The sequence below is a fragment of the Triticum aestivum genome, chromosome 2A (assembly GCF_018294505.1).
Source record: "Triticum aestivum cultivar Chinese Spring chromosome 2A, IWGSC CS RefSeq v2.1, whole genome shotgun sequence".
Classification (NCBI taxonomy): Eukaryota; Viridiplantae; Streptophyta; class Magnoliopsida; order Poales; family Poaceae; genus Triticum; species Triticum aestivum.
Window position 1 is genome coordinate 211,809,001 of NC_057797.1, and position 144,179 is coordinate 211,953,179.

The following is a 144,179-nucleotide window of genomic DNA, read 5'->3' on the forward strand; positions in this document are numbered from 1 at the left end:
TCAAGGTCACAAGAAAAGAAAGGACTCGCTTTAGCTATCTCACCTTCAGGATTGTAATTAGTAATATCTGCTACATGGAGGCGTGTTCTCCAGGGAGGTTTGAGGGTTCTTGGGATGGGTCCTTACTGTCCCTTTACAGAACCGTACATGAGATTTTCACCTCATACGGCTCCTCGGTCAATTCTTTCGAAGGGCTGCCCCCTCTTCCCCTCGCTCTCCTTTCCTTAATATTCACCGTCGAAGAAGAGTATTGTATTGACCTGAATCAAGTCTTGCCTATTATTGTTGGGCAAAAGCAGTTTGATAGGAAGAAGTCTGTATTTCTATCGCGAGTGGAAGGGTCGTCGCTCAACGGATAAAAGTTACTCTAGGGATAACAAGCTGATCTTCCCCAAGAGTCCACATCGACGGGAAGGTTTGGCACCTATTTCCCTCAAGTCACCTTAACATGCTTCTTTCTTTCCTTCACTATGCAGATACAAAACTAGGTTGTGGAGGTCCTTTCTAAAGGCGGGCATTAGACCAAAGTTTCGTGAGCCGGAGAAGATCGATAAATCTTAGAACTTGCTCGTTTGCAGGAGGAGGCGGTGGTATGACTCCGTCCATTGAACGAGCATTTCGTGGCAGAAGAAACAAGGAAGTTAACTCAGCGCCATCGGCCACCTTAACACAAACAGCTTAGGGCGTGTTACTTTTATTCTTTTTTTGCTGCTTACCCGCAAGCTTACCCTCTTCCACACGGATGCTACAGCCGCTATCACTTTTGCAGGAGGGGAATTATAGAGTTCGCTTCTCGACATCTTGTTTGGTAAGCGGAATTTTGACCCAGGTTTGTGTCGTCGCCAGAAGGAAGGATGTCTCGTCTTGTCTTTAAAGACGGTACTACTGTTGGGGGAGCTTTGGCTGTCGGCCAAACTCTCCGGCTAGGCGGTTTCATCATGACCGCCTGTTCGGCCGCCGCGCCGACGATGACTTCTCGGGTCATCGAAAACAGCCTCCATGTCAGATCGGCACTCACCGAACAGATGGATCCAATGGAGCTCGCCTCCTTAAACAAGCTCTTGGATCGCATGGCCGCCTTGGGAGTCGCTACGGACTATGATCGGATTGGTCTTAAACCCGATCGAAGGGAGATTAACTCTCCACAGGTCACCCATCATATTGCAGTGGTGGAGGAACAATGCGGCGACCTTTCCTCTATCTTGAGGACCAACTATGTCCGGATTCCCGAGCTCTCCGAGCCGGACGCCCGTTCGCGGGAGGACAACATCCAATCCCTGAACTTAGAGTCGGGCAGCGGGCCAGGATTATCGGGTAACACCCCGGAACCGGAACTTCCAAAATTGGAAACTCCTCGACCCCTAGATCCCAGATCAGGTAAGGGTTCAGATTCAATTCCACCCACCCATCCAAACATAAGCGATCTTTCCCATATCAGGCAAGAGCCCCAGGAAACAGTACATCACTATTGGGCTAGATTCCTCCTTGCGGTGAACAAGGTTAAGGACTATCGCGAAGAAGACACAATCCTATTTTTCTGCAATAATTGCACGGACAAGGGAATCCTTACCACCATAAATCACCGTGAGATAACACGCTTCGCTGACTTGGTGTCCATAGTACGAAAGTACTATGCGATGGAAAGTGCCTGGAAAACCGAAACAAGCTTTTGGGATAATCCGGCCCTGAATACAAACTCAGTCCACAATAAAAGGGTGCATTATCACAATACACCCGGGTCAACTACCAAAAAGCAAAAACCCTCTACACGGCACGGAACCGTACTGGAGGGATGGCTCAACGGACCCTGCAAAATTCATAGTACAGCGGATACAATACCAACGCACAACCTTAGAGCATGTTGGATACTCCGGCAGGTGGCCAAAAGTGGTGAGGATCTTCTTATCCCAAATACCACAGAGCACCATCCCGTGGATAACAATATGGTGTTAACAGTATTCGAGACCTTCGCGTCAAATAATAGGCGCAAGCGAACACTCCGCAGCATGGCCGAAATCTGCCATGTAGCAGCAATAAATCCATGGAGTGACATGGCTATTACCTTCAATGCCAGTGACGAACCTAAATTCTGAACAGCCCGAGCACCAGCCGCACTGGTCCTCAGTCCAATCGTGGACGGCTTTCGACTCACCAAAGTACTCATGGACGGCGGCAGCGGATTAAACCTCATCTATGAGGAAACTCTTCAACAGATGGAAATAGACTGGAACCGCATTGAGCAAAGTAGCACAACCTTTAGAGGAATCATCCCCAGTCGGGAAGCATGTTGTGCTGGGAAAATCACACTAGATGTGGTATTCGGCACGCCGGATAATTACAGGTCCGAAGAAATCACATTCCAAGTGGCCCCGTTCAGCAGTGGTTATCACGCTCTTTTAGGACGAGAGGCATTCACAATCTTCCAAGACATGCCCCATTACGGGTACATGAAGCTCAAAATGCCCGGGCCCAACGGAATCATCACTCTCGCCAGCGATTCGGACATAGCACTCCGCGCCGAAAACAAAATAGCCACACTGGCCCTCGAGGCATTAACCGAAGCCCTGTCGGCCGAGGAATTAACCACACTACGCTCCACAGTGGACAGGGACGACGTAATACTCGATAAGAGATCCAAGTCCACCTCTTTTAAACCAGTGGATGAAATAGTCAAATTCCAAGTCCACCCAACGGACCCTACAAAAACAGCCTCCATCGGGGCACAGTTAAACCCCGTTGTCGGTGTCAAAACCGGCGGATCTTGGGTAGGGGGTCCCGAACTGTGCGTCTAGGCCGGATGGTAACAGGAGGCAAGGGACACGAAGTTTTACCCAGGTTCGGGCCCTCTTGATGGAGGTAAAACCCTACGTCCTGCTTGATTAATATTGATGATATGGGTAGTACAAGAGTAGATCTACCACGAGATCGGAGAGGCTAAACCCTAGAAGGTAGCCTATGGTATGATTGTTGTTCTATGTGTTGTCCTATGGACCAAAACCCTCCGGTTTATATAGACATCGGAGAGGGTTAGGGTTACACAAAGTTGGTTACAATGGTAAGAGATCTACATATACGTATCGCCAAGCTTGCCTTCCACGCCAAGGAAAGTCCCTTCCGGACACGGGACGAAGTCTTCAATCTTGTATCTTCATAGTCCAGGAGTCCGGCTGAAGGTATAGTCCGGACATCCGGACACCCCCTAATCCAGGACTCCCTCAGTAGCCCCCGAACCAGGCTTCAATGACGATGAGTCTGGCGTGCAGATTGTCTTCGGCATTGCAAGGCGGGTTCTCCTCCAAATTCCGTCTACCTGTTGAATAAAGTCCGGTTTCTTGTAAATGTTGTGCTCCTTGGCTTCTACGCCCAATAATGGTCGTCTCCCACGTGTCAAACGAATATGAAAAGTCTGAGTGTTTTTACATCCACACCCCTAGCTGCGTAAATGAGCCACCCATTTAAGGAGACGAGGATTTAGATCCAAACCACACCTTCTCCCCTTTGCGAGTGTTCATCAGAGCGCATCCGACAAAGGTCCATACCACCATGGCCAGCCGTCGCAACTCCTCCTTTCGCCCTTCCAGCCCTCAGCCTGGATATTGGGAGAGATGCTCCATCCCGCATAGCGAGCTAGTGACGCTCCAGACCAAGGGATTTCTCCCCCGGCCTATATGGTCCCGGTTTGAGCCAGTCTTGCCATCTATAATGGTAGAGAGCAAGCGGAGAGCGCCCCTAATCCCTCCAAAGGAGAGCGGGTATGCCTCGTCCCTTATTTAATAAGAGGGCTCGGATTTCCAATCCATCCGTTTCTCCAGGGGCTCCTGGAGTTCTATGGCCTCCAGCTACACAATCTTACGCCTGCCTCCGTATTGCATATCGCGGGCTTCGTAGCCCTCTGTGAGCTGTTCTTGGGTGTTGAGGCTCATTTAGGGCTGTGGAAAGAGCTATTCTGCCTTGTGCCCCATTCTCAGAAGGGGTCGATATATCAAGTGGGCGGAGCCGAAGTGTGGTGCATCGCCGGGACCGGATATCTATCCGGAACCCCAAAGAAGGCGTCCGAGGACTGGCCTTCGGAATGGTTTTACATAGAGGACGTCCCGCTGTCGGATCCTGTCTGGATAGGCCTCCCTGAGTTCGACAGTGCTCCACTAAAGAAGCTCCTAAGTTGGCGTCCACGGAGCCCTCAGAGGGAAAGTGACAAGGACGTCCGTTACCTGATGGGCCGGATAAGATTGTTAGCTCATTCCGGACTGACCATGATCGGGGTCATGGCCGCATGCATCATGCGAGGGGTGCAGCCGCTACAGTACAGAGGCCACCCCATGTGGGATTTCAACGGGGAGGACGACGCCACCCGCTACGGCCGTAAGGGACCGGATTCGGCTGCGGCCCTAACAAAGACCTTATCCGCTTTGTACAAGGGAGAAGAGGAGGAATTTCTCCGCGTCAACCCACAGGGTGGATTTTCTATGTACAATCCCCCAAGATGGTTAAGTGGTTTATTTGCCCATCCGTTTTATATTCCCATTGTAAATATTCAGTCTAACGACTTTAACGCAGGAACTGCGCTAGGCTGTTAAAGAAATAAACAGCCCTCCTCCACAACCCGAGGACCCAGGACGGTCCCTCGACCCGGCCTCTCAAGAGGACCCGGACTTATCTGTGGAGCTGATTGATGGAGTGTTCCATCAATTGAGCAAGGACAATCCCTTGGTGGCCATTACGGCCGATTACCCAGGGCTAATCCCGGCCTCCCAGGTAACTGAGATCGAAGTCCCAGTACCCCGAATAGGGGTCCGCCCTCTCGTGTTTTCAGTTTCCTAATTACAACCGAGCTTTGCAGGGGAGGTTTTTGAGACGGGAGGCCGAACCTGCGGCGACAAGCCAACGAGGGGCCGCAGGGCCCCGTGGGCAGAAAAGAGGTGCAGTCCGGACCGAGGCATTAGCGCAAAGGTATGGCGCGCCCCCTTATCCCAGGTGTTATACCTTCAAGGCATATTAACACTCGTGTTCTCTTCAGGACGAAGAGACCTTGCCGGACTATATCCGGAGAGGCTGCCAATCGTGCATCCACCAGCCAGGCTCCGAAGCCTGGTCCGGAGGCAGAGACGAACACGAGGCGCGCATCGGACGCTCCTCCGACGGAGGATGTGGACAAGTTGTCTGCCACCAACTCTGAGGTGGAGAGTGCCATGAACCACAGGCGTCGCCGGACAATTCTTCGCGACGCTTGTTTCTCCCGAGAGGCATTAGATGCCTTCAATTCGGGAGATGTGTACCTCCGTGCTGCTCAAAATGGTCTAGCCAGAGCCACGGAGCAATATGTAAAAGACATATGGGTAAGAAAATTTTGGTAAATATATATATATACCAGTTGCCCCCGAGACTTGAAACAGTTAGAATAACTGATTTAAGGATCATTTGTTATGCAGGTTCTTACGGAAAAGAATTCCCTACTGTCCCAGGAGCTGGAAGAGTGCAAAGCCCAACTTGAGGCCGCACTAACCGCGGCAGGGGAGCCCAAGGAGACCCCCTCTGGTAATATACACTTCAAAAGATAAGTATTTTGCGAAGCACGGCATGGGTGCAAATCTGACAAATGAAATTGCAGATGGCGCCGGATTGAGTCCGGAAAGGCAACAACTCCTACGCCAGCTGAAGGCTAGTGAGAAGGTGCTGACAAAGGTGAGGCGGGAGAAGAACGATCTCCAAGATGCCAACACCAAGTTGGGCGTCGACCTGAAAGATGTTCGTGCCTAGCTATCAGACTCCGTTATGGAGAATCAGCGGCTTCGGTGCGGCATATTTAGTAAGTGCTTGAACGAACCTTTGAAAAAAGGTTCGGTGGGGAAGTCGACTAACAGAGTAATGTCTGTAGGTGTGCTAATAGGTCGTCCTGCAGAGGAGATGCCCGGTTCTACGAGTGACCTTCTTCCCGAGCTCTCGCAACTGCTCGAGCGAGTTCGGCAGGCGATGCAAGGCGTCGCCCAGGCCTTGTGGCCATCCATCTCCATGCCCGAAGGTCTTGGAGAGCTTGTAGAGAAGCTAAAGGGAGCATGGCGGCGCTTCCGATTGTGGAAGATATCGGCCTGCCGTCAAGGTGCTGGGGAGGCCTGGGCCATGGTGAAGACGCGGTACACAAAGGCTGACCCCAACCACATGGCCGAGGTCGGTCCTGTGGGGCCCAATGGGAAGGAGACCCTGTAAGCTTAGTATACGGCCAAGTAGAATTGGCCGCAAAGTATTCCCAATAGGACTGTAAATTAGACAGCCTGTTAGATGGTATTGAAGAGGAATACAATCAGTCATAATGACTATGTAATTTACTTGACATTTATAATGCCTTCTAGCCAGATTGTAGATCGTTTGTCATGGCCGACCTTTTCGCTTCAGCCTCGGGACCTGACGGTCCGGAGTGTGTCCGAATTCCCATGCGGTTATATAAGAACCGGGGAATGCATGGAGACCAGGCGTAGGGGTCATTAGTGCGTGAACAGACAAGTGCCCGACTAGTTATGTTATATTACATGGTTAGTAAGAAACATCTTCCAGGGAGAATAGTTCCGTTAGGGGTTCCTTTCCCTGGGAGGCATGCCCTAAAGTGCATGCCCATTCTGCGAAAAAGGCGCGGGAAAAAGCATCTGGGGGCGCATAAAGAAATAAGTGAAAAGATCATCTTTTAGGTCACCGACCGAATATTCCCTTAAGAACGCTATCTTTCGGCTTCACCCAGTCTGAGGTACACATCTGGCTGATCCGGCAGTAACAATCGCAGAGGTGCTCCCTTTACCACCTAGCCGAATAATCGGGAACATAGGGGTAAGCACAGGAGCCAGGCAACCCAGCTTGGCCAAAACTTAAGTCATATCGATGCATATAATGGTGAAATAAAAGGTACATGCGGAAGTGTAACACATGTGTTGGGCATGAAACCCGTATAAATAAGCTTCTGTTAAAAGAAGCCCCCAGGATGAAGGAGTGCGAATAGCATGTCATTTGATGAGCCTTTAAAGGCTATAAGAGAAAGGAAGGGGAGAAGGAGATAAATGTAAGACAGACAATATATAAAAAATGGACAGAGGAAGGATACGAACACAGAGTCCGGCGCTAGGCATAGAATCTTCGGAGACGGGGTACGTTCCATGGGTTCGGCTCGAGTCGGTTATCCGATGCATCTCGTAGGCGGTACGCTCCACCAGTCAGGACTTGGTCGATTATGAAGGGACCTTCCCACTTGGGCTTGAGTTTGTCCTTTTTCTTGTCCGGCAGGCGTAGAACTAATTCGCCAACATTGTAATTTTTGGCCCGTACTTCTCTGCTTTGGTATCTTCGAGCCTGCTGTTGATAAAATGCGGAATGGGCTTTTGCCACGTCACGCTCCTCCTCCAATGCGTCCAAACTGTCCTGCCGATCGAGCTCGGCTTCTCTTTCTTCGTACATGTGCACTCGAGGTGAGTCATGAATTATGTTGCAAGGCAAAACTACCTCTGTGCCGTACACCATAAAGAATGGTGTGTATCCGGTGGTGCGATTCGGCGTGGTCCGCAGCCCCCAGAGTATGGAGTCGAGCTCCTCTACCCAGTGCGTGTTAGATTCCTTGAGGGACCGCACTAATCTGGGTTTGATGCCGCTCATGATAAGACCATTTGCACGTTTGACCTGGCCGTTAGTTTGTGGGTGATAGACGGAAGCATAATCGAGCTTGATGCCCATGTTTTTGCACCAGAGTTTTACCTCGTCGGCCGTAAAGTTCGTGCCGTTATCAGTAATGATGCTGTGGGGGACGCCATAACGGTGTACAACCCCGGATATAAAGTCTATCACCGGTCCGGATTCGGCCGTCTTAACAGGCTTGGCTTCTATCCATTTGGTGAACTTATCCACCATGACGAGTAAGTATTTTTGCTTATGGGTTCCGCCCTTAAGGGGTCCAACCATGTCAAGCCCCCAGACCGCGAAGGGCCAAGTGACGGGGATAGTTTGGAGGGCGGTGGGTGGCATATGGCTTTGGTTTGCAAAGAGCTGGCAACCGACGCATCGTTGGACTAAGTCGTGGGCGTTTGCCCAGGCCGTCGGCCAATAAAAGCCTGTACGGAAGGCCTTTCTTACAAGGGACCGAGCTGCAGCATGATGACCGCCGAGTCCGGCATCAATTTCAGCCAGGAGGTTCCGCCCTTCCTCTTCGGAGATGCACCTTTGAAGGACTCCGGTAGTGCTTTTCTTATAAAGCTCTCCCTCGTGGACTTTGTAGGCTTTGGATCGCCGCACTATGCAGCGTGCCTCATTTTGGTCCTCAGGGAGTTCCTGCCTAGTAAGGTAGGCGAGGAATGGTTCTGTCCACGGGGTGATGACGGCCATTATTACGTGGGCTGAAGGAGTTATTTCATTTGCAGAGCCTTCGATTGTGTCAGAATGTTCGGGTCGGGCAGTGCAGTTGGATCCGGGCTGTTATTGTTCGGCTCCCCTTCCCATACTACGAATGGCTTGAATAGCCTTTCCAAGAAGATGTTAGGGTGGACTACATCGCGTTTTGCGCTGATGCGTGCCAGGACATCTGTCGCCTGATTATTTTCCCGGGCTATATGGTGAAATTCAAGCCCTTCGAACCGAGCTGACATTTTTAGGACGGCATTGCGGTAAGCTGCCATTTTTGGATCCTTGGCATCAAAGTCTCCATTTATTTGGGATATTGCGAGGTTTGAGTCTCCGCACACCTCTAGGCGTTGAATGCCCATGGATACTGCCATCAGAAGACCATGTAAAAGGGCCTCATATTTGACTGCATTGTTGGAGTCTGTGTACATAATCTGGAGTACGTATTGAACTGTGTCTCCTGTGGGGGACGTCAAAACGACGCCAGCCCCTAGTCCGACCAACATCTTGGAGCCATCGAAATGCATGATCCAATTTGAATATGTGCCGTACTCTTTAGGGAGTTTGGCCTCCGTCCATTCTGCGATGAAGTCGGCCAAAACTTGCGACTTGATGGCTCGCCGTGGCTTATAAGTTATGTTGAACAGGAGGAGCTCAATGGCCCATTTTGCAATCCGGACCGTTGCGTCACGGTTGTTTATAATATCGTTAAGTGGTACTTCCGAGGCTACTGTTATTGAACACTCTTGAAAGTAGTGTCGTAGCTTCCGAGATGCCATGAATACCGCGTAGGCAATCTTTTGATAATGCGGGTACCATGATTTGCACGGAGTGAGGATAGTGGACACATAATAGACCAGCTTTTGAAGGGGGAATTTGTGTCCGTCCGTTTCTCGTTCGACGACGAGCACTGCGCTTACAACCTGATGTGTTGCTCCAATGTACAATAGCATTGGTTCGCCAATGTTTGGCGTGGCCAAGACTGGGTTTGTTGCCAATATGGCTTTTATTTCGTCGAGTCCGGCCGTGGCTGCATCCGTCCGTTCGAAGTGTTCGGTGCGCCGAAGGAGGCGGTAAAGGGGTAGGGCCTTTTCTCCCAAGCGGGAGATAAAGCGGCTTAGAGCCGCCACGCATCCGGTTAACTTTTGTATTTGTTTGAGGTCCTTTGGGATATCCAATTGTGACAGAGCCCAGATCTTGGCTGGATTTGCTTCAATTCCTCTACCGGATACAATGAAGCCCAAGAGCTTTCCGACTGGGACGCCGAAAACGCATTTTTCCGGGTTGAGCTTGATGTCGTATGTTCGGAGGTTATCAAATGTGAGCCTCAAGTCGTCTACTAGAGATTCGACATGTCTTGTTTTGACGACCACATCATCTACATATGCCTCCACTGTTTTGCTGATCTGGTTTGCCAGACATGTCTGAATCATGCGCTGATATGTTGCGCCGGCGTTTTTGAGCCTGAAGGGCATTGTGTTGAAGCAGAATGGGCCGTATGGTGTGATAAATGCCGTTGCGGCTTGGTCTGATTCTGCCATCTTGATTTGATGGTAGCCGGAATATGCGTCGAGGAAACACAACGAATCGTGTCCTGTGGCGGCGTCAATAATTTGATTGATGCGGGGGAGGGGGAAGGGATCCTTTGGGCAAGCCTTGTTAAGGTCTTTAAAATCAATGCACAGGCGCCAGGATTTGTCCTTCTTTGGTACCATCACCAGGTTTGCTAGCCAGTCTGGATGTTTTATATCTCTGATGAATCCGGCCTCCAATAGCTTTGCTAGCTCCTCTCCCATGGCCTGTCTCTTAGGTTTGGAAAAACGCCGAAGAGCTTGTTTGACAGGTTTGAATCCTTTTAGGATATTTAAGCTATGCTCGGCCAGCCTGCGTGGGATTCCTGGCATGTCTGAAGGGTGCCAGGCAAAAATGTCCCAGTTCTCTCATAGGAACTCTCGCAGTGCGGCATCTACATCAGGGTTTAACTGTGCCCCGATGGAAGCTGTTTTATTGGGGTCCGTTGGATGGACCTGGAATTTGACTATTTCGTCCACCGGTTTAAAGGAGGTGGACTTGGATCTTTTGTCAAGTACCACATCGTCCCTATTCACCGTAGAGCGCAGCGCAGTCAGTTCCTCAGCCGCTAGGGCTTCAGATAGTGCCTCGAGGGCCAGTGCGGTTGTCTTGTTTTCGGCGCGGAGTGCTATGTCCGGATCACTAGCGAGAGTGATGATCCCGTTAGGCCCGGGCATCTTGAGCTTCATGTACCCGTAATGGGGTATTGCTTGGAAGATTGTAAACGCTTCCCGCCCTAGCAGAGCGTGATAACCGCTGCTGAATGGAGCCACATGGAACGTGACCTCTTCGGACCTGTAATTATCCGGCATGCCGAACACCACATCTAGTGTGATTTTTCCTGTACAGCGCGCTTCCCGACTGGGGATTATTCCTCTAAAGGTTGTGCTGCTTCGCTCAATGCGGTTTTAGTCTATTTCCATTTTTTGAAGGGTTTCCTCATAAATGAGGTTCAATCCGCTGCCGCCGTCCATGAGTACCTTGGTAAGACAAAAGTTGTCCACTATTGGACTGAGGACCAATGCGGCTGGTGCTCGGGCTGTTCGAAATTTAGGTTCATCACTGGCGTTAAAGGTAATAGCCATGTCACTCCATGGGTTTATTGTTGCTACTTGGTAGACTTCGGCAAGGCTGTGGAGTGTCCTTTTTCGCATATTATTTGATGCGAAATTCTCGAAGACTGTTAATACCATATTGGTGTCTCTGGGGTGGCTTTCTGTGGCCTCCGGAATTAGGAGATCTTCGCCAATTTTCGCCACCTGCCGGAGTATCCAGCATGCTCTAAGGCTGTGAGTTGGTGTGGCGTCCTCTGTACTGTGAATTTTACAGGGTCCATTAAGCCATCCTTCCAGTACGGTTCCATGCCCTGTAGAGGGTTTTTGCTTTTTGGTGTTTGACCCGGGTGTCTAGCGATGATGCACCCTTTTATTTCAGACTGGGTTTGTATTCAGGGCCGGATCGTCCCAATTTTTTTTTCAGTTTTCCAGGCGCTTTCCATCGCATAGTACTTTCGTACAATGGAAGCTAAGTCAGTGAAGCGTGTAATATCATGGCGACTTATGGCGTTGAGGATTCCCTTGTCCATGCAATTATTGCAGAAGATTGAGATTGTGTCTTCCTCGCGGCAGTCCCTTATCCTATTCCTAACCAGGAGGAATCTGGCCCAGTAATGATGTACTGTTTCATCGGGCTCTTGCCTGATTTGGGATAGATCGCTTATGTTCGGGTGGGTGGGTGGAATTAAATCCGAAGCCTCACCCAATCTGAGGCCCAGAGGCCGAGGAATTTCCGAACTCGAAAATTTGGATTCCTGGATGTTGTCCAATGAATCCAGCCCGTCGCCTGACTCTAAGTTCAGGTCTTGAGTGATATCCTCCCCTCCACAGGTATCCGGCTTGGAGGGATCGGGAATCCGGACGTAGCTAGTCCTTAAGATAGATGAAGGGTCACCGTACTATCCCTCTACCACGGCAACGTGATGGGTGACTTGGGGAGAGTTAATCTCTCTCAGATCGGGTTTAGGCCAATCTGGTCGTAATCCGTAGCGACTCCCAGGGCGGCGATGCGATCTAAGAGCTCCTTTATGGAGGAGAGCTCCATTGGATCTAACTGCTCGGCGAGTTCCGAGCTGACATGAAGATTGTTTTCGATGGCTTGAGAGGTCATCTTCGGCGCAAAAGCCGAACAGGCGGTCATAAGAAAACCACCTAGCCGGAGGGTTTGGCCGACAGCCAAAGCTCCCTTAGCAACGGCGCCGTCTTTAAAGACGGGGCGAGGCATCCTTCCTGATGGCGACGACACAGAGGAACTCTCAATGAAAGCACCAATGTCGGTGTCAAAACCGACGGATCTTGGGTAGGGGGTCCCGCACTGTGCGTCTAGGCCGGATGGTAACAGGAGGCAAGGGACACGAAGTTTTACCCAGGTTCGGGCCCTCTTGATGGAGGTAAAACCCTACGTCCTGCTTGATTAATATTGATGATATAGGTAGTACAAGAGTAGATCTACCACGAGATCGGAGAGGCTAAACCCTAGAAGCTAGCCTATGGTATGAGTGTTGTTCTATGTGTTGTCCTACGGACTAAAACCCTCCGGTTTATATAGACACCGGAGAGGGTTAGGGTTACACTAAGTCGGTTACAATGGTAAGAGATCTACATATACGTATCACCAAGCTTGCCTTCCACGCCAAGGAAAGTCCCTTCCGGACACGGGACGAAGTCTTCAATCTTGTATCTTCATAGTCCAGGAGTCCGGCTGAAGGTATAGTCCGGCCATCCGGACACCCCCTAATCCAGGACTCCCTCACCCGCTATGCACACCGCACTACGAGAGTTCCTGCGCGAGAACTGGGACATATTCTCCTGGCATCCCTCAGACATGCCAGGAATCCCACGCAGGCTGGCCGAGCATAGCCTCAATATCCTAAAGGGATTCAAGCTGGTCAAGCATGCTCTTTGGCGTTTCTCCGAACCTAAGAGACAGGCCATGGGAGAGGAACTAGCCAAGTTATTGGAGGTCGAATTCATCAGAGAAATAAAACACCTGGACTGGCTAGCAAACCTGGTGATGGTACCAAAGAAGGACAAATCCTGGCGCCTTTGTGTTGATTTCAAAGACCTCAATAAAGCTTGCCCAAAGGATCCGTTCCCCCTCCCATGCATCGATCAAATCATTGATGCTACCGCAGGACGCGAGTCATTGTGTTTCCTCGATGCATACTCCGGTTACCACCAAATCAAGATGGCGGAGTCTGACCAAGCCGCAACGGCATTCATCACACCATACGGTCCCTTCTGTTTTAACACAATGCCTTTTGTGCTCAAAAACGCCGGCGCAACATATCAGCGCATGATTCAGACATGTCTGGAGAAACAAATCGGCAAAATAGTAGAGGCATACGTAGACGATGTGGTCGTCGAAACCAAACACGTCGACTCTTTGATAGACGATTTGAGGCTCACATTCGACAACCTACGAACATACGACATCAAGCTCAATCCAGAAAAATGCGTTTTCGGTGTTCCAGCCGGAAAACTCCTGGGTTTCATTGTTTCCAACAGAGGTATTGAAGTTAATCCGGCCAAAATCCGAGCTTTGTCACAGTTGGCTACCCCAATAGACCTCAAACAAATCCAGAAGTTAACTGGATGCGTGGCGGCTCTAAGCCGCTTTATCTCCCGCTTAGGAGAAAAGGTTTTACCCTTTATCGTCTCCTTCGGCGCACCGAACACTTCGAGTGGACGGACGCGGCCACGGCCGGATTGGAAGAAATTAAGGCCGTCTTGGCAACCAACCCAATCCTGGTCGCGCCAAACATCGGCGAACCAATGTTGTTGTACATTGCGGCAACTCATCATGTTGTAAGCGCGGTGCTCGTTGTTGAACGGGAAGCGGACGGACATAAATTCCCTCTTCAAAAGCCGGTATACTATGTATCCACTGTCCTCACTCCATGCAAATCACGGTAACCGCATTACCAAAAGATAGCATATGCGGTATTCATGGCATTACGGAAGCTGCAACACTACTTTCAAGAGTGTTCGATTACAGTAGCCTCGGAAGTGCCACTTAATGATATTATAAACAACCGCGCCGCTACGGGCCGGATTGCCAAATGGGCCATTGAGCTCCTCCCGTTCGACATAACATACAAACCTCGACGAGCCATTAAGTCGCAGGTATTGGCCGACTTCGTCGCCGAATGGACGGAGGCCGAACTCCCTAAAGAGTATGTCGCATACTCCAATTGGATCATGCACTTCGACGGTTCTAAAATGTTGGCTGGTCTAGGGGCTGGCGTCGTCCTGACGTCCCCAACCGGAGATACCGTTCAGTACGTATTGCAAATATTGTATACAGACTCCAACAATGCAGCCGAATACGAAGCTCTGTTGCATGGTCTTCGGATGGCAGTCTCCATGGGCATTCAAAGCCTGGAGGTGCGTGGGGATTCAAACCTCGCAATATCCCAAATAAATGGAGACTTTGACGCCAAGGATTCGAAAATGGTGGCCTATCGAAACGTCGTCCTAAAAATGTCAGCTCGGTTCGAGGGGCTCGAATTTCACCATGTGGCTCGGAGAAAACAATCAGGCGGCGGATATCCTCGCCTGCATCGGCGCAAAATGTGATGCGCCCCCCCCCCCAACATATTTCTGGAAAGGCTGTTCAAGTCATCCGTAGTATGGGAAGGGGACACCAGTAACAACAGTCCGGACCCGGCCAAAATACCCGATACCGAACTCTCTGACACAATCGGAGGCTCCGCCACCGAAATAACACCTTCAGCCCACGAAATAATGGCCATTGTTGCCCCGTGGACAGAACCATTCCTGGCCTACCTAACTAGACAGGAACTTTCGGAGGACCAAAATGAGGCACTCTGCATAGTGCGGCGATCCAAGGCCTACAGGGTCCATGAGGGAGAATTGTACAAAAAAAGTACTACCAGAATCCTTCAAAGGTGCATCTCCGAAGAGGAAGGGCAGAATCTTTTAGCAGAAATTCACGTCGGACTCGGCGGTCATCACGCTGCAGCCCGGGCTCTTGTAAGCAAGGCCTTCTGTACATGATTCTAATGGCCAACGGCCCGGGCAGATGCACAGGACTTGGTCCAACGCTGCTCCGGTTGCCACCTCTTTGCAAATCAAAGCCACATGCCACCCACCGCCCTCCAAACAATCCCCATTACATGGCCCTTCGTGGTCTGGGGGCTTGACATGGTTGGACCCCTTAAAGGGGGAACCCACAAGAAAAAATACTTACTGGTCATGGTGGATAAATTCACCAAATGGATAGAGGCCAAACCTGTTAAAACAGCCGAATCCGGACCGGTAATAGACTTCATATCTGGGGTTGTACACCGTTATGGCGTCCCCCATAGCATCATCACTGATAATGGCACGAACTTCACGGCCGACGAGGTAAAACTCTAGTGCAGCAAAATGGGCATCAAGCTCGATTATGCTTCAGTCTATCACCCACAAACCAACGGTCAAGTCGAGCGAGCAAACGGTCTTATAATGAGCGGCATTAAACCCAGATTAGTGCGTTCCTTAACGGAGTCTAATACGCACTAGGTAGAGGAGCTCGACTCCATACTCTGGGGGCTGCGGACCACGCCGAATCGTAGTACCGGATATACACCCTTCTTTATGGTGTACGGCTTAGAGGCAGTCTTGCCCTGTGACATAATTCATGACTCACCTTGAGTGCGCATGTACGAAGAAAGAGAAGCCGAGCTAGATTGGCATGACAGTCTGGACACCCTGGAGGAGGAGCACGATGTAGCCAAAGCTCGTTCCGCATTTTATCAGCAACAGGCTCGCAGATACCAAAGTAGAGAAGTACGGGCCAAAACTTATAACATTGGCGAACTAGTTCTATGCCTGTCGGATAAGAAAAAGAACAAGCTCGAGCCCAAATGGGAAGTACCCTTCATTATTGACCAAGTTCTGACCGATGGAGCATACGGACTGCGGGATGCATCGACTAGTCGACTCGAGCCGAACCCATGGAACGCGGCCAGGCTCCGAAGATTCTACGCCTAGCACCGGACTCTATGTTAGTCCCCTCCCTTTGTCCATTTTCTGCATATACATTATCTGTCTTGTTCTCTTTCTTTATTTTATTATTTCTCTAGGCCTTCAAGGGTAACCTTGTGCCTCGCTTGCACATTACAGATGCGCTAGCCGCACTCTTCATACATGGGGGCTTCTTTCACAGAAGCTTAAATTATTTATCTGGGCCTCATGCCCCACACATGTGTTATACTTCCGCATGTACCTTTTTTCACCATTATATGCATCGATATGACTTCAGTTTTGGCCAAGCTGGGTTGCCTGGCTCTTGTATTTATGCCCTACGTTCCCGTTAATTCGGCTAGGGCATAAGGGGAGCACCTCTGCGATTGTTACTGCCAGGTCAGCCGGATGTGTACCTCAGACTAGGTGAAGCCGAAAGCTAGCGTTCTTAAGGGAATATTCGATTGGTGAACAAAAGATGATTTTTATTTATTGTCGATATCTGCCCCCAGATGTTTTTCCTGCGTTTACTATCGCAGTCCGGACACGCACTTTAGGGCATGCCTACCCAGGGAAAGGAACCCTTAACGGAACTATTCTCCCTGGAAGATGTTTCTTACTACCCATGTAATATAACATAACTAGTTGGGCACTTGTCTGATAAAGCACTAATGACCCCTACGCCTGGTCTCCACACATACCCCGGTTCTTATATAACTGAGTGAGTATTCGGATACACTCCGGACTATTGGGCCCGGAGGTTGAAGCGAAAAGGTCCGCAACAACAAATGATCTACAATCCGGCTAGAAGGCATTATACATGTCACTTTAATTACATAGTCATGCAAACTGACTAAATTCCTCTTTTATACCATCCAACAGGCGGTCTAGCTTACAATCCTATTGAGAATACTTTGCGGCTAATTCTACTTGCCCATAAACTAAGCTAACGGGGATCTCTTTTCCGTCGGGCCCCACAGGTCCGACCTCGGCCATGTGATTTGGGTCTGCCTTGGTATACCGCGTCTTCACCATGGCCCAGGCTTCTCTGGCACCCTGCCGGTAGGCTGATATCTTCCATAATCGGAAGCGCTGCTGTGCTCCCTTGAGCCTCTCCGCAAGCTCGGCAACGCCCTCTGGCAGGGATACGGACGGCCACAAGGCCTGGGTAACACCCTGCATCACATGCCGAACTTGTTCGTGCAGATGTGACAGCTCGGACAGAAGATCACCCGCAGACCCGGGCATTTCCTCCGCGGGACGACCCGTCAGCATACCTACAGACATAATGTTGTTAGTCAGCTTCTTCGCCGAACTCCTTTAAAAGGATTCGTTCAAGCACTTACTGAAAATGCCGCGCCGAAGCCACTTATTCTCCTTCTCGGAGTCTGCAAGCTGGCCCGAACGTCTTTTAGTTCCACGCTCAGCTTAATATTGGCATCTTGGAGATTGTTTTTCTCCCACCTAACTTCAGTCAGCACGCGTTTGCTAGCCTCTAGCGGTCGCGTAACATGCTGGACCTCCGGATTCTCTTCGGATTCATCTGCAACATCTACTGTTAGATCTGCAGCCACGCTGCACACTATATGGTAACCATCATTCTTTAAAGTAAATGTTACCAGCGGGAGGCTTTTTCTGTTCCTGCAATGCGGCAACAGCGGCCCGCAGTTGGGTCTTGCATTCCTCCAGCTCCTGGGACAGCCTAGTATTCTTCTCTGTAAGAACCTGCACAATAAAGATGATCCTTAAATCAGTTCTGCTAACTGTTTCAAGTCTCAAGGGCTACTGATACATATAAATCACCAGATTCACTCACCCGTACATCCTTTACATACTGATCCGTGGCTCTGGCTAGACCATCTTGAGCGGCACGGAGGTACGCCTCTCCAGAATTGAAGGCATCAAATTCCTCTAGTGAGAAACAAGCGTCACGGAGTATGGCCCGGCGGCGCCTATGATTCATGGCACTTTCCACTTCTGAGTTAGTAGCGGATAATCTATCTGCATCCTCTATAGGGGGATTATCCGGCGCCTGCCCCATATCGGCTTCCGCCTCTATGTCCGGTCCTGGCGCCCGACTGGTGGAGGCATGATTGGCAACATCGCCGAACATATTCCGGTGAGCGTTTTTTCTATTAAAGAAACACGGGTGTCATTACATTTTGAGAAAGACGACAACCAAGGAGCGGGGTTTTTATACCTTTGCGTCGGCGTCTCCGTCCTGACCGCCTTCCTTTTTGGCCTACCCGGCCTCGACGCCTCTGGTTGGCGAGTTGTTGCGAGTTCGGCAGGGCGTCCCGAATGCCTTCCCTGTAAAAAATGCCATGTGTATATGGTGGGTGAAGTGTTTAAAAGGGGATCCTAGTTTTTGGATTTAGGATTTTTTGGTTTTTCTTACTTGCGATGCAGGGAGCAGTCCGGGATAGTCGGTCGTAATGGCCACCATGGCATCGTCGCATCTTAACTGATAGAACTGCCGGTCTATCAGCTCCACGGAGATAACTGAATCTTCTTCAAGTCCGGAGTCGAGGGCCCGGTCAGGGTCCTCTGGTTGTGGAGAAGGGTTGCTGACCTCCTTTATGGCTTTTCGCACTTCCTGCCGCAAAGTGGCAAGGTGAATACTTACGACAAAGAATGCGGGAAAAATTGGAGCAGGGAAATATAACTTACCCAGCTTGGAGGATTGTACATGGAGAATCCATCCCGTGGCTTGATGCGGGTGAACTCCTCTTCCTCACCCTTGAACAGTTCGGGCAGAATTTTCGCTAGAGCGGCGGCATTGTCTGGACCCTTATGCCCGCAGCGGGTGGCGTCATCCGCCCCGTTATAACACCACAAGGGGTGCCCACGATATTGAAGTGGTTGCACTCCCCGCGTTATGCAAATCGACATAACTTCGATTATTGTCAATCCTGATTGAGCCAGTGCTTTGATCCGGTTCATCAGATAGAGGACTTCCCTGTTGTCTTCCGCCTGGGGGCTCCGTGGGCGCCAACTTCAGCGCTTCTTCAGAGGAGCATTGTTGAACTCAGGAAGACCCTGCCGAACAGGGTCCGGAAGGGGAACGTCCTCCATATAAAACCATTCTGAAGGCCAGTCTTCGGACGACTTCTTCGGGGTACCGGACAGGTATCCGGTATCAGCGATGCGCCATATTTCGGCTCCGCCCACTTGATAAAGTGCTTCCCTCCGTGTGCGAGGGATGAGGCAAAATAGCATTTTCCACAGCTCGAAGTCAGCCTCGCAGCCCAGGAACAACTCACAGAGAGCAACATAGCCGGCGATACGTAGAATGGAGGCAGGGGTGAGGTTGTGTAATTGGAGGCTGTAGAACTCCAGGAGCCCGCGGAGAAACGGATGAATTGGAAATCTGAGTCCCCTTAGTAAATAAGGAACAAGGCAAACCCGTTCCCCCATGGAGGGATAGGGAAAGCTCTCCGCTTGCTCCCCGCCATTGTAGGTGGCAAGCCCAGCTCGAACGGGCACCATATACGCCGGAGGGAGAAACCCCTTAGTCTGCAGTTCGACTAATCGATTGTGCGGGACTGAACACCTCTCCCAATCACTGGGCTTAGGGCTACGGGGGTGGGAGGAGGAGCTGCGGAGGTCGGCCATGCTGGAATGGATCTTTCCGAAATGCGCTCTGATGGATTCTCGCTGGGGGAGGATGGTATGGATCGGATCTAAGAATCTCCGTCCCTTTAATAGACAATTTATTTATCTGGCTAGGGGGGCGAATGTAAAAACGCCCTGGCGCCTCGTATTCATTTGACGCGTGGGAGATAGCCCTTATTGGGCACATAAGCCAAGAGGTCCGAGCATTTATGGGACCGGACACTGCTTACAAACACTTGGAAGTTGGAGAAGAACACGCCTTGCAATGCCGAAGACAATACTGCGTGACGGACTCATCGTCTTTGAAGCCTGGTTCGGGGTCTATTGACGGAGTCCTGGATTAGGGGGTCTCCGGACAGCCAAACTATATCCTTTGGCCGGACTGTTGGACTATGAAGATACAAGATTGAAGACTTCGTCTCGTGTCCGGATGGGACTCTACTTGGCATGGAAGGCAAGCTAGACAATACAGATATGTATATCTCCTCCTTTGTAACCGACCTTGTGTAACCCTAGCCCCCTCCGGTGTCTATATAAACCGGAGGGTTTAAGTCCGTAGGATACAATCATACCATAGGCTAGCTTCTAGGGTTTAGCCTCTTCGATCTCGTGGTAGATCAACTCTTGTAATACTCATATCATCAAGAATAAATCAAGCAGGACATAGGGTTTTACCTCCATCAAGAGGGCCCGAACCTGTGTAAAACATCGTGTCCCCTGCCTCCTGTTACCATCCGCCTTAGACGCACAGTTCGGGACCCCCTACCCGAGATCCGCCGGTTTTGACACCGACAGTTGCCATCGAGGATAACAAGATGGGGTTTTTATCATATTGCTTGAGTTAATTCCACTACATCATGTCATCTTACTTAATGTGTTACACTGTTGTTCATGAACTTAATACTCTAGATGCAGGCAGGAGTCGGTCGATGTGTGGAGTAATAGTAGTAGATGCAGAATCGTTTCGGTCTACTTGTCACGGACGTAATGCCTATATTCATGATCATTGCCTTAGATATTGCCATAACTTCACGCTTTTCTATCAATTGCTCGACAGTAATTTGTTCACCCACTGTTATATTTTCTATCTTGAGAGAAGCCTCTAGTGAAACCTATGGCCCCTAGGTCTATTTTTCCATCATATAATCTTCTATTTTCCATCATATAAGTCTTTGACCTATAATTTTAGTTTCCTATTTAATTTCTTTGCAATCTTTTACTTTCCGATCTATAAACCAAAAATAGGAAAAATATTACTTTACCATTTATCCATCTATATCAGATCTCACTTTGCAAATAACCGTGAAGGGATTGACAACCCCTTTGTCGTGTTGGGTGCAAGTTGGTGTTTGTTTGTGCAGGTATTCGATGGCTTGTGCGTTGTCTCCTACCGGATTGACACCTTGGTTCTCAAAACTGTGGGAAATACTTACTCTACTTTGCTGCATCACCCTTTCTCTTCAAGGGAAAAACCAATGCAAGCTCAAGAGGTAGCAAGAAGAATTTTTGGCGTCGTTGCCGGGGAGATCTACGCCAAGCCAAGACATACCAAGTACCCGTCATAAACTCTCATCCCTTGCATTACATTATTTTCCATTCGCCTCTCGTTTTCCTCTCCCCCACTTCTAAAATGATTTTCGAAAAGATTCGCCTTTTCTTTGCCCATTTTCCGTTCGTCTTCTTCGTTTGCTTTTCGTGTGTTCGTGTGTTGGATTGCTTGCTTTGTCGCAATGACCCCTCCAAAAAACGTTGACCCTCACCTTATGAGGTTAGACGAAATTGAGAATAATGTTAGAAGCTTCATGTCTTTGCAATTTGAGCATAACAATTTCTTTAGAAATGAGCTCAAGGAGCAGAAAAGCTTTATGGAATACATGAATAAAGAGCTTGATGACATGTCTAAAGAATTTTATGGTTTGAGATCTCAGTTTGCGCATCTTGAAAATTTAGTAGGTCAAAGTTCTGATAAACAAGCTACTTTAGTAAACAAATGGCCGACAAACTAGAGGCTTTGAATAATGATGAAGATCTTAAAGTGATTGATGTGACTCCTATTGAATCGTCGTTTTCCAATGTAAATCTTGATTAAGATGGGACTGAAGATGATTCAACTTTAGTTAGAAGGCGTCCCAATGACTCGAAGTTTTTAGATCTTGATGCAAAAAATGATAAAATTGGGATTGGAGAGGTCAAAACTTTAGGTAGCAATGAACTCACTCTTTCGGATTTCAAGAAATTTAATTATAATAATTGTTCTTTAATAGATTGTATTTCCTTGTTGCAATCCATGTTGAATTCTCCTCATGCTTATAATCAAAACGAAGCTTTTACTAAACATATCGTTGATGCTATGATACAATCTTTTGAAGAAAAGCTTGAATTAGAACTTTCTATCCCTAGAAAACTTTATGATGAATGGGAACCTACTATTAAGATTAATATTAAAGATTATGAATGACATGCTTTGTGTGACTTTGGTGCTAGTGTTTCCACGATCCCAAAAACTCTTTGTGATGTGTTAGGTTTTCGTGAATTTGATGATTGTTCCTTAAATTTGCATTTTGCGGATTCCACTATTCAGAAACCTATGGGAAGAATTAATGATGTGCTTATTGTTGCAAATAGGAATTATGTGCCTGTAGATTTTGTTGTTCTTGATATAGATTGCAATCCTACTTGTCCTATTATTCTTGGTAGACCTTTCCTTAGAACGATTGGTGCAATTATTGATATGAGAGAAGGAAACATTAAATTTCAATTTCATTTAAGGAAAGGCATGGAACACTTCCCTAGAAATAAAATTAAATTGCCTTATGAATCTATTATGAGAGCCACTTACAGATCGCATGCCAAAGATGATAACACTTAGATCTATCTGTGTTTTTATGCCTAGCTAAGGGCGTTAAACAGTAGCGCTTGTTGGGAGGCAACCCAATTTTATTTTTGGTTTTGGTTTTTAGGTCCTATTTTAGAATAAATAATTCTTCTAGCTTTTGTTTAGATGTGGTTTTTATGTTTTAATTAGTGTTTGTGCCAAGTAAGACCTTTGGGATAGCTTACGGTAATGGTTGATTTGATCTTGCTGAAAAACAAAAACTTTTGCACTCATGAAAATAGTTCTTATTTTTAGCAGAAGCGCGATAAAATGTTGATTCTTCCTGCAGAATATTAATATACAAATTTTCTAGGACCTCCTAATTTCTCAGGATTTTTGGAGTTATGGAAGTATTCTAAATCTTCAGATTGGTACACACTGTTCTGTTTTTGACAAATTCTGTTTTTCGCGTGTTGTTTGCTTATTTTGATGAATCTATGGCTAGTATCGGGGGTATGAACCATGGACAAGTTGGAATACAGTAGATATTAGACCAATATAAATAAAGAATGAGTTCACAACAGTACCAAAAGTGGTGATTTATTTTCTTATACTAACGGAGCTTATGAGATTTTTTGTTGAAGTTTTGTGTTGTGAAGTTCAAGTTTTGGGTAAGGATTTGATGGACTATGGAATAAGGGGTGGCAAGAGCCTAAGCTTGGGGATTCCCAAGGCACCCCAAGGTAATATTCAAGGATGCCAGGAGCCTAAGCTTGGGGGTGCCCTGGGAAGGCATCCCCTCTTTCGTATTCGTATATCGGTAACTTTACTTGAGGCTATATTTTTATTCACCACTTGATATGTGTTTTGCTTGGAGCGTCTTGTATGATTTGAGTCTTTGCTTTTTAGTTTGCCACAATCATCCTTGCTGTTCACACATTTTGATAGAGACACACATGAACCGTGATTTCTTTGAATACTCTATGTGCTTCACTTATATCTTTTGAGCTAGGCAATTTTGCTTTAGTGCTTCACTTATATCTTTTTAGAGCACGACGGTGGTTTTATTTTATAGAAATTGATGAACTCTCGTACTTCACTTATATTATTTTGAGAGTCTTTAAACAGCATGGTAATTTTCTTTGGTTATAAAATTAGTCCTAATATGGTAGGCATCCAAGAGGGATATAATAAAAACTTTCATATAAAGTGCATTGAATACTATGAGAAGTTTCATTCCTTATGATTGTTTTGAGATATGAAGATAGTGATATTAGAGTCATGCTAGTAAGTAGTTGTGAATTTGAGAAATACTTGTGTTAAAGTTTGTGAGTCCCGTAGCATGCACGTATGGTGAACCGTTATGTAACGAAGTTGGAGCATGAGATATTTTTTGATTGTCTTCCTTATGAGTGGCGATCGGGGACGAGCGATGGTCTTTTTCTACCAATTTATCCTCCTAGGAGCATGGACGTAGTACTTTGTTTTGATGACTAAATAGATTTTTGCAATAATTATGTGAGTTCTTTATGACTAATGTTGAGTCCATAGATTATACGCACTCTCACCTTTCCGCCATTGATGGCCTCTCTAGTACCACACAACTTTCGCCGGTACCATAAACCCACCATTTACCTTCCTCAAAACAGCCACCATACCTAACTATTATAGCATTTCCATAGCCATTCCGAGATATATTGCCATGCAACTTTCCACCGTTCCGTTTATTATGACACGCTCCATCATTGTCATATTGCTATGCATGATCATGTAGTTGACATCGTATTTGTGGCAAAGCCACCGTTCATCATATTTTTATACATGTCACTCTTGATTCATTGCACATCCTAGTACACTGCCGGAGGCATTCACATAGAGTCATATTTTGTTCTAGTATCGAGTTGTAAGTAAATAAAGGTGTGATGATCTTCATTATTAGAGCATTGTCCCATGTGAGAAAAAAAAAGAGAAAAGCCAAATAAATAAAAGAGAAGCCAAAAAATGAGAGAAAAAGAGAGAAGGGACAATGTTACTATCCTTTTGCCACACTTGTGCTTCAAAGTAGCACCATAACCTTCATGATAGAGAGTCTCCTATATTGTCACTTCATATACTAGTGGGAATTTTTCATTATAGAACTTGGCTTGTATATTCCAATGATGGGATTCCTCAAATGCCCTAGGTCTTCATGAGCAAGCAAGTTGGATGCACACCCACTTAGTTTTCGTTTTGAGCTTTCATAAACTTATAGCTCTAGTGCATTCGTTGCATGGCAATCCCTACTCACTCACATTGATATCTATTGATGGGCATCTCCATAGCTCGTTGATACGCCTAGTCGATGTGAGACTATCTCCTTCTTTTTGCCTTCTCCACACCCACCTTCTATTCCACCTATAGTGCTATATCCATGGCTCACGCTCATGTATTGTGTGAAAGTTGAAAAAGTTTGAGAACGTCAAAAGTATGAAACAATTGCTTGGCTTGTCATCGGGGTTGTGCATGATTTGAATATTTTGTGTGATGAAGATGGAGCATAGCTAGACTATATGATATTGTAGGGATAAGCTTTTTTGGCCATGTTATTTTGAGAAGACATAATTATTTTTGTTAGTATGCTTAAAGTATTATTGTTTTTTTGTTTTGAATCATACGGATCTTAACATTCATGCCACAATAAAGAGAATTACATGGATAAATATGTTAGGTAGCATTCCACATCAAAAATTCTGTTTTTATCATTTACCTACTCGAGGACGAGTGAGAATTAAGCTTGGGGATGCCTGATACGTCTCCAACGTATGTATAATTTTTTTATTGTTCCATGCTATTATATTATCTGTTTTGGATGTTTTATATGCATTAATATGCTATTTTATATGATTTTTGGGACTAACCTATTAACCTAGAGAACAGTGCCAGTTTCTGTTTTTTCCTTGTTTTAGAGTTTCCCAGGAAAGGACGGAGTCCAAACGGAATGAAACTTTCGCGATGATTTTTCTTGGACCAGAAGACATCCAAAGGACTTGGAGTACACGTCAGGGAAGCCACAAGGCATTCACAAGGACGGAGGGCGCGCCCAGGGGGTTAGGGCACGCCCCCCACCCTTGTGAGCCCCTCGTGACTCCACCGACCTATTTCTTCCGCCTATATATTCTCAAATACCCCAAAACCTTCCAGGGGAGCCACAAAACTACTTTTCCACCGCCGCAACCTTCTGTACCCATGAGATCCCATCTAGGGGCCTTTTCCAGCATCCTGCCGAAGGGGGATTCGATCACGGAGGGCTTCTACATCAACACCATTGCCTCTCCGATGAAGCGTGAGTAGTTTACCACAGACCTACGGGTCCATAGCTAGTAGCTAGATGGCTTCTTCTCTCTCTTTGATTCTCAATACCATGTTCTCCTCGATGTTCTTGGAGATCTATTCGATGTAATACTCTTGTGCGGTGTGTTCGCCGAGATCTGATGAATTGTGGATTTATGATCAGCTTATCTATGAATATTATTTGAATCTCCTCTGAATTCTTATATGCATGATTTGACATCTTTGCAAGTCTCTTCGAACTATCAATTTGTTTTGGCCAACTAGATTGGTTTTTCTTGCAATGGGAGAAGTGCTTAGCTTTGGGTTCAATCTTGTGGTGTCCTTTACTTATGCTTCACCTTGACTTGGGTTAGGTGGTCTGGCGGTTGGTAGTGGACTGTGTAGATGGTCTAGGGAGGAAAGAGAGGGAAAGCCCGACAACAGTTTTCGCAGACCGAAAACATCCGACGTTAGACCGACTATAATGCTGCTATAGTTAACCGTTGGGGCGTTAAACGGACTCCGAATGCGATGAAACTTGGCAGGCAACCTACTAACAACATAACAACACCACACGCCAACTTTCATCCCATTCCGAGAACATTTTCCAGCCACTTATAAAATACTAATTCGGACGTGCCGCGGGCGCGTGCGAGTGTGGTTGGGCTCAGAACGGACAACGGAGAGGACGGGGAGACCTGGACGGATGCAAGTTTTGAAAATATGATGATGCAATGCACATGATGACATGGCAAGAAGCAACATGCAATCAAAAGAAAAGGCAACAAGAGCGAATAACTGGAAGACATCTGGCGCATCGGTCTTGGGGCGTCACACCGCCCCTACCCTGCGTGTAGCTATGGCCCTGTAGCCGGCTGGTCGCCTGGCACCACTCTTGCCCTCGCCCCCTTGCAAATCCGGTGGTAGCCACTGCCGCTTAGTCAACGCACTAGCCTCCGGAAGGTATACCCCAATTAAAGGTACCGAAATACCTAATTTCTGATTTGTGGTTTGATTTTTTGCACTATGTTATCCAATACATGAACTGATGAATACATACATAACTTTGCACATCATTTTGGCCTCAATTAGCTTTATTATACTCCATGTAGTACTCCCTCAGTTCCTAAATATAACTCTTTGTAGAGATTCCACTAGATGGACTATATACGAAGCAAAATGAATGAATCTAGACTTAAAATGCATATATATACATCTGTATGTGGTTCCTAGTGCAATCTCTACAAATACTTATATTTAGAAACGTAGGAAGTACTATGTAGGCTTCATTATGCAAAACTGAGATTCAATTGAGAATTTCAGTGTGTTTGTAAGACCATATTGATCTATTTATTTTTTATATTGGTAATTACTTAGAACGTTCACATACCATATTGCTTACATTATTTTGAGATGGACCACCCTATTGTGAAATGCTAGCTCCACCACTGAACCCATCCAAGCAATAGACCAAGGGCACACATAGGGTTTTACCTTCATAGCAATGGCATGGAGCTAGCTAGGTAAATCGTCTCATGTTTCCCCTCTGGGATTTCCGACTAGTCACGACACCCAAATGAGCGTCTGCTAGAATTCACATTGACAGTGGTGGGCCAGACATGAGTCGTGATTGTGAGAACCGAGATCCAGATGGGACATGAAATCAATCATGCTGCCTTTGCTCCTGGCATATGTTTGATTTCGGCGTGATGAATTTCATCACCAACTCGACGAGGCAAATCGAACCCATCAACACTTACAAGCCAAGACAGACACTCTTCTTCAGGAGCCTAGAATTCATCACCGGCTCGCACAATGAGCTTTGCCTACGTAGCCTGGAGCCTTCCTGGGCGCAAGAGCCAAAGACGATCTTCGTCAACCCACCCACCTCCCACTTCATCGCCAAGTGGAGTCACTCACTCAACGACGTCCTCCAGGAGCACGAGGTGAAAGAGGAGCAGAGTGATGGAAGCTACCCCGAGGCCATGTCGGTTCGTCCTCGCCCTTGGCAGGAAACTGCCTGTTGTGGAACACATCGAGAATGACGGGGATGCCACCAATGCTGAGGAAACCTATGATGACATCAGCGAGGGGCAATGCACAAAGCAGTGATGCCTAAGGCTAGTCATAGTGGGAGTAACTTAGCGAGTAACATAACGCATTTCAAGAATTTTTTGCTTATGTGGCAAGTAGTTAATGAGAAGTAGTAACATAATATGTTACTGTAACATAGCGCTTCCCAATACAAGATGAGTCTACAAGACAATAAATGAAGCCATCTATGACACTACTACTATGTTACTTTGCATTATAAAGATAGTAACTTAGACTAGTGTCATATGCATGACACTAGTATAAGTTACTCCCCACTATGACCAGCCTAACACCCGCCGCTCAACTCCTCTGCACCTGATGACACATGAGCTATTGACGGGGGCGCCCTAGCGCTCTAAGCGAGGTATAGGACAAACAGTTGGAGGGGCGTTGACTAAGTGCGAAGAGAGAAATGCGATGAAGGTGAGTGTTTTGTCGAACGCCGGGAAGGTGAAGTAACTACAGTTAGTAGGAATCTCGAGGGGCGTGACATGCTGGCGTGACATGCGAATAGGAGGTATGGTTGTGGCACTGTCATGCGGTGTCGGCCATTTTGTCCATAGACAGCGGGCTCGATGACCGAAGCTACGGTCACCCCCCCCCCCCCCGCAGCAATTGACATAACATGTGGAGTGTCCATTGTGAATCCTGGTTTTGCTGGTTTTGGTAACCTTCCAGAAAATTTCATTCCGGTTTAGTTCTAGTTATTTTGTTTCCTGGTTGTTTGTTTTTTTTTCCGATTTTGCTCTGGTTTTATTCCTTTTTTAATTTCCTTTTTTGTTTATATTTTTATTTTTCCCTTCCTTTTGTTTTAAAATCTTGCAAATTTTAAAAAAAAGTTCAATATATGAAAAAAAATGTTTGCTTTACCCAAAAACTGTTAAAAAATGATCCATGTTTTATAAAAAAATGTGTTTCCAAAAAATGCTCAGAATTTCATAATTTGTTTGCATTATGAAAAAAATTGGAGTTTAAATAAAATTGTGTTTTCAATTTTTTTGAAAATTCTAGAAAAACATTGAAATTCAAATGTTGTTCCCACTTTATAAAAATTGATCCCAAGTTGTCAAAAATTGTTCGCATTTCCAAAAAAACAAGTTTTTTGAAATGTTGACATTTGAAAACTGCTCATGATACCAAAAATATTATTTTTTTCTAAAAAGATTGTGTTCAAAATTTCAAATATGTGTCTCGTAATACTCCCTCTGTTCCTTTATATAACATGTATTTTTCTGGGCACAATAATGAAGACACCTAATTTAGGGGAATTTTGAAAAAAATACCCTTAACTATTTAGCTGACTAGCAACTTAATTAGAGACAACTAATAACAAGCAATCTAATAACATGCAGCTAAATCCTGCTACATGGGAATAAAATCAATTACGCCCTCGTGCAAACTTATCTAGGGCTCCCTGCTTCTCGCCCGCACCGGCGCCTGTCCGTCTTGTTTCCTATGGTCCAAGGTGTTGCGAAACGTAGTAGGAAACAAAAATCGCCCTATGAACACCCAAGAACAATATGAAGAAACATAACGGGTTGTGATCGATGATCGTTACCGACTCCGGGAGTGCAGCGGAAGTTGACGAGTCGGTGTAGATCATACTTGAAGTCTCTCGAACATTGATGACGATCCAACGAACCGCCGATGAACGATCCCTCGAAGGGAAGACCGAAAGCACGTCCTCTCTACTTGGTTGCAAGTGTACGGTCTTCGGGATCCTGCAGCGCTTCGCCGTCCCAAGCTAATCGTCGCCAGAGAATTAGAGGGAGAAGATTACAACCACACGGGGCTTCTAATTATGAGTATTAGAGGTGGCTAGGGCTCACTCTAATTAGTCAACTAGGACCAACTAGAATGTGCACTAGATCAACTAGAGGAGGCTCCAAAACTTGTGTCCCCATAGGGTGTTAATCCTCTAGTCTATATAGGATTGGAGGGGAGAGGGGCTGCCACCAAGGGGGAAAGAGCCCACTTGGGGTGCCGGCCAAGGGAGAGGGAGTAGGACTCCCCCTCCAAGTAGGATTCGCCCCCCCCCCTAGGAAAGGGGGGGTGCCTCCCTTGTTGGTTCCTTGTGGCCCAATTCCTTCTCCACCTCTTGGTCTTATTTGGCCCGTTGATATTAAATTAAATATTTTTGTTCTAAACATTTTCAGAGCATAATATATATAATTTAACATCTCCGGAAACATTTTACACCTATATATATATATATTAATCGGTAATACCCGGTATTACCTGATATTCACTGAAACCCTTCTGGTGACCCTGAAACGCTTCCGGAACCTCTCGGAACTATTCCGGATATTAATGAATCAATTCCACAAATATATTCTCATAACTCCCATCCTACTAACACTCGGAACCGTGGACATTCGTGTTGGTCCCTATGATTACACGAATGATATTCGAGTGAACCTTTGGTTATCATTTAATGTTCCCTTTGCTTCACGATACTTTACAAAACCTGGTGTGCACCGATATCCTCTTGAGTTATCACCATGCTCGCTATACCGTTGCTCTCGTTACCAGTTTTGTTCTTCTTTCCCGTTGACGTGTTCCGACATCCCTGTGACGTAGTCACCTGTGTCTGGCCATATGATGATGGGTGCCTTCATACCAAGAGGGCCCTAAGAATATCTCTCCATCGTCAGAGGAGCAAATCCCACTCTGGAGCTGCCCGGTCACTTGTCAAACTTTCCGGTGAGCATGAAAGATGTCGTTATGATCATATTGTTATAGATGACATTTGAGCAACCCCAAAGCCCACCATCCGGTAGGAAGTGACTGAGACACTCTCATGGTCTGAGGAACTAAAACACACGCTAACACTCTGTGTTATAACCGACGATTTCAGACAATATGATCACATAGTATAACAGACAAGTATTGGGTTGATTCAATATGATCGTTCTTCTAATGTCACACCCTCAATGTTGTTTTAGGACTATCATTACACTTAACGATATCCTAAGATCAGGAAAACATGATCACTAACAACACTTGAGCCAGTCTTAGAGGCGAGACCGGGAACCTATTGTTTACCGTTTATCATTTCACATGTGCATATGAGTTTTCCACTAAATCGCATATTCTAGGATCATAGTAGTTATAGCATGAAATATAAACTCTTAATTAAGAATAATGGAAATATAATAATAGAATATTATTGCCTCTAGGGCATATTTTCAACACAAGGACCATGGAGGCGCGGTGGATCCCGACACTTGCCGGTGAGAGGACTTTGTTTTTAGGTGCTTTTCTGAGTTTTGTTAGGATTAGTGGCATGCTCAAGAAGACGAGGCCATAGAGGCTTCTTGAAGATGGAATAATGTCATCCCCGTCTACCCCCGTCCCAGTGATGTTTCAAGTGTCCTCGGGAGGCGTGTGGAGGTTTGTCTCCGACAAATCTCGTGGAATCTGTCGATGTTTCTCTTCGGTTGATCCAACTGGATCCGGTCTTCACTTGTCTACATCTGTGTGTCTGCAGGTTGGATCCTTCCGATCTACGCTTCTCTTCATTGGCGGTGGTTGCTGTTCTGGTGTGCTGGTCCTTTGAGGCCTTAGCACGATGTCTTTTCGACTGTCTAGTACAACAATGTTTGCCCGACTCCGATGAGGGAGGGGCAATGATGGTGGCGCGCCTTCGGCTTGCTCGAGTGCTTGTAGTTGTCGCTTGGTGGTCTATGGACCTGGATGTAAATTTTACTTCTAGTGTTCTTTGTACTATCTTGACAGTTGATGAATAGATCAAAAGTTTTCTCACAAAAAAATCAATTGACGGGATATGAGAGAAAGAAATTTGCATGTGTGCAAACAGGTAGAGAATTTCTTTTTTGACTACCTTCCATATAGGAATTAAGTATTTCTTTTTAGCGAAAGCACATACTCGATAGTGGAGGGCAGAAATGAAAAATTGAGGCGGAAAAGGGAAATGCATTTTTTTCGAAACGGAGGCAAAAGATTTGCCTCATCTATTAAATAAGAAGAGGATAGAGTTTGTTACAAGGGCACACTTTTACACGGCATGGAAGATTACTCACACAAAATAATGTTCCCTAATTTTTTTGCTCTGGCGGTGATCCAAAGGTTTGCCTCGCAGATGATGTTGTTTAGCAAGATTGGTGGTGGAGCACTCTTGTTCCGGAAAACACGGGCATTCCGCTCGTTCCAAATGGTCCATGACACGAGCATGGTTAGAGAGGCCATGGCCTTCCTGTTGGGGATTCCGGCGCCGGTCCTATTTGTCCACCATTCCTTGACCGACCTCTCAAGATGCCACATAGAGGTGTCCATATGATGAAGCCCAAATTTTGCAATGACCAAGTTCCATAGCCTAATAGTGAAGCGGCACTTGAAGAAAAGATGCGGTCCACTTTTTTGCTCTCGCTTGCAAAGGGTGCAAAGACCACAATTTGGCCATCCACATTTTTGTAGTCTATCCGCGGTCCAAATTCTGTCTTGGATAGCCAACCAAGCGAAGAATTTAGCCTTTGGTGGCACCCAAGTTTTCCAAACCATTTGGTCCATGGGAGAGAGAACCAAGCCAAGGAATTGGGCCTTGTAGGCGGAGGCCGCAGTGTAGTGCCTGCTTGTCGTATGCTTCCACACAATAGTATCTTCAGAGAGTGCATCCAGATGTACATCATTCACAAGTGCCCATAGTGTGAAGAATTGTCGGATGTGCTCAACGGAGACAACCGTGGAGGTGTTGATCTTGAGGATCCATGCATTATTTTGTAGGGCCTCCTGCACCTTCCAATTCTTCCTTGAGGAGGCCGCAAAGACGAGCGGGGCAACATCCTTAGGCTTGCACCCATGGAGCCAGGGTGAATCCCAAAAAGGCGTTTTAGCGTCGTTCCCCATGGTGATGGTCGTGGACGCATAGAAGAAGTCAAGGTCCTCCTCATTACATGGATTTCCCAAGCCCACCCACAACTTTTGTGGTGCCGTCCATTCAAACCATGGCCATCTCAAGCGCAAGGCCCACGCAAATTTATCGGTGTTGAGAACCCCTAGGCCGCCATATTCGCGCGGGCGGCAAACCATCTCCCAGTTTACCTTGCACTTGGCACCCGTCGTCTTATCTGATCCCGACCAAAGGAAAGCCCGCTCCAGTTTGTTGGTATTGTGAAGAATTCCTGGCGGTATGACCAAAGATGTGATGAAATAGACCGCTTGCGAGGTGGCGACGGACTTAACAAGGGTCGTTCGTCCAATGGTGGTGATGTTTTTCCCCTCGTATGTCACCAACTTGGCCGCAATTTTGTCCTTAAGAAATTGCAAATCCACCTTCTTAAGCTGCCAGACGGACAATGGAAGACCCAAGTGTCTTATGGGGAAGGACGCCCTGTTAGCTGGCAATCCTTGCAGAATGTGCTCCAGGTTTAGGTGATTGCATCGAATGGGCACAACCGAGCTCTTGTGAAAATTGGTGCATAGTCCGGTGACCTCCCCAAATACGCACAAAATGGCCGAGAGGTTGTCAATATCTTTTTTAATTGGAGCCATGAAAACAGCCGCATCGTCTGCATAGAGTGAAGTTCGCACCATGATCCCTGTCCCATGAATTTTGTGGAGTAGTCCTTTTCGGGTTGCCAGCTCCAGTAGCTGTTGGAGTGTGTCAATTGCAATGACAAAAAGGAGCGGGGATAGGGGGTCCCCCTGCCAAAGGCCCCTACCGTGCTTGATGGGGTTGCCAGCCACCCCATTTAACAGAATCCTAGAAGATGATGTGCAAAGAAGGGCCGCAATCCAATCCCGAAACTTGGGGGGAAACCCCCTCTGCCGAAGGAGGTCGAGGATGTATTCCCATCTGACCGAGTCGAAGGCTTTGCGTATATCTAGCTTGAACAGGAGAGACGGAGTCTTGCATTTGTGTAGCCTACGGGCCAAGTTCCGGACACACATGAAGTTATCATGGACGCTTCTGCTCTTGATGAATGCACTTTGGGCGTTGGAGACCAAGCTATTCATGTGCGGGGTGAGACGGATGGAAAGAATTTTTGCGATAATCTTGGCGACGGCATGGATGAGACTAATGGGCCTGTAGTCCGCAATCCCCTCCGCGCCCTCTTTCTTGGGCAACAACACTATATTTGTGGAGTTGAGCCAATGGATACTAGATGTGTGAAGGGAGTCAAACTGGTGTATCACCCTCATCATGTCGAACTTAATGACGTCCCAACACTTCTTAAAAAAAGCTCCAGTGAAGCCGTCCGGCCCGGGCGCCTTGTCACTTGGCATGTCGTTGATTGCCTCATGTACCTCCTCAACGGTGATGGGTGAGTCGAGGCCGTGCAAGTCATGTACCTCTAAGTTGAGCTCCTCCCAGTTTAGATCGTTATTGCATGTGTTCCCTTTTTTCATCACTTTAGAAAAGTGGTCCAGAATGAGCTTCTCCTTAGCTTCATGCTCGGTGATCCACCCTTGGTCATGCTTTAGCCTATGAATGTGATTTTTCCTCCTTCTAGCATTAATCCGGTGATGGAAGAACTTGGTGTTGGCATCACCCTCCTTGAGGTTAGCAATTCTCGCACTTTGCTTTTTCCGAGATCTCTCAAGCACTGCCAAGCTAATGACACTCCTTTTAAGCCTCGCCCTAAGGTCACTCTCCTCGGGGGAGAGTTGTCGGGTCTCTTGAGCGATGTCGAGGCATAGGATCACGAATAGGGCGGCATGTAGGTGAACCTTTGCCTTGGAGAAAAGGCGCCTACTCCACACGGAAAGGCGGAGAGCCACCTTCTTGAGCTTATGGAACAGGACTTGATATGGCTCAACGTGCTCGAGCGGCTCAATCCAGCCTTTTTGACCACCTCCACAAAGCCGGGCATAGCAATCCAAAAAATTTCAAACTTGAAGGTTCTAGTGAAGGAAATATGCCCTAGAGGCAATAATAAAGTTATTATTTATTTCCTTATATCATGATAAATGTTTATTATTCATGCTAGAATTGTATTAACCGGAAATATAATACATGTGTGAATACATAGACAAACAGAGTGTCACTAGTATGCCTCTACTTGACTAGCTCGTTAATCAAAGATGGTTATGTTTCCTAACCATAGACAAAAGAGTTGTTATTTGATTAACGAGGTCACATCATTAGTTGAATGATCTGATTGACATGACCCATTCCATTAGCTTAGCACCTGATCGTTTAGTATGTTGCTATTGCTTTCTTCATGACTTATACATGTTCCTATGACTATGAGATTATGCAACTCCCGTTTGCCGGAGGAACACTTTGGGTGCTACCAAACGTCACAACGTAACTGGGTGATTATAAAGGAGCATTACAGGTGTCTCCAAAGGTAGATGTTGGGTTGGCGTATTTCGAGATTAGGATTTGTCACTCCGATTGTCGGAGAGGTATCTCTGGGCCCTCTCGGTAATGCACATCACATAAGCCTTGCAAGCACTGCAACTAATATGTTAGTTGTGAGATGATGTATTACAGAACGAGTAAAGAAACTTGCCGGTAACGAGATTGAACTAGGTATTGGATACCGACGATCGAATCTCGGGCAAGTAACATACCGATGACAAAGGGAACAACGTATGTCGTTATGCGGTCTGACCGATAAAGATCTTCGTAGAATATGTAGGAGCCAATATGGGCATCCAGGTCCCGCTATTGGTTATTGACCGGAGACGTGTCTCGGTCATGTCTACATTGTTCTCGAACCCGTAGGGTCCGCACGCTTAAGGTTTCGATGACAGTTATATTATGAGTTTATGAGTTTTGATGTACCGAAGGAGTTCGGAGTCCCGGATGAGATCGGGGACATGACGAGGAGTCTCGAAATGGTCGAGACGTAAAGATCGATATATTGGACGACTATATTCGGAGTTCGGAAAGGTTCCGAGTGATTCGGGTATTTTCGGGAGTACCGGGGAGTTACGGGAATACGGGAGAAGTAATGGGCCTTGATGGGCTTTAGTGGGAAGAGGAAAAAGGCTGCTGCGCCCCCCCTCCCCTTTGGTCCGATTTGGACTAGGGAAAAGGGGGCCGGCCACCTTTCCTTCTCCTCCTATTCCTTCTCCCTTCCTCCCCTCTTGATGGACTCCTACTAGGACTTGGAGTCCTAGTAGGACTCCCATCCTGGCCGCACCAATAGCCTTGGCCGGCCTCCTCCTCCTCCATCCTTTATATACTGAGGCAGGGGGCACCCCATAGACACACAAGTTGATCCCCGTGATCGTTCCTTAGCCGTGTGCGGTGCCCCCCTCCACCATATTCCACCTCGGTCATATTGTTGCAGTGCTTAGGCGAAGCCCTGCGACGGTAGAACATCAAGATCGTCACCACGCCGTCGTGCTGACGGAACTCATCCCCGACACTTTACTGGATCGGAGTCCGGGGATCGTCATCGAGCTGAACGTGTGCTCGAACTCGGAGGTGCCGTAGTTTCGGTGCTTGATCGGTTGGATCGTGAAGACGTACGACTACTTCCTCTACGTCGTGTCATCGCTTCCGCAGTCGGTCTGCGTTGGGTACGTAGACCACACTCTCCCCTCGTTGCTATGCATCACATGATCTTGCGTGTGCGTAGGAAATTTTTTGAAATTACTACGAAACCCAACAGTGGCATCCGAGCCTAGGTTATTTATGTTGATGTTATATGCACGAGTAGAACACAAGTGAGTTGTGGACGATACAAGTCATACTGCCTACCAGCATGTCATACTTTGGTTCGGCGGTATTGTTGGACGAGACGACCCGGACCAACCTTACGCGTACGCTTACGCGAGACCGGTTCCCTCGACGTGCTTTGCACATAGATGGCTTGCGGGCGACTGTCTCTCCAACTTTAGTTGAACCGAGTATGGCTACGCCCGGTCCTTGAGAAGGTTAAAACGGAGTCTATTTGACAAACTATCGTTGTGGTTTTGATGCGTAGGTGAGATTGGTTCTTACTTAAGCCCGTAGCAGCCACGTAAAACATGCAACAACAAAGTAGAGGACGTCTAACTTGTTTTTGCAGGGCATGTTGTGATGTGATATGGTCAAGGCATGATGCTGAATTTTATTGTATGAGATGATCATGTTTTGTAACCAAGTTATCGGCAACTGGCAGGAGCCATATGGTTGTCGCTTTATTGTATGCAATGCAATCGCGATGTAATGCTTTACTTTATTACTAAACGGTAGTGATAGTCGTGGAAGCATAAGATTGGCGAGACGACAACGATGCTACGATGGAGATCAAGGTGTCGCGCCGGTGACGATGGTGATCATGACGGTGCTTCGGAGATGGAGATCACAAGCACAAGATGATGATGGCCATATCATATCACTTATATTGATTGCATGTGATGTTTATCTTTTTATGCATCTTATCTTGCTTTGATTGACGGTAGCATTATAAGATGATCTCTCACTAAATTATCAAGAAGTGTTCTCCCTGAGTATGCACCGTTGCGAAAGTTCTTCGTGCTGAGACACCACGTGATGATCGGGTGTGATAGGCTCTACGTTCAAATACAACGGGTGCAAAACAGTTGCACACGCAGAATACTCAGGTTAAACTTGACGAGCCTAGCATATGCAGATATGGCCTCGGAACACGGAGACCGAAAGGTCGAGCGTGAATCATATAGTAGATATGATCAACATAATGATGTTCACCGATGAAACTACTCCATCTCACGTGATGATCGGACATGGTTTAGTTGATTTGGATCACGTGATCACTTAGAGGATTAGAGGGATGTCTATCTAAGTGGGAGTTCTTAAGTAATATGATTAAATTGAACTTAAATTTATCATGAACTTAGTCCTGGTAGTATTTTGCAAATCATGTTGTAGATCAATAGCTCGCGTTGTTGCTTCCCTATGTTTATTTTTGATATGTTCCTAGAGAAAATTGTGTTGAAAGATGTTAGTAGCAAAGATGCGGATTGGATCCGTGATCTGAGGTTTATCCTCATTGCTGCACAGAAGAATTATGTCCTTGATGCACCGCTAGGTGACGGACCTATTGCAGGAACAGATGCAGACGTTATGAACGTTTGGCTAGCTCAATATGATGACTACTTGATAGTTTTGTGCGCCATGCTTAACGGCTTAGAATTGGGACTTCACAGATGTTTTGAACATCATGGACCATATGAGATGTTCCAGGAATTGAAGTTAATATTTCAAGCAAATACCCGAGTTGAGAGATATGAAGTCTCCAACAAGTTCTATAGCTAAAAGATGGAGGAGAATCGCCCAACTAGTGAGCATGTGCTCAGATTGTCTGGGTACTTCAATCGCTTGAATCAAGTGGGAGTTAATCTTCCAGATAAGATAGTGATTGACAGAATTCTCTAGTCACCATCACTAAGTTGCTAGAACTTCGTGATGAACTATAGTATGCAAGGGATGACGAAAACGATTCCCGAGCTCTTCGTGATGTTGAAATCGACGAAGGTAGAAATCAAGAAAAGACCATCAAGTGTTGATGATTGACAAGACCACTAGTTTCAAGAGAAGGGCAAAGGGAAAGATAGGGAACTTCAAAAGGAAAGACAAGCAAGTTGTCACTCCCGTGAAGAAGACCAAAGCTGGACCAAAGCCTGAAACTAAGTGCTTACACTGCAAAGGAAATGGTCACTGGAAGCGGAAATGCCCTGAATATTTGGTGGGTAAGAAGGATGGCAAAGTGAACAAGTGTATATTTGATATACAGGTTATTGATGTGTACTTTACTAGTGTTTATAGCAACCCCTCAGTATTTGATACTAGTTCAGTTGCTAAGATTAGTAACTCGAAACGGGAGTTGCAGAATAAACAGAGACTAGTTAAGGGTGAAGTGACGATGTATGTTGGAAGTGGTTCCAAGATTGATATGATCATCATCGCACACTCCCTATACTTTCGGGATTAGTGTTGAACCTAAATAAATGTTATTTGGTGTTTGCGTTGAGCATGAATATGATTTGATCATGTTTATTGCAATACGGTTATTCATTTAAGTAAGAGAATAAATTGTTGTTCTATTTACATGAATAAAACCTTCTATGGTCGTACACCCAATGAAAATGGTTTGTTGGATCTCGATCGTAGTGATACACATATTCATAATATTGAAACCAAAAGATGCAAAGTTAATAATGATAGTGCAACTTATTTGTGGCACTGCCGTTTAAGTCATATTGGTGTAAAGCGCAAGAAGAAACTCCATGCTGATGGGATTTTGGAATCACTTGATTATGAATCACTTGATGCTTGCGAATCATGCCTCTTGGGCAAGATGACTAAAAACGCCGTTCTCCGGAACATTGGAGCGAGCAACAGATTTGTTGGAAATCATACATACTGATGTATGTGGTCCGATGAATATTAAGGCTCGCGACAAGTATCATTATTTTCTGACCTTCACAGATGATTTGAGAAGATATGGGTATATCTACTTGATGAAACATAAGTCTGAAACGTTTGAAAAGTTCAAAGAATTTCAGAGTGAAGTAGAGAATCATCGTAACAAGAAAATAAAAGTTTCTACGATATGATCGTAGAGGTAAAATATTTGAGTTACGAGTTTGGCCTTCAGTTAAAACAATGTGAAATAGTTTCACAAACTCATGCCACATGGAACACCACAGCATAATGGTGTATCCGAACGTCATAACTGTACTTTATTGGATATAGTACAATCTATGATGTCTATTACCGATCTACCACTATCGTTTTGGGGTTATGCATTAAAGACAGCTACATTCACGTTAAATAGGGCACCATCTAAATCCGTTGAGGCGACACCATGTGAACTATGGTTTGGCAAGAAACCTAAGCTGTCGTTTCTTAAAGTTTGGGGTTGCGATGCTTATATGAAAAAGTTTCATCCTGATAAGCTCAAACTCAAATCAGAGAAGTGCGTCTTCATAGGATATCCAAAGGAAACTATTGGATACACCTTCTATCACAGATCCGAAGGCAAGACTTTTGTTGCTAAATTCGGAAACTTTCTAGAGAAGGGGTTTCTCTCGAAAGAAGTGAGTGGGAGGAAAGTAAAACTTGACGAGGTAACTGTACCTGCTCCCTTACTGGAAAGTAGTACATCACAGAAAACTGTTTCTGTGACACCTACACCAGTTAGTGAGGAAGCTAATGATGATGATCATGAAACTTCAGAACAAGATACTACTGAACCTCGTAGATCAACCAGAGTAAGATCCGCGCCAGAGTGGTACGGTAATCCTGTTCTGGAAGTCATGCTACTAGATCATGATGAACCTACGAACTATGAAGAAGCGATGATGAGCCCAGATTCCGCGAGATGGCTTGAGGCCATAAAATCTGAGATATGATCCATGTATGACAACAAAGTATGGACTTTGATTGACTTGCTCGATGATCAGCAAGCAATGTTAAATGAATGGATCTTCAAGAGGAAGACGGACACTGATAGTAGTGTTACTATCCACTAAAGCTCGACTTGTTGCAAAAGGTTTTCAACAAGTTCAAGGTGTTGAATACGATGAGATTTTCTCACTCGTATCGATGCTTAAGTCTGTCTGAATCATGTTAGCAATTGCCACATTTTATGAAATCTGGCAAATGGATGTCAAAACTGCATTCCTTAATGGATTTATTAAAGAAGAGTTGTATATGATGCAACCAGAAGGTTTTGTCAATCCTAAAGGTGCTAACAAAATGTGCAAGCTCCAGCTATCCATCTATGGACTGGTGCAAGCATCTCGGAGTTGGAATATACGCTTTGATAAGTTGATCAAAGCATATAGTTTTATATGGACTTACGATGAAGCCTGTATTTACAATAAAGTGAGTGGGAGCACTGCAGCCTTTCTGATTTGTATATGTGAGCGACATATTGTTGATCAGAAATGATGTAGAATTTTTCTGCAAAGCATAAAGGAGTGTTTTAAAGGAGTTCTTTAAAAGGAAAAGACCTCAGTAAAAGCTACTTACATATTGAGCATCAAGATCTATTGAGATAGATCAAGACACTTGATAAGTTTTTCAATGAGTACATACCTTGGCAAGATTTTGAAATAGTTCAAAATGGAACAGTCAAAGAAAGAGTTCTTGCCTGTGTTACAAGGTGTGAAGTTGAGTAAGACTCAAAGCCCGACCACGGCAGAAAATAGAAAGAGAATGAAAGTCATTCCCTATGCCTCAGTCATAGGTTCTATAAAGTATGCCATGCTGTATACCAGATCTATTGTATGCCATACCACTGAGTTTGGCAAGGGAGTACAATAGTGATCTAGGAGTAGATCACTGGAGAGCGGTCAAAATTGTCCTTAGTGGAATAAGGATATGTTTCTCGATTATGGAAAAAGGTTCGTCGTAAAGGGTTACGCCGATGCAAGTTTGACACTAATCTAGATGACTCTAAGTCTCGATCTAGATACATATTGAAAGTGGGAGCAATTAGCTAGAGTAGCTCCATGCAGAGCGTTGTTGACATAGAAATTTGCAAAATACATGAGGATCTGAATGTGGCAGACCAGTTGACTAAGATTCTCTCACAAGCAAAACATGATCACACCTTAGTACTCCTTGGGTGTTAATCACATAGCGATGTGAACTAGATTACTGAATCTAGTAAACCCTTTGGGTGTTGGTCACATAGCGATGTGAACTATGGGTGTTAATCACATGGTGATGTGAACTATTGCTGTTAAATCACATGGCGATGTGAACTAGATTATTGACTCTAGTGCAAGTGGGAGACTGAAGGAAATATGCCCTAGAGGCAATAATAAAGTTATTATTTATTTCCTTATATCATGATAAATGTTTATTATTCATGCTAGAATTGTATTAACCGGAAACATAATACATGTGTGAATACATAGACAAACAGAGTGTCACTAGTATGCCTCTACTTGACTAGCTCGTTAATCAAAGATGGTTATGTTTCCTAACCATAGACAAAAGAGTTGTTATTTGATTAACGAGGTCACATCATTAGTTGAATGATCTGATTGACATGACCCATTCCATTAGCTTAGCACCTGATCGTTTAGTATGTTGCTATTGCTTTCTTCATGACTTATACATGTTCCTATGACTATGAGATTATGCAACTCCCGTTTGCCGGAGGAACACTTTGGGTGCTACCAAACGTCACAACGTAACTGGGTGATTATAAAGGAGCATTACAGGTGTCTCCAAAGGTAGATGTTGGGTTGGCGTATTTCGAGATTAGGATTTGTCACTCCGATTGTCGGAGAGGTATCTCTGGGCCCTCTCGGTAATGCACATCACATAAGCCTTGCAAGCACTGCAACTAATATGTTAGTTGTGAGATGATGTATTACAGAACGAGTAAAGAAACTTGCCGGTAACGAGATTGAACTAGGTATTGGATACCGACGATCGAATCTCGGGCAAGTAACATACCGATGACAAAGGGAACAACGTATGTCGTTATGCGGTCTGACCGATAAAGATCTTCGTAGAATATGTAGGAGCCAATATGGGCATCCAGGTCCCGCTATTGGTTATTGACCGGAGACGTGTCTCGGTCATGTCTACATTGTTCTCGAACCCGTAGGGTCCGCACGCTTAAGGTTTCGATGACAGTTATATTATGAGTTTATGAGTTTTGATGTACCGAAGGAGTTCGGAGTCCCGGATGAGATCGGGGACATGACGAGGAGTCTCGAAATGGTCGAGACGTAAAGATCGATATATTGGACGACTATATTCGGAGTTCGGAAAGGTTCCGAGTGATTCGGGTATTTTCGGGAGTACCGGGGAGTTACGGGAATACGGGAGAAGTAATGGGCCTTGATGGGCTTTAGTGGGAAGAGGAAAAAGGCTGCTGCGCCCCCCCTCCCCTTTGGTCCGATTTGGACTAGGGAAAAGGGGGCCGGCCACCTTTCCTTCTCCTCCTATTCCTTCTCCCTTCCTCCCCTCTTGATGGACTCCTACTAGGACTTGGAGTCCTAGTAGGACTCCCATCCTGGCCGCACCAATAGCCTTGGCCGGCCTCCTCCTCCTCCATCCTTTATATACTGAGGCAGGGGGCACCCCATAGACACACAAGTTGATCCCCGTGATCGTTCCTTAGCCGTGTGCGGTGCCCCCCTCCACCATATTCCACCTCGGTCATATTGTTGCAGTGCTTAGGCGAAGCCCTGCGACGGTAGAACATCAAGATCGTCACCACGCCGTCGTGCTGACGGAACTCATCCCCGACACTTTGCTGGATCGGAGTCCGGGGATCGTCATCGAGCTGAACGTATGCTCGAACTCGGAGGTGTCGTAGTTTCGGTGCTTGATCGGTTGGATCGTGAAGACGTACGACTACTTCCTCTACGTCGTGTCATCGCTTCCGCAGTCGGTCTGCGTTGGATACGTAGACCACACTCTCCCCTCGTTGCTATGCATCACATGATCTTGCGTGTGCGTAGGAATTTTTTTGAAATTACTACGAAACCCAACATCTAGGTCTCCGAAGCCCCTTGTCATCGGCGAGGAGAAGCGGGCAGTGATCGGATAGTGAGGACGAGAGGGCGTGAAGCAGATGAGTGCTGAAAGTGGTGTCCCACTCGACATTGCAAAAAAACAAGTCTAGTTTGCACATAGTCGGATTTTTCCTCTCGTTGCTCCAAGTGAACCTCCTATTTTGCAAGTGTATCTCTTTAAGCTCACAACTTTGCAGTGTCACTCGAAACCGACTAATTCTACTTCGATTGACATGCCTTTTATTTTTGTCTCTTGCACGATAAATTTGGTTGAAATCCCCAGCCGCAAGCCATGGCATGCCGTTGGGCGGTTTTTGGCTGATAAGCTCCACGAAGAAGGCATCTTTGCGAGAAGAATCCGCGGGGCCATACATGGTGGTGAGCTTATATTGCACATCGGAGTCACGAATACGGAGCATGGCGGACAGGCAGAAGGTGGTAGCTATGATGTTGGACATTTCCACAAGGTGATCGTCCCAGAGAAATAAAATGCCTCCACGAGTGTCGTCCGCCGGCCTTTGCGTAAAACTGCGAAGTCTGCTCCCTCCTAAGAAGGAAGTTGTGAAGATGTCAACATTGTGAAGCTTTGTCTCCTGTAGACACACAATATGGCAAGAAGAAGCAGCAATGGTGGCGCTGACAGTAGCTCGTCTATCCGGACAGTTGAGGCCCCGGACATTCCAACACATAACATTGATAGGTTGCACTAACATGGCAACATGGAGTACACTTCTGAACTTGGCCACATGCCACACACAACCCAGCTATGGTTATGCTTGTGCCATGCAACCCAACTACACTTACACGGACCAACACACATGGACCAGGATTTAGCTAACATAGAGAACATTTCAACCCAGAGACATCAACTTGCTCAGGTGGAGGCCTGCAGAGCAACAGCGGCATCCTCCACCCTCTCCACGTCCATAGCACCCTCCCCTCCGTACTGGATGAGGGCGTCCTCCACACCCATTGCCTGCACACCATCTAACCCGAACAAGTCTTGAATGGCAGATATCACCTCCAGCGGCAGCTGCTCCTTGAAACGCTCAGCAAATGCGTTCAGGGCCTTGGCCATGATGTCCTCTCTGTCCTTGACGATCCCCAGACTACGAGCAACCAGGATCTCAGCCGCCTTAGCCGTCGGCGCCGGCACCACCCTTGTTCTTCCAGCAGCTTTGAGCCTTGCACTGGTCCTGTGCAGCGAGAGGCCCGCACTTGCCCGGGCAATGTTCACTCCAGCAAGAGTCTTACGGCGCGCAACAGGAGGCCTGGGGGGCGTTGATGTAGGGGAGGGAAGCAAGGGCTCCTGCCGATCTTCAAAGAGCACGGTCAGGCCAACCCCAGCTGGCTGCAGATCAGCAGCAGCCCTGTGGAGCCGCACCGGGGATGTCGTGCACTGGAGCGGCCCATTGGAGATGAGCATGGGGGTGGGCGAAGCCTTGAACCCAGGGGGCTTCACCGGCGATAGAGGAGGGAGCAGATGCGTTGGTGAGCATAGCTGCAACACCGTCGAGGACGGGACCGCCAGAGGTGCTGTCATTGCCCAAGCCTCGTCCCTCCTGGAGCACGCAAGTCGAGGCAGCACCGACATGGGGGAAAGCGGGGGCGAGACCGGTGGCGTAAGACTCTCCTAGGAGCGTCTGCGCGCAACCCGCGCTGAGCCTTGGCGTGCCGGGCTGCGGCCACGCACCGGCTGTAGCTCCAAGGCGTCTGCCCCGTCGTCACTAGCGGAGCTAGAGCCCATCAGGACCAAGGGTGGCGCGGTCGGCGCAACGTCACCCAGGGTGGCCACAGCTTCAGCGCCATGGCGCCTCCCGCCCGTGCCGCTCGAGCGATCGCGGGTCCTCTCCTAGCCATCTTGCCGCTGACGGTCACGGGCGCCCCTGGACAGGGAGCGACAGATGCGGTCTTGCCAACCGCCCTATGCGCGCGGGCCATCACGCCCGCGGCGGCCGCCGCGGTCGTCGTCGTCGTCGCGCCGTGCCGGGTGCTGGACGTCGCTAGGCTGACCAGCACGCCTGTCTCCCCGCCGCACCGTGCCGTCCACTGTACGGTGGAACCAGGTGTACTCGTAGAGGTCGGGAGGTGGTGGGTCGTCGTCGTCGTCCCGCGCCTTGGAGTGGTCCTCGAGCAGGTCCAGGTGCAGCAGCACACGGTGTCTCAGGTCGCGCCAGCCATGGCGTCGGTGGCCGCGGGCAGGCAGCGTGAGCCACTTCACCTTAGGAATGGCGTTGGGGTCGGACGTCCACGCCCAGAGCGACAGGTCGCGCGTGTCCTCCCGGCGCAGAGACCGCTGCTCGATGTAGTCGAGGGAGCACCGATGGCCGATGACGAACGCAGCAATGTACTCATTCCAGGCATGGACCGGGATCCCCTCGATGCACAAACGGACATGGTGCATCATGTCTTCATTGTCAGCGTGTGCCTCGAGCCTCCAGGCGTGGACAAAGAGAGAGGAGTTGTCGACGAGGAAGTCGCCACGGTTGACGGCGTCCGCGCAATTGTGCTGGTACATGAACTTGACGAGGTACTGCTCGGGGAAGTGCCGCACAACACTCACGTCCGCCGGCCGGAAGCCGAAAGTGGCGGCGAATGCAGCGGCCATGGTGTGGCAAGGGACATCCTCACGGGCCCCTTCAAACCAGGCCACGACAGCGTTGGTGGAGAGCAGCGCCGACTCCGCCTGCATCTCCGGCGTGGCAGGGACCACTACGAAGTCTTCCTCCGGCCGGTTGGCCGCGTCCATTTTACATTGTGATATTTTTTGTGAAAAACAAATAAACCTCACAAAAAGGAACACATGGAGTAGTTCTTAAGATTCTGCCGTGCTTACAAGTCACCAAACTCACTAGTCCCAGTGCTAGCCAGCGCACCTAAAGTGTGAGGTCTGTGTTCCATCCAAATCACGCTCAGCATTTTTCTCGAGAATTTTAGAGTTTCGCTAAAGAAAAGTTCACTGCTAGGCCAGCCTAGTCGGTGGACTGTGCGATGGATCTGTTAGGATTAATTAATTAGTTTAATTAATGTAAATCCTTGCTTAGCAAAACCGATGTACGGTTTCTCTCCCGATGGGTCACGTCCTATTGTAATGGACGCGTTCTTTCGATCCATCTCTTGTAAAGGTCGCGCCTGTGCGACCTATCCCTTCCAGGGATATAAATATGTACATCATCGACATCTATCAACAGTGATTGACTACTGTTCATTCGCACAGTTTCTTTACACGTTATTAGCACTTCTCACTAGCGAGAGCGATAGGCCACACACAGGAACTCGCCGGAGAAGGACTTGGAACGGTGAGGATGTCGTCCCTCGCCTCCCTTCTCCTTGGTCTTCTCTGGGAAGAAGGTCGCCGCCATTTCCTTGCCGAGCAGCACCGTCGGTTCGTCCGCCATCGATGGGGGGCACCACCAGCAGTTTCTGGCCTTGGCATTAACCGCCGCCAGAACTTCGCTGGAGGACACCGCCATCACGTGGGCGCTGGACGACGCTGTTGCGCCACGCCGGAGAACCGCCGCCTGGCCACGCCGGTTGACAACCGTCAGGGTCTGGACCTAGGGCTAGTTACCGGACTGAATGCTCCACCACCGCAGAATGCTGGGATGGGCATGCAAGAGCCTCCAGTTGCCGCTCCATTCGCACCACGGTGGTGCCATGTGCATGGATATGGCCCGTGCCCCGCTCGCTCCAGTGGCACACATCTGCCGTCACCAACGCCGGCAGAGGAGGAGGAGCGGGAGATCGTCCACGACGTACCTGCACGCGGCTACAGCCCGGCTCCGACGTGCGTCGCCAGCGCCAGGGGCGATGGCCTCATCTTCATCCCGACTCCAGGACGCGCCATGGCCACCGCGGGCGCGGTCACCACTGCCGGAGCAAGTGGCAGCACCGGTCGAGGGCCTGAGATGGCCACCACGGGGACAAGCAGCGCCCCATGGGCGTTCGGTCGCTCCTCTGCTCCTCCAGGCGAACAGAGCTTCTTCCTCTTCGGGGCAGGAGGGACGCCCGCCACGGACGTCGCTGGCACGAGCGGCGGCGCGGGTCCGCCCGACACCGGCACGAGCTGCCGTCTTCTCTTCGGGCACTCCATCGCTACCGTCGACCGTTGCCCTGGACGTCGTCAGGGCACCTGGAACCCGGCGTCGCTCGGCCTCACCAATGGACCCCAGAATGGGGTGGACATCCCTGACTACACCCCCTCGCCGGACGAGGAAGAGGGCTTCATCCCTTCACCGTCGGCGGCTCGCCGGTGAGCGCGCGTCCGGCGTGGCGGCTGGAACGGGGGAGAAAGGTGCCGCGTGGAATGGGGATCGGGGCGATAGGAAAACCCTAACCGCCGATCCATTTTATCCAACGTCTAAAGCGGCACCGGGCCAGTTGGGCCGAAAGGCTAGACGGGCTTCAGCCTGTGCCCCATTCTGAGCCGGAAAAGAAGAAAAAATGGAAAAAATACTGTAGCAGTACTGTAGCAGAGGGTTGTGCTACTGGTTTGCGTCTCCCTGTATGCGACCCAGGACCTTTTTTTTCTTTTGTTTTTCTTTTCCTGTTTAGTTCTTTAGCTAGTAGTTTGAAGTTGTGACTAGTTATTTAGTAATTTGTGTAAATTACTATATTGTATTCTTCAGTAATTAGTGTGTATTACTGTATTGTACAAGTACAATGTATGTCAACGTATATGTTCCGGCAATTTGGCAATTGCTATATGTTGATCAATATACATACATTGTTTTATTTACAACACAATTAATTTGCTATGAGACTAAATTAAGAAGCATGATGATTGCATGCAGGATATGGCTGGCATATCTAAAAAAGAGTTTGCTGAACTTGCCGTTGATGGTTCTAACTATTTGACATGGGAAATGGATGTCAAAATAAATTTGACGGCCAAGGGACTCAATTCCGCTATAACCACACCTGCCCAAGGGACTGCATCCGTAACAGACATAATAAGGTATTCAGCGTTGCACTTCATTCGACATCATCTTCACCCTGACCTAAAGACAGAGTATCTGATGGAGGAGAGCCCTCTAACACTCTGGAACTCCTTAAAGGAGAGGTATGATCAACAAAGGGCGGTGATGTTGCCTGAAGCGCAACGGGAATGGGCACTAGTCTGATTCCAAGACTTTAAGTCTGTAGCTGCATACAATTCTGATGTTCATAAGATCAACTACAAGTTGAGATTCTGTAATAGTGCAGTTTCTGATGCTGATCTTATTGAAAAGACGCTTTCTACTTTCCATCCTTCTATGAGGATACTTGCTGAATAGTATCGCCAGCAAAAGTATAAGAAGTATTCCGAGTTGATTTACTCACTGCTTCAGGCAGAGAAGCACAATGAGCTTCTTGAGAAGAACAATTTGGCTCGTCCAACAGGAACGATGCCTCTGCCTAAATCACACTTCAACTCTAAGAATACTCAAAAGTTCAATGGTTCCAAAAAGAACCGTAGGACATTCAATGGAAAGTGGAAGCGTAATGAGAAGCAGAATAAGTATGGCGTCCAAAAGGGAAAAGGTTCTTTCAAGAAGAATGAAAGGGCTAGCAACACTGGTTGCTTCAGGTGTGGTTGTAAGGAACATATTGCAAAGAAGTGTGACACTTCAAAGCATTTGGTGGAATTGTACCAACAGTCACTTGGAAAGGGCAAGAAGGCTCAGGGGAACCAGTATGAAGCACACTTCACTGGAAATGAAGATGGCACCCCTGCGGTTGATGGTTCTCAAGATGATTCTCTGAACATGGACAACCAGGAGCAGAATCAGCAAGTGGAAGATCCAATACTAGATGTCGATGACATGCTAGTGGAATTTGGTTCTACTGACATATATGGAGACCAGATTTAGTCTCATTTGTCTAAGTATTGTAATGATGTTATTAGACATATTACATGTGTTGTAAAATAAGTTATGTCCTTAGACATAATGTGTTTGCTATGTCGTGTGACATAGGGCTTGTAATAAGTACAAGACATATATAGTTTGTAATGTATGTACTGATTCTATAAGAGTTTGATTATATACTGAACTTTGTTCTTTTACTCTATAGAACTTCAGGGAATAATACAATGGAGGAGGAAATGTATTTAGTGGATAGTGCATCTACTAACACGATACTTAGGGAGATGAAGTATTTCCAAACACTCAAGAAGAGTAATGGAAGTGTCATGACAATTGCTGGTCGAGACACGGTAATTGTTGGTTCTGGTCAAGCTACAATTACACTCCCTATGGGTACTAAATTGGTAATCCCGGATGCTCTACTGTATCCAGATTCTACTCGTACCTTGCTGAGTTTTAAGGATATCCGCAAAAATGGTTTCCATGTGGAAACTTATGATGAGAGTGGGGCTGAATGCCTACTCATAACTCAGCAAAAGGGATTTCGAAAGGAAGTCCTTGAGAATTTGCCTTCTCTATCTTCTGGATTGTATTATACATACATTAAACCAGAGACACATATGGCGTACAAGATAGTTTTTCAGAATCTTGATAAGTTCAAGATTTGGCATGGTCTCCTGGGACATCCTGCTATCGGGATGATGCGAAAAATTATTGATGGTTCTGTTGGACACAACATAACGGATAGAAAGTTCCCAAAATCATCGGATTTTGTATGCACAGCATGTGTAACTGGAAAATTGATCACAAGGCCATCTTATGTGAAATTAAAGGATGAGCCACTCAATTTCCTTGAACGCATTCAAGGAGACATTTGTGGTCCAATACAACCGTTATCTGGACCATTCAGATATTTCATGGTCCTAATTGATGCATCAACGAGATGGTCAAATGTGTGTCTACTATCAACAAGGAACCATGCCTTTGCAAAGCTAATTGCTCAGATCATTAAATTGAGAGCAAATCATCCTGAGCATAGGATAAAAACCATCAGAATGGATAATGCCACGGAATTCAGTTCTCGAGCATTTAATGATTACTGCCTAGCTTTGGGCATTTCTGTGGAGCACTCAGTACCTTATGTACATACCCAGAATGGTCTTGCGGAATCACTTATCAAGAGGATCAAGTTGATAGCAAGACCGCTCCTGCAGAATAGTAATCTTCCAGCTTCATGTTGGGGTCATGCAGTTTTACATGCTGCAGAATTGATACAAATTTGACCAACTGCATATCATACGGTCTCCCCGTTGCAGTTAGTACGTGGAAACCAGCCAAGTATTTCCCATCTACGGCAATTTGGTTGCGCGGTATATGTACCGATCTCACCACCGCAGCGTACATCAATGGGCCCTCATAGACGAATGGGGATCTATGTGGGGTACAATTCTCCGTCAATCATTAAGTACCTGGAACCCCTGACAGGGGATTTATTTACAGCTCGGTACGCTGATTGCATTTTTGATGAGGACAATTTCCCGGCATTAGGGGGAGAGAATAACCACAAAGAATGTCGTGAAATAGATTGGGATGTGAAAGGCATCCAGTCCTTAGATCCACGTACGAGTGAATCTGAACTGGAGGTTCAGAAGATTATAAATTTGCAAAATATTGCAAATAATCTGCCAGATGCATTTACTGATTATAAAGGTGTCACAAAATCAAATGTTCCCGCTATGAATGTGCCAGAGAGAGTGGATGTGACCCATAGATCTACTCAGCCACCCAAGAGGGGAGGAATCTGGACACAAAGGACAAGGCTTTGCAGAAGCATCCAAGGGGAATGAGGAATCCTCAAAAAGTAAATGCAAGTCAACAAGATGTTGATATTAAACCTAGGGTTGAAGGACACCTGAAGGATGTTGGACATCCAGAACTCAACACGAGTGTGCACACAAATTTTGGTGTTGGGACATCGGAAGACCTTGATCCAATATTTGAGGGAAATCATGAATGATCAAAAGGTATTGATGAGATATCCATTAATTATATTGATTCAGGAGAATCATACAGTAGAAAGACTACAGTTGTCGACATTTATTTCGCCTCTAGAATTGCAGAAGGTCTTGATTTGGATCGAGAACCTAAGTCCATGGCGGAGTGCATGAAGCGCTCAGACTGGTCCAAATGGAAGGCAGCAATTGAGGACAAATTGCGCTCACTCATAAAAAGAGGGGTATTCACTGCAGTAATACCCACTCCTCAGCATGTGTTCCCTGTGGGAGCAAAGTGGGTTTTCGTTCGTAAGAGGAACGAGAACAATGAGGTGGTGAGATATAAGACGAGGCTTGTAGCACAGGGGTTCACGCAGAGACCCAACATCGATTATGATGAAACATATTCTCCTGTTATGAGTGGAACAACGTTCCGATATTTAATATCACTGGCAGTGAAAATGAATTTGTCTATCCAACTGATGGATGTTGTGACTGCATATTTATATGGGTCACTGGATTCGGATATTTATATGAAAGTTCCTGAGGGAATGAAGCTTCCGAATCCAAAGGCTAATCGCAACATGTATTGCGTAAAGCTTCAGAAGTCATTATATGGCTTAAAGCAGTCGGGAAGAATGTGGTATAACCGACTGAGTATATTCCTTCTTCAGAAGGGTTACTCAAACAACAGTGATTGCCCATGTGTGTTTATTAAGAAATCTAAGAATGGATTTTGCATTATTTCTGTGTATGTGGATGATCTAAATATCATTGGGACTACACAAGAAATACATGAGGCAAGTAATCATCTTAAGACGGAGTTTGAGATGAAAGATCTGGGTAAGACTAAATTTTGTTTGGGCTTACAACTTGAACATCTTCCTTCAGGAATACTTGTTCATCAGTCTGCTTATATCCAAAAGATTCTTGAGAAATTTAATATGGATAAAGCATATCCATCGAAAACACCAATGGTTGTTAGATCTCTTGATAGAGATAAAGACCCATTTAGACCTAAGGGTGATGATGAAGAGGTATTAGGACCTGAGTTTCCTTACCTCAGTGCTATTGGAGCACTAATGTATCTAGCAAACTGCACCAGGCCTGATATATCATTTGCAGTAAATTTATTGGCTAGATTCAGTGCATCACCAACAAAGAGGCATTGGGTTGGTGTGAAGAACATTTTCAGATATCTTCAAGGCACCAAAGATCTTGGTTTGTTCTATTGGAAAAATCAAGATAAGACCATGGTGGGATATTGTGATGTTGGATACCTATCGGATCCCCATAATGCCAGATCACAAACTGTTTTTGTCTTCTTGAGTGGAGGTATGGCTTTTTCTTGGAAGTCGACAAAACAAACTCTGGTGGCTACATCCACGAATCATTCTGAAATTATTGCTTTGTTTGAAGCACCATGTGAATGTGCATGGCTTCGCAGAATGATTAACTTTATTGAAAGTTCAAGTGGGATTGGATCATTGGAATCACCCACTATTATCTATGAAGATAACGCTGCGTGTATTACACAGATGCAAACAGGTTATATAAAGAGTAATATTACAAAGCATATTTCTCCTAAGTTATTTTATCCCCATGAGTTACAGGAAACCGGGGAGATAAATATTTTGCAAACGAAGTCATGTGACAATCTTGCTGATTTGTTTACAAAGTCATTACCAAGTTATTTATTTGAGAAGTACATCAATGGAATTGGTATGAAACGACTTTGGGATTTGCAAAGTTCAGGGGGAGTGTCTCCCTGAATGATAATCTATTTGTGATCCTCGGATCTTTAATATTGCACTCTTTTCCTTTATAAGTTTTCCTAAATGGTTTCTTATGGGAGGTTTTTAATGAGGCAATAGTAATGCAGGCATTGTGATATGTCGGTTTCTCCTTATTTTCCCACTGGGTTTTTGGAAGGAGTTTTTGATGGCATATTGTACATATCTCCTCATATTTTTCCTACAGGGTTTTTGGAGGAGACTAATCGTGATGATGATGATCAAGATGTTGATGATGATGTTTACAAGAATAATTGAAGCAGAGATTAGGGGGAGTGTTAGGATTAATTAATTAGTTTAATTAATGGAAATCCCTGCTTAGCAAAACTGATGTACGGTTTCTCTCCCGATGGGTCACGTCCTATTGTAATGGACGCGTTCTTTCGATCCATCTCTTGTAAAGGTCACGCCTGCACGACCTGTCCCTTCCAGGGATATAAATATGTACATCATCGACATCCATCAATAGTGATTGACTACTGTTCATTCGCACAGTTTCTTTATAGGATCATTAGCTATGGCGTGGGGCGCTCGGAGGAGCGGTAGAGTGCACTCGTCGCTCTTTTTTCTTTTGTATTTTTGGTTTTTGTTTGTCCTATTTAAATAAATCAAGTATGGTCCGAGAACTGGGATGGAGCAAATTGGAGGGATGTGCCATGCCGTCGGCAATGGGCACAAGGGGTGGTGCCACTATTCTTTGGGACAAAAGCACTGTCAACTTCACAACTCATGCAGTGAGATGCTTCTCGATCACACAGAAGGTTGAAGTGATGCCGAGCAGCTCTTGGTTCTGGTTGACGACGGTCTACGGACCGGTCGACGATGCGCGTAAGGACCAGTTCCTCTCTGAGCTGGCACGCGTCGGTCCACTGCAGGGCGAGCCCTGGCTGCTCACAGGTGACTTCAGCATCATATATGAAGCCCGCGACAAGAACAATCTGAATTTGAACAAAAGGATCATGGGCATGTTTCGGTCAGCAATAGACAGAGCGGAGCCGAGAGAGATCAAATGCAAAAGCAGAAGATTTACATGGACAAATGAGTGAGAAAAACTAACGATCGTCAGCATTGATAAGGTCTTCTATAATATGGAATGGGATACTTTATTCCCTTCCTACATGCTAATGGCAGCTGCAACTGCTTGCTAAGACCACTGCACCTAGCTGCTTGCTAACTCCACTGCTCCGAGAAGAAGACCCCCTTTTAGATTCGAATCCTTTTGGCCTCATTTCTCTCATTTCCACGAGACTGTTGATAGAGCTTGGCGGAGGCCAGTTAACCACACATGCCCGATCGTTCGGTTGGAAACGAAGATAAGAAGGACAACCACTGATCTCAGGATATGGGCCAAAACGCTTTTCAGCGATGCAAAAGTGCAATTCCATCTTGCTTGTGAGGTCATTCTGAGGTTGGCTATAGCCCAAGAAAGGAGAGCTCTGACGCCAAGCGAGTTTCGTCTCAGAAAGTAGCTTAAAATGCGTCTTCTTAGCCTTGCTGCTGTCGAGAGGGTAAGGAAAAGGCAGGCATCAAGAGTAACTTGGCTCAAGATTAGTGACGCACGCATGACATTTTTTCAGGCCAAGATCAACTTAAGAAAGAGGAAGAACTTCATCCACTCAATAGAAACCGACACCACCACCGCTACTGCACATGATGATAATTAAAGCCTCAATTGTGCATGATCACTTCATAAGTTTACTAGGGTAGAAAGAGGCACGGAGATGGGCCTTAAATCGTGACAATCTGGAGCTGCCTACGCTGCAAAATGAAGGGCTTGACAACCCTTTTTTCTAAACATGAAGTCTGGGAGGCAATCAAGGCATCTCAAGTGGAAAAGGCCCTTGGCCCCGATGGTTTTTTGGGGACGTTCTTCAGAGTATGCTGGAGCACAATCAAGGAAGGATGTGATGGCTGTTTTTGATCACCTCTATAGGATGGCGTTGGGTTCTACGATAGGGTGCGTCGACTGTAAATTAAAATTTTCCTACGCGCAGAACAACCAAGAACATGTTACGGGAGATGGATCATAGTTCGTTACCACTAGACGCGCAGTGCCATGCAGCGGAAGAAGAGTTGGGGCAGCGCGTCCACGTGGATCGTGTCCTCCTCGTCTGATCTCCCTCGAACAGTCGGTCGTCGGTTCCCATGTACAGGTTCGCTGGCGTGGCGCAAGTGCACCGCATCTAACGGTATCCGCGCGTGCAGGAGGAACATCGTGCGGCGGACTGCTAGGGACGATCATACAACCAGCGGTGAGTGGAGGTGTCTATTCGCAACACATGAAAACCCTAGTAACAGCGCCAAAGCGGTCAACCACATGAGTGTGCCGCACCCCCACTTTATATAGGCGTCTGTTGAGGGCTCAACACTTGGGCCTCGCACGGATCCTAAAGCCCATAAGTCTACTCAGCCAGAATCCGAACACAGTTCAGATCACATCCGACCAGTGTCCTCGGATCCAACCTCGTAGGTTCCTTCCCTTAAGCGCGCGACCCCTTAGGTTCAAACCGGCTTGGTCGCAATTCGGATCACCTCCGAATTGCACGGTTGATAGCGGCCCCTAGCAAGGCATGCCAAACACCAAGCAGACTATGAAGCCGGTTAGGCGAACCTGTACATCATACTTCCATTCCTTTTGCCACACGATATATGTTGTCGGGCTCAAGGCGAGTCTGTCATCCTTGTGCTAGCCCGACCTCTTTCTCGTTCCAGTGATGCCGACCACAAACCATATTATCTCATAATCCTTGTTGCATGGCCATGCTTATCCTGGTCGGATCACACGAGGGGCCCAAAGTATATCTCTCCTGATCGGAGGGGCAAATCTCATCTTGCTCGACCATGTCTCGCAGCATGGGTCTGGACAAGGCCGAAACCTACCTTTGTAACTACCCAGTCATGGAGTAGCGTTTTGGTTGGCCCAAAGCAAGTCTGACACCATCCCGAGTACATGCGCTAGCTCAGGTCTTAGGACATAGAACATATGTTGTACTAGAGACTCACAGATGACATATCGCTGCGTCTCATAGTTGGGTCTGTCCGACTCGGACCTTATCTCAACTCGGATCCGACTACGTCGAATCCGACCAGGTCCTTCCGAGTCCATATTATACGATTAGCATCCAATGCTTCATGGCTAGTGAGACCAAGCCATCGACCGTGTCATATGCTAGTCTAGTCGGCTGTGCGTCCACACAGCCCTTTCAACCAGGGACCTTTTAGGACAGTCATCATACAATGCATAGTCCCACAAACAAGTCACATACTTGCTGATACACATCATTGATAATGTCCAAGGACTATCTTTATTTATAAACACATAGGAAATATCATCATACATGATTGCCTCTAGGGCATATCTCCAACAGTTGGCTGAGGGAAATTTTGCTAATTTGAACACTACCATGATAACTTTGATTCCAAAGAAGGACGGTGCAACTAAAATGAGTGAATTCAGGCCGATCATCTCCCCTACGCAGACGGCATTATAGCGAAAGAAATGCATCCATGACAGTTTTATGTATGTTTAGAACTTTGTTTGAGCTCTAGACAGGAGCAAAACATCGGCACTGTTACTTAAATTATATATAGTGAGGGCTTCTGATATTATCTCATGGGAGTACATCTTCGAATTTTTAGAGTTACTATGTTTTCCTTTGAGATGGAGATTGGATTGCGCTCCTCCTGCCTTCCACCTCTTCGGCTTGTCTGCTAAACGACGCCCCGAGAAAATGTATAGTTCACCAACATGGGCTTCGGCAGGGAGACCGTCTCTCCCGCTGCTTTTTATCCTCTGCATCGACCCCCTCCATTGGCTTCTTGAGGCGGCGACTAGGGTAGGCGTCCTCAACAGAATTCCGGGCACAGCGGCAAGGATGTGCACGAGTCTGTCCGCCGATGATGCTATCATCTTCATGAACCCTGCGCGTCAGGAGATCGACAACCTGCTTGGGCTGCTACAACACTTCGGCGATGCCACGGGCCTCTGTGTCAACCTAGCCAAATCATCGATTATTACCATCAGCTGCGACGACATCGACCTAGGTAGGGTTCTACAAAACTTTGGGGGCCATACGACGATCTTCCCTATAAGATACCTAGGCCTTCGAGTCACTGATACGTCTCCAACGTATCTATAATTTTTGATTGCTCCATGCTATATTATCTACTGTTTTGGACTATATTGGGCTTCATTTTCCGCTTTTATATTATTTTTGGGACTAACCTATTAACCGGAGGCCCAGCCCAGAATTTCTATTTTTTTGCCTATTTCAGTGTTTCGAAGAAACGGAATATCAAACGGAGTCCAAACGGAATAAAATCTTCAGGAACGTGATTTTCTCGCCGAACGTGATCCAGGAGACTTGGACCTGCTCGAAGGAACAAAAGAGGCGGTCACGAGGGTGTGGGGCGCCCCCCTTGCCTCGTGGGCCCCTCGTTGCTCCTCCGGCGTACTTCTTCCTCCTATATATACACATGTACCCCCAAACGATCAGAACAGGAGCCAAAAACCTAATTTCACCGCCGCAACTTTCTGTATCCACGAGATCCCATCTTGGGGCCTGTTTCGGAGCTTCGCCGGAAGAGGGCCGTCATCACGGAGGGCTTCTACATCATCATAGCCTCTCCGATGAAGTGTGAGTAGTTTACCTTAGACCTTCGGGTCCATAGTTAGTAGCTAGATGGCTTCTTCTCTCTCTTTGAATCTCAATACAAAGTTCTCCCCCTCTCTTGTGGAGATCTATTCGATGTAATCTTCTTTTTGCGGTGTGTTTGTTGAGACCGATGAATTGTGGGTTTATGATCAAGTCTATCTATGAATAATATTTGAATCTTCTCTGAATTCTTTTATGTATGATTGGTTATCTTTGCAAGTCTCTTCGAATTATCCGTTTGGTTTGGCCAACTAGATTGGTAGTTCTTGCCATGGGAGAAGTGCTTAGCTTTGGGTTCGATCTTGCGGTGTCCTTACCTAGTGACAGAAGGGGCAGCAAGGCACGTATTGTAGCGTTGCCATCGAGGATAACAAGATGGGGTTTATTTCATATTGCATGAATTTTTCTCTCTACATCATGTCATCTTGCTTAAGGCGTTACTCTATTTTTAACTTAATACTCTAGATGCATGCTGGATAGCGGTCGATGAGTGGAGTAATAGTAGTAGATGCAGAATCGTTTCGATCTACTTGTCACGGACGTGCTGCCTATATACATGATCATGCCTAGATATTCTCATAACTATGCTCGATTCTGTCAATTGCTCAACAGTAATTTGTTCACCCATCGTAGAATACTTATGCTCTTGAGAGAAGCCACTAGTGAAACCTATGGCCCCCGGGTCTATTCTCATCATATCAATCTCCATTACTTTAATCTTACTTTGCTTTTTTACTTTGCCTTTACTTTTTTACTTTGCATCTTTATACCAAAAATATTATATCTATCAGATCTCACTCTCGTAAGTGACCGTGAAGGGCTTGACAACCCCTAATCGCGTTGGTTGCGAGTAGCTATCGCTTTGTGCAGGTACGAGGGACTTCAGCGTGGGCTCCTACTGGATTGATACCTTGGTTCTCAAAAACTGAGGGAAATACTTACGCTACTCTGCTGCATCATACCTTCCTCTTTGGGGAAAACCAACACAAGCTCAAGACGTAGCAAGAAGGATTTCTGGCGCCGTTGCCGGGGAGTCTACGCAAAAAGTCAACATACCAAGTACCCATCACAATCCCTATCTCTCGCATTACATTATTTGCCATTTGCCTCTCGTTTTCCTCTCCCCCACTTCACCCTTGCCGTTTTATTCGCCCTCTCTCTCTCTCTATCCTCCCTATCTATTTGCCTCTTTTTGCCCGTTTCTTGTTTGCCCGTATGGTTGGAATAGTTGTTTATTTATTACTAAACAGAGAACCTAAGATCTATGGATCCTCATCCACTTGCTAATCTTTTTAAGAGATCCAATTATGATGAACCAATTGCTAGTGAGTTTTGTGCACTAGATTATCTTTATGAAGTTTTGCTTGAAATTCGTGAATCTGAAAAGTGTGATGAATTACTTTATGAAGCGATTCACGATAGATCTTTGAATAAAAAGCATGATTGCAATGATTTTACTATAAATTCTCTTGATGTCAATTGTGCTAATAATATGCAAAACCCTAAGCTTGGGGGTGCTAGTTTTGCTATGTCTACTACTTGTTGTAATGATCATGATTGGGGTGATTCTTCTTATGATATTGAAAATTCATTTAAGCCCCATGATGAATATGAGATTGATAATAGTGTTTGCAATATTATTGAAAGTGGGTTTGGAAGAGTGTCAACTTTAGATCCCACATATTTGGAGAATGTTCAATCTTATGAAAGTTTTGAGAAAAGTGGGTTTGGAAAGGTCATGACTTTAGTTAATGTTAATCCCACTATTTTGGAAGAGTGTCAACTTTGCATGCATATGGATCGTGTTGAAAATATTTTGTGTGATAGATATTTTGTTGAATTTGCTTATGATCCCTCATGCAATTATTACGAGAGAGGAAAATATGGTGGTAGAAATTTTCATGTTACTAAATTACCTCTCGTTATGTTGAGATTGCTATTGTTTCTTTCTGCTTCCTTGCATACGCTAGTTTTTGCTTGCCTTGGAAATTTGTTTGCCTATAAGATGCCTATGCATAGGAAGTATGTTAGACTTAGATGTGTTTGTCACATGCTCTATGATGCTCTCTTTGTGCTTCAATTCTTGTCTTTCATGTGAGCATCATTAAAATTATCAATGCCTAGCTTTAAGAATTTAAAGAAAAGCGCTTGTTGGGAGACAACCCAATATTTATCCTTCCTATTATTTAATAAATAAATTATTTAGCCTCTGTTTCGGTTGTGTTTTTTTTGTTTAATTAGTGTTTGTGCCAAGTAGAACCGTTGGGAAGACTTGGGGAAAGTCTTGTTGAACTTGCTGTAAAAAACAGAAACTTTAGCGCTCACGAGAACTGCTGTCATTTTTATTTTAAGAGTTATATTTAGTTAATTCTTTTTTCAGATGATTAATAGATAAATTCCTCACGTCAAGAAATTTATTTTAGAATTTTTGGGGTTCCAGATCTTGCGCTAGCTACAGATTACTACAGACTGTTCTGTTTTTGACAGATTCTGTTTTTCGTGTGTTGTTTGCTTATTTTGATGAATCTATGGATACTAAAATAGTTTATAATCCATAGAGAAGTTGGAATACAGTAGGTTTAACACCAATATAAATAAATAATGAGTTTATTACAGTACCTTGAAGTGGTCTTGTGTTTTCTTTCGCTAACGGAGCTCACGAGTTTTCTATTTTGAGTTTTGTGTTGTGAAGTTTTCAAGTTTTGGGTGAATTATTTTGATGGATCATGGAACAAGGAGTGGCAAGAGCCTAAGCTTGGGGATGCCCATGGAAGCCCCAACATAATCCAAGGACACCAAAAAGTCAAAGCTTGGGGATGCCCCGGAAGGCATCCCCTCTTTCGTCCACTTCCATCGGTAATTTACTTGGAGCTATATTTTTATTCACCAACATGATATGTGTTTTGCTTGGAGCGTCTTGTATTATTTGTGTCTTTGTGTCTTAGTATGCCACAATCATCCTTGCTGTACACACCTTTTGAGAGAGCCATACATGAATTAAAATTTGATAGAATACTCTATGTGCTTCACTTATATCTTTTGAGCTAAGTAGTTTTGCTCTATGTGCTTCACTTATATCTTTTGAGCGTTATAATCTTGCTCTATGTGCTTCACTTAGAACTTTTAGATCCCGGTGGTGGATTTGTTTTAAAGAAACTATTGATCTCTCATGCTTCACTTCAATTATTTTGAGAGTCTCTTAATAGCATGGTAATTTGCTCAATAATAATATGCTTGGTATTCAAGATTTGTGAAACTTTCTTTTGAGTGTGTTGAATACTAAGAAAAGATTGAAGCATGATAATTGTTTTGAGATGTGGAGGTGATAATATTAAAGTCATGCTAGTTGAGTAGTTGTGAATTTAAAGAATACTTGTGTTAAATTTTGTGATTCCCGTAGCATGCACGTATGGTGAACCGTTATGTTATGAAGTCGGAGCATGATTTATTTATTGATTGTCTTCCTTATGAGTGGCGGTCGGGGACGAGATGGTCTTTTCCTACCAATCTATCCCCCTAGGAGCATGCGCGTAATACTTTGCTTTGATAACTTCTAGATTTTTGCAATAAGTATATGAGTTCTTTATGACTAATGTTGAGTCCATGGATTATACGCACTCTCACCCTTCCACCTTTGCTAGCCTCTCTAATACCGCGCACCTTTCGCCGGTATCATACACCTACCATATACCTTCCTCAAAACAGCCACCTACCTACCTATTATGGCATTTCCATATCCATTCTGAGATATATTGCCATAAAACTTTCCACCATCAAGTTCATCATGACACACTCCATCACTGTCATATTGCATATCCCGGTATACCGCCGGACGCATTCACACAGAGTCATATTTTGTTCTAAGTATGGAGTTGTAATTGTTGAGTTATAAGAAAAATAAAAGTGTGATGATCATCATTATTAGAGCATTGTCCCAGTGAGGAAAGAATGATGGAGACTATGATTCCCCCATAAGTCAGGGTGAGACTCTGGACGAAAAAAGGCCAAAAAAGCCCAAATAAAAAGAGGCCATAAAAAAAGAAAAGGCCCAAATAATAAAAAAAAAGAAAAAGAGAGAAGGGACAATGTTACTATCCTTTTACCACACTTGTGCTTCAAAGTAGCACCATGATCTTCATAGTAGAGTCTCTCATGTTATCACTTTCATATACTAGTGGAAATTTTACATTATAGAACTTGGCTTGTATATTCCAATGATGGGCTTCCTCAAAAATTGCCCTAGGTCTTCATGAGCTAGCAAGTTGGATGCACACCCACTTAGTTTCTTTTCGAGCTTTCATATACTTATAGCTCTAGTGCATCTGTTGCATGGAAATCCCTACTCACTCACATTGATATCTATTGATGGGCATCTCCATAGCCCGTTGATACGCCTAGTTGATGTGAGACCATCTTCTCCTTTTTGTCTTCTCCACAACCACCATTCTATTCCACCTATAGTGCTATATCCATGGCTCACGCTCATGTATTGCGTGAAGATTGAAAAAGTTTTGAAAAAGTTAGAGTATGAAACAATTGCTTGGCTTGTCATCGGGGTTGTGCATGATTTAAATACTTTGTGTGGTGAAGATGGAGCATAGCCAGACTATATGATTTTGTAGGGATAACTTTTCTTTGGCCATGTTATTTTGAGAAGACATAATTGCTTTGTTAGTATGCTTGAAGTATTATAATTTTTTATGTCAATATAAACTTTTGTCTTGAATCTTTCTAATCTGAATATTCATACCACAATTAAGAAGATTTGCATTGAAATTATGCCAAGTAGCACTCCGCATCAAAAATTCTCTTTTTGTGATTTACCTACTCGAGGACGAGCAGGAATTAAGCTTGGGGATGCCTGATACGTCTCCAACGTATCTATAATTTTTGATTGCTCCATGCTATATTATCTACTGTTTTGGACTATATTGGGCTTTATTTTCCACTTTTATATTATTTTTGGGACTAACCTATTAACCGGAGGCCCAGCCCAGAATTGTTGTTTTTTGCCTATTTCAGTGTTTCGAAGAAACGGAATATCAAACGGAGTCCAAACGGAATAAAATCTTCGGGAACATGATTTTCTCACCGAACGTGATCCAGGAGACTTGGACCCTGCTCGAAGGAACAAAAGAGGCGGTCACGAGGGTGGGGGGCGCCCCCCTGCCTTGTGGGCCCCTCGTTGCTCCTCCGGCGTACTTCTTCCTCCTATATATACACACGTACCCCCAAACAATCAGAACAGGAGCCAAAAACCTAATTTCACCGCCGCAACTTTCTGTATCCACGAGATCCCATCTTGGGACCTGTTCCGGAGCTTCGCCGGAAGAGGGACGTCATCACGGAGGGCTTTTACATCATCATAGCCTCTTCGATGAAGTGTGAGTAGTTTACCTCAGACCTTCGGGTCCATATTTAGTAGCTAGATGGCTTCTTCTCTCTCTTTGAATCTCAATACAAAGTTCTCCCCCTCTCTTGTCGAGATCTATTCGATGTAATCTTCTTTTTGCGGTGTGTTTGTTGAGACCGATGAATTGTGGGTTTATGATCAAGTCTATCTATGAATAATATTTGAATCTTCTCTGAATTCTTTTATGTATGATTGGTTATCTTTGCAAGTCTCTTCGAATTATCCATTTGGTTTGGACAACTAGATTGGTAGTTCTTGCCATGGGAGAAGTGCTTAGCTTTGGGTTCGATCTTGCGGTGTCCTTACCCAGTGACAGAAGGGGAAGCAAGGCACGTATTGTATCGTTGCCATCGAGGATAACAAGATGGGGTTTATTTCATATTGCATGAATTTATCTCTCTACATCATGTCATCTTGCTTAAGGCGTTACTCTTTTTTTAACTTAATACTCTAGATGCATGCTGGATAGCGATCGATGAGTGGAGTAATAGTAGTAGATGCAGAATCGTTTCGATCTACTTGTCACGGACGTGATGACTATATACATGATCATGCCTAGATATTCTCATAACTATGCTCAATTCTGTCAATTGCTCAACAGTAATTTGTTCACCCACCGTAGAATACTTATGCTCTTGAGAGAAGCCACTAGTGAAACCTATGGCCCCCGGGTCTATTCTCATCATATCAATCTCCATTACTTTAATCTTACTTTCCTTTTTACTTTGCCTTTACTTTTTACTTTGCATCTTTATACCAAAAATACCAAAAATATTATATCTATCAGATCTCACTCTCGTAAGTGGCCGTGAAGGGCTTGACAACCCCTAATCGCGTTGGTTGCGAGTAGCTATCGCTTTGTGCAGGTACGAGGGACTTGAGCGTGGGCTCCTACTGGATTGATACCTTGGTTCTCAAAAACTAAGGAAAATACTTACGCTGCTCTGCTGCATCATCCCTTCCTCTTCGGGGAAAACCAACGCAAGCTCAAGACGTAGCAGTCACTATCAGCCGTATTAGGTTAGTCCACTTTCAATACATCTTCGACAAGATTAGAGCACACCTCGCGGGCTGGAAGGGCAGGCTGATGCCCCTGGCAAGCCGGCGCGTTCTTGTGTGCTGCGTGCTCTCGATCGTGCCTACTTTAGCGATCACGGTGCTGCGGGTGCTGAAAAAGTTCTTCTAGGAGATTGATAAGTTGTGCAGGCGTTTCCTTTGGGCGAGAGATGAAGAGGTCACTGGGGGACAAAGCAAAGTGGGGTGGAAGACGGTGACGATTCTGGAGCACTACGACGGGCCGGGCATCCATGACCTGCCTAGGTTTTCCCGTGCGCTGCGGCTGCGATGGCTCTGGCTATCATGGCAGCAGCCTGATAAGCCCTGGGTGGGCACGGGTACACCTTGAGACAAGTCTGATCGTGCCCTATTCGCGACCTCCACGATAGTGACCATTAGAGACGGAGCGACGGCATCCTTTTGGCTCAGCTCCTGGCTGGGGGGAAGGTAGTTGAAGCAGGCGTATCCACTAGTCTTCGCCATGTCCATCAGAAAGAACAGATGCGTTAGGGAAGCATTGCACGGCGATCGGTGGTGCATCATCCATCAGGTGGTGGAGCTTGCTATGGAGATCAGGCAAGACGAAGTAGCCTTGGTGCAAGAATCCCCTGACACAATCAAATGGGCCCTTTGTAGTCGGGTCAATACTGTGCGAGTTCGACTTACAATGTGCAATTCAACAGCAGCCAGCCTTCCAGTTTCAAGGCTCTGATTTGGAAAAATCTGGGCTCCCGGCAAAATCAAGATGTTCTTATGGTTGCTTCACCTTGAGAAGCTCTGGTGCAATAACAGGCTGCAACGGAGGGGCCTGGAGAACGACTATTTCTGCCCAATGTGCATCCGCGGCCTCGAGACCTCTTCTCACATGATCTCGGAGTGTCTGATATCACTCCAAGTGTGGAACACGATAGCGACTTGGACTGGATGCAATGGGTTGGATCAGCGGGTTTGGAGCATGGGCGCCTCGACGACTGACAGAGTAGAGAGGATTGCAGTCGCGGCGTCGCCAGGTGACAGGAAGGCCACCAAATCCTTGGTTGCGCTCATTTCCTAGAATATCTGGCTGGAACGAAACGCTTGCGTCTTTAGAGGAAAACATGCCAACGGAAGGAGCATCATCGAAGCAACCAGGCGTGAGATGGAGCAATGGAGGATGGCAGGAGCCACTTGCATAGCGCAGCCCTTTGGGGAGATAACGCGAGAGATTGTCTAAACTCTTAAGTGTCAATGCCAAGCATTTCGGGATGGTTGTATTTCATTGTTTTTCTCTAAAGACTGAACACTTGATCACATTTTGTACCCTCTCCTTCTACTAAATCAATGAAACGCCAGCAATGCTGGACAGTTAAAAAAATCATGATTACAAAAAGTTCCAAAATTTTAAAAACATGCATTTTGAAAAAAAAAATCAAGAAATTATAAAAATGTCTGCGAATTCAAAAAAGTTTGTGATTTTAGAAAAATGTTCATGATTTCAAAGATATGTTCACAAATTTAAAAAATGTTCAAATTAAAAAAATGTTCATGATTTTAGAAAAACTTTTGCAAATTCAAAAAATGTTCATGGTTGAAGAGAATGTTCCCGAATTTAAAAAAGGTTCACTATTTCCAAACATTTGTCATGAATTTCAAAACATGTTCATGATTTAAAATCTATTCATGATTTCCAAAAAAATGTTCACAATTTAACACATGTTCATGAATTTAAAAGTTTTTCGCAAATTGAAAAAACAAAGAATAAAAATGAAAAAGGGAAAATAGAAAACAAAACCAAAATAAAATACTGGGGGACCTCGCGCCCTACATGGGCCTAGGGGTACGCAGCGGGCCTGGGGTACGCGCTACGGCGCGCTAGGGGGCGCCATACGTGCCATATAGGACCTCCCACGCAGCAACTGTGTCTAAGGGAATATCCTAACGGACGCTCGTTGCGTCAACTTGTCGAGGCTTCGCACAGAGGGAGGAGAGCGACCTAAGCGATCAAGACGGGCCGGCCCAATTAGGAAATAGCGCCCGCGCTAGAGCGTCCGGTTTTAGGAACCTTCTGGAAGGTTCTTGAACCGAGTTTTCACTGGTTTTATTCTGTTTGTCTTTTCTTTTTGGTTTTTTCTGTTTTTTCTTTCTTTATTTTTCTGTTCCCTTATTTAATTTTTCTATTCCTTCTTCTTCTCCTTTTATTTACTTTTTGTTCTTAAGAATTTCAAATTCTTTTCTAAAATTATAAAAATGTTCAGAAGTTCAAAAAATGTTCTTGTTATTAATTATTGTTCAATAATTAAAACAATCTTCATTTTCTGAAAAATATTCCCATATTATTGAAAATATTTGCTTTTCAAAAAATGTCTATAAGTTCACTAAATGTTAACGTTCTCAAATTACGTTTGGGATTTCAAAAAATCTTCCCATTTCAAAATTTGTTCACTAATTTAAAAAGAGTTAATGTTTTCAAATTTTGTTCCGAGTTTCCATAAATGTTCCCATTTAAAGAATTGTTCGCAAATTCTAAAAAATGTTCATGTTTCAATTTTTGTTTTGGAGTTTCAAAAAATGTACGCATGTTTTAAAAAATGTTTATATTTTCAAATTTTGTTGTGAGTTCCATAAATGTTTCCATTTAAATAATTGTTCACAAATTCTAAAAAATATTCATATTTCAATTTTTGTTCAGGAGTTTCAAAAAATGTATGCACGTTTTAAAAAATGTTCATGTTTTCAAATTTTGTTGCGTGTTTCCATAAATGTTTCCATTTAAAGAATTGTTCGCAAATCCTAAAAATGTTAATTTTCAATTTTTGTCTAGGAGTTTCAAAAAATGTACGCATGTTTTAAAAACTGTTCATGTGTTCAAGTTTTGTTCGGGAGATTAAAAAAATGTGCGAGTATCCAAAATTTGTTTTGAATTTGAAAAATGTTTGCGTTTTCAAAAAAACTTTCACGTTTTCTATTTCTGGGAGATCTTACAAAAATGTTCCTGTTTCCAAAAATTGTTTGCGTTTTTCGAATTGGTGATTTTTTTTCAATTTTTATTCACAATTTCTAAAAGCACTCGCTGTTCCACGACCTTCACTGTTTTTCTCAAACATAACATTTTGCGTAATAAAAAAGAAAATCCGGCTGTGCGCTCGGTTTTGTTCTTAAGATGTTGTGATGCGTTAAAAACCAGGTAGCTCTCTAACTCAATTGGCAAGCTGTACTTCTTTGAAGCTTCTTGTCTCAGGTTCGAACTCAATTTAGGGCATTCTTTTTATCGAGCGCTGCATTTTTTCGTTCGGTACTGGTCGCTAGCGATATGGGCCGGCCCAGTCGGGAGACCCTCTGTGCGTCAGGTTGACATTCTGCCGCAAAGAGCGGCAGATAGGACCTCCCGTGTCTAAGCTAGACATAGCTCGGGCTCGCGGCTCGCCTCCGGCGCAAGTCTATGGCTGGCCTAGTACTGTACGGACTTTGAGCGAGTTTATTATTTTCCCTGTGTTTTTTATTTTTCGGTTTTGATTGTTTTCTTCCGTTTTTCCTATACTTTTTTCATTTTCTTTTGGACCCTGATAAATCCCGAACGTCCGGATATTAAGCATGTCACTCCAAAAAAAAATCATGGCAACTTTAGATGTTAAAACTTGTCAACTTTGTCCGAGTTCATTCTTTTGTCAGAAAATTGCCATCTTTGCCTGTCCCGCGTGAACTAAAGTTGCCATGGAAAACATTCGCGTTGCCATGCTTAAAATCCGAACATTCGGGATTTATCATTTCCGTTCCTTTTTTCTTTTTAACTTCTTCTGCTATTTTTTTTCATGTTTTCATTTTTAGTTTCTCTTTTAAGACACGTCTACTTTCTTTCATATGTATTTTTCATCTAGACAAGAATATTTTTATAAGTCAAACATTTTTCAAATACATTATTAACTTTTTAAATGTATATTTAGATGTCTACTTTTTTGTACACATAATCTACAATATTTCATATACATTAGGAATATTTTTTATACATGTTTAATAATTTTTTAAATAAATTATTAACTTTATATTTCAAATATATGTCCTGATATCTAATTTTTTATATGCACTATGTGTATTTTTTGTATGTATCTAAAATATTATTTTATACATGTTTAACATTTTTCAATTACATGAGTAATGTTTTTAAAAAATATTTTTGAGGTCTACTTTTCTTTCATATAAATTTTACATTTGTTTGTACATAAGGAACAGTTTTTAATTCGCCTTTAACCATTTTTGAAAAATGATTTTTTTTTCGAATATATATTTTTTTGCAAAATTTTCATACACATTGCACATTTTTCGTATACACCAGGAATATTTTTATACATGTTCAACCTTTTTCAAATACATGATTAATATTTTTTCAAATAAATTTTTCATGTCTATTTTTTTTCATACACGTTATACATTTTTTGTATACACCGGGAACATTGTTTTTCCAGGTATATGATTACCGTATTTTCAAATATATATTTTGATGCCTATTTTTTCATACACATTATAACTTCTTGTAGGGGTGTGCTACGCATCGGTCGGTGGATCTTTTTAAAAGATCCAAATCTGACACGATCTCGCAGCCGAGCGTCGTCCTCACTTTTGCAACAGAGGTCGTGGTTCGAGAACCCTTTTGCAAGATAGGTCTTATTGCAGAAACATGTGCAAAAAAATGTTGTATTGCGCGCGCGGGGGGGGGGGGGGGGGCAACAAAGGTTTTCTTGCAAAAAAATCAGATATTTTTTTTTGCAACACAAGTCTTGTTTACACCAGAGGTACTGTTGCAGATTTGTTTTTGCAATATAGTTCTTGTTGCATAAACTGATGTGTACGTGTGCACATGGAGGTTTGGAGATAACGTAAGGGGGCACCTGGTTGGTTGGGGCGAACATTCGGGATTTATCATTTCCGTTCCTTTTTTCTTTTTAACTTCTTCTGCTATTTTTTTTTCATGTTTTCATTTTTAGTTTCTCTTTTAAGACACGTCTACTTTCTTTCACATGTATTTTTCATCTAGACAAGAATATTTTTATAAGTCAAACATTTTTCAAATACATTATTAACTTTTTAAATGTATATTTAGATGTCTACTTTTTTGTACACATAATCTACAATATTTCATATACATTAGGAATATTTTTTATACATGTTTAATAATTTTTTAAATAAATTATTAACTTTATATTTCAAATATATGTCCTGATATCTAATTTTTTATATGCACTATGTGTATTTTTTGTATGTATCTAAAATATTATTTTATACACGTTTAACATTTTTCAATTACATGAGTAATGTTTTTAAAAAATATTTTTGAGGTCTACTTTTCTTTCATATAAATTTTACATTTGTTTGTACATAAGGAACAGTTTTTAATTCGCCTTTAACCATTTTTGAAAAATGATTTTTTTTCGAATATATATTTTTTTGCAAAATTTTCATACACATTGCACATTTTTCGTATACACCAGGAATATTTTTATACATGTTCAACCTTTTTCAAATACATGATTAATATTTTTTCAAATAAAATTTTTTAAATAAATTTTTTCATGTCTATTTTTTTCATACACGTTATACATTTTTTGTATACACCGGGAACATTGTTTTTCCAGGTATATGATTATCGTATTTTCAAATATATATTTTGATGCCTATTTTTTCATACACATTATAACTTTTTGTAGGGGTGTGCTACGCATCGGTCGGTGGATCTTTTTAAAAGATCCAAATCTGACACGATCTCGCAGCCGAGCGTCGTCCTCACTTTTGCAACAGAGGTCGTGGTTCGAGAACCCTTTTGCAAGATAGGTCTTATTGCAGAAACATGTGCAAAAAAATGTTGTATTGCGCGAGGGGGGGGGGGGGCAACAAAGGTTTTCTTGCAAAAAAAATCAGATTTGTTTTTTGCAACACAAGTCTTGTTTACACCAGAGGTACTGTTGCAGATTTGTTTTTGCAATATAGTTCTTGTTGCATAAACTGATGTGTACGTGTGCACATGGAGGTTTGGAGATAACGTAAGGGGGCACCTGGTTGGTTGGGGCGAACATTCGGGATTTATCATTTCCGTTCCTTTTTTCTTTTTAACTTCTTCTGCTATTTTTTTTCATGTTTTCATTTTTAGTTTCTCTTTTAAGACACGTCTACTTTCTTTCATATGTATTTTTCATCTAGACAAGAATATTTTTATAAGTCAAACATTTTTGAAATACATTATTAACTTTTTAAATGTATATTTAGATGTCTACTTTTTTGTACACATAATCTACAATATTTCATATACATTAGGAATATTTTTTATACATGTTTAATAATTTTTTAAATAAATTATTAACTTTATATTTCAAATATATGTCCTGATATCTAATTTTTTATATGCACTATGTGTATTTTTTGTATGTATCTAAAATATTATTTTATACACGTTTAACATTTTTCAATTACATGAGTAATGTTTTTAAAAAATATTTTTGAGGTCTACTTTTCTTTCATATAAATTTTACATTTGTTTGTACATAAGGAACAGTTTTTAATTCGCCTTTAACCATTTTTGAAAAATGATTTTTTTTTCGAATATATATTTTTTTGCAAAATTTTCATACACATTGCACATTTTTCGTATACACCAGGAATATTTTTATACATGTTCAACCTTTTTCAAATACATGATTAATATTTTTTCAAATAAATTTTTTCATGTCTATTTTTTTCATACACGTTATACATATTTTGTATACACCGGGAACATTGTTTTTCCAGGTATATGATTATCGTATTTTCAAATATATATTTTGATGCCTATTTTTTCATACACATTAGAACTTCTTGTAGGGGTGTGCTACGCATCGGTCGGTGGATCTTTTTAAAAGATCCAAATCTGACACGATCTCGCAGCCGAGCGTCGTCCTCACTTTTGCAACAGAGGTCGTGGTTCGAGAACCCTTTTGCAAGATAGGTCTTATTGCAGAAACATGTGCAAGAAAATGTTGTATTGCGCGCGGGGGGGGGGGGGGGGAGGGGGGGCAACAAAGGTTTTCTTGCAAAAAAATCAGATTTTTTTTTGCAACACAAGTCTTGTTTACACCAGAGGTACTGTTGCAGATTTGTTTTTGCAATATAGTTCTTGTTGCATAAACTGATGTGTACGTGTGCACATGGAGGTTGGCTGCGGAAGGCTGCGGATTGGTCAGTTGAAGAGAATGATTTCCCTTTTTACATTAGGAATATTTTTATGTACACATTTAATATTATTTTACACCACTAAGCCATATTTTAATATGTAATGAACGCTTCTAAAAGAAGTAGAAAAGAAAGAAAAAACACCAGAAAAAAGCAATAGAAAAATAGAAGAAGAAAAGAAAAAAGGGTAAAAACCCGATCTAAAAAACCAAATATATGCATACATGTACTAGATGGCGTCAGACGCATATAGACACGCACGCTAGGCCTGACCCATGTAACGGGGCACTGCAAGTGAGGTATATATAAGGGCACTCCGCACGGTACACACGGAAAGGGATCATAGTGATTAGCTGGTAAGACTGATATTCGTATGTGGACGTGTCTGAAAGGATTTTGAAAGGATTTTTTTTACGGAATTGGTACAGAGAGCATGAATGTGTAAAACCACAACGGATCTATGAACATTACGTAACATACAATATCGTTAGATATGGAGGGACGGACGACATACGTCATAAACACTCTATGTAGTAGCTAGTGAGAAAAATCCCTACAAGAAAAGGAAGAGATAGGTATAGTGTACATATATTCTTCGCAAAAACAATGTGTGCAGATACAAATATAGATGTCAATATATAGATAAATATAGATTGTGTATTCAATATATGAAGAAAAATGTTTCTGTTAAGTTCCTTGCATCAACGAATCAATCGAAATGCCTAGCAAGTTGGTGTAAGACATGTTAGAGGGCGTTTGTTGCCCTGATCCATTAGAGATCAAACCTTATGCTTGATACCGTGTGTCTCACTGACGCGAAATATAATTGCAATGGAAGACCAATTAGGTTGAATCGGTCAAAAATTAATTTTTATTGGATCTATGCTTGCTTTAAGGGTCTTCCCTTTTCTTTATAGCACATATAGTGTGAAAATGTGTTTTTTGTGGAGCTCCGGCATGGTGTCATTTGTTCGGGAGACACTTGAGTTGACCGAAAGCTCATTGCGAGCTTAATAGTTTACTGGACTGCAAGCCAATGCGTTATTGACTACTTCACGCTTGATTTCATCAGAGTTATCATTCCGAAAAAGGCAAGCTTTCTAGAAAGTACCTCCTTTTACTGCTTAGATACACTGCTTAATTAAAAACACAACAAGAATTATGAAGCGAATGAAGTACTTAGATAACCGTTCAAATATTAAAGCGAATAAAATCATCGTTCGTTTGGATCGGCGCTTGCTCCTATTAGCTTATTTGAGCGGTGAGATGAAGTTACAACCAATTGCATAAGTGAGATGCATGTGTGTGATTGTAACTTACGTAGGGTAGGAGAAAAGGCCTTTGAGCTTTGGGCATGGCAAATGTGGTCTCATGCATCTTTCCATAAAGAGAAGAAAGAGAAGCTCACAAAGCTGACGCTGCATCTGTGAACAGAATCCTTGTGCATCAGACTCCGAAAGCTACTGATTGGGATCCTCGCGACTTTGTCAGGGAGCTATCACTCATCAATAAATGGTACTACTAATGCGCATTCCCTGTTACACGTACCAAACGGTAATCATTTAACGCATGACTGTTGGAACATAGATCGACCACATAAAAACTCCAACACACGCGTGCGCAAAAATACTTTTACCAAAGATAGTTCTTGCGCCTCTCTTTTTGTTCAAACTCACGGTCGGCTACTAAGACCACTGTACAAGTCTGACTCAAATTGCTACTGACTTGCACAAACATAGCTGAAGATTATTCTAACGATCTCCTTTTAATCTTGATTTGACATCGCCTCAGGCTTCTCCAATTTTGGTTCCTTGAAGATCCATGACTTGTCAACTCACGGATCTTATTCCAAGACAAGTCAAAATAGCATGCTTGATTGTTTACTACAATCTTTCTATAATTTTGACTTGATGAATTTACGGATCATTTTAAATATGACTTGTACATGCTAGTAACCTTGTGGACTAAACCATTCATTCTTACACAATACATGTCAGCTACCTTGTGGACTACACTTACTTCTGCCCACTAGTAGAAAACAGGGCTTTGGTCCAGGCCGGGTCAGCCCATTAGTCCTGGTTCAGTCCAGAACCGGGACCAATGGGGGCATTGGTCCCGATTCGTGAGCCCAGGGGGCCGGCCGGGCCACGTGGGCCATTGGTCCCGGTTCATCTGGACCTTTTGGTCCCGGTTGGCGGGATGAACCGGGACCAATGGGCCTCGCTCCTGGCCCACAACCATTGGTCTCGGTTCGTGCCTCAAACCGGGACTAAAGATTAGACCTTTAGTCCTGGTTTGAGGCACGAACCGGGACTAATGGGGTTGAGACCTTTAGTCCCGGTTCGTGCCACGAACCGGTACTAAAGGTCCCATTTTCAAACTCTACCCCCCCTGGATCGCCTTTTCAGTTTTAAAAAAATAAAAGAAAATTATGGAAATGTCAAAAAATAAAAGAAAATAAGTTTCCCATGTGATATGTGGTCTAGTTGTTGGGAAAATTTGCAAATGTGAATTTTAACTTTATTTGCAAAATCTCTCTGAAATTTGTAAAAATGGGCATAACTTTTGCATACTAACTCGGATGAAAAAGTTTTTTATATGAAAAATCATCTACTCGAAAAGTTACATCCGAATTTAACATGGGGAACCCCGTTAAACATTTTCAAAATCCTCAAAAACCTAATAGAAAAAAGTTACAGGGCTTTTAAGATCTAGAGTGAAAAAAATCGAAAAAAATTTAAACAGTGGGCAAACTGTGGTCAAACAATGGTCAAACTAATTATTCTAGAATATTAGTGTTACTAAATAATTATTTCAGTTATTTCAATTTTGGTCAAATCTGGTCAAACTATGGTCAAACTGTGGTCAAACAATGGTCAAACTAATTATTCAAGAAATATTAGTGTTACTAAATAATTATTGTTTTTTAAAACAATAGTTTCAAAATAAAACTATGAAATGTGTCACTTCATGCTCAATCAAAATTCCTGAAGGTTAATAGGATTGACATCTTAGTATTGTCAGGAAAACAACAAGTGCAGACTTGGAGCGAGGGAGAATAGAACCCGGAAGTTAAGTGTGCTCAGGCTGGGGGAGTGGGAGGATGGGTGACCGTTCGGGAAGTTAGATGATTTGGAATGATGAGGGGTGATTAGAGGATAAATTGAGGAGTGATGAGGGGTGGTGATTACAGACTAGAGGTTAAAATAATTCAGAAATTTGAAAATAAAAAAAATTCAAAAAAAATTTCAAAAAAAAATCATAAAATTTCCTTTAGTCCCGGTTGGTGTTACCAACCGGGACTAAAGGTGGAGCTCCACGTGGCCACGCCCTTTAGTCCTGGTTCTGGATTGAACCGGGACTAAAGGGAGAGGCATTAGTACCGACCCTTTAGTCCCGGTTCCAGAACCGGGACTAAAGACCCTTATGAACCGGGACTGAAGGCCCTTTTTCTACTAGTGGCCTGACCTCATTGAAAAAGACTCACCTTCACTTGTTTACTATCCCCACATACTTCAACATGGTCCTCTCGTCAAAACGCATAACAATCTGGACGTGCTTCATCTTCAGCGGATCCTATAGAGACGAGCACTTGGACATGACAAGAACTCACAGACAAGACGGTGATCGAACGCGCTAACTCGCGTAACTCGTTAACCCATCGGTCTTCCTAGAATGATGATTTGATGGGATTTTTTCAGGAATAGCACCTCGACACTGCCACTACCATGAACGACCTTCCTCCACCGCATAGCCAACAACAGACGGTCGTCTTCCTCCATGTCACCCCACCGAACGATGATTGCCCGATCCCTTATGGATGCACCACTCAACGAGTATATGCGCCGCCCCGAGACGCTAGTAAGGGTCACCTCCACATGGAAAGCACGGTTTTAAATCTTTCACCTTGTGTTGATACTAATGTTGGAATTTCGCCCACATATTGATGAAATCAAAAATAAGTACGCTCACGCACACAGAAATACCAAAATCACCTATGCACCCCTGTTTTCTTTTCGGTGATGCTAGGCCCCAGCCAATCGGCCTGAATTTTGGCCAATCACTTAACATGCTATACAATCAGCTCATTTCCAACTGTTAAGATCTTATCCCTCGGACCACTCATGCGCACGTCCCTCGTCTTCCTCCCTCATGCCCCTCTACGTTTGAACTACACAACAAACCCGACGTGTGTGTCGCTCCTCCATCACGCTCCCTCACCCCCTGTCGGAACACCATCGGGCACCACTGTCACAATACCAAGTCGTCATTGTCGGAGCACCGGCAGGCTGCTGCAACACAGCTCGCCTGTCACAGCATCAATCACACCATGGCCGGACTTGCGCCTCAACCGGATGTCGTCTTCCGGCACCAGCAGTTGCTGCTTGTAGCAAAAAAATGTTGTGGTTGTCACAACATGGCGGGTTGTGTAGCTCCATTGGTCGTTATCTCCAACACCGGCTATTTGCCGCTTGTAGAAAATCCGCCCCTCAGTTGTAGGAACTTCGGCCCATGGTGCCAGCAAAAGAATCCACCCCGATGGTCGTAGTAGCTTCGCACCCCCCGTGGTCCCACGTGGTTGCAGCATCCATGCACTCCGGTTCCAACATCAGCTGACGTCGGTTCAAGCGTCGCCAATTACTGGATGCGGCAAGCGTCGCTGACCACCAGCTTTGCAGCAACCAAGGTTGTCGGTTCCAGCAAAAAACGGTTTCAGTCCCAGCATGCCACATCGTCCGTTCCAGCTGTAACACCATGAGAATCATGCTACAGTAATCTCATGCCTAATGATGCCATGTCATCACAATTAAGTTGCTAATCCTCACTTTGTTTCAAACCAAACTCAAATTTAAATTAAAAATTTAATTAAAAATTTACATCTTCCAAAATGCAAACAAAATAGTTCATAATTTTGCAAATAATTCCTAAGTAATTATGTTGAGGAAAACAACATCACCTAAATTCCCAAAATGCCCCTAGGATTTTAAACAATGCCCAAAACAGCACCATTAATCTATTTTCATTTATATAAAATTTAAATGAAATTATCTTGCCTCGAAACCTTTTTATGGCAGTGCTAAATGTTGCAATGTACTTATGTGGTCAAGTTCCACATTTTTCAAAATTCTTTTGGCAGCTCAAAGAAATGCAAAATGGCTGCTGGAGAAAGAAACAGAAAAAGAATAGAGAAAAGATTAGGAAATAAAAAATACCCACTGTCGACTGGGCCTTAGTGTAACGCCCCATATGTAACTTGTCATATTTGTATTCCAACTCTTGCCATTTTCGCCACTAAGTTATGATATTCCCTCGTGGTTGAGTTTTGTCTTCATTTTGTTTTTGTCCTTGTCATGCATCTCATATCATGTCATCATGTGCATCGCATTTGCATACGTGTTCGTCTCATGCATCCGAGCATTTTCCCCGTTGTACATTTTGCATTCCGACACTCCTATGTCCTCCGGCGTCCCCTTTTGCCTCTTTTCGTGTGCGGGTGTTAAACATTCTCTGATTGGACTGAGACTTGCCAAGCGGCCTTGGTATACTACCAGTAGACTGCCTGTCAAGTTTCATGCCATTTGGACTTCGTTTGATACTCCAACGGTTAACCGAGGAACCGTATGAAGGAAATATGCCCTAGAGGCAATAATAAAGTTATTATTTATTTCCTTATATCATGATAAATGTTTATTATTCATGCTAGAATTGTATTAACCGGAAACATAATACATGTGTGAATACATAGACAAACAGAGTGTCACTAGTATGCCTCTACTTGACTAGCTCGTTAATCAAAGATGGTTATGTTTCCTAACCATGAACAAGGAGTTGTTATTTGATTAACGAGATCACATCATTAGATGAATGATCTGATTGACATGACCCATTCCATTAGCTTAGCACCCGATCGTTTAGTATGTTGCTATTGCTTTCTTCATGACTTATACATGTTCCTATGACTATGAGATTATGCAACTCCCGTTTGCCGGAGGAACACTTTGTGTGCTACCAAACGTCACAACGTAACTGGGTGATTATAAAGGAGCTCTACAGGTGTCTCCAAAGGTACATGTTGGGTTGGCGTATTTCGAGATTAGGATTTGTCACTCCGATTGTCGGAGAGGTATCTCTGGGCCCTCTCGGTAATGCACATCACATAAGCCTTGCAAGCATTGCAACTAATGAGTTAGTTGTGAGATGATGTATTACGGAACGAGTAAAGAGACTTGCCAGTAACGAGATTGAACTAGGTATTAAGATACCGACGATCGAATCTCGGGCAAGTAACATACCGATGACAAAGGGAACAACGTATGTTGTTATGCGGTCTGACCGATAAAGATCTTCGTAGAATATGTAGGAGCCAATATGAGCATCCAGGTTCCGCTATTGGTTATTGACCGGAGACGTGTCTCGGTCATGTCTACATTGTTCTCGAACCCGTAGGGTCCGCACGCTTAAGGTTTCGATGATAGTTATATTATGAGTTTATGAGTTTTGATGTACCGAAGTTAGTTCAGAGTCCCGGATGTGATCACGGACATGATGACGAGTCTCGAAATGGTCGAGACATAAATATTGATATATTGGACGACTATATTCGGACACTGGAAGTGTTCCGGGTGATTTCGGAGAAAACCGGAGAGCCGGAGGGTTACCGGAACCCCCCCGGGAGAAGTAATGGGCCATATGGGCCTTAGTGTAGAGAGAGAGGGGCTGCCAGAGGTGGGCCACGCGCCTCCTCCCCCTGGTCCGAATTGGACTAGGAGAGGGGGGGCGGCGCCCCCCTTTCCCTTTCCCTCCCCACTTCTTTCCCCCTCCTAGTAGGAGTCCTACTCCTACTAGGAGGAGGACTCCTCCTGGCCCGCCTATAGGGGCCGGCCGGCCTCCTCCCCTTGCTCCTTTATATACGAGGGAAGGGGGGCACCCCTAGACACACAAGTTGATCTTCGTGATCGTTCCTTAGCCGTGTGCGGTGCCCCCTCCACCATATTCCACCTCGGTCATATTGTAGCGGTGCTTAGGCGAAGCCCTGCGACGGTAGAACATCAAGATCGTCACCACGCCGTCGTGCTGACGGAACTCCTCCCTGACGCTTTGCTGGATCGGAGCCCGGGGATCGTCATCGAGCTGAACGTGTGCTAGAACTCGGAGGTGCCGTAGTTTCGGTGCTTGATCGGTCGGGCCGTGGAGACGTACGACTACATCAACCAAACGCTTCCGTTGTTGATCTACAAGGGTACGTAGATCACACTCTCCCCTCCCGTTGCTATGCATCACCATGATCTTGCGTGTGCGTAGGAAATTTTTTGAAATTACTACGTTCCCCAACAGTGGCATCCGAGCCTAGGTTTTATATGTTGATGTTATATGCACGAGTAGAACACAAGTGAGTTGTGGGCGATATAAGTCATACTGCTTACCAGCATGTCATACTTTGGTTCGGCGGTATTGTTGGACGAAGCGGCCCGGACCGACATTACGCGTACGCTTACGCGAGACCGGTTCTCCCGACATGCTTTGCACATAGGTGGCTTGCGGGTGACAGTTTCTCCAACTTTAGTTGAATCGAGTGTGGCTACGCCCGGTCCTTGCGAAGGTTAAAACAACATCAACTTGACAAACTATCGTTGTGGTTTTGATGCGTAGGTAAGATTGGTTCTTGATTAAGCCTGTAGCAGCCACGTAAAACTTGCAACAACAAAGTAGAGGACGTCTAACTTGTTTTGCAGGGCATGTTGTGATGTGATATGGTCAAGACATGATGCTAAATTTTATTGTATGAGATGATCATGTTTTGTAACCGAGTTATCGGCAACTGGCAGGAGCCATATGGTTGTCGCTTTATTGTATGCAATGCAATCACGCTATAATGCTTTACTTTATCACTAAGCGGTAGCGATAGTCGTGGAAGCATAAGATTGGCGTGACGACAACGACGCTACGATGGAGATCAAGGTGTCGCGTCGGTGACGATGGTGATCACGACGGTGCTTCGATGGAGATCACAAGCACAAGATGATGATGGCCATATCATATCACTTATATTGATTGCATGTGATGTTTATCTTTTATGCATCTTATCTTGCTTTGATTGACGGTAGCATTATAAGATGATCTCTCACTAATTATCAAGAAGTGTTCTCCCTGAGTATGCACCATTGTGAAAGTTCTTCGTGCTGAGACACCACGTGATGATCGGGTGTGATAGGCTCTACGTTCAAATACAACGGGTGCAAAACAGTTGCACACGCGGAATACTCAGGTTATACTTGACGAGCCAAGCATATACAAATATGGCCTCGGAACACGGAGACCGAAAGGTCGAGCGTGAATCATATAGTAGATATGATCAACATAGTGATGTTCACCAATGAAACTACTCCATCTCACGTGATGATCGGACATGGTTTAGTTGATTTGGGTCACGTGATCACTTAGAGGATTAGAGGGATGTCTATCCAAGTGGGAGTTCTTTAAGTAAATTAATTGAACTTAAATTTATCATGAACTTAGTCCTGGTAGTATTTTGCAAATTATGTTGTAGATCAATAGCTCGCGTTGTTGCTTCCCTGTGTTTATTTTGATATGTTCCTAGAGAAAATTGTGTTGAAAGATGTTAGTAGCAATGATGCGGATTGGATCCCTGATCTGAGGTTTATCCTCATTGCTGCACAGAAGAATTATGTCCTTCATGCACCGCTAGGTGACAGATCTATTGCAGGAGCAGATGCAGACGTTATGAACGTTTGGCTAGCTCAATATGATGACTACTTGATAGTTTAGTGCACCATGCTTAATGGCTTAGAATTGGGACTTCAAAGACGTTTTGAACGTCATGGAGCATATGAGATGTTCCAGGAGTTGAAGTTAATATTTCAAGCAAATACCCGAGTTGAGAGATATGAAGTCTCCAACAAGTTCTATAGCTAAAAGATGGAGGAGAATCACTCAACTAGTGAGCATGTGCTCAGATTGTCTGAGTACTACAATCGCTTGAATCAAGTGGGAGTTAATCTTCCAGATAAGATAGTGATTGACAGAATTCTCTAGTCACCATCACCAAGTTAGTAGAACTTCGTGATGAACTATGATATGCAAGGGATAACGGAAACGATTCCCAAGCTCTTCGTAATGCGGAAATTGACGAAGGTAGAAATCGAGAAAAACATCAAGTGTTGATGGTAGACAAGACCACTAGTTTCAAGAAAAGGGCAGAGGGAAGAAGGGGAACTTCAAGAAGAACAGCAAGCAAGTTGCTGCTCAAGTGAAGAAGCCCAAGTCTGGTCCTAAGCCTGAGACTAAGTGTTTCTACTGCAAAGGGACTGGTCACTGGAAGCGGAACTACCCCAAGTGATTGGCAGATAAGAAGGATGGCAAAGTGAACATAAGTATATTTGATATACATGTTATTGATGTGTACTTTACTAGTGTTTATAGCAACCCCTCAGTATTTGATACTGGTTCAGTTGCTAAGAGTAGTAACTCGAAACGGGAGTTGCAGAATGAACAGAAACTAGTTAAGGGTGAAGTGACAATGTGTGTTGAAAGTAGTTCCAAGATTGATATGATCATCATCGCACACTCCCTATACTTTTGGGATTAGTGTTGAACCTAAATAAGTGTTATTTGGTGTTTGCGTTGAGCACGAATATGATTTAATCATGTTTATTGCAATACGGTTATTCATTTAAGTAAGAGAATAAATTGTTGTTCTGTTTACATGAATAAAACCTTATATGGTTACACACCCAATGAAAATAGTTCGCTGGATCTCGATCGTAGTGATACACATAAACATAATATTGAAACCAAAAGATGCAAAGTTAATAATGATAGTGCAAACTTATTTGTGGCACTGCCGTTTAGGTCATATTGGTGTAAAGCGCATGAAGAAACTCCGTGCTGATGGGCTTTTAAAATCACTTGATTATGAATCAGTTGATGCTTGCGAACCATGCCTCATGGGCAAGATGACTAAGACTCCGTTCTTCGGTACAATGGAGCAAGCAACAAATTTGTTGGAAATCATACATACTGATGTATGTGGTCCGATGAATATTGAGGCTCGTGGCAGGTATCATTATTTTCTGATCTTCACAGATGATTTGAGCAGATATGAGTATATCTACTTGATGAAACACAAGTCTGAAACATTTGAAAAGTTCAAAGAATTTCAGAGTAAAGTGGAGAATCATCGTAACAAGAAAATAAAAGTTTCTACGATATGATCGCAGAGGTAAAATATTTGAGTTACGAGTTTGGTGTACATTTGAAAAATTGTGGAATAGTTTCGCAACTCACGCCACCCGGAACACCACAGCGTAATGGTGTGTCCGAATGTCGTAATCGTACTTTACTAGATATGGTGCGATCTATGATGTCTCTTACTGATTTACCGCTATCGTTTTGGGGATACGCTCTAGAGACGGCCGCATTCATGTTAAATAGGGCACCATCAAAATCCGTTGAGACAACGCCTTATGAACTATGGTTTGGCAAGAAACCAAAGTTGTCGTTTCTGAAAGTTTGGGGCTGCGATGCTTATGTGAAAAAGCTTCAACCTGATAAGCTCGAACCCAAATCGGAGAAATGTGTCTTCATAGGATATCCAAAGGAAACTATTGGATACACCTTCTATCACAGATCCGAAGGCAAGACTTTTGTTGCTAAGTTCGGAAACTTTCTAGAGAAGGAGTTTCTCTCGAAAGAAGTGAGTGGGAGGAAAGTAGAACTTGACTAGGTAACTGTACCTGCTCCCTTATTGGAAAGTAGTGCATCACAGAAAACTGTTTCTGTGACACCTACACCAGTTAGTGAGGAAGCTAATGATGATGATCATGAAACTTCAGAACAAGATACTACTGAACCTCGTAGATCAACCAGAGTGAGATCCGCGCCAGAGTGGTACGGTAATCCTGTTCTGGAAGTCATGCTACTAGATCATGATGAACCTACGAACTATGAAGAGGCGATGGTGAGCCCAGATTCCGCAAAATGGCTTGAAGCCATGAAATCTGAGATGGGATCCATGTATGAGAACAAAGTATGGACTTTGGTTGACTTGCCCGATGATCGGCAAGCAATTGAGAATAAATGGATCTTCAAGAAGAAGACTGACGCTGACGGTAATATTACTGTCTACAAAGCTCGACTTGTCGCAAAAGGTTTTCGGCAAGTTCAAGGGATTGACTACGATGAGACCTTCTCACCCGTAGCGATGCTTAAGTCTGTCCAAATCATGTTAGCAATTGCCGCATTTTATGATTATAAAATTTGGCAGATGGATGTCAAAACTGCATTCCTGAATGGATTTCTGGAAGAAGAGTTGTATATGATGCAACCAGAAGGTTTTGTCGATCCAAAGGGAGCTAACAAAGTGTGCAAGCTCCAGCGATCCATTTATGGACTGGTGCAAGCCTCTCGGAGTTGGAATAAACGCTTTGATAGTGTGATCAAAACATTTGGTTTTATACAGACTTTTGGAGAAGCCTGTATTTACAAGAAAGTGAGTGGGAGCTCTGTAGCATTTCTGATATTATATGTGGATGACATATTACTAATTGGAAATGATATAGAATTTCTAGATAGCATAAAGGGATACTTGAATAAGAGTTTTTCAATGAAAGACCTCGGTGAAGCTGCTTACATATTAGGCATTAAGATCTATAGAGATAGATCAAGACGCTTAATTGGACTTTCACAAAGCACATACCTTGACAAAGTTTTGAAGAAGTTCCAAATGGATCAAGCAAAGAAAGGGTTCTTGCCTGTGTTACAAGGTGTGAAGTTGAGTAAGACTCAATGCCCGACCACTGCAGAAGATAGAGAGAATATGAAAGATGTTCCCTATGCTTCAGCCATAGGCTCTATCATGTATGCAATGTTGTGTACCAGACCTGATGTGTGCCTTGCTATAAGTCTAGCAGGGAGGTACCAAAGTAATCCAGGAGTGGATCACTGGACAGCGGTCAAGAACATCCTAAAATACCTGAAAAGGACTAAGGATATGTTTCTCATATATGGAGGTGACAAAGAGCTCATCGTAAAAGGTTACGTTGATGCAAGCTTTGACACTGATCCGGACGATTCTAAATCGCAAACCGGATACGTGTTTACATTAAACGGTGGAGCTGTCAGTTGGTGCAGTTCTAAACAAAGCGTTGTAGCGGGATCTACATGTGAAGCGGAGTACATAGCTGCTTCGGAAGCAGCAAATGAAGGAGTCTGGATGAAGGAGTTCATATCCGATCTAGGTGTCATACCTAGTGCATCGGGTCCAATGAAAATCTTTTGTGACAATACTGGTGCAATTGCCTTGGCAAAGGAATCCAGATTTCACAAGAGAACCAAGCACATCAAAAGACGCTTCAATTCCATCCGGGATCTAGTCCAGGTGGGAGACATAGAGATTTGCAAGATACATACGGATCTGAATGTTGCAGACCCGTTGACTAAGCCTCTTCCACGAGCAAAACATGATCAGCACCAAGGCTCCATGGGTGTTAGAATCATTACTGTGTAATCTAGATTATTGACTCTAGTGCAAGTGGGAGACTGAAGGAAATATGCCCTAGAGGCAATAATAAAGTTATTATTTATTTCCTTATATCATGATAAATGTTTATTATTCATGCTAGAATTGTATTAACCGGAAACATAATACATGTGTGAATACATAGACAAACAGAGTGTCACTAGTATGCCTCTACTTGACTAGCTCGTTAATCAAAGATGGTTATGTTTCCTAACCATGAACAAGGAGTGGTTATTTGATTAACGAGATCACATCATTAGATGAATGATCTGATTGACATGACCCATTCCATTAGCTTAGCACCCGATCGTTTAGTATGTTGCTATTGCTTTCTTCATGACTTATACATGTTCCTATGACTATGAGATTATGCAACTCCCGTTTGCCGGAGGAACACTTTGTGTGCTACCAAACGTCACAACGTAAATGGGTGATTATAAAGGTGCTCTACAGGTGTCTCCAAAGGTACATGTTGGGTTGGCGTATTTCGAGATTAGGATTTGTCACTCCAATTGTCGGAGAGGTATCTCTGGGCCCTCTCGGTAATGCACATCACATAAGCCTTGCAAGCATTGCAACTAATGAGTTAGTTGCGAGATGATGTATTATGAAACGAGTAAAGAGACTTGCCGGTAACGAGATTGAACTAGGTATTGAGATACCGACGATCAAATCTCGGGCAAGTAACATACCGATGACAAAGGGAACAACGTATGTTGTTATGCGTCTGACCGATAAAGATCTTCGTAGAATATGTAGGAGCCAATATGAGCATCCAGGTTCCGCTATTGGTTATTGACCGGAGACGTGTCTCGGTCATGTCTACATTGTTCTCGAACCCGTAGGGTCCGCACGCTTAAGGTTTCGATGACATTTATATTATGAGTTTATGAGTTTTGATGTACCGAAGTTAGTTCGGAGTCCCGGATGTAATCACGGACATGACGAGGAGTCTCGAAATGGTCGAGACATAAAGATTGATATATTGGACGGCTATATTCGGACATCGGAAGTGTTTCGGGTGATTTCGGAGAAAACCGGAGAGCCGGAGGGTTACCGGAACCCCCCCCCCCCGGGAGAAGTAATGGGCCATATGGGCCTTAGTGGAGAGAGAGAGAGAGAGGGGCTGCCAGAGGTGGGCCGTGCGCCTCCTCCCCCCTGGTCCGAATTGGACTAGGAGAGGGGGGGGGCCCTTTCCCTCTCCCTCCCCACTTCTTTCCCCCTCCTAGTAGGAGTCCTACTCCTACTAGGAGGAGGACTCCTCCTGGCGCGCCTATAGGGGCCGGCCGGCCTCCTCCCCTTGCTCCTTTATATACGGGGGCAGGGGGGAATCCCTAGACACACAAGTTGATCTTCGTGATCGTTCCTTAGCCGTGTGCGGTTCCCCCCTCCACCATATTCCACCTCGGTCATATTGTAGCGGTGCTTAGGCGAAGCCCTGCGACGGTAGAACATCAAGATCGTCACCACGCCGTCGTGCTGAAGGAACTCCTCCCCGACGCTTTGCTGGATCAGAGCCCAGGGATCGTTATCAAGCTGAACGCGTGCTAGAACTCGGAGGTGCCGTAGTTTCGGTGCTTGATGGGCAGGCCGTGGAGACGTACGACTACATCAACCAAACGCTTCCGTTGTTGATCTACAAGGGTACGTAGATCACACTCTCCCCTCTCGTTGCTATGCATCACCATGATCTTGCGTGTGCATAGGAATTTTTTTGAAATTACTACGTTCCCCAACACCGTAAAGGCCTCGTGTGTGTTGCTGCCCAACACCCCTCCAAAGTGGCCCAAAACCCACCTAAACCCCCTCCATCCTCTCGGTCATTCGATCACAATTGCGTGGCCGAAAACCGCACCTCATTTGGAGTCTCCTAGCTCCTTCTATGTATAAATAGGTGCATCCCCCCGAAATTTGCGGATGAAACCCTAACCTACTTCCCCTCTCTGCGTCGTACGCGTCTATCCGCCGCCGGACACGCCATGCCGCCGCCCGCGTCCAATCGCAGGCCGACATGTGGCGCGCCTACGCCCACTTTGCCGCCGCCCCGCTCGGCCCGTCGTGGGCCCCCGAGGCCCGGTCGCCCCCCGCTGCCCGACCACGCCCGAAGCCCGACGCCTCCGCCGCCCAGCTCGCCGCCTCCGCCGCGCCTCCTCGCCGCCACCGCCCGACATCGCCGGCCGCCGCGCCTCCTCGCAGCCACCGCGCCGCCCCGTCGTCTCCAATCGCGTCGCCCCGACGCCTCTGCCGCTCCCCGCCGTCGCCGGCGACCCGACGCCCGTCTTCGGCCATCTCCTTCCTCCCCGACGAGTCCCGGCCACCGTCCGGCGAAGAGCTCCGGCGAACCTCGAGCAACATGCCTCAGATCTGGATCTGAGAGGATTAGGGTTGACTTTCGTTTTTCTCCAAGTCCCCAGTTTTCAGTATTTTTAGGCATCTTCATCATGTCATATCTTTGCATCTGTAGCTCCGTTTCGTGCGTGCAATATATCAAATTGTTCGTCTGGATGTGCACTTCATTTCATCCCATTGCACCATGCTTGTTTGAGTTCATCTTGATGCCCTAAATGCTGTTGCAAGAGTGCTATGTAATGTTAGGTTCTGATTCTTAACAGATTATGGACATTTGTCATTTTTGCCATGTTTAATGTGTGCCTCCTAGGAACTTGAGCCCTACATGTGTTTTGGCCTATGCCATGCCATCTTTACAGGGGTGTATGCCATGTATTTTTGTGATCAATGTGGTGACTAGCACAAGCATGCAAAGTAGCTCTCGTGATGTTGCTGATTTCAGGGACTTAGAATTCTTCCAAGTCATTTCCCTGATGTTATTTTTATGCCATGTATTCTTGTTGCTACAGAGTGATCCATGCTTCTTTTGAGCATGTTCAGTAAGGATGATTTTGAGATATTGTTATGCTCTAACCATCCATGTCTTTGTTTGCAATTATGGAGTACCCTAGCATGACTCAATCTTGCTCTACCTTTGCTATAAAATGTTCCTGGCAGATTGTTTATGTGTTAATCAATTTTGCCGAGGTTGTTGTAGTTGTTCCATGCATGCTATGAGTTTGTTCTTGCCATGGTTAGCTTATTGACCATGTCTTCTTGCTGGGTGTATGCTTAGTTTGTCATGCAATGCCTTGTGGTGAGTGCACCGAGCTCGCAAACATGCCTACGTAACTCTGTTTTGCCATGTCCAGTTTTCTGCTAAGTCTGAATTTGTTAACGAAACTTGCTATGTTTACATGGGTTCCATTATATCTTCTGATCCTTTTTGGCTTATGGTCAGTAAGGGACTTTTGTTATATGCTTTGATTAGTTTCATACCATGCCTTGCTTTGCCATGATATGTTCCTGTAGCATGTTGTTATCTTGCTCTAAACATTGCTTCCTGATGTTAAATCCTAACATGTTATTTTCACTAAGTCTGTGAACCTGATATCTTTTGCACTTTTACCATGCTTGTTTGAACCTGTTATTGTGTGATTTAGCCGTAGCTCAGTGTTCATCTTTTATCAAGCATCTTTAGTGTATCACTGCCATGTGCTTTGTTGCTATGTTAGAGTGCATTAGCTTATTCTTCTTGATGCATTCTAGATGGCATCGTGCTGTTAATCGCAGTTTCGTGCCATTATTGTTTTGCTTGCCATTTGCAAACCGTGCATCCGATTCCGGTGATCTTTATATTGATTTCGACCGAAATCAACTCATCTTTCCAGCGACACTCTTGGTTTGCCAAGCTGAGGCCTGGTGCAATCTTCCCCTTCCGAAGCACGCATATGCATTGCATATTACATCCCGCATATCATGCCATGTTTTGCATCATGTTGCTTGCGCATTGCACCATGGTTGATCGTGGTTCCCTTTGCTTGTGTTCTTGCTTTGGGTAGAGCCGGGAGACGAGTACGTGATCGAGGAACCCATTGAGAACGCTTACGAGGATCAAGCTTATGTCAACTCGGAGAACTTTGCAGGCAAGATGACCATACCCTCGAATCACTTCTATCTTTGCTTGCTAGTTGCTCGCTCTTTTGCTATGCCTATGCTGCGATACCTACCACATGCTATATCATGCCTCCCATATTGCCATGTCAAACCTCTAACCCACCTTGTCCTAGCAAACCGTTGATTGGCTATGTTACCGCTTTGTCAGCCCCTCTTATAGCGTTGCTAGTTGCAGGTGAAGATTGGAGTTTGTTGCTTGTTGGAACATGATTATTGTTGGGTTATCATTATTATATCTTGTTTACTTTAATGCACCTATATACTTGGTAAAGGGTGGAAGGCTCGGCCTTATGCCTGGTGTTTTGTTCCACTCTCGCCGCCCTAGTTTTCATCATACCGGTGTTATGTTCCTTGATTTTGCGTTCCTTACACGGTCGGGTTATAATGGAACCCCTTGACAGTTCGCCTTGAATAAAACTCCTCCAGCAAGGCCCAACCTTGGTTTTACCATTTTCTACCTAGCCTTTTTCCCTTGGGTTTCGCGGACTCAAGGGTCATCTTTATTTTAAACCCCCGGGCCAGTGCTCCTCTGAGTGTTGGTCCAAACTAGAGCCCTTTGCAGCGCCCCCTCGGGGAAACTCGAGGTTTGGTTTTAGTTGTACGGAGCGCTCATCCGGTGTGCCCTGAGAACAAGATATGTGCAGCTCCTATCGGGATTTGTCGGCACATTCGGGCGGCTTTGCTGGTTTAGTTTTACCATTGTCGAGATGTCTTGTAACCGGGATTCCGAGTCTGATCGGGCCGTCCTGGGAGAAGGAATATCCTTCGTTGACCATGAGAGCTTGTGATGGGCTAAGTTGGGACACCCCTGCAGGGTTTTGAACTTTCGAAAGACATGCCCGTGGTTATGGGCAGATGGGAATTTGTTAATGTCCGGTTGTAGAAAACCTGAAACTAAACTTAAGTAAAATGAATCAACAACGTGTGTAGCCGTGATGGTCTCTTTTCGGCGGAGTCCGGGAAAAGGACACGGTCTCGTGTTATGCTTGAACGTAAGTAGTCTAGGATCACTTCTTGATCATAGATTCTCGAACATGCTTTGCCTTCTCTTCTTGCTCTCATTTGCGTATGTTAGCCACCATATATGCTAGTGCTTGCTGCAGCTCCACCTCATACCTTTTACCTACCCATAAGCTTAAATAGTCTTGATCGCGAGGGTGTGAGATTGCTGAGTCCCCGTGACTCACAGATTCCTTCCAAAAACAGATGCATGTGCCGATGATACCGTTCCAGGGGATGCGACTGAGCTCAAGTGGGATTTCTATGAGGACTCGGGATGATACTACGTTTCTTTTCCAGACGATCAGTAGTGGAGCCCAGTTGGGGTGATCGGGGACATTATGCATTTGGGGTTGTCTTTATTTTGGTTCCGTAGTCAAACCTTGATTGTATCTGGATGATTGTAATGCTATTTATGTATTGTTTGAAGTGGCGATTGTAAGCCAACTATGTACCTCTTTCTTATTCAGTACATGGAATGTGTAAAGATTACCCCTCTTGCGACACTGCCTACAATGCGGTTATGCCTTTAAGTCGTGCTCCGACACGTGGGAGATATAGCCCCATCGTGGGTGTTACACTTAGTCCACAATGAGGCCCAACCCACCTACCCCCCTCTTCTCCCTCATATTCACCCATGGCAGGCTTGTTGCTGTTCGACCGCCCGCGGCCAAGGATGGCCACACGGTGGCCATCCCGCGACGGCCCGACGCCTACTAGTCCCACTTTGACCCTATGTGGAACTCTAGGCCTCCCCACTCATCCCCTCTCGCTCTCCCTCGCCTCTCCCCCTCTCCGTCCCGCTCGCCCGAGCGCAGCCATCGCTGCCGCTCATCCTCACCGTGGCCACTGGCTGCCCCTCGCCGTGCCATCGTGTCCAGGAGCTCCGGCGGGCTCCTCTTTGTCGACCACGCCACAAGCTCGAAGACGGGAGCATCCCTGACATCGCTCGTGTCTATTTCCCTCGTCGGGATCCGCCTCTGCCGCCGCCTCGTCTCGCTCATCTTCGGCAAGCCCCAACTTCACTGAGCTGCTCTTCCGCTCCCTATGAGGCCCTCGTCCTTGATGACCCACAAGTATAGGGGATCAATTGTAGCTCTTTTAGATAAGTAAGAGTGTCGAACCCAACGAGGAGCAGAAGGAAATGACAAGTTTCAGTAAGGTAGTGTCTGCAAGTGCTGAAATTGTAAGTAGCGGAGTAGTTTGATAGCAAGATAATTTGTAACGAGCCAGTAACAATAGTAGTAACAAAAGTGCAGCAAGGTATCCCGATCCTTTTAAGGCAAAGGACGGGCAAAAACGGTCTGTTATGATAAGCAAAGCGTTCTTGAGGGTACACCGGATTTTCATCTAGTCACTTTCATCATGTTGGTTCGATTTGTGTTCGCTACTTTGATAATTTGATATGTGGTTGGACGGTGCTTAGGTGTTGTTCTTACTTGAACAAACCTCCTACTTATGATTAACCCTCCCGCAAGCATCCGCAACTACGAGAAAAGTATTAAGAATAAATTCTAACCATAGCATTAAACTATTGGATTCAATCGGTCCCTTATGGAATAGCGCATAAACGGGGGCCTAAGCTTCTGTCAGTCTCGCAACCCATCATCTAATTGCTACTCCACAATGCATTCCCTTAGGCCCAAATATGGTGAAGTGTCATGTAGTCGACATTCACATGACACCACTAAGGGAATCACAACATACATACTATCAAAATATGGAGCGCATATCAAGTTCACATGATTACTTGCAACATGATTTCTCCCGTGACCTCAAGAAAAAAGTAACTACTCACAAATGATAAACATGCTCATGATCATAGGAGTATTAAATAGCATATTGGATCTGAACATATAATCTTCCACCAAATAAACCATATAGTAATCAACTACAAGATGTAATCAACACTACTAGTCACCCACAAGCACGAATCTATAGTTTCGGTAACAAGATTGAACATAACAGATGAACTAGGGTTTGAGATGAGATGGTGCTGTTGAAGATGTTAATGGAGATTGCCCTCCCCAAGATGGGAGAGTTGTTGGTGATGATGAGGACGACGATTTCCCCCTCCGGGAGGAAAGTTCCTCCGGCAGAATCGCTCCGCCGGAGGGCAAAAGTGCTCCTGCCCAAGTTCCGCCTCGAGACGGCGGCGCTTCGTCCCAAAAGTCCTCTTCCTATTTATTTTTCTAGGTCAAAATGACCTATATACCAGAAGATGGGCACCGGAGGTGGGCCTGGGTGAGCACAACCCACCAGGGCGTTCCCACCTGGTGGTCCCCCTTTGGTAGTTATTTGCTCCAATAATTCTTATATATTCCATAAAAAAATCCTCGTGAAGTTTCAGCTTGTTTGGAGTTGTGCAGAATAGGTAGCCTGAGGTAGCTTTTCCAGGTCCAGATTTTCAGCTGCCGGAATTCTCTCTCTTGGTGTGTATCTTGCAAATTATGAGAGAAAAGACATTAGAATTACTTCAAAAAGCATTATTATGGATAAAAACATTATAAATAACATTAATAAAACATGATGCAAAATGGACGTATCAGTCCTCCCCCACTTCCTCTTCGTTTCAGTCGCCGTTCGTCACCATCACCGTCACGGTTGAGCTCGCGCTCACCAGCACCGGCTGCGCCAAGTGTCGACCACGTCCCTCGTGTGTCCCTACTCCGCTCCCGCACGCTCTGGCCGTCTGGCCGCGCGCCCGCACGCTCCCCTACTCGCGTGGTCGTGCCAGCACTCACACGCTCGCCATCGCGCCCCTAGCTCCGGCTGCCGCCCGCTCGACCTCGCCGATATTAAGGCTTTCTTGAGTGTTTCAAAGGCTTATAAACAATCATCATCAAAAACAAAGGGAATATCCTTTTGCAAGAGACTAGTGAGAGGCCTAGAAATTTTAGAGAAGTCTTTGATAAATCTCCTATAGAAACCAGCATCACCTAGGAAACTACGAATACCTTTCATATCTTTAGGACATGGCATTTTCTCAATTGCATCAACCTTAGCTTGGTCCACTTCAATACCTCTTTCAGAAATTTTATGACCCAAGACAATGCCTTCATTAAACATAAAGTGGCACTTCTCCCAATTCAAGACAAGATTTGTTTGTTCACATCTCTGCAAAACTCGATCAAGATTGCTTAAACAATCATCAGAAGACTTCCCATAAACAGAAATGTCATCCATGAAAACCTCAACAATCTTTTCACAAAAGTCAGAGAATATAGCAGTCATACATCTTTGAAAGGTAGAAGGTGCATTGCATAAACCAAAAGGCATGCGTCTATAAGCATAGGTTCCAAAAGGACAAGTAAAAGTGGTCTTTTCTTGATCAGGTTGAGAAACAGGTATTTGTGAAAACCCAAAATATCCATCCAGGAAGCAAAAGTGTGTGTGCTTAGATAATCTTTCAAGCATTTGATCAATAGAAGGCAAAGGGTAATGATCTTTTCTAGTTGCTTTGTTTAATTTTCTAAAATCAATTACCATTCTATAGCCTGTAAAAATTCTTTGTGGAATAAGTTCATTCTTATCATTAGGAACAACATTTATACCACCTTTCTTAGGAACGCAATGAACAAGACTTACCCATCTACTATCATCTATAGGATAGATTATACCTGCTTCCAGAAGTTTTAATATTTCCGTTCTTACCATTTCTCTCATCTTTGGATTTAACTGAAGTTGGTGATCAACAACGGGTTTAGCATCAGGTGCCATATTAATTTTGTGTTGACATAGAGAGGGACTAATGCCCTTTAAATCATCAAGAGTATATCCAATAGCAGCTCGGTGCTTCCTTAGAACTTTCAATAATCTTTCTTCTTCATGTTCTCAAAGGTTAGCACTAATAATAACATGATATATCTTCTTTTCATCAAGATAAGCATATTCCAAAGTGTCTGGCAATTGTTTTAATTCAAACACAGGATCACCTTTAGGTGGAGGAGGACATCCTAGAGTTTCAATAGGCAAATTGTGTTTAAGCAGAGGATGTTGTTTAAAGAAAATTTTATCTATTTCATTTCTTTCATGCATATGTAAATTGTTTTCATGGTCTAGCAAATATTGTTCTAAAGGATCAGTAGGTGGTACATCAATAGAAGCAAGACCAATTAATTCATTCTTACTAGGCATTTCTTTTTCATGAAGCTTTCTACTAAACTTGGAAAATTTAAACTCATGAGACTCATCACCAAAACTAACACCGATAGTTTGTTCCTCACAATCTATCTTAGCATTAACGGTGTTCAAGAAAGGTCTACCAAAGATAATGGGACAAAAATCATCTTGTGGGGAACCAAGAACAAGAAAATTAGTAGGGTGTTTTATTTTCCCACATAAGACTTCAACATCTCTAACAATCCCGATTGGTGATATGGTGTTTCTATTAGCAAGTTTAATAGTAACATTTATGTCTTCTATTTCTGCGGGTGCTATGTCATTCATAATTTCTTGATATAAGGTGTAAGGAATAGCACTCACACTAGTACCTATGTCACATAAACCATGATAACCATGATCTCCTATTTTAACTAAGATGACAGGCATGCCAACAACAGGTCTATGTTTATCTTTTTACCAGGTTTGGCAATTCTAGCAGCTTCTTCACAGAAGTAAATATCATGCCCATGTATATCTTCTTCTAAGAGATCTTTAACTATAGCAATGCTAGGTTCTACTTTGGTTTGTTCATCAGGTTTAGGTGTTCTAATATAGCTTTTGTTAACCACTAAACTTTAGCATGTTCCTTTATCCTAACAGGGAAAGGTGGTTTCTCAATATAAGCAGAAGGAACAACTAGATCAACATTATAAAGTATAGTTTCTTCTTTAACTGGTACCGGTTCTTTAATTTCTTGTTTGGGTGGGTGATATTTAAACCACTTCTCTTTAGGGAGTTCAACATGAGTAGCAAATGATTCACAAAATGAGGATACTATCTCTGAGTCAAGTCCATATTTAGTGCTAAACTTTTGAAAAGCATCAGTATCCATAAAAAAATTGACACAATCATACTTAAGTTTAATACCTCACTCTTTACCTTCATCAAATTCCCAATCTTCAAAGTTGCGTTTAATTCTTTCCAAAAGATCCCACCGGAATTCAATAGTCTTCATCATAGAAGAACCAGCAAAAGAAGTATCAAGCATGGTTTGATCATTACGAGAAAGCCGAGCATAAAAATTCTGGATAATAATTTCTCTTGAGAGCTCATGATTGGGGCACGAATATAACATTGACTTAAGCCTCCCCCAAGATAGAGCGATACTTTCTCCTTCACGAGGCTAAAAATTATATATATAATTCCGATCTCGATGAACTAGATGCATAGGATACATTTTTTGGTGGAACTCCAATTTCAAACGATTCCAATTCCATGATCCAATATCATCACATAGCCTATACCATGCCAATGCTTTTCCCTTAAAAGATAAAGGTTCATCACTTCATTTCCGGGTAAACCTACAAGCTTAAACAATCGACAAATATGTTCCACATATATCAAGTGCATATCAGGATGTTCGGTTCCATCTCCTCCATAAGGATTAGCTAGTAATTGTTCTATCATACCCGAAGGAATTTCATATTCAATATTTTTAGTAGGTGCAGCAGGTTGAGGGGTAGCTAATTTTGGTTCCGGACGAGGTGAAGATACCCCGAACGAACCCCTCAAATGATTGTTTTCCATAGTAACAAGTGACAATAAATGTCAACACACTATATAAATGTTTCCTTACCAAAGGCGCTTCACTCCCCGGCAACGGCGCCAGAAAATAGTCTTGGTGACCCACAAGTATAGGGGATCAATTGTAACTCTTTTCGAGAAGTAAGAGTGTCGAACCCAACGAGGCAAGTAGTTTTCAGTAAGGTAATGTCTGCAAGTGCTGAAATTGTAAGTAGCGGAGTAGTTTGATAGCAAGATAATTAGTAACGAGCAAGTAACAATAGTAGTAACAAAAGTGCAGTAAGGTAGCCCAATCCTTTTGAGGCAAAAGACAGGCCAAAACAGTCTCTTATGATAAGCAAAGCATTCTTGAGGGTACACATGATTTTTATCTAGTCACTTTCATCATGTTGGTTCGATTTTTGTTTGCTACTTTGATAATTTGATATGTGGGTGGACCAGTGCTTAGGTGTTGTTCTTACTTGAACAAACCTCCTACTTATGATTAACCCTCCCACAAGCATCTGCAACTACGAGAAAAGTATTAAGAATAAATTCTAACCATAGCATTAAACTTTTAGATCCAATCGGTTCCTTACGGAATAGCGCATAAACGAGGGTTTAAGCTTCTGTCAGTCTCGCAACCCATCATCTAATTGCTACTCCACAATGCATTCCCTTAGACCCAAATATGGTGAAGTGTCATATAGTCGACGTTCACATGACACCACTAAGGAAATCACAACATACATACTATCAAAATATCGAACGCATATCAAGTTCACATGATTACTTGTAACATGATTTCTCCCGTGACCTCAAGAACAAAAGTAACTACTCACAAATGATAAACATGCTCATGATCAGAGGAGTATTAAATAGCATATTGGATCTGAACATATAATCTTCCATCAAATAAACCATATAGTAATCAACTACAAGATGTAATCAACACTACTAGTCACCCACAAGCACCAATCTATAGTTCCGGTAACAAGATTGAACACAAGAGATGAACTAGAGTTTGAGATGAGATGGTGCTATTGAAGATGCTGATGGAGATTGCCCTCCCCAAGATGGGAGAGTTGTTGGTGATGATGAGGACGATGATTTCCCCCTCCGGAAGGGAAGTTCCCCCGGCGGAATCGCTCCACCGGAGGGCAAAAGTGCTCCTGCCCAAGTTCCGCCTCGAGACGGCGGCGCTCCGTCCCGAAAGTCCTCTCCTTATTTTTTTCTAGGTCAAAATGACCTATATACCAGAAGATGGGCACCGAAGGTGCGCCTGTGTGAGCACAACCCACCAGGGCGTGCTTGGACTCTCTAGCGTGCCCAGGTGGGTTGTGCCCACCTGGTGGGCCCCCTCTGGTAGTTATTTACTCCAATAATTCTTATATAATCCATAAAAAATCCTCATGAAGTTTCAACTTGTTTGTAGTTGTGCAGAATAGGTAGCCTGACGTAGCTTTTCCTGGTCCAGATTTCCAGCTGCCGAAATTCTCCCTCTTGGTGTGTATCTTGCAAATTATGAGAGAAAAGGCATTAGAATTACTCCTAAAAGCATTATTATGGATAAAAACATTATAACTAACAGTAAGAAAACATGATGCAAAATGGACGTAACAGTCCTCCCCCACTTCCTCCTCGTTTCAGTCGACATTCGTCGCCATCACCGCCGCGGTTGAGCTCGCGCTCACCAGCATCGGCTGCGCCAAGTGTCGACCACGTCCCTCGTGTGTCCCTGCTCTGCTCCCGCACGCTCTGGCCGTCTGGCCGCGCGCCCGCACGCTCCCCTACTCGCGTGGTCGCACCAGCACTCGCACGCTCGCTGTCGCGCCCCTAGCTCCGGTTGCCGCCCGCTCGACCTCGCCGTCGCTGTAGGCCACCCCAGCTATCCTGCGCCCACTACACGATGCGCCAGAGCAGTTGCTACCCAATGCCCCACCCGTGCGGCTAACCAAAGCCGGAGTTGGCCGGACGGGCAACCCCCGACGCCCTCTGTTTCATGCGGGCGGCTAACCGCGGCTAAACCGGCCACTTAGTGCTATTAGCCGCTAACCCGCCTCCTAATTAGCCACTCACCACTGGGGCCCCTCGCTAAATTGAAACGATTAACCCTGTTAAATTAACCTAATTGCTAATCAGCCACGGACAGCTAGGCCCGATCGTTCTAATTAATTAATGTGGTTAATTAAATCGTTTAGATAAATGTCTCACTGACATGTTGGGCCCTGACATTGTTTAAATGGATAGAGCTGACCTAGTCAGCTGCTGGACCCACCAGCCAACCTCTGCTGACTAGGCAGTTGACCCAGTCAATTGTGTCCACTGTCAGCCACACATGCACACTTTCTGTGTATCCATAGCATTTATGTTTAATATATTTTTTGAATTAAATTAAATATAGTAATTCTAGAAAATGCTTAAAACTTAGAAAATTTACAGAAAATAATCCGTAACTCGGATAAAAATAATTTATATATGAAAGTTGCTCAAAAAAATATGATGAATCTGAATATGTCATCTGTTAATCTGTCACATGCCTCTAGAATAGCTAACATGGATCCATCCCCTTCGATTCATCTGTCTGAAAAATGCCAAACACTGGGAAAACATTCCCGGATGTTTTCTCTCTTCGTCTGTATCACCTAGCATTGCGTTAAGACACACCTATCACTGCATATTGTCATGTCATGCATCGTGTTGCATATGTTTGCTTTATATTTATTGTTTCTTCACCCTCTTCTCCCCGGTAGACACCGAGACTGACGCTACTGCCCCGTACAACTACAGTATCGACGACCCCTCCTTCTCAGCAGAGCTTCCAAGCAAGCAAACCCCCTTGATTATTCTGATATCACCCATTCCATTCTCTCTGATGCTTGCATTAGATTTTGCTACTGTAAATGTTTGTTCATATTCTGATGCACAACCTACTTTTATAACCTGCTTTTGTACCTTACCTGCTTACCCTATATGCTTAGTATAGGTCGGTCAGTGATCCATCGATGACCCATCACCTTGTCCCTGTTGCCCCTGCTTCATCATTGATGACTCGATTAACGTGGTCGACGTCTAGGGCCCGACACATCACCTCACCCCCTTTTAGTTATATGACTCTGCAGAGCTACTAATGAGTGCCGAGGGTGATACCTCGTAACACACTCCTGATAAAACTCTGTAGTGTAACTAATCAGTCGTGGTCATCGAGGCTAATTCCTCCTTCACCACTCCCGATACAACTCTGTCGTGCAACACCTCAAGTGTGAACCTCGAGGGTGATTCCTCCAAGTTCACCTTGACGGTTACATCAAGTGGAATCCATCGAGAGTGATTCCTTGGATTTGTTTTGGACACACTGTTACTTTGACTTTACCTTATCACAATATGAAAGACGGGTCGGCCCCGAGGGGTACCCGCGAGAGTGATGTGAATTCGGGTTGAACTGGAGGCTACCCGCAAGATAATTACGAGGCACGCCCGGGCAGGCAGACCGCCCTGGAGTGGGCTGGGCCTGGCCCTTGCCGTAAGTCCTCGAGACGGGGCGACAGGAGCACTGGTCGTCACCGTGTGCTCCCAAGACACTAATGAGATTGGGTATTTGATCTGAGTTGGTCTTTGACCTATATGCACTAACCACCATGCGGGAACAGTTATGAGCACTCGACATCGTATGTATTAGCCGAAGCTCTTCGAACGTCAGCGATTGAGCGGCGCGCGCTCGGTTGGACGAGAAACCACCTACGCTTGTATTAGGGGGTGGGTCTGCTCCGGGCCGCCCACGCAACATGTAGGAGTGCAAAGGGCGATGGCCCCAAGACCCCTGCGCTTATGATGTAGGCCGACGTGCTGGCCTCTCTGTTGAGCCTAGGTAAGGCTACGACGTGTTGATCTTCCGAGGACGGGCATGACCCAATAAAGTGTGTCCGGCCAGAGTGATCGAGCGTGTTGGGTAATTTGGTGCACCCCTGCAGGGAAGTATATATATATTTGAATAGTCGTGTCCATGGTAATAGGACGACTTGGAGTTGTATCCCCATCTATACAATTAGAACTGGATACTGGAGATGATAATTGGATATGATGGCTCCGGGATTGCTTTCTCGTAGGGAGTTGATGAAGGATCTTTGGATGTTAATACTAAAACATGCTTGCTACCTATAATATGCTAATCTGCACTCTTCTAATGCTGCAAGATGATTCAAGATGTTAGTCTTCGATAGGCTAGGTTTTCCCTTCTCTTCAGGCATTTATACAGTTCAGTCCAGAGATATAGCCCCATTTCTTTGATACCGGTGCATACTTAGCATAGATCTGATGTAAGTCTTGCGAGTACTTTGGATAAGTACTCACGGTTGTTTTGCTACTTCTTTTCCCATATACCCAATTGCTGCGATCAGATGACGTACCCCGGGGGCCAGATGCCACCACCGACGACGACTACTACTACCCCGAGGATGCCAACTACTACGTGAAGACCGCCAACGACCAGGAGTAGTTAGGAGGCTCCAGACAAGAGGCCTTGCCTTTTCGGTCGACGTTGCTTTTGTGCTAGCCTTCTCAAGGCAAACTTGTTTAACTTATGTCTGTACTTAGATTTTGTTGCTTTCGCTGACTCGTTTATATTCGAGCTTATGCATTCGAGCCCTGAAGACCCCTGGCTTGTAATATGAAATTTGTATGACTTTAATTTGTGTTTACAGTTGTGTTGTGGTATCTTTTCGTGAGTCTCTAATCTTGATCGTGCATATTTGCATGTATGATTAGTCCACGATTAAATTGGAGGCGTCACACCAGTATAGACAAGCTCCAAGCCCATGTGGTTGCAGCATCCTCGCTCTCCAGTTCCAGCATCATCGTTCACCAGCGTCGCGGCTCGCCGGTTGAAGCGAAACATCGCTGACGGGGAGCACGTGTGTCGCCTGGTTTGCAGCACCATGGTCGCCGGTTGACGGTTGTAGAAAATTTCGCCATCGGTTCCAACAAGTCGTATCGCCTGCTCTAGCATGGACACGACCAGTTTCAGCACGACGCATCGCCGTGGTCAAGCACACGGTAGTCGTGGTTGTAGCACCAAATCCGGCCGATTGCAAACAACGATCTTGATTGTTTAGCGCGGCTGGGAAGGAGCCTAGCTCATGTTCGTTGCAGCCTGGCTCGCCACACCGTGGGGCCTCTGCATTGCAGCTCCTGGGTTGCACCATGTGGTGGCAGGAACATGCGGGGAAGGGAGAAGGGGCTCACAGCAGTGGTGGGTCGACGTGTGTTGGCTGTAGCGAGCTCGTTAGTGCGGGAGGGCTGATGCAAAAGAGGAAGAGAGCGCGCGCATAGACAAATGAGAAAATTCCTTATTTAACATTGTCTAAAATTTCTTTCCCTGTTTGACACATAAAAAATATTTCTTTCTTATCTAACAGAAACTTTAAATTTTATTCTCAATATAATACTTTCATTCATTTTTTATGCAAACGGTGTTAAATGGAACATGAAATGACAATTATGCCCTTGAACATCTATGTGGTCCTTTTCTTTATTCCGATGTCTTATTTAAGGGTGAGGTCCATGGTTAGTGTAAGAAAATGAACAGACTACTAACAAGTAGCGCAAGCAAGGCTCAAGTACGTACGTATATAGGCGGCTAGAGACAACATCAATCGAGTTGCTTGTGTGCTTGTGAGCTACCTTTCCACTTACGTGTGCCGCACTTGGAGGAACTAAACCAACACTCCATCACGGGCTCACCAAACGTACGGAAGCTCCTGTCCGCTGCGCCTTAGCCGCCCCCGCCTTGACCAGTTTCACTAGCTGGAACCATCGATCGGCTTGTGCAGATTGAGGTCACAGCTCGCCGTCTGCTTTAGATCCGGCATGCGGACACGAAAGACCCTGCACAACGCAGCCCATTGCAACTTATGCTCGTGCAGCGTGCCGGCAAGGAAGGCTTACTTCGGTTTGTGCTCTGGAGCGACGCGGCAATCCACGTGTTGTGCCGCCAAGTGTTCCCGAGTGCGAGGGATTGTGGGTTGGGCGAAAGCCAATGACAATGAACTTACTCGACCTAGGTGCTTCTAGTGTCAGGGGTAAACTTGTCATTTCACGTGTCATTTAACACCTTTAGGTCAAAAAATGGCGGAAGTGTTATATTGGAAACAAAATCTAAGTTGGTGTTAGATAGAAAAATATATACTCCCTTCGTCCGAAAATACTTGTCATCAAAAAAAATGTATCTAAATGTATTTTAGTTTTAGATACATCTTTTTTCATTCATTTTGGTGACAAGTATTTTCGGACAGATGGAATATTTTTTAGTGTCAAATAAGGAAACCAAATTGAAAACAGTGTTAAATAAGAAATTCTTTCTAGACAAATTGCGGATGAGAAAAAGTGAAAGAGAGGAGAAAGGAAATGGATAAGATAGGGACAACGTGAACGATGCGTGACCGCGGGATCTACCTTCATTGTATGGCCCACGTGTTATTGGCCGAAAGTTGGGCTGGTCAGCAGGAAGCAATCATTTATCTGTTCTTTTTCTTTTCTCAAATTCACTGTTATAAGCTCAAACATTGGTGTGTGTGTACACATGATTTCTAACCTCACACGTCAGCACTAGTACTAGCACACATTTCCTTGAGGGACAATACGACAGCTACTACTCCCTCCGTTCAGAAATACTTGTTATTAAAATAGAGAAAATAGGACGTATCTAGATGTATTTTAGTTCTAGATACATCTCTTTTTTATTCATTTTAATAACAAGTATTTTCGGACGGAGGGAGTACTAACTTGTCTCACATTAGCTACTACTAACTCTAGTAAGACTCGGTTGCCCAACCGGTGATGGTAGGTCCTCGCTCGTTTCTCTCATGTTGATGGTTTGGCCAGTCAATAAGTGCGCCTATGTTTGTTTCTTACCGTGACAGAGAATTTGGTGTTGCGTGTGGCGGGGCCTCTGCGGCAACGATGACTTCATAAGAATGATTTCAGCGAACGATGCTCTTCGGAGGTTTCACCGTACTAGGCCCCTGTGAAGCTTGCAACTTTTTTCTGTGAAGCACATCAACAAAATCGGAGCTGCCTCTCCTCGATGTCTAGGGCCGATTGTTGGCTATGGCCGATGAGGTCCTCTTGTGTCTTTCATTCAAAGCGGTCTTGATTGGTCGTCAACGACGAAGTTTGAATCACCTGCTCGGGAGGAAGGGATGATGATGACATTTTAGGCAACCTTGAGGGCGTGTGTGGTTTCGTTAGGGCATCTCCATTGCGGGGTGCTTAGCCCAGGTGCCGGGATCCTAATCTTGGTAGATTAGCAGTTGTCATGTTACATCCTGGCGTCAGCCTGGGCCTTCTCCGAAAAATCATGCACCAGGCGCTTGGTCTCTTTTCTTCCTACACTAAGCGTATATGTTGTTTAGTTGACTAGCAATGTGACCGTGCGTTTTTTTTTAAAAAGGGTTAGGCCCCGGCTTCTGTATCAGAATGATGCATACGGCCATATTATTAATAAAAAAGCAAAATGTTTTATAAAGGTTTTCAGGTCTCAAAAGTAAAAAAGCTACAAAGAGCAGAAGCAACATGACAGGAAAGCCACACCGACAGGCAAAAATATAAGATAGGAAACTAAAGACCTATCCTATTAAATGACCGTCATCCAAACCGCTTGAAGATATCCCGAGCTTCCGTCTTCCATCGATAGATCCAGTAACCAAACGCTTCTTGGCCTCCGTCGGAGTGAGTAGCGACCACATACGGATGAGTGTAGTGGCCCGGAAGATAACCTGCAAGAAATGAATTTTTGTTGTTCTATTAAAAACCAAATCGTTTCTGCGGTTCCAGATTGCCCATAATAAAGCACATACTCCTACATGGATATGTCTTGCAGTTTCGGAATCTAACCCATCTAACCACGTCCCAAATAATGTGTTGATGGTATTAGGAGGAGTACTATTAAATGCTAAGTGCACTATCCGCCACAATTTTTTTGCCAAGGGACAGTCGAGAAAGAGGTGTTTGATGGATTCGTCCTTATCACATAAACTACATCTTGTAGATCCTGTCCAATTGAGTTTTGCCAAATTGTCCTTGGTTAGAATGACTTGTTTATGTACAAACCACATAAACACTTTGATTTTTAAAGGTATTTTGACTTTCCACACATGTTTCAAACGAGGAATAGCACTAGAGTTGATAACATCCAAATACATGGATTTAACCAAAAACTCTCCATTCTTTGTTAGTTTCTAGCTCAACCGATCAGGTTGTTGAGAAAGGTGGACCTCCATCAATCTTCGCACTAGGTGGAGCCAAGCTTCCCAACGATTTCCCGCTAGAGTCCTCCTGAATTGGATATTTAGAGGATTGGACTGCAATACTGTTGCAATGTAGGCTTCTCTTCGCTGCACAATATTATAGAGAGATGGATATTGGAGTGCAAGGGGCGTCTCCCCTAGCCATGTGTCCTCCCAGAACCTCGTGGCAGTATCATTTCCAACTACAAATTTTGTCCTGTTGAAAAAAGTTGATTTCACTCTCATCAGTCCTTTCCAAAAAGGTGAATCAGTTGGCCTCACCGTCACCTGGGATAATGTTTTGGAATTAAGGTACTTGTTCCGTAGGATTGGTGCCCATGTGGCATCCGTCTCTATAGATAGCTTAAACAACTACTTGCTGAGTAAACATCTATTCTTCAGCTCTAAGTTTTCAATGCTGAGACCCCCTTGGTCTTTCGATCTGCAAATGATATCCCATTGAGCGAGTCTATATTTTCGCTTTAATTCATCACTCTACCAGAACAAGCACGATTGATAGAAGTCTAGCCTTTTCCGGAATCCAACTGGTACCTCAAAAAAGGACAAGAGAAACATAGGCATACTCGTAAGAACCGAATTAATGAGAATTAATCAGCCTCCGTATGACATAAGCTTGCCCTTCCAACAGTTTAGTTTCTTTTCAAATCGATCCTCAATGCACTTCCATTCTTTGTTAGAAAGCTTGTGATGGTGAACTGGTATACCTAAATACGTGAAGGGTAAAGATCCCAATTCGTAGCCGAACAATTGTTTGTAAGCATCTTGTTCATCTTTAGCTCTTTCAAAGCAGACCAATTCACTTTTATGGAAGTTAATCTTTACCCCCGATAATTGTTCGAACATGCATAACACAAGCTTCATGTTTCTTGCTTTTGCCAAATCATGCTCTATGAAGATGATAGTATCATCAGCATACTGAAGGATTGACACTCCGCCATCCACTAAATGTGGAACTAGGCCACCTACTTGGCCATCATATCCTTAGCCCTTCCTATTAGGATTGTCAACATGTCGACCACTATGTTGAAAAGAATCGGTGACATCGGGTCACCTTGCCTCAGGCTTTTGTGTGTCTGGAAGTAATTACCTATGTCGTCATTCATTTTGATTCCAACACTCCCTTTTTGTGTGAAAGAATCAACCTGGTTTCTCCGGGCCTGATCAAATCCTTTCATGCGCAATGCCTGCTGAAGGAATGGCCATTTTACTTTATCGTACGCTTTTCAAAATCCACTTTGAAAACCACCCCATCTAATTTTTTCGTGTGGATCTCATGGAGCGTTTCATGCAGAAGTACAACCCCTTCTAGGATGTTTCTGTCCGGCATGAAAGCGGTTTGGGAAGGCTGCACCACAGTACGCACAATCTGTGTAAGCCTATTAGTCCCCACCTTAGTAAAAAATTAAAGCTCACATTAAGAAGACAGATTGGCCTGAATTGATCAATCCGCGTGGCCTCTATTTTCTTAGGAAGCAAAGTAATTGTTCCGTAATTTAAGTGAGACAACTGTAACTACCCACAGAATAAATCATGGAACAACGGGATCAAGTCCCCCTTAATAATGTGCCAGCTCTTCTTATAAAACTCCACCGGAAAACCTTCCGGGCCTAGAGCTTTCTTATTCTTCATTTGTGATATAGCCTCAAACATCTCTTTCTCCGAAAACGGAGCGGTCAAAATATCGTTCTCATCTGCAGCAACCTGAGGCACATCCACTATCCTTGACTCATCCAAGGATATGAAATTATCCTCTAGAGGCCCAAACAACTGCTTATAGTAGTTCGTGATATATAATTTTAAGTTTTCCTGCCCTAAAATCGTCCCCTCATCTTGCTCAAGCTGAAAAATCTCTTCTTTTGATGTTTGCCATTCGCAATCATGTGGAAAAATTGGGTGTTACCATCCCCTTGGACGATTTTTGCGAACTTTCGCACGCAATGCCCACTTCAATTCCTCCTCTCGAAGAAGCTCTTTTAGTCGCATCTCCGCCTCCATTTTAGTTTCCAACTCCCTGGTATCTAGAATGGAGAACTCAGCCTTCAAGTCTAGGGATTGAATAAGTAGAAGGAGTCTATCCCACTTAAATGTTTGGCCCATCCACGTAAGAACTTCCTTAGGTGCCTTATCTTGTTTTGCCATCTCTCAACATTCGACCTCCCTCCCGAATCTTTAGCCCATTCTCTGGCTATCAAATCCAGGAACCCATCTCTTTCAAACCACGCTAATTCGAAAGAAAAAGTGTTCTTGTTTCCCAGATGCATTGCCTCTCCAGTGCCAACAAGCAATGGTGTATGATCGGAAATGGCACGGGATAACGCATGGACCGTTACCAGGGTTAAATTTTGTTCCCATTCGACGCTAGCAAGGACACGGTCCAGTTTCTCAAACATCGGGGTTGGTAATGAATTGGCCCAAGTGAATTTTCTATCGGACAGCTCTATCTCTCTAAGGTCCAAGCTTTCAATGATAGTATTAAACATAAACGACCATCTGCAGTCAAAGTTATCATTGTTTTTTCACCCCGTCTACGGATAATATTGAAATCACCCCAACCAGAATTGGGAGCTGCTCGCTACCACAAATACTGACTAAATCCACCAAAAAAATATGGTTTGAGTTCAGGCTGCGCGGCACCATATACCACCACCAAAGCCCAGTTAAATCCATCGGCCTTCGATCTGACCCGAAACTTAACCTCAAAATCACCCATAACCACATTCCAGACTTCCAAAGAATCACACTTAAACCCAAGTAAAATCCCACCGGATCTCCCTCTTGGAGGCAGACAGTGCCAGTCAAAGTCGACACCTCCCGATAGAGTACTAAGAAACTGGGGAGTAAAGTTGTCCCTACCAGTCTCAGAAAGGGCGATAAAATCCAACTTGTGTTCTATTGAAGCATCAGCTAGAAACCTTCTCTAGCAAAGTCCTTAAGACCTTTGCTATTCCAAAAAATTCCTTTCATATTTCATCATGAAATTTTTTAGTGGTCCGGATCTTAGCACTTCTACGCACAGCCGAAGCTAGATAAATCTTTAATTTTCATTTGCCTTTAGGCTTGTTTTGATCCTCAACTCGGTCCTCATAACCAAGCTCAATGGATCTAGCCACCTGAGAATCAGTAATAACGGAATCCCTCGGTGAGACAGAACATTCATCTTCCTCCGTGTCAGGAAGAGAGGGTGCAAGATCCGCACAAAAGCTATCAAGGACCCGAACTCCCAATGCATCTATCTCCGAATTATTCATGGGTTTAATAGCCGCTAAGTTCCGAATCATTTCTAAGGCACGCTCCGCTTCAAGATCCAGGATATCATTTATGGATTTAGAAATTTCACTATCATTACTACCTAGTGAAACACCCAACTGAGTTGCATTATGAATAATATCATCGCTAGAAAAATGCAGAATAGAATTGGAGGTGTTGACTGACATACCCGTAGTGACCTTAATATCACGAAGCTTGGCCGCCTGCATGGCGCATCGCAGCTGCATGTCATCAACATCCGGTTGATCCTTGAGGTGACAACTCATTCTTCGACCAGTGGACACAGGATCCAGTATCCCTCCAAAAGCAATGATATCATCCCGCGTGGCTCCGTTCGAGGTAAGGCCACCTGATGTACCCCCAACAGGGCTAGACGGATCTGAAACAACAGGGGTGTTGCCCCGTGCCGACGGCGAAGATCGTCTAGCCGCCACCTTCCTGGGACCCTACGCGCCCAGGGAGGCCGACCCAAATCCCAGTGTCGTAGTAGGGGCCGCCCCCTCCAGGGGCGCCAAGGGGGAGGTAGGGGCTGAGCCCACCTGCCCACGCCTCCCTCCCGATCCGACACCAACCCCAACGCCCCACCCGGCCTCAACCGCCCCGGCTGACACGGCCTCCACCGCACAGGACAATACCAAGCTCCGCGGCTCTGGCGAAGCATCACACCGAAGGCGAGTGGCGGGAGAACCAGGGGCCACCTGCCCAACAACATCTCCTCCCTCGACATGCCCGAGCACCGTCTCCGGAGCCACGGAAAAATAAGCACCCTCCGCAGAGGACACCATTACACTAGAAACATCGGAACATCCACTAACAGAAGTATCAAGAACCTCAAAATCAAGCAGGGGAAGCGACTGTTCATCATCACACTCCACCCGCTCACTCCATGGGCTAGGAGGTGCCGAGGCGGGCTCAAACGATCCAAATCTCAGTGAGTTCATAGGCGCCGACGTATGCGTGGGGGTCCCTTTTCCAGGCGCCACTGAAGCGAGGTTAGAACCCAGGTTCGTGGACATATCTCGTCCACGATCATCCTCGCTCAACTCCTTGTTGCCAGATCCGTCATCCTTATCAAGCATATCAACATCATTTCCAGTCAAAGCCTCAGTGAATAAATCAGTGTCCTCAAACTCAATCTCGAGGTTAAAGATCATGCCAGCATGCGTCCACTTAACCACATCTGGTACAAACTCAATGTCCAGAACACTAACTAGCAACCTCACCACCCCGTTAGCTCGGGTAAAGGCCATGTCCACCCGCTCGGTCTTCCCAACAAGATTCCCCAAGCTGGCTGCGACCCGAACATCATTCAGAGGCTTGGACGGTGCCCCCGAGAACCATAACCAAAGCTGAGTAAGAGGCTTTCCCTTTGGCTCGACCTTCTTCCACTCATGAAACTCAAGGATACACTCGGTGCCATGGACTCTGTACAACCCAAAACTCAGAAGTCTCTGCAGGTCCTCAGTAGTTGGAAACTCAACCTTGTACATGTTGGCCTCGAGTCTAATCAGCTCCCACTGAAAGTTACCTGGAGCCAGCTCATTCATCCTCTATATGATCTGTGCGTCAGACAAGACACCTTTTGTCACTTTGACCACCCCCGTAGTCGCGCTCTGTGGTGCATCAGGGATATCCCTTGCACTAGAGGACCCAAAGAACATTAACTCAGTGTAGCACACTCCATTTATAGTAACACTCGGCATCGGTTCACGCTGTATCGGTCATTCCCCGATCTCATGCACCGGCTTGAGGTAAGTGTCACAGAGCTCAGACACGCACTCTTCAATAAAGTGCCCCTGCTTACCACAGCGATAACACATCATCTTCTCCTTCTTCCGGGCCCACTTGGTAGCTCGATCACCATCTGATTTCTCAGGCCCTCTGACAGTACCCACCGCACTGGGCTCCGCCTCAGGTATCGCCGCCGTAGCCAGTGCCGTCACCGCGGCCATGGCCTGGCCTGACAACGCTGGCGTCTGCACAGTCGCCACCACGTCCGCGGAACTCATCAGCTCCGCAACATCGATAACCGTAGCAGTAGGCGACGGAGGCTGACGATGGCGATTTCTGCCTTCGCGGCCACCACGATGAGCACAGAAGCCACCTGTCTGCTAGTAGTCCGGACCAGAAGCCCCCTCGACGAAGTCTCTGCTACCTCTTGAGCATGTGTTGGTTTTCCCTTGAAGAGGAAAGGGTGATGCAACAAAGTAGCGTAAGTATTTCCCTCAGTTTTTGAGAACCAAGGTATCAATCCAGTTGGAGATTGCACGCAAGTCGCCTAGTACCTGCACAAACAATCAAGAACCTTGCAACCAACGCGATAAAGGGGTTGTCAATCCCTTCACGGCCACTTGCAAAAGTGAGATCTGGTAAAGATAATAAGATAAATATTTTTGGTATTTTTGTTGTATAGATTGGAAATTAAAGGTTGCAAAATAAAATAAATAGAAAACTAGAATTGTAGATCGGAAACTTATATGATATAAAACAGACCCGGGGGCCATAGGTTTCACTAGTGGCTTCTCTCATGATAGCATGTATTACGGTGGGTGAACAAATTACTGCCGAGCAATTGATAGAAAATCGCATAGTTATGAGAATATCTAGGCATGATCATGAATATAAGCATCACGTCCGTGTTAAGTAGACCGAAATGATTCTGCATCTACTACTATTACTCCACACATCAACCGCTATCCAACATGCATCTAGAGTATTAAGTTCATAAGAACAGAGTAATGCTTTAGGCAAGATGACATGATGTAGAGGGATAAACTCAAGCAATATGATATAAAACCCATCCTTTTATCCTCGATGGCAACAATACAATACGTGCCTTGCTGCCCCTACTGTCGCTGGGAAAGGACACCGCAAGATTGAACCCAAAGCTAAGCACTTCTCCCATTGCAAGAAAGATCAATCTAGTAGGCCAAACTAAACCGATAATTCAAAGAGACATGCAAAGATATCAAAACATGCATATAAGAATTCAGAGAAGAACCAAATATTGTTCATAGATAAACTTGATCATAAATCCACAATTCATCGGATCTCGGCAAACACACCGCAAAAGAATATTACATCAAATAGATCTCCAAGAACATCGAGGAGAACTTTGTCTTGAGAACCAAAGAGAGAGAAGAAGCCATCTAGCTAATAACTATGGACCCGAAGGTCTGTGGTAAACTACTCACGCATCATCGGAGAGGTTATGGTGTTGATGTAGAAGCCCTCTGTGATTGATTCTCCCTTCGGCAGATCGCCGGAAAAGGTCCCCAGATGGGATCTCACGGGTACAGAAGGTTGCAATGGTGGAAAAGTGGTTTCGTGGCTCTCCTGGATGTTTTTAGGGTATAAGAGTATATATAGGCGAAAGAAGTACGTCGGTGGAGCTACAAGGGGCCACAAGGGTGGGGGCGCGTCCTCCTGCCTCGTGGCCGCCTCGTTGTGTCTCTGACTTCCACTCCAAGTTTCCTGGATTGTGTTTGTTCCAAGAAAGATCCTCACAAAGGTTTTGTTCTGTTTTGATTCCGTTTGATATTCCTTTTCTGCAAAACACTGAAATAGGCAAAATACAGAAACTGGCACTGGGCCTCCGGTTAATAGGTTAGTCCCAAAAATAATATAAAAGAGCATATTAAAGCCCATTAAATATCCAAAACAGATAATAAAATAGCATGGAACAATAAAAAATTATAGATATGTTGGAGACGTATCAGCATCCCCAAGCTTAATTCCTGCTCGTCCTTGAGTAGGTAAATGATAAAAACAGGATTTTTGATGTGTAATGCTTCCTAACATAATTTTCAATGTAATTTTCTTTATTGTGGCATGAATATTCATATCAAAAAGATTCAATACAAAAGTTTCATATTGGCATAAAAATAATAATAGTTCAAGCATACTAACCAAGCAATATGTCTTCTCAAAATAACATAGCCAAAGAAAGCTCATCCCTACAAAATCATATAGTTTGGCCATGCTTCATTTTCGTCACAAAAAATGCTCCCATCATGCACAACCCTGATGACAAGCCAAGGAATTGTTTCATACTTTAGTATTTTCAAACTTTTTCAACTTTCACGCAATACATGAGCGCGAGCCATGGACATAGCACTATAGGTGGAATAGAATATGATGATGGAGGTTGTGTGGAGAAGACAAAAAAGGGAGAAAGTCTCACATCGATGCAGCTAATCAACGGGCTATGGAGATGCCCATCAATTGATATCAATGCGAGGAGTAGGGATTGCCATGCAACGGATGCACTAGAGCTATAAATGTATGAAATCTCAACAAAAGAAACTAAGTGGGTGTGCATCCAACTTGCTTTCTTACTGTCAGTGTCAAAACCGGTGGATCTCGGGTAGGGGGTCCCGAACTGTGTGTCTGAGGTTGATGGTAACAGGAGACCGGGAACACAATGTTTACCCAGGTTCGGGCCCTCTCGATGGAGGTAAAACCCTATGTCCTGCTAGATTAATATTGACGAGTATAGGGGTTACAAGAGTTGATCTACCACGAGATCGTAATGGCTAAAACCCTAAAGGTCTAGCCTATCTGATTATGATCGTACCTATGAACTAAACCATCCGGTTTATATAGACATCGGAGGGAACTAGGGTTGTATAAAGTCGGTTACATAAAAAGGAAATAGTACATCTGGCCGCCTAGCTTGCCATCCACGCAGAGGAGAGTCCTATCTGGACATGGGAGAAAGTCTTCTATCTTGCATCTTCATGGCCCAATAGTCCGGCCCATGTCCAATAAGCCAGACGCCCGAGGACCCCTTAGTCCAGGACTCCCTCAGTAGCCCCCGAACCAGACTTCAATGACGAGGTGTCCGGTGCGCAGATCGTCTTCGGCATTGCAAGGCGGGTTCCTCCTCCGGTTACTTCAAAGTCCCGGACTTAAAGAGCGGTATTCGGCTTTTCCATTTAATGTCGCGCCCATCGGCTTCCACGCCTTCCTGGCTTCAGCTTCCACGTGTCGAGCGAATACAAGAGGTCGGGGTATTTTTGCACATACCACCCTGACCATACAAGAGAGGTGCCTATTTAAAGAGAATAGATCTCAAATCCATTCCACATCCTGTGAAAAAAATCCTCAGAGCTTGCTAAGAGGAACCACTCCAACATGGCTAGCACTCCCAGATCTTCCTCTCATCCCCACGGCTCCGAAAAGGGTGATTGGGAGAGATGCTCCGTATCTCACGGTCAGCTGGCAAAGCTGCAAAACAGGGCTTTCTTCCTCCCGCGGATCTGGTCCCCGTCCGCGGTTCAGGCGGAGAATTTCCCCAATCCTCCAGGGGGAACGAGTATGCTTTGTTCCATTCTTGCTAAGAGGCGTTGGATTTCCAATCCATCCCTTCCTCCGAGGACTGCTGGGGTATTATGGCCTCCAACTGCACAGTTTCACTCCTGCCTCCATCCTGCACATCGCGGGTTACGTTGCTCTATGTCAGCTATTCCTGGGCTGTGAGGCTCATTTTGAATTATGGTGAAAATTGTTCTGCCTCATCCCTCGTAATCAAGGGGGATCAATATTCAAAGTGGGAGGATCCAAAGTGTGGTGCATTGCTGGGACCGGATACCTGTTCGGCATGCCGAAAAAGGCTTCCGAAGAGTGGCCTTCCAAATGGTTCTATATTGACGACATCGCTCTTCCTGACCCAGTCCGAATGGGTCCCTGAATTTTCAAGCGCTTCATTGAAGAAACGCCACAACTGGCATCCTCGGAGCCTCGAGGAGGAGGACAACACGGAAGTCAGTCAGCTGATGGGTAAGATTAAGACGCTCGCCTAGTCCGGATTATCAATAATCGAGGTAATGGCGATCTCCATAGTACGAGGGGTCCAACCACTCCAATATAGAGGGCTACCCATGTGGCACTACAATGGGGAAGATGACACCTCACGCTGCGGTCAGAAGGGTCCAAAAAAACCCGCCGCTTTGGCCAAAATATTGGCCGAATTGTACAAAGGGGAGAAGGAGGAGTTCACTCGTCTCCAATGTCGAGACGGATTATCCATGTATAATCCTCCTAGCCGGGTAAGCTCCAATCCGACCATTTTACTCCTCTCCCTGAATCATTTTTTATGGATAGTAACCTATCCACTCGCAACAGGAATGTCGGAAGGCTACCGAGGGGATCCATAGCCCCGCCCCCCAGCTGGAGGGTCACAACCGGGACCTTGACCCCGGATTCAAAGAAGATCCGGACATATTTGTGGAGCTCGAGAATGGAGTATTCTATCAGAAGAGCTACGATGGTACGAAAGTGCCCATCATTGCCGATTATCCCAGCCTCCTCCCTGCTTCGCATGTAAGTGACTTAAGAGACATCTTCTTAGAAAGAGTTTCCTTATTTTGCCTCACCCACCGCACTATTTTGTGTTCCAAAAGGGAGGCGCTCGACATCACAACATGCACCAGAAGCATCTCTGAGGAGAGCGGAGCCTGCGCCGAGCACGTCTTCAAAGAAAAAGGCAAACAATAATACGTCAGAACCTTCATCAAAGAGGTAAGGCTTTCTTTTTGAAAATACATCTCCTGATCGCCACATCAAATTGTTATGCCATTTGCTGCATTCTATCAGAAAAAGTGTCCGCCGGACTATGTCCGAGGAACCTGCCGGTCGTGCCTCCAGTAGTCGGGTTCCAGACCCTGCCCTAAGGATGGGGGCTGACACGGGAGTGGCGCCGAACTATCCTTCCGCAGAGGATTCGGAAGATATGTCCGTCACGAACTCTGAAGTGGAGAGCGCCATGAATCATCGTCATCGGAGGGCCGCTCTCCGTGACCCCGACTTTTCAAAGGAGGCATTCAATGCTTTTAGCTCGGCCGATGCATACATCTGAGCTGCTCGAGATGGGCTTGTCGGAGCCACAGACCAGCATCTAAAAGATATGCGGGTAAGTTTATATTGTACCAATCTGATAGTTATATATCAGTAGCCCCCGAGACTTGAAGCAGTTGATACAACTAATTTAAGGATCATTGTATAGCCAGGTACTTACGGAGAAGAACAACCTGTTATCTCAGGAACTAGAAAAGTATCAGACCCAACTAACTGCTGCCAATTTCGAACTGGAGAAATCCAAGACAGCATCACCTGGTAATGTTCCCCTCCATCGAGAAAACATAATTGTATACTAATAATGCTAACACGGTTGCTCACCTCTTAATAGGATCATTAGATCAACTGCAGGAGCAACTAAAAGCCGCTCAAGGGGGAGAATAAGAAGCGAAAAGACTACTAGCCGCGGGCGAGCGTGTGCTAACACGAGTCAGGGAGGAGAAAAACAAGCTCCAGGATTCCAATACCCAACTGGGCGAGGAACTGAAAGATGGACGGGCCCAGCTAGCTGACTCCATGAAGCAAAATAAGAGGCTTCGAGGCGGCATATTTAGTACGTGGTCAAACTTACCTCCGTGTAATTCGAAAATGAAAGGGACTAACAGATTTATGCTTGTAGGTATGCTGACTGGCCGTCCCGAAGAGGAGGTGTCCAGATTCTTGGGTGATCTGCTAGAAGAGCTGTCGCAAGTGCACGAGCAGGCACGGCAGGCGATGCGAAGTGTTGCCAAGGCTTTATGGCCATCCGCCTCCCCTCCAGGAAGAATGGAGGAGCTTATACAACTATTCAGGGGAGCTTAGCGGCGTTTTCGATTATGGAAGATATAGGCCTGCCAGGAAGGTGCACGAGAAGCCTGGGCCATGGTGAAAACACGGTATACCAAGCTTGATCCGAATCATATGGCTCGGGTCGGACCTTTAGGGTCAGATGGAAAACAAATTCCTGTTAATTTGGTATATGACCAAGTTGAAGTAGCCGCCAGATATTCCCAACAGGATTGCAAGTTAGACAACCTGTTAGACGGTATATAGGAGGAAATTTTTGAGTCTAATTGACTATGTACTTTCCCTGACATATTTGTCCCTAGTCGGATTGTAAAACGATTATCATGGCAGACCTTTTCGCTTCGGCCTCTGGACCCGAAGGTGCGGAGTGTTTCCGAATACTTGAGCGGCAAAAAATAGACCGGGGTATGCGTGGAAACTAGGCGTAGGGGTCATAGTTGCTTGAACAGACAAGTTGTATCCGGCTAGCTATGTTGTATTACATTGTAATTGTCAGAAACATCTTCCAGAGAGAATAGTTCCGTCAAGGGTTCCTTTCCCTGGGTAGTCATGCGTTAATGTGCATGTCTGAACTGTGATTTGCAGAAATCGTAGTGTTCGTAACATCTGGGGTGCTCACGATGGGGTGAAATGAAAACATCTTTAGTCCACCGACCGAATATTCCCTTAAGAACGCTAACTTTCGGCTTCACCCAGTCTGAGGTACACATCCGGATGACCCGGCAGTAACAATCGCAGAGGTGCTCCCTTTATGCCCTATCCGAACTAACGGGAATGTAGGGCATAAGCACAGGAGCCAGGCAACCCAGCTTGGCCAAAACTTAAGTCATATCGATGAATATAATGGCGAAGAAAAGGTACATATGAGGAGAACACACATATGTGACGAGCTTGATGCTCGGAAAATAACAATAATAAGCTTCTGTCCAAGAAGCCCCCAGGTATAATGGACGTACATATTTGAGTATGTGTATGTCACAGGTGCACGGTTTAGCCGTGCGAAGAGCTTTAAACCTAAGAAAAGGAAAAAAGCGAAAAGAGAGGAAAAAGTATTGGAAACAATAGGTAGAAGGAAGCGAACAAAGAGTCCGACACTAGGCATAGAATCTTCGGAGTCTGGCCGCGTTCCAGGGGTTCGGGTCGAGGTGATTGTCAGATGCATCACGCAGGCGGTATGCTACACCAGTGAGAACTTCGTCAATGATGAACGGATCTTCCCACTTGGGCTTGAGTTTGTCCTTTTTATTCTCTGGAAAGCGTAGGACAAGTTCGCCAATGTTGTAAGTCTTGGCTCGTACTTCTCTGCTTTGATATCTGCGGGCCTGCTGTTGATAAAATGCGGAGCGGGCTTTTGCGACGTTGCGCTCCTCCTCTAAGGCATCTAAGTTGTCCTGCCGATCGAGCTCAGCCTCTCTCTCTTCGTACATGCACACTCGAGGTGAGTCATGAATAACGTCGCAGGGTAACACAGCCTCTGGGCCATACACCATGAAGAAAGGTGTGTATCCGATAGTGCGATTGGGCGTGGTCCGTAGCCCCTAGAGTACGGAGTCGAGATCTTCAACACAGTGCTTGTCTGATTCTTTCAAAGACCGCACTAGTCTGGGTTTGATGCCGCTCATAATAAGACCATTGGCTCGTCCGACTTGACCGTTTGTTTGCGGATGATATACGGAGGCGTAATCAAGCTTAATGCCTAGATTAGCACACCAGTTTTTCACCTCATAGGCTGTAAAGTTAGAGCCGTTGTTGGTGATGATGCTGTGTGGGACACCGTAACGGTGCACAACACTGGATATAAAGTCTATCACTGGTCCGGCTTCGGCCGTTTTAACTGCTTTGGCCTCTATCCACTTAGTGAACTTATCTACCATAACTAGCAGATATTTTTTCTTATGGCTGCCTCCTTTAAGGGGTCCAACCATGTCAAGCCCCCAGATCACGAAAGGCCAAGTAATGGGGATTGTTTGTAGAGCAGTGGGTGGCATATGGCTTTGGTTGGCAAAAAGCTGGCATCCGACGCAACGTTGGACAAGGTCATGTGCATCTACTCGGGTTGTCGGCCAGTAGAAACCTGTACGGAAGGCCTTGCTTACAAGGGCCTGAGCTGCGACATGGTGACCATCGAGACCGACATGAATTTCAGCCAAAATCTGCCGCCCCTCCTCCTCGGAGATACATCTTTGAAGCACTCCGGTAGCGCTTTTCTTGTAGAGTTCTCCTTCATGGACCTTATAGGCTTTCGAACGCTGAACAATGCGGCGAGCCTCACTCTGATCCTCAGGGAGCTCTCGCCTATTGAAGTAGGGAAAGAATGGTTCGATCCATGGGGCAATGACTGCCATTACAAGATGGGCCGACGGTGTTGTTTTGGTGGCTGAGCCTCCGATGATGTCGGTATGTTCGGCATCTGGGCATATGTTCGGGTCTGGACTGACGTTGTCGCTCTCCCCTTGCCACACCGCAGATGGCTTGAAAAGCCTTTCCAAGAAGATGTTAGGTGGGACGGGGTCACCCTTGGCGCCAATGCGAGGAAGGACGTCCACCGCTTGATTACTCTCTCGAGCCACATGGTGAAACTCGAGCCCCTCGAACCGAGCCGACATTTTGAGAACGGCGTTACGGTAAGCCGCCATCTTCAGATCCTTGGCATTGAAATCTCCATTTACTTGAGATATTGCGAGGTTCGAGTTTCTGCGCACTTCCAGGCGTTGTATGCCCATGGGGACAGCCATCCGAAGACCATGCAATAAAGCCTCATATTCGGCTGCATTGTTGGAGTCTGTGTATAATATTTGGAGTATATACTGAACTGTATCTCCAGTGGGGGAAGTTAGGACAACGCCTGCCCCTAAGCCCGCCAGCATTTTGGAACCATCGAAATGCATGACCCAGTTGGAATATGTGCCGTACTCTTTAGGGAGTTCGGCTTCTGTCCATTCGGCAATGAAGTCTGCCAGTACTTGGGATTTGATGGCCCGGCGTGGCTTATATGTTATATCGAATGGAAGGAGCTCAATGGCCCACTTGGCGACCCGGCCCATTGCGTCGCGATTGTTCATTATGTCATTCAGTGGAACTTCGGAAGCCACTATGATCGAGCACTCTTGGAAATAGTGTTGTAGCTTCCGAGATGCCATGAAGACCGCGTATGCTATCTTTTGATAATGAGGATACCGGGATTTGCATGGAGTTAGGACGGTGGATACGTAGTATACCGGCTTCTGGAGCAGGAACTTGTGTCCGTCCTCCTCTCATTCGACGACGAGTATTGCGCTCACCACCTGGTGTGTTGCAGATATGTATAATAGCATTGGTTCGCTGACGCTTGGTGCGGCTAGGATTGGGTTGCTTGCTAAAAGAGCCTTTATTTCTTCCAATCCAGTCGTTGCCGCATCTGTCCACTCGAAGTGATCAGTGCATCGGAGGAGCTGATAAAGTGGCAATGCTTTTTCTCCTAGTCTGAAGATAAAGCGGCTTAAAGCTGCCACGCATCCAGCTAGTTTTTGGACCTATTTAAGGTCTGTTGGTGTAGCCAATTGTGATAAAGCTCAGATTTTGGCTGGATTTGCCTCGATTCCTCTACTGGAAACAATGAAGCCCATTAGTTTTCTCGAGGGGACGCCGAATACACATTTTTTCGGATTGAGCTTAATGTCGTATGTCCGAAGATTGTCAAATGTGAGGCGTAAGTCATCTATTAATGATTCGACGCGCTTAGTATTGATGACAACGTCGTCCACATATGCTTCAGCTGTTTTACTGATTTGTTTCTCCAAGCATGTTTGAATCATGCATTGGTAGGTGGCACCGGCATTTTTTAGCCCAAAGGGCATAGTGTTGAAGTAGAAAGGCCCGTATGGGGTAATAAATGCCGTTGCGGCTTGGTCGGATTCCTTCATTTTAATTTGATGGTATTCGGAGTATGCGTCAAGGAAACACAGTGAGTCGTGTCCTGCAGTGGCGTCAATAATTTGATCGATGCGGGGGAGCGGGAATGGATCCTTAGGGCAAGCTTTGTTGAGGTCTGATGTCTACTACACAACCTTCTTCTTGTAGACGTTGTTGGGCCTCCAAGTGCAGTGGTTTGTAGGACAGTAGCAAATTTCCCTCAAGTGGATGACCTAAGGTTTATCAATCCGTGGGAGGCGTAGGATGAAGATGGTCTCTCTCAAGCAACCCTACAACCAAATAACAAAGAGTCTCTTGTGTCCCCAACACACCCAATACAATGGTAAATTGTATAGGTGCACTAGTTCGGCGAAGAGACGGTGATACAAGTGGTATATGGATGGTAGATAAAGGTATTTGTAATCTGAAAATATAAAAACAGCAAGGTAACTAATGATAAAAGTGAGCGTAAACGGTATTGCAATGATAGTAAACAAGGCCTAGGGTTCATACTTTCGCTAGTGTAAGTTCCCTCAACAATGATAACATAATTGGATCACATAACTATCCCTCAACATGCAACAAAGAGTCACTCCAAAGTCACTAATAGCGAGAACGAACGAAGAGATTATGGTAGGGTACGAAACCACCTCAAAGTTATTCTTTCCAATCAATCCATTGGGCTATTCCTATAAGTGTCACAAACAGCCCTAGAGTTCGTACTAGAATAACACCTTAAGACACAAATCAACCAAAACCCTAATGGCACCTAGATACTCCAATGTCACCTCAAGTATCCGTGGGTATGATTATACGATATGTGTCACACAATCTCAGATTCATTTATTCAACCAACACAAAGGACCTCAAAGAGTGCCCCAAAGTTCCTACCGGAGAATCACGACGAAAACATGTGCCAACCCCTATGCATAGGTTCATGGGAGGAACCCGCAAGTTAATCACCAAAACATACATCAAGTGAATCACGTGATATCCCATTGTCACCACAGATATCCACGGCAAGACATACATCAAGTGTTCTCAAATCTTTAAAGACTCAATCCGATAAGATAACTCCAAAGGGGAAACTCAATTCATTACAAGAGAGTACAGGGGGGAAGAAACATCATAGGATCCAAATATAATAGCAAAGCTCGTGATACATCAAGATCGTGCCAAATCAAGAACACGAGAGAGAGAGATCAAACACATAGCTACTGGTACATACCCTCAGCCTCGAGGGAGAACTACTCCCTCCTCGTCATGGAGAGCACCGGGATGATGAAGATGGCCACCGAAGAGGGATTCCCCCTCCGGCAGGGTGCCGGAATGGGTCTAGATTGGCTTTCGGTGGCTACGGAGGCTTCTGGCGGCAGAACTCCTGATCTATTGTCTGTTCTGGAAGTTTTAGGGTACGTGAGTATATATGGGTGCAGGAAGTATGTCGGTGGAGCTTCGAGGGCCCCATGAGGCAGGGGGCGCGCCCCCACCCTCGTGAGCACCTCCCTTGGCTCCTGACGTGGGTTCCAAGTCCATCTGGTAGCTTTCCTTCCGAAAATAACTTCTCCAGTTGATTTCGTTCCGTTTCGACTCCATTTGATATTCCTTTTCTTCGAAACACTGAAATAGGCAAAAAACAGCAAATCTGGGCTGGGCCTCCGGTTAATAGGTTAGTCCCAAAAATAGTATAAAAGTGGATAATAAAGTCCAATATTGCCCAAAACACTAGATAACATAGCATGGAGCAATCAAAAATTATAGATACATTGGAGACGTATCAAGGTCTTTGAAATCAATGCACAAACGCCAGGATTTATCCTTCTTTGGCACCATCACCAGGTTTGCCAGCCAGTCCGGATGTTTTATTTCTCTGATGAATCCGGCCTCAATTAGCTTGGCTAGCTCCTCCCCCCTGGCATGTCGTTTGGGTTCGGAAAAGCGCCATAGTGTTTGCTTAACTGGCTTGTATCCCTTCGATATATTGAGGTTGTGCTCAGCCAACCTGCGTGGGATTCCTGGCATATCAGAAGGGTGCCCGGCGAATATGTCCCAATTCTCGCGTAGGAACGCTCGTAGTGCGGCGTCCATTGTTGAATCCAGCTGTGCACCGACAGAGGCTGTTTTCTTTGGGTCCGTCGGGTGGACTTGAAATTTGGCTATTTCATTTGCTAGTTTGAACGAGGTGGATTTAGAGTGCTTGTCGAGGATTATGTCGTCCCTATCCACCGTTGAGTGCAACGTGATTAACTCTTCGGCCACAAGGCCCTCAGAGAGTGCCTCGAGGGCCATGGAGGCTGTTTTGTTTTCGGCGCGGAGGGCTATATCCGGATCACTTGCGAGAGTGATAATACCGTTGGGCCCGAGCATTTTGAGCTTCATACACCCGTAATGAGGTATGGCTTGAAAGCATGTGAATGCGTCTCGCCCTAACAGGGCGTGGTATCCACTGTTGAAAGGGGCCACTTGGAAGGTTATTTCTTCGGACCGGTAGTTATCCGGCGTGCCGAATACCACATCAAGTGTGATTTTTCCCGCACATCGTGCCTCCCAGCTGGGAATAATTCCTCGGAAGTTCATGTTACTTTGCTCAATACGACTCCTGTCTATATCCATTTTACTGAGTGTATCCTCATAGATGAGGTTTAACCCGCTGCCGCCGTCCATGAGCACTTTGGTAAGTTGAAAACCGTCCACAATTGGATTGAGGACCAAGGCCGATGGTGCTCAGACTGACCGGGCTTTTGGTTTGTCACTGGCATTGAAAGTTATGGCCGTGTCATTCCAAGGATTTATTGTTGTGATTTGACAGACTTTGGCGAGGTCGCGGAGTGCCCTGTTGCACCGATTGTTTGAAGCGAAAGTCTCGAAGACTGTCAACGCTCTGCGGTCGTCTTGTTCCGGGGGGAGTTGTTTTGAGGTATGTTTGGTGAGGATATCCTCGCCACTCTTGGCCACTTGCCGGAGTATCTAACATCCTCTAAGGCTATGGGTAGGTAAGGTATCCGGTGTTGTGTGTATTTGGCATGGCCTATCAAGCCATCCTTTCAGAACAGTTCCGTGCCCCGTAATGGGTTTGTATTTCTTTGTTATTGTGTTGGGCGCCTCTCGAGGGTGCACCCATTTTGTCCGGACGAAAGGTTAAGTGGGAGATGGCGGCTCCCATCGAGCTGCCTGAGTTTTCCAGGCGCTTTCCATTGCGCAGTACTTTTGTACTATGGCTGTCAAATTGGCGAAGTGTAATACGTGACGACGGCTGATAGCGTTGAGGATTCCTTCGTCCGTACAATTACTGCGGAATATTGAGATCGCATCTTCGTCGCGGCAATCTTTGATCTTGTTCTTGACAAGGAGGAATCTGGGCCAAAAGTGATGGACTGCTTCCTGAGACTGCTGACGTAAGTAGGTGAGATCGCGTATATCTGGGTGGGTGGGTGGATTTAAATCCGAACCCTGACCCAATTTGGGATCTGGAGTTTGAGAAATTTCTGAGCTTAATAGTTCGGGTTCCAGGAGATCGACCGATTCTTCAGGTCTACCGTCTGATTCCAAGTTCGAAGGACAAAGCATGTCGTTCCATGGACATGTATCTGGCTCTTCAAGCTCAGGGATCCGAACATAGTTCGTCCTCAGTATAGAGGGAGAATTGTTGTTTTGCTCCTCCACTACCGCTATTTGGTGGGTGATCGATGGAGATTTGATTTCTCTCTGATCGGGTTTGAGCCCATTCCGACCGTAGTCTATGTCGACCCCCAGGGCGGCGATGCGATCCAGGAGTTCATTCAAAGACGATAATTCTGTTGGATCCATCTGTCTGGAGTATTCGGAGTCAATCCGGAGTAGATTTTCGATGACCCGAGAAGTCATCGTCGGCTCACCGGCCGAATGGGAAGTCATGATAAAGCCACCTGACCGGATGGTTTGGCTTGAGGCCAGGGCTCCATCGGCGGTGATGTTGTACTTGATCACAAGGCGAGCCATCAACCCTGACTTCGACGTCATAGTGGAACTCTCAATGAAAGCACCAATGTCGGTGTCAAAACCGGTGGATCTCGGGTAGGGGGTCCCGAATTGTGCGTTTGAGGTTGATGGTAACAGGAGACCGGGAACACAATGTTTACCCAGGTTCGGGCCCTCTCGATGGAGGTAAAACCCTACGTCTTGCTAGATTAATATTGACGAGTATAGGGGTTACAAGAGTTGATCTACCACGAGATCGTAATCGCTAAAACCCTAAAGGTCTAGTCTATCTGATAATGATCGTCCCTATGAACTAAACCCTCTGGTTTATATAGACATCGGAGGGAACTAGGGTTGTACAAAGTCGGTTACATAGAAAGGAAATAGTACATCCGGCCGCCTAGCTTGCCATCCACGCAGAGGAGAGTCCTATCCGGACACGGGAGAAAGTCTTCTATCTTGCATCTTCATGGCCCAATAGTCCGGCACATGTCCAACAGGCTGGACACCCGAGGACCCCTTCGTCCAGGACTCCCTCACTCATGAAGACCTGGGGCATTTTGAGGAAGCCCATTGTTGGAATATACAAGCCATGTTCTATAATGAAAATTCCCACTAGTATATGAAAGTGACAAAATAAGAGACTCTCTATCATGAAGATCATGTTGCTACTTTGAAGCACAAGTGTGGAAAAGGGATAGTAACATTGTCCCTTCTCTCTTTTTCTCTCATTTTTTGGGCCTTCTCTTTTTTTGGCCTTTCTCTTTTTTTCCTCACACGGGACAATGCTCTAATAATGATGATCACCACACTTCTATCTATTTACAACTCAAAAATTACAACTCGATACTAGAACAAAATATGACTATATGAATGCCTCCGGTGGTGTACCGGGATGTGCAATGATTCAAGAGTGACATGTATAAAAAATTATGAGCGGTGGCTTTGCCACAAATACGATGTCAACTAGATGATCATGCAAGGCAATATGACAATGATGAAGCGTGTTATAATAAACGGAACGGTGGAAAGTTGCATGGCAATACATCTCGGAATGGCTATGGAAATGACATAATAGGTAGGTATGGTGGCTGTTTTGAGGAAGATATAAGGAGGCTTATGTGTGATAGAGTGTATCATATCACGGGGTTTGGATGCACCGGCGAAGTTTGCACCAACTCTCGAGGTGAGAAAAGGCAATGCACGGTACCGAAGAGGCTAGCAATGATGGAAAGGTGAGAGTGCGTATAATCCATGGACTTAATATTAGTCATAAAGAACTCACATACTTATTGCAAAAATCTACAAGTCATCAAAACAAATCACTACGTGCATGCTCCTAGGGGGATAGATTGGTAGGAAAATACCATCGCTCATCCCCGACCGCCACTCATAAGGAGGACAATCAAAGAAACACCTCATGCTTCAAATTTATTACACAAAAGTTACCATACATGCATGCTACAGGACTTGCAAACCTCAACACAAGTATTTCTCAAATTCATAAATACTCAACTAGCATGACTCTAATATCACCATCTTCATATCTCAAAACAATCATCAAGTATCAAACTTCTCATAGTATTCAATGCACTCTATATGAAAGTTTTATCATACCCATCTTGGATGCCTATCATATTAGGACTAATTTCATAACCAAAGCAAATTACCATGTTGTTCTAAAAGACTATCAAAATAATATAAGTGAAGCATGAGAGATCAATAATTTATATAAAATAAAACCACCACCGTGCTCTAAAAAGATATAAGTGAAGCACTAGAGCAAAATTATCTAGCTCAAAAGATATAAGTGAAGCACATAGAGTATTCTAATAAATTTCGACTCATGGGTGTCTCTCCAAAAGGTGTGTACAGAAAGGATGATTATGGTAAACTAAAAAGCAGAGCCTCAAATCATACAAGACGCTCCAAGCAAAACACATATCATGTGGTGAATAAAAATATAGCCTCAAGTAAAGTTACTGATAGATGAAGATGAAAGAGCGGATGCCTTCCGCGGCATCCCAAGTTTCGGCTTTTGGTTGTCCTTAAATTTTACCTTGGGGTGCCATGGGAATCCCCAAGCTTAGGCTATTGCCACTCCTTGTTCCAAAATCCATCAAATCTTTTCCCAAAAACTTGAAAACTTCACAACACAAAACTCAACAGAAAATCTCATGAGCTCTGCTAGTATAAGAAAACGAACCACCACTTTAATGTATTGTAATGAAGTCATTATTTATTTATATTGGTGTTAAACCTACTGTATTCCAACTTCTCTATGATTCATACCCCCCGATACTAGCCATAGATTCATCAAAATAAGCAAACAACACACGAAAAACAGAATCTGTCAAAAATAGAACATTCTGCAGCAATCTGGAGGTTTCGAATACTTCTGTAATTCCAAAAATTCTGAAAAATCAGGACGACCTAAATAATTTGTATATTGATCTACTGAAGTTCGAATTGGTATTTTATCGCTCTCTGGTAAAAAACGAAAATTATTCTCGTGAGCGCATATTTTCTGTTTTTTTCAGCAAGATCAAATAACAATCACCCAAGAAGATCCTAAAGGCTTTACTTGGCACAAACACTAATTAAAACATAAAAAACACAGTCACAACAGAGGCTAGATAAATTATTTATTACTAAACATGAAAAAAAAGTAAAGAACAAAAATAAAATTGGGCCTGCCTCCCAACAAGCGCTATCGTTTAATGCCCCTAGCTAGGCATTGACAATTTCGATGATGCTCACATGAAAGACAAGAATTCAAGCACAAAGAGAGCATCATGAAACACGTGACAAACACATCTAAGTCTAACATACTTTCTATGCATAGGCATCTTATAGGTAAACAAATTATTATAGCAAGCAAAAACTAGCATATGCAAGGAAGCGGAAAGAAACAATAGCAATCTCAACATAATGAGAGGTAATTTAGTGACATGAAAATTTCTACAATCATATTTTCCCCTCTCATAATAATTACATGTGGGATCATAAAAAAATTCAACAAAATAGCTATCACATAAAATATTTTCAACATGATCCACATGCATGCAAAGTTGACACTCTTCCAAAATAGTGGGATTAACATTAACTAAAGTCATGACCTCTCCAAACCCACTTTTATCAAAAACTTCATAAGATTGAACATTCTCCAAATATGTGGGATCTAAAGTTGACACTCTTCCAAACCCACTTTCAATATTATTGCAAACATTACTATCAATCTCATATTCATCATGGGGCTTAAATAAATTTTCAAGATCATAAGAAGCACTATCACCCCAATCATGATCATTGCAACAAGTAGAGGACATAGCAAAACTAGCATCCCAAGCTTAGGGCTTTGCATATTATTAGCACAATTTACATCAATAGAATTTATAATAAAATCATTGCAATCATGCTTTTTATTCAAAGATCTATTGTGAAACGCTTCATAAAGTAATTCATCACACTTTTCAGATTCATGAATTTCAAGCAAAACCTCATAAAGTTAATCTAGTGCACTCAACTCACTAGCAATAGGTTCATCATAATTGGATCTCTTAAAGAGATTAGCAAGTGGATGAGGATCCATAAACTTTTAGCAAGCGAAGATGCAAGCAAAAAGAAGGTACATGGTAACACAAGCAAACAAAAGATCGAACGGAAGAAGGGTGAAGAAAAGGTGAATGTGAAGTGGGGGAGAGGAAAACGAGAGGCAAATGGCAAATAATGTAATGCGAGGGAGAAGTATTTATGATGGGTACTTGGTATGTCTTGACTTGAGCGTAGGTCTCCCCGGCAACGGCGCTAGGAATCCTTCTTGCTACCTCTTGAGCATGCGTTGGTTTTCCCTTGAAGAGGAAAGTGTTGGAAATATGCCCTAGAGGCACTAATAAATTAGTTATTATTATATTTCATTGTTCATGATAATAGTTTATTATCCATGCTAGAATTGTATTGATAGGAAACTCAGATACATGTGTGGATACATAGACAACACCATGTCCCTAGTAAGCCTCTAGTTGACTAGCTCGTTGATCAATAGATGGTTACGGTTTCCTGACCATGGACATTGGATGTCGTTGATAATGGGATCACATCATTAGGAGAATGATGTGATGGACAAGACCCAATCCTAAGCCTAGCACAAGATCGTGTAGTTCGTATGCTAAAGCTTTTCTAATGTCAAGTATCATTTCCTTAGACCATGAGATTGTGCAACTCCCGGATACAGTAGGAGTGCTTTGGGTGTGCCAAACATCACAACGTAACTGGGTGGCTATAAAGGTGCACTACGGGTATCTCCGAAAGTGTCTGTTGGGTTGGCACGAATCGAGACTGGGATTTGTCACTCCGTGTAACGGAGACGTATCTCTGGGCCCACTCGGTAGGACATCATCATAATGTGCACAATGTGACCAAGGAGTTGATCACGGGATGATATGTTACGGAACGAGTAAAGAGACTTGCCGATAACGAGATTGAACAAGGTATCGGGATACCGACGATCGAATCTCGGGCAAGTATCGTACCGATAGACAAAGGGAATTGTATACGGGATTGATTGAATCCTTGACATCGTGGTTCATCCGATGAGATCATCGTGGAGCATGTGGGAACCAACATGGGTATCCAGATCCCGCTGTTGGTTATTGACCGAAGAGTTGTCTCGGCCATGTCTGCATGACTCCCGAGCCCGTAGGGTCTACACACTTAAGGTTCGATGACGCTAGGGTTATAGGGAAAGTACGTACGCGGTTACCGAATGTTGTTCAGAATCCCGGATGAGATCCCAGACGTCACGAGGAGTTCCGGAATGGTCTGGAGGTAAAGATTTATATATGGGAAGTCCCGTTTTGGTCACCGGAAAAGTTTCGGGTGCTATCGGTAACGTACCGGGACCACCGGGAGGGTCCCGGGGGTCCACCAGGTGGGGCCACCATCCCTAGAAGGCTGAGTGGGCCAAGTGTGGGAGGGGACCAGCCCCAGGTGGGCTGGTGCGCCCCCCACCAAGGCCCAAGGCGCAAGGGAGAGTGGGAGGGGGCAAACCCTAGGTCCAGATGGGCCCTAAGGCCCACCCTAGGTGCGCCCCCCTCTCTCCCCCCTTGGCCGCCACCCTAGATGGGTTTTGGGGCTGCTGCCACCCCTAGGGAGGGAACCCTAGATGGGGGCGCAGCCCCTCCCCTTCCCCTATATATACTTGAGGTATTGGGGGCTGCAAGACACACGAGATCATCTCCCTCTTGGCAGAGCCCTACCTCTCTCCCTCCTCATCTCTCGTAGTGCTTAGCGAAGCCCTGCTGGAGTTCCGCGCTCCTCCACCACCACCACACCGTCGTGCTGCTGCTGGACGGAGTCTTCCCCAACCTCTCCTTCTCCCCTTGCTGGATCAAAGCATGGGAGATGTCACCGGGCTGCACGTGTGTTGAACGCGGAGGTGCCATGGTTCGGCGCTTAGATCGGAATCAACCGCGATCTGAATCGCTACGAGTACGACTCCTTCATCCGTGTTCTTGCAACGCTTCCGCTTAGCGATCTACAAGGGTATGTAGATGCACTCCTCTTCCCCTCGTTGCTAGATTACTCCATAGATTGATCTTGGTGATGCGTAGAAAATTTGAAATTTCTGCTACGATCCCCAACAGTGGCAACATGAGCTAGGTCTATGCGTAGTTTCTATGCACGAGTAGAACACAAGTTGTTGTGGGCATCGATTTTGTCAATTTACTTGCCGTTACTAGTCTTATCTTGATTCAGCGGCATCGTGGGATGAAGCGGCCCGGACCGACCTTACACGTACTCTTACGTGAGACAGGTTCCACTGACTGACATGCACTAGTTGCATAAGGTGGCTAGCGGGTGTCTGTCTCTCCCACTTTAGTCAGATCGGATTCGATGAAAAGGGTCCTTATGAAGGGTAAATAGAAATTGGCATATCACGTTGTGGTTTTGGCGTAGGTAAGAAACGTTCTTGCTAGAAACCTATAGCAGCCACGTAAAAACTTGCAACAACAATTAGAGGACGTCTAACTTGTTTTTGCAGCATGTGTCGTGTGATGTGATGAATGATATATGTGATGTATGAGATTGATCATGTTCTTGTAATAGGAATCACGACTTGCATGTCGATGAGTATGACAACCGGCAGGAGCAATAGGAGTTGTTTTAATTTATTTATGACCCGTGTGTCAACATAAACGTCATGTAATTACTTTACTTTATTGCTAAAGGGTTAGCCATAGTAGTAGAAGTAATAGATGACGAGACAACTTCAAGAAGACATGATGATGGAGATCATGATGATGGAGATCATGGTGTCATGCCGGTGACAATGATGATCATGGAACCCCGAAGATGGAGATCAAAAGGAGCAAATGATATTGGCCATATCATGTCACTATTTGATTGCATGTGATGTTTATCATGTTTTACATCTTATTTGATTAGAACGACGGTAGTTTAAATAAGATGATCCCTCGTAATAATTTCAAGAAAGTGTTCCCCCTAACTGTGCACCGTTGCGAAGGTTCGTTGTTTCGAAGCACCACGTGATGATCGGGTGTGATAGATTCTAACATTCGAATACAACGGGTGTAAGCCAGATTTACACACGTAATACACTTAGGTTGACTTGACGAGCCTAGCATGTACAGACATGGCCTCGGAACACGGAAGACCGAAAGGTCGAGAATGAGTCGTATAGAAGATACGATCAACATGAAGATGTTCACCGATGTTGACTAATCCGTCTCATGTGATGATCGGACACGGCCTAGTTGACTCGGATCATGTTTCACTTAGATGACTAGAGGGATGTCTATCTGAGTGGGAGTTCATTAAATAATTTGATTAGATGAACTTAATTATCATGAACATAGTCTAAATTGTCTTTGCAAATATGTTGTAGATAAATAGCTCACGTTGTAGCTCCCTGTTTCAATACGTTCCTAGAGAAAGACCAAGTTGAAAGATATTGTAAGCAATGATGCAGACTAGTCCGTAGTGCGAGGAGTGTCCTCACTACTACACAGAAGTCTTACATCTTTGATGCACCGCTCAATGTGCAAACCCCTACAACGCCGTATGTGGATGTTGTGAGCACCTGACAGACACATCCTGATGACTACTTGATAGTTTAGTGCACCATACTTTACGGCTTAGAATTGGGATTCCAATGACATTTTGAACGCCATAAGACATATGAGATGTTCCAAGAGCTGAAATTGGGATTTCAGGCTCATGCCCGTGTTGAGAGGTATGAGACCTCTGACAAGTTCTTTTGCCAACAAGATGGAGGAGAATAGCTCAGCTAGTGAGCATGTGCTTAGAATGTCTGGGTGCTACAATCACTTAAATCAAGTGGGAGTTAAACTTCCAGATAAGATAGTGATTGATAGAGTTCTCTAGCCACTATCACTAAGCTACTAGATCTTTGTGATGAACTATGACATGCAAGGGATGGAGTTGATCCCGGAGCTGTTCGCGGTGCTTAAGACCGCAAAAGGTAGAAATCAAGAAGGAGCATCAAGTGTTGATGGTTTAACAAGACCACTGGTTTCAAGAAGGGCAAGGGCTAGAAGGGAAACTTCATGGATGGCAAACCAGTTGCCGCTCCAGTGAAGGAACCCATGGTTGAACCCAAACCCGAGACTAAGTGCTTCTATTGTAAGGGGAACGGTCACTGGTAGTAGAATTACCCCAAATGCATGGTAGATAAGAAGGCTGGCAACTTCAACAAAGTATATACGTGTTATTAATGTGTACCTCACTAGTACTCCTAGTAGCACCTGGGTATTGGATACTGGTTCAGTTGCTATTATTGGTGACTTGAAGCAAAAGCTACGGACTAAACGGAGACTGGCTAAGGGTGAGGCGATGATGTGTGTTGGAAGTGTTTCCAAAGTTGATGAGATCACCATTGCACACTCCATCTGCCTTCGGGATTAGTATTTAACCTAGATAAATGTTATCAGGTGTCTACGTTGAGCATGAATATGATTAGATCATGTTCATTGCAATAGGTTATTCATTTAAGTTAGAGAATAATGGTTGTTCTGTTTACATGAATAATACCTTTCATGGTCATGCACCCTATGTGAATGGTTCAGTGAATCTCGGTCGTGGTAATACACATGTTCACGCCAAAAGATGTAGATAGTACCACTTTCTTGTGGCACTGCTGCTTAGGTCATATTGGCGTAAGATGCATGAAGAAACTCCATGTCGATGGATGTTTGGAGTCACTTGATTTTGAATCGCTTGACACATGCGAGCCATGCCTCATGGGCAGGATGGCTAAGACCCCGTTTTCAGGTACAATGAAACGGGCAAGTGACTTGTTGGAAATCATACATGCTGATGCGTGTGACCCAATGAGAATTGAAGCGTGCAGTGAATATCGCTATTTTCTCATCTTCACTGACGATTTGAGTAGATATAGGTATATTTACTTAATGAAGCACAAGTCTGAAACATTTGAAAAGTTCAAGGGATTTCAGAATGAAGTTAAGAACCATCATAACAAGAAGATCAAATTCGTACGATCTGATCGATGAGAATTTCTGAGTTATGAGTTTGGCAATCACTTAAGACATTGTGGAATTGTTTCGCAGTTGAAGACACCTGGAACACCACAGCGTAATGGTGTGTCCGGACGTCATAATCGAACCTTATGAGATATAGTGTGATCTATGATGTCTTTTACCGATCTACCGCTATTATTTTGAGGTTATGCATTAGAGACAGCTGCATTCACTTTAGATAGGACACCATCTAAGTTCGTTGAGATGACGTCGTATGAATATGGTTTGACAAGAAACCAAAGTTGTCGTTTCTTAATGTTTGGGGCTGCGATGCTTAAGGCTTCAGCCGAAGAAGCTCGAACCCAAAAGCGGACAAAATAATCTTCATAGGATACCCAAAGGTGACAGTTGGGTATACCTTCTATCTCAGATCCGAGGGCAAATTGTTTGTCGCTAAGAACGGGTCCTTTCTCGAGAAGGAATTTCTCTCGAAAGAATTGAGTGGGAGGAAGATAGAACTTGATGAGGTTGTCGAACCTTTACTTCAACTAGAGAGTGATGCAACACAGAAAGATGTTCTCTGTGGCGCCTACGTCTGTTGAATAGGAAGTTAATGATAGTGATCATGAAGCTTCGGATCAAGTTGCTATAGAACCTCGTAGGTCAACAAGGATATGTACTACTCCTGAGTGGTATGGTAATCCTGTCTTAGATATCATGTTGTTAGACAACAATGAACCTACGAGCTATGGAGAAGCGATGGTGGGCCCATAATCTGACAAATGGTTAGAAGCCATGAAATCCGAGATAGGATCCATGTATCAAAACAAAGTATGGACCTTGGTGGACTTGTCCGATGATCGGCAAGCCATTGAGATAAATGGATCTTTAAGAAGAAGACGGACGTGGGCGGTAATGTTACCGTCTATGAAGCTCGACTTGTGGGAAAGAGTCTTTTCACAAGTTCAAGGAGTTGACTACGATGAGAATTTCTCACCCGTAGCGATGCTTAAGTCCGTCGGAATCATGTTAGCATTAGCTGTATTTTTCGATTATGAAATCTGACAGATGGATGTCAAAAACAAGTTTTCTTACCAGTTTTCGTAAGAAAGACTTGTATGTGATACAATCAAAGTTTTGTCGATCCTAAGGATGCTAAAAGGTATGCTGGCTCCAGCGATCCTTCTATGGACTAGAGCAAGCATCTCTGAGTCAGAATATATGCTTTGATGGAGTGATCAAAGCTTTTAGGTTTATACAATGTTTGCTAGAAACTTGTATTTACAAGAAAGTGAGTGGGAGCACTACAACATTTCTGATAAGTATATGTGGATGACATATTGTTGATTCGAAATGATGTAGAATTTCTAGAAAGCATAAATGGTTGTTTGAAGAGTGATTTTCAAAGGAAGACCTAGATAAAGCTGCTTACATATTGGGCATCAAGATCTATAGAGATAGATCAAGACACCTGATGATACATTCAAAGAACGCACACCTTGACATGTTTTTGAAGGAGTTCAAAATAGATCAGTCAAAGAAGGGGTTCTTACCTGAGTTGTAAGGTGTGAAGTTGAGTAAGACTCAAAGATTGACCACAACAGAAGAAAGAGGAAGGACGAAGATCGTCCCCTATGCTTTTGTCATAGGCTCTATACGGTATGCCATGTTGAGTACCGCACCAGATGTGTGCCTTGCCACATGTTTGGCAAGAGGGTACAAAGGTGATCTAGGAGTGGATCACCAGATAGCGGTCAAAATTATCCTTAGAGGAATAAGGAAATGTTTCTCGGTTATGGAGGTGATAAAGAGTTCGACGTAAAGAGTTACGTCGATGCAAGCTTAACACCTATCCGGATAGCTCTGAGTAGAGATACCGGATATGTATAATGGAGCAACAATTTGGAATAGCTCCAAGTGGAACGTGGTAGCAGCATCTACGATATGACATAAAGTTTTGCGAAATACATAGGGATCTGAATATTGCAGACCCGTTGACTACAACCTCTCTCACAAGCATAACATGATCAAACCCAGAACTCATTGAGTGTTAATCACATAGTGATGTGAACTAGATTATTGAGTCTAATAAACTCTTTGGATGTTGGTCACATGGCGATGTGACCTGTGAGTGTTAATCACATGGCGATGTGAACTAGATTATTGACTCTAGTGCTAGTGGGAGACTGTTGGAAATATGCCCTAGAGGCAATAATAAATTAGTTATTATTATATTTCATTATTCATGATAATCGTTTATTATCCATGCTAGAATTGTATTGATAGAAACTCAGATACATGTGTGGATACATAGACAACACCATGTCCCTAGTAAGCCTCTAGTTGACTAGCTCATTGATCAATAGATGGTTACGATTTCCTGACCATGGACATTGGATGTCGTTGATAACGGGATCACATCATTAGGAGAATGATGTGATGGACAAGACCCAATCCTTAGCCTAGCACAAGATCATGTAGTTCGTATGCTAAAGCTTTTCTAATGTCAAGTATCATTTCCTTAGACCAAACGTCACAACGTAACTGGGTGGCTATAAAGGTGCACTACGGGTATCTCCGAAAGTGTCTGTTGGGTTGGCACGAATCGAGACTGGGATTTGTCACTCCGTGTAACGGGGAGGTATCTCTGGGCCCACTCAGTAGGACATCATCATAACATGCACAATGTGACCAAGGAGTTGATCACGGGATGATGTGTTACGGAACGAGTAAAGAGACTTGCCGGTAACAAGATTGAACAAGGTATCGGGATACCGACGATCGAATCTCGGGCAAGTATCGTACCGATAGACAAAGGGAATTGTATACGGGATTGATTGAATCCTTGACATCGTGGTTCATCCGATGAGATCATCGTGGAGCATGTGGGAACCAACATGGGTATCCAGATCCCGCTGTTGGTTATTGACCGGAGAGTTGTCTTGGCCATGTCTGCATGACTCCCGAGCCCGTAGGGTCTACACACTTAAGGTTCGATGACGCTAGGGTTATAAGGAAAGTACGAATGTTGTTCGGAATCCCGGATGAGATCGCGGACGTCATGAGGAGTTCCAAAATGGTCCAGAGGTAAAGATTTATATATGGGAAGTCCCGTTTTGGTCACCGGAAAAATTTCGGGTGCTATCAGTAACGTACCGGGACCACCGGGAGGGTCCCGGGGGTCCACCAGGTGGGGCCACCAGCCCTAGAAGGCTGCGTGGGCCAAGTGTGGGAGGGCACCAGCCCCAGGTTGGCTGGTGCGCCCCCCACCAAGGCCCAAGGCGCAAGGGAGAGTGGGAGGGGCAAACCCTAGGTCCAGATGGGCCTTAAGGCCCACCCTAGGTGCGCCCCCCCTCTCTCCCCCCATGGCCGCCACCCTAGATGGGTTTTGGGGCTGCCGCCACCCCTAGGGAGGGAACCCTAGACGGGGGCGCAGCCCCTCCCCTTCCCCTATTTATACTTGAGGTATTGGGGGCTGCAAGACACACGAGATCATCTCCCTCTTGGCGCAGCCCTACCTCTCTCCCTCCTCGTCTCTCGTAGTGCTTGGCGAAGCCCTGCTGGAGTTCCGCGCTCCTCCACCACCACCACAACGTCGTGCTGTTGCTGGACAGAGTCTTCCCCAATGAGGGAGTCCTGGATTAGGGGGTGTCCGAATAGCCGGACTATACCTTCGGCCGGACTCCTGGACTATGAAGATACAAGATTGAAGACTCCGTCCCGTGTCCGGAAGGGACTTTTCTTGGCGTGGAAGGCAAGCTTGGCGATACGGATATGTAGATCTCCTACCATTGTAACCGACTCTATGTAACCCTAGCCCTCTTTGGTGTCTATATAAACCGGAGGGTTTTAGTCCGTAGGACGAAGAACAATCATACCATAGGCTAGCTTCTAGGGTTTAGCCTCCTTGATCTCGTGGTAGATCTACTCTTGTACTACCCATATCATCAATATTAATTAAGCAGGACGTAGGGTTTTACCTCCATCAAGAGGGCCCGAACCTAGGTAAAACATTGTGTCCCCTGCCTCCTGTTACCATCCGCCTAGACGCACAGTTCGGGACCCCCTACCCGAGATCCGCCGGTTTTGACACCGACATTGGTGCTTTCATTGAGAGTTCCTCTGTGTCATCACTTTTAGGCCCGATGGCTTCTCTGATCATCAACATTGATGCGATCCAGGGTGAGACCTTTCTCCCCGGACAGATCTTCATATTCGATGGCTTTGCACTGTGGGCCAATTCGCTTGGCCATCTGGAGCAGATCGAAAGCTACGCCCCTGGCCATCAGGTCAGATTTGGAAGTTTGAGCTACACGGACGACCTCCGCAGAGACTTGATCTTCGACGGATTCGAGCCGCAGCCGAGCGCGCCACACTATCTCGATGGGCATGATCTAGCTCTGCCGCCGAACAGTGCCCTGGAGGCCGCACCCGCATCAGCTCCGACCCTTAATCGGAGCCAACTGCACCAATCGAGGATGGGTGGTTGGACACCGCCTCGGGGGCTGCAATCTCTATGGCGATCGAGCCGAACACCAGCCCTATTCTCTGCGAAGCCCGTGACTCCAAGGAGCCGGACTCCTCTCCAGACTCCGAGCCCTCCGCGCCCCTACCGATCGAACCCGATTGGGTGCCGATCATGGAGTTCACCGCCGCGGACATCTTTCAGCACTCGCCCTTTGGCGATATTCTGAATTCACTAAAGTCTCTCTCTTTATCAGGAGAGCCCTGGCCGGACTATGGTCAGCGAGGTTGGGATGCGGATGATGAAGAAATTCAAAGCCCACCCACCACCCACTTCGTAGCCACTGTCAATGATTTAACCGACATGCTCGACTTCGACTCCGAAGACATCGACGGTATGGATGCCGATGCAGGAGATGATCAAGAACCAGCGCCTATAGGGCACTGGAAAGCCACCTTGCCGTATGATATATACATGGTGGACACCCCAAAAGAAGGCAATGGCGATGGAACAGCGGAGGATGACCCCTCCAAGAAGCAGCCTAAGCGCCGGCGTCAGCGGCGCCGCTCTAAATCCCGCCAAAGCAAAAACGGTGATTCCGGCACGGGAGATAATAACACCCCGTACAGTGCCAAAGACAACCACCTCCAGCAAGATTCAGCACAGGAGGATGGAGAAGCCAGCCCTCAGGAGAGAGCGGCAGACAGAGAGGTCGAGGACGATAATTATATGCCTCCCTCCGAAGATGAGGCAAGCCTCGACGACGATGAATTCGTCGTGCCGGAGGATCCCATCGAACAAGAGCGTTTCAAACGCAGGCTTATGGCCACGGCAAGCAGCCTCAAGAAAAAACAGCAATAGCTTAGAGCTGATCAAGATTTGCTAGCCGATAGATGGACTGAAGTCCTTGCGGCCGAAGAGTATGAACTCGAACGCCCCTCCAAGAGCTACCCAAAGTGCAGGTTGCTACCCCGATTAGAGGAGGAAGCACTTAAACCTACATCACCAGTGCATGATGCGACCGACCGGCCACCCCGTGGCCGCGACAGAGAGGCCTCTCGGCCCTCCACTCCAGCCGCACCCCGGTGCCGCTCAAAAAATACCAAGGCATGGGAAAACGCGCCAGACCTGCGAGATATGTTGGAGGACAAGACAAGGCAAACAATATCGATCTACGGATCGCGTGGGCGCCCCACGACATGAGACGGTAATCGTCACTTCGGATACAGTAAATCCGGCCAGGTCGAACACAGTAGACAAAGCTCATTTGAGTTGCATCGTGATATAGCCCAATACAGAGGCGCCGCACACCCACTATGCTTCAAAGATGAAGTAATGGATCATCAAATCCCTAAGGGTTTCAAACCCGTGAACATCGAATCATATGATGGCACAACAGATCAGGCGGTATGGATCGAGGACTATCTCCTTCATATCCACATGGCCCGCAGTGATGACCTACACGCCATCAAATACCTCCCACTCAAGCTTAAAGGATCAGCTCGGCATTGGCTTAACAGCTTGCCAACAGAATCAATTGGTTGTTGGGAGGACCTGGAAACGACATTCCTCGACAATTTCTAGGGCACTTATGTGCGACCACCAGACACCGATGACCTAAGCCACATAATTCAGCAGCTAGAGGAATCGGCCAGACAATTCTAGACACGGTTCCTAACCAAGAAAATTCAAATCGTCGACTGTCCGGACGCAGAGGCCCTAGCAGCCTTCAAGCATAACATCCGCGACGAGTGGCTTGCACGGCACCTAGGACAGGAAAAGCCGAAATCTATGGCAGCCCTCACGACACTTATGACCCGCTTTTGCATGGGAGAAGATAGCTGAGTAGCTCGCAGCAATAACATGACCAAGAGCCCTGGTAATTCGGATACCAAGGACAACAGTGGCAGGTCGTGTCGCAACAAGCAAAAGTGCCGCATTAACGGCGACAATGCTGAGGATACGGCAGTTAATGCCGGATTCAGAGGCTCTAAATCCGGTCAGCAGAAAAAGCCATTCAAAAGAAATACTTCGGGCCTGTCCAGTTTGGACCGAATACTCGACCGCTCATGCCAGATACATGGCACCCCTGAAAAACCAGCCAATCACACCAACAGGGATTGTTGGGTGTTCAAGCAGGCAGGCAAGTTAAATGCCGAAAGCAGAGACAAGGGGCTGCATAGCGATGACGAGGAGGAGCCCCGGCCGCCGAACAACAGTGGACAAAAAGGTTTTCCCCCACAAGTGCGGACGGTGAACATGATATACGCAACCCACGTCCCCAAGAGGGAGCGGAAGCGTGCACTAAGGGACGTATACGTGATGGAGCCAGTCGCCCCAAAGTTCAACCCATGGTCTTCCTGCCCGATCACTTTTGATCGAAGGGACCACCCCATTAGCATCCATCATGGCAGATTCGCCGCATTGGTTCTAGACCCAATTATTGACGGATTTCACCTCACTAGAGTCCTTATGGACGGCGGCAGCAGCCTGAACCTGCTTTACCAGGATATAGTGCGGAAAATGGGCATCGATCCCTCAAGGATTAAACCCACTAAAACGACCTTTAAAGGCGTCATACCAGGTGTGGAGGCCAACTGTACAGGCTCAGTTACACTTCAGGTGGTCTTCGGATCTCCGGATAATTTCCGAAGCGAGGAGTTAATCTTCGACATAGTCCCGTTCCGCAGTGGCTATCATGCACTGCTTGGGCAAACCGCATTTGCCAAGTTCAACGTGGTGCCGCACTATGCATACCTCAAGCTCAAGATGCCAGGCCCTCGAGGAGTCATCACGGTCAATGGAAGCACTGAATGCTCTCTCCGAACGGAGGAGCATACGGCGGCTATCGCAGCAGAAGTACAAAGTAGCCTCTCAAGGCAATTCTCCAGTCCGGCCATTAAACGTCTGGACACCGTCAAGCGCACCCGGAGTAACCTACAACAAGACCGCCGGGCACATTTCGAGCAAGCGTAGCAATGCGGCCCCAACCCCAGCCCTCGCGAACTTGTGAAACTAGTGTTGCGCGTACATAACTATGCTCTGGAAATACCATGGGCACAGGGGGAGGGGCACCATCACGGCACGCCCGAAACGCGGCTTAAACCGCACTAGGGGCTGTCGATTTCTTAATTTTCTCTTGTTTTCAGGACTCCATTCTTCGGAAGGCTTGTCCGGCAGTACAATTGCCGCACAAACGATACAACCAGGGAAGCAGAAAGCTACGCCGCACTAGGGAACTCTAAGGTGGTCTCTATAACGAGCAGTATACCTGTTTCACATAACATTCCGCAGCTTGCCCCTGGAAAGGACATGTTAAATAGTCCCATCTTTTGCTTATTGCAGTATTTGTATCGTTCTGCTTTGATCGCAACTCTTTTAAATAAACAATGCATAGCTTTCGTCTATTGTTGCATTACTCTTTTTACGAATATATGTTCATTAATGACATGTCGCACCCTTCACTTTGGTACGGCCAATACGCCAGGGGCTTAAGTACCCCACAATACGGTGTGAGAAGTCCGAACACTTTCACAAGTGCGGCACCCCGAACTTATAGCATTATATGCATCGGCTCCGAATCATGTCTTGGGTCAATAGTTGGGTTTGCCCGGCTCCTATGTTTTGGTACCTTACGTTCCATTATATCGGCTAAGGTAGCACTAGGAGAACTACTGCGATTGTGCCCCAGTTGAGCTGGGCTAAGCAACTCAGTAGAGAAAGCTAAAACTGACCGTCATGATGAGGCGAGAGCTGGTCTCTGTTCGAGAGGTTTTCGAGTCCCTAAAGACTTATGCCGCTTAGAGCGAGGAGTCGGCTTTGTCCGGCCTAGGCGTGGATAGCGCCCCGAACTCGGTATTCCGAACACTAGGGGCTTTGCCGAAATTTAAAATTATAGAATTCTATGGCTAAGTGAGAGTGTTCAAGCATTATAGTCCGATTGCCTTGTTCGTTGTGTTGAGCGCCTCCCTCGAAGGACCCAAGAATGGGAAAAAGAGCACTCATGTTTATCCCGAACACCCCAGCACTCGTGGCATGGGGGCAGAAGCCGACGACTCACCATCTCTCAAATTTGATAACCGAACAGAAGATAATATTTTAAATTCAAAAGCGTTGCTTAGCGCATATGAGCAAGTTTTCAGCTCACAGGATCACAAATGCGAGTTTACTCAAAAATTACATCTTTGGAGCATTCATCCGCTATAAGGCGGGCACCCTTCAGGACGCCCTCATAATACGCTTCCGGGACGCGATGCTCCTTGCCCAGCGGTGGCCCGTCCTTTACCAGCTTCTCCGCATCCATCTTGCCCCAGTGCACTTTAGCACGGGCAAGCGCCCTACGGGCACCTTCGATGCAGACGGAGCGCTTGATTACTTCAAGTCGTGGACAGGCATCCACCAGCCGCCTCACCAGCCCGAAGTAGCTCCCAGGCAGAGCCTCTCCAGGCCAAAGCCGAACTATGATGCCCTTTATGGCCTGTTCGGCCACCTTGTGGAGCTCGACCATTTGCTTCAGCTGGTCGCTCAAAGGCACCAGGTGTCCGGCCTCAGCATACTGAGACCAGAACACTTCTCCATCAAGCTCCCCTCCTCGGCTCGGTAGTAGGCGGCGGCATCAGACGCACTACGGGGCAAATCTGCGAATGCTCCTGGAGAGCTCCGGACTCGGGTAAGTAACAAGTAATTCACTTTCACGTGCTTGCTTTGCATAATGAATGCCTTACCCGCCGCTATCTTCTTCATATCTCCAATTTCTTGGAGGGCTTTCTGGGCTTCGGCCTTGGCAGACTTCGCGCTTTCAAGGGCTGCCGCAAGCTCGAATGCTTGCGTCTTCGAGTCAAGCTCCAAACTCTCGTATTTTTTCACGAGAGCCTGGAGCTCTTTCTGCACCTCCTCCACCCGCGCCTCCTGCTTCCCTCTCTCTGTACGCTCCGCGGCCACTCTGTTTTCGGCCTCGGACAGCGCTTTCTTAAGGGTTGCCACCTCGGTCGTGGCCCCTATAATAGCATGTTGATCCTGTCATTTTTTGCAACCACATCTTCTCTATATACTTGCGCAAGGTATTACTTACCTTCCTTCTCCTCGAGTTGCCTCTTGGCATGGCTGAGCTCATTCTCGGACCGCGCGAGGTTTTGCTTCAGCGTATCCACCTCCGCAGTCAGTGCGGCGGAGGCCAGCAGCGAAGCCTGCATACGCATATTGACTTGATTATGTTAGACTCCTGCGAATGTTATTGGATCCTCTATCCGGCTTTTCTTTCTGAACACCGAACAGAGCATCAGGGGCTACTGTCTATGTGGTAATATTTTTACATATTCTTTACTTACCTCAAAGCCTGTTAGAAGGCTGGCACAGGCTTCAGTCAGTCCGCTCTTGGCGGACTGAACCTTCTGGATCACCGCACTCATAATAGTGTGGTGCTCCTCTTCGATGGAGGTGCCGTTAAGCACCTCCAGCAAATTGTCCGGTGCCTCTAGTTGGACGGAGTTCGCTGGCTCGGTAGGCTTGCTCCTCTTGGAAGGAGGCTGCCTACCAGAGTCCGGCACCGTTGAAGGTTCCGGCGTGGTGCCCTTGGGGGTTCTATCCCCTTTATGCCTGGAGTCCGGGAGGTCGCCTTGCGGCGCCTCCAGGACCACCTCCTCCTGGCTTGGAACCTGTTGGGACACCACCTTGGCGTTGTCCGTAGGATGGGGGGAGATAGCCGTCGGAAGCGAATTCACATCCGATGAATCCAGGGAGCCGCTCGACGACTCGTCGAGCCCGGCCTTGGGTGGACTGCACAGTCATGTTCGGCGTAAGGAGGAGCTGTGCAAGAAAGGAACACTATGAATCGCTCTGGTGTCCGAATACTTACGATCTCGCCAGGGGCTTGGCCCCGTGCGGCCACTCCTCTTCGTCGTCGTCGACATTGGTGGAGCAGTCCGGAGGAAGGGTCTTCCCCTTCTTGGACCCTTCGGCCTCCCCAGTTGGGGCGGCCTTCCTTTTCTTCTCTCCCCCCGCTGGAGGGGGAGAGGTCTCTTCTTCCTCCTCCTCGTCTTCACGGAGGAGTGCGCCTTGGAGTCGTCGGATGATGAATCCGACACCTCCTGGCATCGGGCACTCTTTCGAGTCCCCGTGGCCTTCTTCTTGGCCTTCTTCTCCGACACCACATAGGGTGCCGGAACCAGCAGCTTCGCCAAGCGAGCATCCACTGGGCCTTCGGGCAAAGGAGCCGGATAGTTGATCTGTCCGGACGTCTCCTGCCAATCCTGTCAAAGGTAAGGGAGCTTAGATCCCGCATGGAGTCAAACCATGAAAAACTAATACCCTGTAAAAGGTAAAAACAGCTTACCGCACGAGCGTGACGCTGCATGTTGAATCCGCGATCCTCGGTAGCGGATGCGGGGGCCTCGGCGCCCTTGAAAAGCACCTTCCAGGCATCTTTGTACGTCGTGTCGAAGAGCCTGCTCAGAGTTCGATGCTGCGTCGGGTCGAACTCCCACAGGTTGAAAGCCCGTTGTTGACACGGGAGGATCCGACGGATGGGCATAACCTGGACTACATTGACAAGTTTGAGCTTCTTGTCCACCAGGGTTTGGACGCATGTTTGGAGTCCGGTCAGCTCTCCTTCTTTGCCCCATGACAGGCCCGTATCTTTCGAGGAGGTGAGCCGCGTAGGGGGTCCGAATCGGAACTCGGGGGCTGCGACCCATTCAGGGTCGCGCAGCTCGGTGATGTAAAGCCACCCCGATTGCCACCCCTTTAGGGACTCCACGAAGGAGCCCTCGAGCCATAGGACGTTGGGCATCTTGCCCACCATGGCGCCTCCGCACTCTGCCTGGGTGCCGCGCACCACCTTCGGCTTGACATTGAAAGTCTTGAGCCATAGGCCGAAATGGGGGCGGATGCAGAAGAAAGCCTCGCACACGACGATAAACGCCGAGATATTGAGGATACAGTTCGGGGCCAGATCGTGGAAATCCAGGCCATGGTAGAACATGAGCCCCCGGACAAATGGGTGGAGAGGGAAGCCCAGTCCATGGAGGAAATGGGGGAGGAACACCACCCTCTCATGGGGCCTAGGGGTGGGGATGAGCTGCCCCTCTTCGGGAAGCTGGTACACAATGTCGTTAGACAAGTATCCGGCCTTCCTCAGTTTTTTGATGTGTCCCTCCGTGACGGAGGAGACCATCCACTTGCCTCCCGCTCCGGGCATGGCTGGAGAAGGTTGAGGTGGGGTGTGCGGACTTGGGCGCTGGAGCTCGAGTGCACGGAAATGGATAGGCAAAGGAGGAAGAAGACGTGGATGAAAAGGTGGATCCTTATCCCCTTATATGGGCAGACGCGACTATGCGTCCCCACTAGCTTGGTAAAACTCGCTTATCTCTCAAGCGCCGTAATCAATGGCGCGGTTGGGTTACCCATGCCCGTATTGATGAGAATCTCGGAATAAGGGGACATGATCTCTGCTTTGACAAGACATGCCAAGGAAACTGCCTCGCTAAACGCGCTGAGGTGGGACAGTAAAACGATTCGAATAAAGACTTGGCCATGGTGTGATGTCACGCTACGGAATACGTCAGCAGATTAGATTTGTGTAAATATTATTCTCTTTATGGCAATTTGTGGAAACCTATTTTGCAGAGCCGGACACTACCTTTGTGTTCAAAATCTTCTATGAAGTACTTGGAGGAGGAACCCGCGTTGCAATGCCGAAGACAATCTGCGCGCCGGACTCGTCGTCATTGAATCCTGGTTCAGGGCTACTGAGGGAGTCCTGGATTAGGGGGTGTCCGGATAGCCGGACTATATCTTCGGCCGGACTCCTGGACTATGAAGATACAAGATTGAAGACTTTGTCCCGTGTTCGGAAGGGACTTTTCTTGGCATGGAAGGCAAGCTTGGCGATACGGATATGTAGATCTCCTACCATTGTAACCGACTCTGTGTAACCCTAGCCCTCTTCGGTGTCTATATAAACCGGTGGGTTTTAGTCCGTAGGACGAAGAACAATCATACCATAGGATAGCTTCTAGGGTTTAGCCTCCTTGATCTCGTGGTAGATCTACTCTTGTACTACCCATATCATCAATATTAATCAAGCAGGACGTAGGGTTTTACCTCCATCAAGAGGGCCCGAACCTGGGTAAAATATTGTGTCCCTTGCCTCCTGTTACCATCTGCCTAGACGCACAGTTCGGGACCCCCTACCCGAGATCCACCGGTTTTGACACCGACACCCAACCTCTCCTTCTCCCCTTGCTGGATCAAGGCGTGGGAGACATCACTGGGCTGCACGTGTGTTGAACGCGGAGGCGTCGTGGTTTGGCGCTTAGATCGGAATCAACCGCGATCTGAATCGCTACGAGTACAACTCCTTCATCCGCGTTCTTGCAATGCTTCCGCTTAGCGATCTACAAGGGTATGTAGATGCACTCCCCTTCCCCTCGTTGCTAGATTACTCCATAGATTGATCTTGGTGATGCGTAGAAAATTTTAAATTTCTACTATGATCCCCAACAGAAAGGGTGATGTAGCAAAGTAGCATAAGTATTTTCCTCAGTTTTTGAGAACCAAGGTATCAATCTAGTAGGAGATTACACGCAAGTCGCCTAGTACCTGCACAAACAATCAAGAACCTTCCAACCAACGCAATAAAGGGGTTGTCAATCCCTTCACGGCCACTTGCAAAAGTGAGATCTCATAAAGATAATAAGATAAATATTTTTTGGTATTTTTTTGTATAGATTGGAAAGTAAAGATTGCAAAATAAAATAAATAGTAAACTAGAATTGTAGATCGGAAACTTATATGATATAAAACAGACCCGGGGCCATAGGTTTCACTAGTGGATTCTCTCATGATAGCATGTATTACGGTGGGTGAACAAATTACTGCCGAGCAATTGATAGAAAAGCGCATAGTTATGAGAATATCTAGGCATTATCATGAATATAAGCAACACATCCGTGTTAAGTAGACCGAAACGATTCTGCATCTACTACTATTACTCCACACATCGACCGCTATCCAGCATGCATCTAGAGTATTAAGTTCATAAGAACAGAGTAATGCTTTAGGCAAGATGACAAGATGTAGAGGGATAAACTCAAGCAATATGATATAAACCCCATCTTTTTATCCTCGATGGCAACAATACAATACGTGCCTTGCTGCCCCTACTGTCACTAGGAAAGGACACCGCAAGATTGAACCCAAAGCTAAGCACTTCTCCCATTGCAAGGAAGATCAATCTAGTAGGCCAAACTAAACCGATAATTTGAAGAGACTTGTAAAGATATCAAATCATGCATATAAGAATTCAGTGAAGAACCAAATATTGTTCATAGATAAACTTGATCATAAATCCACAATTCATCGGATCTCGGCAAACACACTGCAAAAGAATATTACATTGAATAGATCTCCAAGAACATCGAGTAGGACATTGTATTGAGAACCAAAGAGAGAGAAGAAGCCATCTAGATAATAACTATAGACCCGAAGGTCTGTGGTAAACTAATCACACATCATCGGAGAGGCTATGGTGTTGATGTAGAAGCCCTCCGTGATCGATTCCTCCTCCGGCAGGTCGCCGATAAAGGTCCCCAGATGGGATCTCACGGGTACATAAGATTGCGGCCGTGGAAAAGTGGTTTCGTGGCTCTCCTGGATGTTTTTAGGGTATATGAGTATATATAGGCGAAAGAAGTACGTCAGTGGAGCTACGAGGGGCCCACGAGAGTGGGGGTGCGCCTACCCCTTGGGTGCGCCCTCCTGCC